The sequence below is a fragment of the Macaca mulatta genome, chromosome 5 (assembly GCF_049350105.2).
Source record: "Macaca mulatta isolate MMU2019108-1 chromosome 5, T2T-MMU8v2.0, whole genome shotgun sequence".
Lineage (NCBI taxonomy): Eukaryota > Metazoa > Chordata > Mammalia > Primates > Cercopithecidae > Macaca > Macaca mulatta.
In genome coordinates this window covers 192,070,426-192,214,604 of record NC_133410.1, presented here as the reverse complement: position 1 = coordinate 192,214,604, position 144,179 = coordinate 192,070,426, and the positions used below count along the sequence as shown (strand labels likewise).

Sequence of the window (144,179 nt, the reverse complement as noted above, 5' to 3'; positions counted from 1 at the left end):
CACTGGTTGGTCTTGCTGGGTTAGTATCCACTCCCTTCCCTTGCTCCTTCAGGCCTAGGAGAGGGTACAGAACTTGCTGCTGTGGCCACCCCAGGGTGCTTCACTGCCTTGTTAGTTTCCCTTGTTAGTTTCTCTTAGCCCTGCCCCTCCTTTGTAAATAGTCCCTTCATGAAACCTGCTTCCATCACTCCTTTTGTGAGTGCTGTCTGTCTCCTGCCAAGCTCCAAGCAGCTACTGGGAGCAACCATTGGTGAGTAAAATTGGGAAGCATTGGAAAAGGATTTAATATTTTATTTTATTTTATCCTGCTCTCAATTTTTTTTTAATATTTAAAAATGAACAAGTGTTACTTTGGGGATGAAAAACAGCACAGAAATGTATACACACACTCAAAAAAAAAATCAAAACTAACCTAAAAGTTAATAAATAATATTACACAGAATAGAATGCATGTAGCATATGTACCTATTTCTTTCACTATGAGGAGTTCAGACAAAGATATAGTAGGTGTGTTCTACATGACATAAAGATTTGACTGTAAGAGTATGTGCTTGTGTCATATTGATAAAAACCTTCTCTTAAGTCTCTAAAAATGGAATTCATCATCAAGTATGGACTCATGAGCAAAAAGAAAACTTTAAAGTAGATATTAGAAAACAAAGAATTTAAGATTGCATTAAAATTATATAATATTAGGCCGGGCACGGTGGCTCACACCTGTAATCCCAGCACTTTGGGAGGTCGAGGCAGGCAGATCACTTGAGGCTAGGAGTTTGAGACCAGCCTGGCCAACGTGGTGAAACTTCATCTCTACTAAAAATACAAAACTTAGCCAGGCATGGTGGCACACACCTATAATCCCAGGACTTTGGGAGGCCGAGGCGGGCAGATGATTTGAGGTCAGGAGTTTGAGACAAGCCTGGCCAGCATGGTGAAATCCTGTCTCTACGAAAAATACAAAAATTAGCAGAGCGCAGTGGCAGGTGCCTGTAATCTCAGCTACTTGGGAGGCTGAGGCAGGAGAAGAACCCAGGAGACAGAGGCTGCAGTGAGCCAACATTGCACCACTGCACTCCAGCTTGGGCGACAGAGTGAGACTCTGTCTCAAAATATATATATAAAATACTACTTAATCTAAAAAGATTATTCCCCAAAAATGCATTTGCTAGGGATTTAGTGACGCATCAGCATTCAGATGCATCTATATGAGATATTCTCCCCAAAACCACGTCTGTTTAAAACATGCTTATTTTGAAAGTAATGTAGCAACATTTTCCTAATTAATGTTCTTTCTCATACATAATTTAAAAACATTTATTTATGACTAAATATAATATTAGATCTGTGACTTTACATAGCTAAGCATTTTTAAAATAAGCCTTAGTAATACATATTTACAATAAAAATATTTGACTTAATATATGAGAGTACTATTAAATACTGATTCTCTAACAAAAAATAGAAACAACCTAAATGCTCATTTGTAGTCAAATTGCCAAATAAAATATATTTCCACAATATAATGCTATAGAGCAGTTACAGGAAAGAACTAGATCTGTGTGTAGTATAGTGAATATATCTCAAAACACACGCTGTATGAAAACAGCAAATTCCGTGATAGCATAATGTGCCTTTGTGAAAAACAAACTCCACAAATAATAAGTTCTTTGCTTTTTGTTTCTTAAGAAACATGATATAGTATTCGTTATGAGCCAGGCACTCTCTCAGCACTTGACGGATATTAACTCATAATTTTCAGAGCAGCCCTGCCAGGGATCCTGTAATGTTGTAGATTTCCTAAAGATGGAAAACTGAGGCTCAAAAAGGGGAAGTTACTTGCCCAAGGCCACAGAGCTTACAGAAGGAGGCACTTGGATCCAAACTAAGGTGTGCAGACTCCATAGTCTGTGCTCCTGACTACTGCCTCTCCTGATGCTGGGAAAGATGGACGTTGGTTGCAGGATTTAGGGAATGCCTGAGCAAAATGCTGCTGGAATTAGCCACACTCAACTCCCCCATCTCTGGGGGCATCTACTCAGAAGCCATTCATCACTCTCTTCCCTTACCCAGTCCCAGGTGTTCTGGGGGTGAAGAGTTAATGTCTCCTTCCTTCTGAAAAGAGCAGTGGGACAGTTGGCAACCTCTTACATCCTGGAAGAAATAAAGCCATCCATTGTAGATTTCCATTCATATGGTTAGTAACTGTGGAAGGCTCTGAGGACCCAGGCTTTTGTTCTCTTACACATACTGTCCCAGAAAGAACACTGAAAGTGGAGTCAGAAAAGCTAAGTTTGGGTCCTGGAGGTCCTGGCTCCAGCACTTAAAAGTGGGAAAGTCACTAGAGTCAGAGATAAGATGTTTGGCTGAATACGCCTTCCACAAACTTCAGTAGAGAAGAGGAGGATATGCTCCTTTATCAGTCAGGGGAGCCAGTTTTTTGTTGTTGTTGTTATTGTTGTTGTTTGTTTAATTTAAATGAGAGTCTTCCACTATCACTCACCAAACAAATATTTAATGAGTGTCCAACTAGGTTGCAAAAAGGAATTGACAGTGTAGGTGGGAGACATGAGACCTACATGCCTTAAATAAAAGCCAAAATTTAAAATAATGATATGGCCTTAATTGTGTGGAAAAGGGTATTGTCACTTTGGAGTTTTTTGTTTGTTTTGCTTTGTTTTTGAGATAGGGTCTCACTCTGTCACCAGGCTGGAGTGCAGTGGCACAATCTCAGCTCACTGCAGCCTCAATCTGCTGGACTCAATGATCCTTCCACCTCAGCCTCCAAGTAGCTACGACCACAGGGATCCGCCACCACCCCTGGCTAATTTTTACAATTTTTTGTAGAGACAGTGTCTCACTGTGTTGCCCGGGCTGGTTTCGAACCTCTGGGCTCAAGTGATCCTCCTGCCTTAGACTCCCAAAGTGCTGGGATTACAGGTATGAGCCACTGCACCCAGCCCAGTATCATTACCGTGAAATTTCAGAGCAAAAGAACAGTGAGGACTAAAGTAGCCAGAACAAGAAATATTTGCTGGGCGCTATGGTGTGAATGTTTGTGTCTCCCTGGAATTCACATGTTGAAATCCTAGGTTCCAATGTAACAGTATTGGGGGATGGGGCTTTTGGGAGGTGATTAGGTCATGGGGGCAGAGTTCCTTATAAATGGGATTAGTGCCCTTATAAAAGAGACTCTAGAAAAATCCCTCACTCCTTCCACCATGTGAGGACAGAGTGAGAAGGCTTTCTGGACTATAAACCAGGGAGAGGGGCCTCATCAGACACTGAATCTGCCAGCACCTTGCTCTTGGACTTCCCAGCCTCCAGAACCGTGAGAAGTAATTGTCTGTTGTTCATGTCTGGGATTCTGTTATGGCAGCCTGAATGAGCAGAGACATTGGATCCTGAGGGATAAGAATAGCAGTATGGAAATGGCAAGGTATTTTGCAAGAAGGAAATACAGGAAGTAGTAACACAGTTTGCAGCTGGGTTGATGAGGAGATGAGCTTGTAGTGTTGGAACTCAGTCTCCCTGCATGGTATCTTTATGACCAGTACATAGACCCACCCACACACAAGCACCTGGCAAGGTATAGGCCTTAGCTAATGTGTTCCAAAATGTGACTCAAACCCAGGAATTACATTGGTGCTATACTACAGTAAGTCTTGGAAGCCAAGTAGAAGAATTTGGATCTGATTCTTGAGGAAATAGATAAATAAATGTGTTGACTGGGGACAGATGATGTTCTATGACTACAAAATGGTCTTTAGGGGTGACTCCAGACAGACCAGGGACAGGAGAGTCTCAGGCACGTGTCATTATAAAAGGAACTGGCCCTGAAGAGACCTCCTATGGATTACAAACAAGTGGAAGGGGGCAATCAATCCACCCTACACAGTGGCCACAACACCAAACACAAAAATTGCTGTACACATTCATTGTAAAATCCTCAAGCCAATATTTCTCCTACTGGAATGGGCAGAAACAAATTGCTGTCCATGTTCAGAGAATTACTGAAATATTCAACTAATATGGGTCTTCCTTTGGAGGAAAGAACTGATTATTTAAAACATATAAATCCTCATTTATTATAGAAATACTCTACATTTTCTGATCATTTTGGTGCTCAGATTATTGCCTTCAATATAGTTGTACACCAATTCATCTGCCCTTAATGTGATCATTATAATAATAACCTTATATAGAACTTAAATAAATTTATTTAATGTTTTCTGACCTTGCCATCTAATTTTTTTTTTAGAGACAGGATCTGGCTGTCTTCCCCAGGCTGGAGTGCAATGGTGCAATCGGAACTCCCTGAAGACTCAGACTCCTGGGCTGAAGTGATCCTCCCGCCTCAGTCTCCTCAGTCCCTGGGATTACAGGTGTGAGCCACTGTGCCCCACACTATCCAAAGTTTGTATCATTTACAATACAGAGCAAATGTTCCCCCTAGAAACTGCTTTTTGTAACATTTCCCAATCGACACATTTGCAAAACCACCATTAGCTCCTGTGTGTGAGTCTAGGACAGCAGCAGATCCCTATGACTTGGGAACCAGATGGCAACCTCACTTCTCCCACTGGAGGAAGGTCTTCCAGCATCTCTTTCCCCCGTGAGATCTGAACATGAAGCCTGTGAGAGCTCCTTGTCATTATGTTTACGTTGCCCAGGCACCTTTCTAACACAAAGCACCTTATCAGTCAATGACCTTAGTACGGATCCATCACTCGGCAATTTTGCACAGTGCTCCCTCAAAGCCCTATCCTGAGAGAACAAGTGGTAGAGGCTGGTTTACCCTTAGGCAGAACAAGCTCACCTGCCCGAGGATTTCAAAAACATAAAATTGCTTTACTGTTGCTTTTGCTTTGTCTAACTAATGATTCATGCTTTAATCAAAAGCACAGGAGTAAACCCACTTTCAGGGCTCAGGTTTCAGTTAAACGCTTCACTTGAAATCACTGTAAGTCTGGACCTACTTCATTGGATTTGAACACCCATTTATGAAATAAATTTAATTCTGAGGACCTTAGGCCCCTGCCCTGTGCTTGGTTGGAGGCCAGTCTGCACTCCTCTCCGATGACCCAACGACCTCGAATCCACCTGTCCCTTCCGAGTCCTCAGCTGACAGCAACTCTTTCCACAAGTTCCTTCATTTCATTAGTATTTTCCTACCTTCTCAATTTCCATTTTTTCTTTACATTTTGCTTTGTGAGTTCAGTTTTTCCTCAGCAAAAATACTTTCTTCCCAACATTCATGAGGGAGTTTTAAGTGTGATTCCAAAGTTAGACCCCAAAAAGGCACAAATTGATCAAATCTAACATCAGAAATATTGACTGAGTTGTCCTGAATCAAGACAGTTCTTCATATACTACAGAGTAACATCACACAGACACACACACACACGCACATGCACACACACACCTCTGCTCACAAACACTAGTGTGCAATACACTTAATGTAAAGCAGATACAATCCCCATCATAGGAGTATATGGTCTAATTAGAGGAGCAAAAATAAAATGTTCTACACATTTGTAGCAGGACTACATCTCAGTATGCTTTTTTCTTGCAAACTGGGATATGTACAAACTACAGCTTTATTTTTCTTTAACTCAATTGTTTTATCTTTCAAGCCGCCATTACACCATCACTATTCCTTTTTTTTTTTTCCCCAAGAAGGATTTTCGCTCTTGTCGCCCAGGCTGGAGTGCAATGGCATGATCTCGGCCCACTGCAACCTCTGCCTCCTAGGTTGAAGCGACTGTCTTGCCTCAGCCTCCCGAGTAGCTGGGATTACAGGCGTGCACCACCATGCCTAGCTAATTTTGTATTTTTGGTAGAGACAGGGTTTCACCATGTTGGTCAGGCTGGTCTCGAACTCCTGACTTCAGGTGATCCACCTGCCTTGGCCTCCCAAAGTGCTGGGATTACAGGCGTGAGCCACCACACTTGGCCATTCTGCCCTTTGTCTGGGGTTGTACCTAGGTTTTGGGTGGGGTAGAGGGGTCATGCCAAGGTATCCTGAAGTGGTGGAGAGTCCACCCGGCCCTCACTGTCACCCGTCCACACAGACATCAGCTTAGACATGTGTTTCCGTGCCAGGCCCTCGGTCTCTGGTCTACACAGGTCATCACAGAGACAGTTTCCCTTTCAATCCACTGGCTCCTCCAGGTTTTGAGGCTCTTCTCCTATGACTCCTGAGGCCCTCACGGGCACACAAGAATTGTTCTGCTGTTTCCATGACATGCTGAGGTGCAGGAAGCTCTCTGTTACTAAGACCCATCTGACAGCCATTTCTTCTTGGGAATCTGGTGATCCCCCTGGGAGCACAAATCCGCCCTGCCCTCTGACACATGGACTTGGGTCTGGGCTTTTGCTGCTGCCCCAAACCCCGATCAGAGAAGCAGACCAGGGCTCTCCTTCCTGAAACCCACCAACTGCGATGCTCTCCCCGCTCCCTGTCACCTTCATTCTACTCCCATTAAGGATAAACTTGATCTTGTACTTTTAAAAAAATAACTGAAGTAGACATCACATTGCAATGCTGTTTCTATTCCAGTGACACATTTTCTGTTTTTTTTTGTTGTTGTTGTTTTTGTGTTTTTTTTTGAGACGGAGTCTCGCTCTGTCGCCCAGGCTGGAGTGCAGTGGCGCGATCTCGGCTCACTGCAAGCTCCGCCTCCCGGGTTTACGCCATTCTCCTGCCTCAGCCTCCTGAGTAGCTGGGACTACAGGTGCCCGCCACCGCGCCCGGCTAATTTTTTGTATTTTTAGTAGAGACGGGGTTTCACCGTGGTCTCCATCTCCTGACTTTGTGATCCGCCCGCCTCAGCCTCCCAAAGTGCTGGGATTACAGGCGTGAGCCACCGCGCCCGGCCCCAGTGACACATTTAAAAGAGAAATACAATTGCTGTATTTGTAAACTATCTGGAATACTTTTATAATACTCTGGAAATCCAATCCTATACAACTACTTAAACTTTAAGAATATTGGGAGTGTCAACTTAATTATCTGCAAGAGGCGAAACAGTTTTCCAAAATAATTTTAAAGGTTATTTGACCAAAAAGTGTGAAGACCAACTAGGAAATGATTAATTATGAATGGAAGTTAGGGAAGACTTGCATTTGAGGTGGTTCTTGAAAACTGAGTCAGACACGGCAGGCTAGACATGATTGTGAAGAGGAGGTCAAGAGAGCTGACCTTCAGAGTGTCCGAGGAATAAAAAGCCCTGGTGGAGGCTGGGTGTGGTGGCTCACGCCTGCAATCCCAGCATTTTGGGAGGCCAAGGTGGGTGGATCACCTGAGGTCAGAAGTTTGAGACCAGCCTGGCCAACATGTTGAAATCCCATTTCTACTAAAAATACGAAAATCAGCAGGGTGTGGTGGCACACACCTATAATCCCAGCTACTCAGGAGGCTGAGGCAGGAGAATCAACTTAAACTTGGGAGGCAGAGGTTGTACTGAGCCGAGATCGCGTCACTCTACTCCAGCCTGGGTGACAGAGTGAGACTCCAGCTCAAAAAAAAAAAAAGAAAAAAGTAGCTAGTGTGACTGCTGGGTGCATGGTACGCACCTGGTCAGGTTTGGCCACTGATGAGCCTGGACTTGTTCCTTGGGCACAAAGGAGAAATGACTCTATCTTATCAGGATGGGTAACCCTGGGCAGACACTGAGAAGACACAGGTTAACGCTTCTGGAAATGTAAACCTCTTCCTGTAGATACTGGAAGAGCCCTGCCCAGGCTATGCACGGACCCCTAGCTCATTGGCTGGCCCTGCGCAGTGCTGCGGCCACGCCATTCATATTCGTATCTTGTCCCTGATATCCTCCTCCACCTGCTCTTCACACCATCCAGCCATGCTCACTACACACAGAGCTCAATAAATTCTTTGGGGAAAAACAATCCATATTTTCTGTCCCCAAGACTGGGTCATTCCTTCTGCAAAAATTCTCTCAGGTTGCCTTCCAACCTGATTATGCCCCTGTCTTAACTGCATTGAAGTCTGTTTCCTGTCTTCCTCGACAGTTACCAAAGTATCTCACTTACCTCTCAAAATAAGACAAAAGCGAAAAACAACTAAAATTAAACTCTGCCATGTTTTATTCCACATACATTTAAACCTTAACTACATCAAGTTAAAGTTCAAATCTTTATAAACAAGTTTCTGGTTCTTTCTTTCTTTCTTTCTTTTTCTTTCTTTTTTTTTGAGATGGAGTCTCGCTCTGTTGCTGGAGTGAAGTGGTGTGATCTCAACTCATGGCAACCTCCGCCTCCCATGTTCAAGTGATCCTCCTGCCTCAGCCTCCCGAATGGCTGGGATTACAGGCGCTCACCACCACGCCTGGCTAATTTTTTTGTATTTTTAGTAGAGATGGGGTTTCACCATGTTGGTCAGCCTGGTCTCGAACTATTGGCCTCAAGTGATCTGCCTGCCTCAGCCTTGTTTCCTGTTGAGCATTCCCTATCCTTTATTGAAATGCTGGTCCTCAAACAAACACACACACACACACACACACACACAGATGGACCTATAGATAGATCACGCACACCTACGGGAATGTTTTAAGCTTTTGAAAGTAAGTGGTCGGTATCGGGGTGATCAGTACACCATTCTTTTAATTTTTGTGAGTGTCTGGAAATTTTTATAATAAAAAATTAGAAAACAGGATTCTCACCCTCCATCCAGTCTTTGATCTGTGATCTGGGGCATTCCCTCCATGCAGGGCACCCTTTGGGTCCTGTGCCGTTTAGTGCCACCTCTTCCTCCAATAACGAATCTTCTCAAAAGCAGAGAGCTGTCTATTACAATGCCTCTTAGCCTGGGGGTATTTTATCCTCTTACTTTCCAAGAATCACTCACAGCTTATCTCCCACTGTGACATAAAGGCTTCCTGCCCTCTTAAGTGGGTTTCAAGATGAACAAATGAGAGAGGAATGGAGGGGTTGGGGAGCTGTCTTCCCAGAGCCACAATAAGCGATAAAAGAGGCTGTGTCGGCTCTGTCTACACCCACATTTGGACAGCATGGTGTTCCTCTTTAAGCCACATGTCTTAAATGGGCTCTGTTTCAGTTGGGTGCTGTTCTGAGTCCCCTGGCCTCTTCAGTCCAGACTGCTCCTTGGTGAAACGAGGCCTCTGTACCAGCTGGTTATTGGACCAGCTCTCCTGGGCCACTTACTAAGTATGTGGATTCCCAGGCCTCACCTCCTGGTGCACATGGTCAACAACATGAGAAACCCTGGACTGGGTGGCCTCCAGGACTGCCTCGAGCTGTGATACACCACAAATCTGTGGCAAAACAGTGTGGGCTGTGTCATCAGAGCAGAGCGCCTCTCTCATGCCTTCTCTCTCTCCTGACCCACTCCACTCCCTCCTCCCAGGCCACCATCCGTGGCCTGGCCAGGATGCTGTCCCCTCACACGGACGAGCTCCCCATGACACTGCTGACACGGGAGCCTGAAGCAGAACAAGAGAGTTCAGAAAGAAGCAGTCAAGGCTGATATTCCAACATCCGGAAGCATTTTCTTGGTCCTCCTTTAAAATAAAACAAAATTGCCATGTATCAATAAAAATAAATAAATAAAAATAAAACCAAAGTGTCTTAGCTCTTCGTCACTGCATGAAAACATATTTTATAAGATTAACTACCTTAACTATGCATTAAGATATATTTTCTATTGTTTAGAACACTCCTTTTTTAAATGTGTTTTTGGAGAAAAGCTTTGTAACAGGCTATTTCAGTCTAAAAATATAAATACTTTCCTTTAGGAAGTCACCGCTCCCTTCCCCTCACATATTTGAGGAAATACTGCAGATCTAACTGCAATCATGCTAAAAAAAAAAAAAAAAAAAAAAAAAAAGGAAACCCAACCACAAAACAAATCCCCTTCCAATGTTTCCACGGGAGCCAGTAAACAGCTAATGCCACAACGACGTGAGGTGGGCGGGGGCCTGGTTCCCCCCAGTGTCATGCACTACCTTCCGTTTTCTGCCGGTTGAATGTTAAATAAATCTTCATGCAAATTCACAAAGAGCCCTTTCATCCTTGGGGCATACAAAAATGCAGAATTAGGCCCGAAGTTCTGAGTTCCTTCTACCTTCCATCGGCTGAATGAACTACAGGAATTCACTTAAGAGGCCTTTGGAAAGATGCTTCATGGCAATCCCGACCGTGACCACCACCAGGCCAGCCTTAGCGGGACCCCTCTGTCCTCCCGACAGCTCCCATGCCCCAGCTTGTCTGAATTACGTGATGATCTGAGGCCAGTACAGAGGTAGGTCCTGGAGGGAGTGCTGACTGCTTTCTCTTTTCTTCAGCACATTTCAAAGAATGGCAAAGCACTTTAGAAAAAAGTTTCTTTCAGACTTAATGCTGCTTAGGCCACAGGTACACATGCCTCGCTGTGTGATTGTTCAAGCCCTTAAGTCAACACAACAAGAATTTACAAGGCACTGGCTGAGTGCACAACACTATTAACAGCTGAAGTGAACACACACACACAATGTTCATATTATCTATCAAAGAATTTTATATCCAATTAGGCAAGTCATTATTAATAAGTGCAACACAATTGAAGGATAAAATAGTATGAATGCAATAAACGAATAACACCTGCAATATCGCCTGAAAGTATCTCGTTTGGGTTGAGTGTTTGGGGAAGGCTACTGCAGAATGAACGAAACAGACTGGCAGTTAGTATACATTGGAATTCGATTGCAAACTGCCTTGTCCAGAGCTTTGCTCCTACACTTATGAGCTACGGGACCCAGGGCAAAATACTTAATCGATTTTGGCCTTAGTTTTCTCATCTGTCAAATGGGGGTAACACACATTCCTATCTCAGAAGGCTCTCGTAAGAAATACACATACACACATACATATTTATTCACTTATTGATAGTCCCTTTCCTCACTAGAATATAAACCCCATGACAATAGGAAATACTGATTGTTGCTTTGGTCAACTAAGCCAAGCTGGGACTGCATTTCCAGCATTCTCTACCCTGCATGTAGATGGGTTAGGGCAGGCCACAAGAGAATTGTGCCCAATATTTGGGAGACAAAAGCAAGGATTCTGCCATATCTTTATGCTCTGAAGGTCGGTGCAGGCTCTGGGCAGTGTGGGAGCCACACACGTTGTCACTGATGTTCAAGCACATCTTGTCCCGTGGCCATCAGCCAGGATCCTCCTTCTACATTTCCCACCAGAACGTCCCTGTAGCTCCTCTGCGTCCCAGGCCAGGTGTGTGTGCAGCTCCTCAATGAAGGCCCCGCAGCTCCTCCTGGTCAGTGTCACCATGTCAGAGCCAGTGAGGCAGACACAGGTTCCAGTTTGTTCTTGTGGGTTCCAGTGTGTTCTAGTGGGTCACAGTCTGTCCTTGCTGATGCCACTTCATACCTGGCTTTTCTTCCCCAAGTGGGTCTAGTAACCCACAAAGATTTCATCACCAGATGAAGAGGCAACAGCCTTGCACTGACTCCTCCAGCAACTCCCACAATTGTGTAACATCTAATCCCCAAAATAAATCCATTATTCCATACCACTTATAGTGATTCAGCATCTCTGACTGAACCCTGCCTTATACGGAAATCTGCGCCAGAAATTGTTTCAGAGGATGTGCTCTCGGAGCCAGTTCTAGGCTCTCGGAAATTGGTTCTCTGATCTGATTCGATTTTAAAGTATTAGTGATCCTGTTTCCATTGGTAAAGAGAGTAATGGTCATGCATGAAACAAGATGGCAAAAGGTATTTTAATGATTACCTGTAGATACCTGTCATCAAGTGTCTATAGAAAGCAAGGCTTCAGGCAGGGCACAGCGGCTCACGCCTGTAATCCCAGCACTTTAGGAGGCCAGGGCGGGCGGATCACCTGAGGTCAGGAGTTTAAGACCAGCCTGGCCAACATGGTGAAACCCGTCTCTACAAAAATACAAAAATTAGCTGGGCATGATGGTGGGTGCCTGTACTCCCAGCTGCTCCGGAGGCTGAGGCAGGAGAATCGCTTGAACCCAGGAGGCGGAGGTTGCAGTGAGCCGGGATCACGCCATTGCCCTCCAGCCTGGGGGACAGAGCAAGACTCCGTCTCAAAAAAAAAAAAAAAAAAAAAGCAAGCAAGGCTTCAGGTGACTATGTAGCTCCTGCCATAGAACACCTTACACATAATGGGATTGCTTGCTTATTCTGAAGTGTTCTGCAGGACTTGGAGAAAGAAAATGATGAGCTTAGGGCTTTACATTCCCAACTCAAAGTCTGGCTAAACGACTAGAACTCTATTACTGCCCTCCCCCTCAGCAAAAAAAAAAAAAAAAAAAAGCATCTTTCCTTGTAGCTATAGAGTCAAGATTTCTGAAAACCAAACCCAAAGTTCAATTTGATTGAATTTAACCTTACGGGATCTCCTTTGCTAAAGTTAAGGCAATGATTGGAAAGGAGAGGGACTCTAAAAATTGGGAAGGGGGTATGCAGGCATATTCGATGCAGCAGGGGGCCTTGAGTCCCCAGACCCGCCAAGTCTTCTTTGCTGGTGGAAGCAGCCCTTTTTAGCCTGGTTAAGGAGACTATTGTCCTCACGGCTGAAGGGTCTGTAATGGTCTCTTCTGAAGTGGTTGCCTTACAAAGGACTTGTGACCCTTCTTAGGAGGAGCAGCAGGTCAGGGTCAGCCCCACTCCCGCCCTGTTTCTCACTGATTCTAGAACAGACTCAAATCCCAGGAGGCCCCAACAGGTACGAAATATAAGCCATAAGATTATAATACACCAATCTATATCAACAGAAACCGGAAGGACATGTGTGGAAACCCAATAAGGATGCTGGATCAGAATGGAAGGAATACAATGTTAGACTGGATTAAATTTTTTAATATAAATATATAATAATGTATGTTACATAATATAAATTGAAACAGATTATTGATTCAATGCGTTAGTTCAAGTGACTGGGAGTGACGCTAATATTTTTCTTATTTGATTGACTGAAACTGGACCCAAGGGGCTACACTAAAACTTTAAAGAAACAGCAAAGAGAGGCCGCGTGCGGTGGCTCACGCCTGTAATCCCAGCACTTTGGGAGGCCAAGGCGGGCAGATCATGAGGTCAGGAGATCAAGACCATCCTGGCTAACACGGTGAAACCTCGTCTCTACTAAAAAGTACAAAAACTTAGCCGGGCTGGGTGGTGGGCGCCTGTAGGCCCAGCTACTCAGGAGGCTGAGGCAGGAAAATTGCGTGAACCCAGGAGGCGGAGCTTGCAGTGAGCTGAGATCGAGCCACTGCACTCCAGCCTGGGCGACAGAGCGAGACATCATCTCAAAAAAAAGAAAGAAAAGATGATAAAGAAATAGCAAAGACAACACTTCTGGTACAGAATGAACATTGGAGGGGGAAAGGTAATACTTATTTTAAACATGTTTGGTCTTTAAGAATGAATGAAAAGGAATTGGTGATTTTCTTACCCACGTGCAGGAGATTTAGCCCTAGTGAAGTTCATCTCACTTTTTACACTAATTCCAAGTAGATCATGGATCCAACACCACGGATCATTTTTTTTCCCCAGCCTTGTGCATTATTTTCCAATATTCTTGCCTACTGAAGTCTGTGGAATGTGGTTAATTTTAATGAGAGATTCTAATGAAATCATTTAGCAGTGCAAGCACAGTAACCTCTTTTTCTTCCCAGGTCTCCTTCCTTTGGAGATAGTCTCTTGGGTTGAGTCCAATATGCACATCATCTTCCCCAGCTCTACAGACTGGCTCCAGTTTTGAGATCTTTCAGAATTTTCCATTTTGTGATATCTTAGCTTTGTGTGTTAGGGAAGTTTGAACTTCTTCATTTGCATTGTCGCCTTAATTAACATGGCTGGGGCCAGAATCCAATAGCCTACATTAGTCAACACTGGACAAGGAGGAAGAGTTGGAGGTGCACAATCTCAGCTCTGAGGGTTATGCATTCTCCCTGCTTGTGTCCCAGAAACACTTCAGTCCTCGGGAGTTTCAGCAGAAAAAGCCCTCATGAATCTAGGGAACAGCATCAGCTACATGAGTTTTTTTTAAGCGGATTTTTGTCCCAAGATACTGCTCAGCCTCTTCAATTATACTTCTTAATTTTAAAACATTACAAACTCTTTCTTGTCTTTTTTTTTTTTTTTTTTTTTTTGAGACACAGCCTCACTCCATCACCCAGGCTGGAGTGCAATAGTGCAGTCACAGCTCACTGCAGCTTCCAACACCTGGGCTCAAGAGATTCTCTAGCTTCAGCCTTCTGAGTAGCTGGGACTTTAGGTGCGTGGCACATGGCTATTTTTTTTCTTTTCTTTTCTTTTCTTGTTGTTGTTGTTGTAGAGATGAGGGTTTCACTATGTTACCCAGACTGGTCTTGAACTCCTGGCCTCAAGTGATCCTCCCACCTCAGTCTCTCAAAGTGCTGGGATTACGGCTATGAGCCTGGTCTGGCCAACTTTCTTTTTTTCACAACTATTTTTTATATGAAGATTTGGCCCTTAGTATTAGAGCCTGGAAAGAGGAAGAGGGAAGGGAGGATGGAGAGAAGTTAGTTAATAGATACAGAATTACAGCTAGATAGAAGAAATGAGTTCTGGTGTTTTGTAGCACTGTAGGATAAATACAGTTATCATTTATTGTATACTCTCAAAAAGCTAGAAGAGATGATTTTGAATGTTCACAACACAGAGAAATGATAATTGTTTGAGGTAATGGATATTCAAATTAACCTGATATGATCATTATACATTGTACACATGTAATGAAATATCACTCCATATCCTATGAGTATGTACAATTATCATGTGTCAACTAAAAATAAAATACAACAGCATTTTATCCCTCAAAATCAAATTTTTAAAAAGAGAACAATTATGCCATATCCCCTTAGGACTCTGAATCTCAATGTGTCACCTACATGAAGGATTTCTTACAACTCTAGGTGTAAGTGGAAAGAGGAAAGTAACCTGAAAATCATTGCCTGACATTGCCATGTGCTCCGTGTAAGCACTGAAATTACTCAAGGGGAAGGATTTGGTCTCTTTCTCTGAACCTACATAGAACTTGTCGATTTAATTTAATTTAAATTTATTTTAACCTACAATTTTTATTTTAATTCATTATAACACCAATATCATAGTGAGAGAGCTGGGCTATCAGGAGTGCATGAAGGTTAATTCCGTATCTATTGTATATTTACAATATTTCATCAGAAATCTAAGGCTTGGTGAAATGTTGCAGCACATAACCCCAACACATTCTAATTCCAACTCGTCAAATTACTAAAGTCAGAGCAACGTATTGCAGTTTCATGTTTTTCAATTTATAAAACAAGAATTGACCTCTTTTACCCCTGTACTGAAAGTGTGGACAGAGTTTTACAGACACAGCTTGCTAATTAATTGCTTAATAATCTTGCATTAATTTATGCCACTGTAGCAATTTTATGCTGGTTTTTCCAGTATCAAAGCAGAGGTGTGGCTGTTCTGTTAAAATGACCATTATGCAAGTTCCAACTTTAAACAACTCTGCTTACCAGTATTTGCAAACTGAAACATCCCCTTAAAACCAATGCAAACATCCAGGGGAGGACTTTATATATATATATATAACCTTTACTTGAAGAGATTTTCATTTTCTCCCATAAAGTGTAACAATGGTAAATCCCACTGTTTGCAAATCACTATATAGTAAATGTTTATACTAATTTCTCATATACTCAAGCCAAAAATTTTTTAAAGCTCCACATTCTTCAACTTCCCCCATAATGTTTCTGATTTAATGGCAAGATTTATAAGCTGTGAAGATTAGGAGGATCTTATAAAGTATCCAGTCCTTCTCACCTCTCAAAATTTTCTAAGGTTTTTTTTTTTTTGAGATGGAGTCTTGCTCTGTGGCCCAGGCTGGAGTGCAGTGGCGCGATCTCGGCTCACTGCAAGCTCCGCCTCCCGGGTTCACACCATTCTCCTGCCTCAGCCTCCCGAGTAGCTGGGACTACAGGCGCTCACCACCACGCCCGGCTAATTTTTTGCATTTTTAGTAGAGACGAGGTTTCACCGTGTTAGCCAGGATGGTCTCGATCTCCTGACCTCGTGATCCGCCCGTCTCGGCCTCCCAAAGTGCTGGGATTACAGGCGTGAGCCACTGCGCCCGGCCTTCTATGGTATTTTTAATTTTTTTTTTTTTTAAGACGGAGATTTGCTCTTGTTGCCCAGGCTAGAGTACAATGTCTCAATCTTGGCTCGCTGCAACCTCTGCCTCCCGGGTTCAAGCGATTCTCCTGCCTCAGCCTCTCAAGTAGCTGGGATTACAGGCATGCACCACCACGCCCAGCTAATTTTTGTATTTTTAGTAGAGAAGGGTTTTACCATGTTGGCCAGGCTGGTCTCGAACTCCTGACCTCAGGTGATCCACCCACCTCAGTCTCCGAAAGTGCTGCGATGACTGGTGTGAGCCACTGCGCCCAGCCTGATTTTGGGAAATTTTTAATAATAAAGCTTAAAAGCTATTTTTTCCACCTTGGTGGCTACAAGTAGAATTTTTTAAATTAACATTAAATCAAGAAGTTCTTAGTCTCCGTTAATTAAGCTTTTTTGATGCCCACAGTATACAGAAGTCTCTTTAAATCTCATTTAAATGACATCACATAAACTATTTCTTCTTACTTTTTCTGTAGATTGATGCTTTGAGACATTTAGAAGCATAGAGTTGCCAAATAAAATACCAGACATCCAGTTAAATTTGAATTTCAGATAAACAATGAATTTGAATTTCAGATAAATAATGAAAATATTTTTAATATGAATATGTCCCAAATATTGCTTGGGATATACTTATACTAAATTTCTTTTCATGATTCATCTATTAATAAAATCCAAATTTAACTGGGTATCCTGTGTTTTATAAAACAGTTTGAAGATACTCATGGGCTATAAAATTCCACCACGTTTAGTGCGCAGTTCAATGAGGTTTAGTATATTCACAGAGTTACTCGACCATTACCACAATGTAATTTTAAAACATTGTTACTACCCAAAAAGAACCCCTGTGGCTGTCATCAAGCCACTCCTCATCCCTGCTCCGTCATTCTGCAGCCCCGAATGGCCAATAGTTTATTTTCTGTCTTTATAGATTTTCCCATTCTGGACATTTCACATACATGGACTCACGAAGTATGTGGTCTTTTTTGTGACTGGCCTCTTTCACTCAGCAGGCTTCCACGGCTCACCCATGTTGTAGCATGTGTCGGCGTATGCTGCATTTTTTTAAATTTATTTATTATTATTATACTTTAAGTTGTAGGGTACATGTGCATAACGTGCAGATTTGTTACATATGTATACTTGTGCCATGTTGGTGTGCTGCACCCATCAACTCGTCATTTACATCAGGTATAACTCCCAATGCAATCCCTCACCCCTCCCCCCTCCCCATGATAGGCCCCGGTGTGTGATGTTCCCCTTCCTGAGACCAAGTGATCTCATTGTTCAGTTCCCACCTATGAGTGAGAACATGAGGTGTTTGGTTTTCTGTTCTTGTGATAGTTTGCTAAGAATGATGGTTTCCAGCTGCATCCATGTCCCTACAAAGGACACAAACCCATCCTTTTTTATGGCTGCATAGTATTCCATGGTGTATATGTGCCACATTTCCTTAATCCAATCTGTCACTGATGGACATTTGGGTTGATTCCAAGTCTTTGCTATTGTGAATAGTGCTGCAATAAACATACATGTGCATGTGTCTTCATAGCAGCATAATTTATAATCCTTTGGGTATATACCCAGTAATGGGATGGCTGGGTCATATGGTACATCTAGTTCTAGATCCTTGAGGAATCGCCATACTGTTTTCCATAATGGTTGAACTAGTTTACAATCCCACCAACAGTGTAAAAGTGTTCCTATTTCTCCACATCCTCTCCAGCACCTGTTGTTTCCTGACTTTTTAATGATCGCCATTCTAACTGGTGTGAGATGGTATCTCATTGTGGTTTTGATTTGCATTTCTATGATGGCCAGTGATGATGAGCATTTTTTCATGTGTCTGTTGGCTGTATGAATGTCTTCTTTTGAGAAATGTCTGTTCATATCCTTTGCCCACTTTTTGATGGGGTTGTTTGTTTTTTTCTTGTAAATTTGTTTGAGTTCTTTGTAGGTTCTGGATATTAGCCCTTTGTCAGATGAGTAGATTGCAAAAATTTTCTCCCATTCTGTAGGTTGCCTGTTCACTCTGATGGTAGTTTATTTTGCTGTGCAGAAGCTCTTTAGTTTAATGAGATCCCATTTGTCAATTTTGGCTTTTGCTGCTGTTGCTTTTGGTGTTTTAGACATGAAGTCTTTGCCCATGCCTATGTCCTGAATGGTACTACCTAGGTTTTCCTCTAGGATTTTTATGGTATTAGGTCTAACATTTAAGTCTCTAATCCATCTTGAATTAATTTTTGTATAAGGAGTAAGGAAAGGATCCAGTTTCAGCTTTCTACTTATGGCTAGCCAATTTTCCCAGCACCATTTATTAAATAGGGAATCTTTTCCCCATTTCTTGTTTTCCTGAGGTTTGTCAAAGATCAGATGGCTGTAGATGTGTGGTATTATTTCTGAGGACTCTGTTCTGTTCCATTGGTCTATATCTCTGTTTTGGTACCAGTACCATGCTGTTTTGGTTACTGTAGCCTTGTAGTATAGTTTGAAGTCAGGTAGCGTGATGCCTCCAGCTTTGTTCTTTTGACTTAGGATTGTCTTGGAGATGCGGGCTCTTTTTTGGTTCCATATGAACTTTAAAGCAGTTTTTTCCAATTCTGTGAAGAAACTCATTGGTAGCTTGATGGGGATGGCATTGAATCTATAAATTACCTTGGGCAGTATGGCCATTTTCACGATATTGATTCTTCCTATCCATGAGCATGGTATGTTCTTCCATTTGTTTGTGTCCTCTTTTATTTCACTGAGCAGTGGTTTGTAGTTCTCCTTGAAGAGGTCCTTTACATCCCTTGTAAGTTGGATTCCTAGGTATTTTATTCTCTTTGAAGCAATTGTGAATGGAAGTTCATTCCTGATTTGGCTCTCTGTTTGTCTGTTACCGGTGTATAAGAATGCTTGTGATTTTTGCACATTAATTTTGTATCCTGAGACTTTGCTGAAGTTGCTTATCAGCTTAAGGAGATTTTGGGCTGAGACAATGGGGTTCTCTAAATATACAATCATATCATCTGCAAAGAGGGACAATTTGATTTCTTCTTTTCCTAACTGAATACCCTTGATTTCTTTCTCTTGCCTAATTGCCCTAGCCAGAACTTCCAACACTATGTTGAATAGGAGTGGTGAGAGAGGGCATCCCTGTCTTGTGCCAGTTTTCAAAGGGAATTTTTCCAGTTTTTGCCCATTCAGTATGATATTGGCTGTGGGTTTGTCATAAATAGCTCTTATTATTTTGAGGTACGTTCCATCAATACCGAATTTATTGAGCGTTTTTAGCATGAAGGGCTGTTGAATTTTGTCAAAAGCCTTTTCTGCATCTATTGAGATAATCATGTGGTTCTTGTCTTTGGTTCTGTTTATATGCTGGATTATGTTTATTGATTTGTGAATGTTGAACCAGCCTTGCATCCCAGGGATGAAGCCCACTTGATCATGGTGGATAAGCTTTTTGATGTGTTGCTGAATACGGTTTGCCAGTATTTTATTGAGGATTTTTGCATCAATGTTCATCAGTGATATTGGTCTAAAATTCTCTTTTTTTGTTGTGTCTCTGCCAGGCTTTGGTATCAGGATGATGTTGGCCTCATAAAATGAGTTAGGGAGGATTCCCTCTTTTTCTATTGATTGGAATAGTTTCCGAAGGAATGGTACCAGCTCCTCCTTGTACCTCTGGTAGAATTCAGCTGTGAATCCATCTGGTCCTGGACTTTTTTTGGTTGGTAGGCTATTAATTATTGCCTCAATTTCAGAGCCTGCTATTGGTCTATTCAGGGATTCAACTTCTTCCTGGTTTAGTCTTGGAAGAGTGTAAGCGTCCAGGAAATTATCCATTTCTTCTAGATTTTCCAGTTTATTTGCATAGAGGTGTTTATAGTATTCTCTGATGGTAGTTTGTATTTCTGTGGGGTCAGTGGTGATATCCCCTTTATCATTTTTTATTGCGTCGATTTGATTCTTCTCTCTTTTCTTCTTTATTAGTCTTGCTAGTGGTCTGTCAATTTTGTTGATCTTTTCAAAAAACCAACTCCTGGATTCATTGATTTTTTGGAGGGTTTTTTGTGTCTCTATCTCCTTCAGTTCTGCTCTGATCTTAGTTATTTCTTGCCTTCTGCTAGCTTTCGAATGTGTTTGCTCTTGCTTCTCTAGTTCTTTTAATTGCGATGTTAGAGTGTCAATTTTAGATCTTTCCTGCTTTCTCTTGTGGGCATTTAGTGCTATAAATTTCCCTCTACACACTGCTTTAAATGTGTCCCAGAGATTCTGGTATGTTGTATCTTTGTTCTCATTGGTTTCAAAGAACATCTTTATTTCTGCCTTCATTTCGTTATGTACCCAGTAGTCATTCAGGAGCAGGTTGTTCAGTTTCCATGTAGTTGAGCGGTTTTGATTGAGTTTCTTAGTCCTGAGTTCTAGTTTGATTGCACTGTGGTCTGAGAGACAGTTTGTTATAATTTCTGTTCTTGTACATTTGCTGAGGAGTGCTTTACTTCCAATTACATGGTCAATTTTGGAGTAAGTACGATGTGGTGCTGAGAAGAATATATATTCTGTTGATTTGGGGTGGAGAGTTCTATAGATGTCTATTAGGTCTGCTTGCTGCAGAGATGAGTTCAATTCCTGGATATCCTTGTTAACTTTCTGTCTCGTTGATCTGTCTAATGTTGACAGTGGAGTGTTGAAGTCTCCCATTATTATTGTATGGGAGTCTAAGTCTCTTTGTAAGTCTCTAAGGACTTGCTTTATGAATCTGGGTGCTCCTGTATTGGGTGCATATATATTTAGGATAGTTAGCTCTTCCTGTTGAATTGATCCCTTTACCATTATGTAATGGCCTTCTTTGTCTCTTTTGATCTTTGATGGTTTAAAGTCTGTTTTATCAGAGACTAGTATTGCAACCCCCACTTTTTTTGTTCTCCATTTGCTTGGTAAATCTTCCTCCATCCCTTTATTTTGAGCCTATGTATGTCTCTGCGTGTGAGATGGGTCTCCTGAATACAGCAGACTGATGGGTCTTGACTCTTTATCCAGTTTGCCAGTCTGTGTCTTTTAATTGGAGCATTTAGTCCATTTACATTTAAGGTTAAGATTGTTATGTGTGAACTTGATCCTGCCATTATGATATTAACTGGTTATTTTGCTCGTTAGTTGATGCAGTTTCTTCCTAGCCTCGATGGTCTTTACATTTTGGCATGTTTTAGCAATGGCTGGTACCGGTTGTTCCTTTCCATGTTTAGTGCTTCCTTCAGGGTCTCTTGTAAGGCAGGCCTAGTGGTGACAAAATCTCTAAGCATTTGCTTATCTGTAAAGGATTTTATTTCTCCTTCACTTATGAAACTTAGTTTGGCTGGATATGAAATTCTGGGTTGAAAATTCTTTTCTTTAAGAATGTTGAATATTGGCCCCCACTCTCTTCTGGCTTGTAGAGTTTCTGCCGAGAGATCTGCTGTTAGTCTGATGGGCTTCCCTTTGTGGGTAACCCAACCTTTCTCTCTGGCTGCCCTTAAGATTTTTTCCTTCATTTCAACTTTGGTGAATCTGGCAATTATGTGTCTTGGAGTTGCTCTTCTCGAGGAGTATCTTTGTGGCGTTCTCTGTATTTCCTGGATTTGAATGTTGGCCTGCCCTACTAGGTTGGGGAAGTTCTCCTGGATGATATCCTGAAGAGTGTTTTCCAACTTGGTTCCATTTTCCCCCTCACTTTCAGGCACCCCAATCAGACATAGATTTGGTCTTTTTACATAATCCCATACTTCTTGCAGGCTTTGTTCATTTCTTTTTCTTCTTTTTTCTTTTGGTTTCTCTTCTCGCTTCATTTCATTCATTTGATCCTCAATCGCTGATACTCTTTCTTCCAGTTGATCGAGTCGGTTACTGAAGCTTGTGCATTTGTCACGTATTTCTCGTGTCATGGTTTTCATCTCTTTCATTTCGTTTATGACCTTCTCTGCATTAATTCCTCTAGCCATCAATTCTTCCACTTTTTTTTCAAGATTTTTAGTTTCTTTGCGCTGGGTATGTAATTCCTCCTTTAGCTCTGAGAAATTTGATGGACTAAAGCCTTCTTCTCTCATCTCGTCAAAGTCATTCTCCATCCAGCTTTGATCCGTTGCTGGCGATGAGCTGCGCTCGTTTGCCGGGGGAGATGCGCTCTTATTTTTTGAATTTCCAGCTTTTCTGCCCTGCTTTTTCCCCATCTTTGTGGTTTTATCTGCCTCTGGTCTTTGATGATGGTGATGTACTGATGGGGTTTTGGTGTAGGTGTCCTTCCTGTTTGATAGTTTTCCTTCTAACAGTCAGGACCCTCAGCTGTAGGTCTGTTGGAGATTGCTTGAGGTCCACTCCAGACCCTGTTTGCCTGGTATCAGCAGCAGAGGCTGCAGAAGATAGAATATTTCTGAACAGCAAGGGTACCTGTCTGATTCTTGCTTTGGAAGCTTCCTCTCAGGGGTGTACTCCACCCTGTGAGGTGTGGGGTGTCAGACTGCCCCTTGTGGGGGATGTCTCCCAGTTAGGCTACTCAGGGGTCAGGGACCCACTTGAGCAGGGAGTCTGTCCCTTCTCAGATCTCAACCTCCGAGTTGGGAGATCCACTGCTCTCTTCAAAGCTGTCAGACAGAGTCGTTTGCGTCTGCAGAGGATTCTGCTGTGTTTGTTATTGTTTACTGTGCCCTGTCCCTAGAGGTGGAGACTACAGAGACAGGCAGGTTTCCTTGAGCTGCTGTGAGCTCCACCCAGTTCAAGCTTCCCAGCAGCTTTGTTTGCCTACTTAAGCCTCAGCAATGGCGGGCGCCCCTCCCCCAGCCTGGCTGCTGCCTTGCCGGTAGATCACAGACTGCTGTGCTAGCAAAGAGGGAGGCTCCGTGGGTGTGGGACCCTCCCGGCCAGGTGTGGGATATGATCTCCTGGTGTGCCTGTTTGCTTAAAGTGCAGTATTGGGGTGGGAGTTACCCGATTTTCCAGGTGGTGTGTGTCTCAGTTCCCCTGGCTAGGAAAAGGGATTCCCTTCCCCCTTGCGCTTCCCAGGTGAGGCAATGCCTCGCCCTGCTTCAGCTCTCGCTGGTCGGGCTGCAGCAGCTGATCAGCACTGGTCGTCCGGCACTCTCCAGTGAGATGAACCCAGTACCTCAGTTGAAAATGCAGAAATCACCGGTCTTCTGTGTCGCTCGCACTGGGAGTTGGAGACTGGAGCTGTTCCTATTCGGCCATCTTGCTCCGCCCCCCCCCCCCCCCCCCCCCCCGTACACTGCATTTTTATTTGCGAAGCCTGGCACCCCTAATCATAGGCATACAGAACAGAACCCTTTTGCCTACAAGAAGGCCAAGGACTGATCTTTACCGCCAGAAGCAGAGCCTAACATCCCTAGAGCTGCTTCCAAATCTCTTTCTTCTCCTTTGCACTCTCGGAGTTTCTCATTCTGGATTTGGAGACCTGGGCCCAAGGAAAGCCCCAAGGAAACAGGACTGGGGCGGCTCGTGGAGAAGTCGCTGGGAGGCCGAGGGAAAGGATGCAGAAAGGCGGGCGCCCCAGTTCAGGACCTGAAGCAGCCTGAAATAGCGGTCCGCCTTCCCTACTTCCCTAGGGTTTGGGGATCGCTTCTGCCCTTCTCTTTTAGATCTCCCCTTGATGTCCGCTGTCGGCAGATTTTCCCTCCATGGAAATACAGTATTATAATCTCACGGGACCATTACAGTATTATAATCTCACGGGACCATTATTGGATATCGGTTAATCAAAATGTGATTATGCCATGAATGACTGTATACGGGCGTTCGCAAGCATATATGCATGTGTACTCCCACACCAATGCCAGCACATATGTATGTGTAAACACAGATCCCTTCTCCTGCTTTTTACAAAAATTAACTCCTCTAATTTGTCTGCAGAGCTCTTTCAAACCCAGGGAGGAAGGGTAAGTACACAGTGGGACTGCCTCACCATCCGGGCTTGATTTCGCATCTGCCACAGTTGCTGTTTCCCTACCCTGTCCCCAGCCTTCCCCAGGCCCCAGCTCAGACTCCCCACCGCCGCTCCCTCCCTGCGGATGTCAGCGACTCTCACGGATGTGGCCACGAAGATAGCGCCTCCTGCTCCTGGCCTGGGGAACTGCAGTCCACGCACAACCAACACTGCTGTCACCGCGCCAGGACGTTCCTTTCAGGTTAAGGAGGACAAAGCTTTAAAACCTCAGCAAACAGCTCACCCAAATGATCTTTCTTTCTTTGTTTGTTGTTGTTGTTTGTTTGTTTTTCTTTGTGTGACTTGACTTTTTGCCTTCCTCGAGTTAGAGACGTTTACTATCTTCCCCTGGGCAGAAGGTAGGTGCCACCTGAGAAGGGAGGCAAGAGGCCTTGCCTGGCAGGGATTTGAGCCACAAGGCCAGCCTCGCCTTCTACCTTGCATGACAGGACACTCGGTGCGGGCTCGGGAGAATCCGGGACACCGCCCCACACCCTCTACTTGTAAAACATGTATTTCAAATACCATGTCGCTTTCCGTTTAAGCCTTCCGCAAAGCCATAGCCAGCATCCCCAGCTTCCCCGGGGCTCCTCATTCCAACATTTCTTTCTCCCACAGAGAAAGTAACCTGGTCTCACCCCAAACTACATGCTCAGCTGGTGGAGTGCATTTTTATCAAATTAAAAGAAAAAAAAAGAAACCACTATCAGTCTTCATAAACTTTTTTTTTTTTTTTCCGAGACAGAGTCTCGCTCTGTCACCCAGGCTGGAGTGCAGTGGCACAATTGGAGGTCAGCTTTCATGCAATGCTTATCGAATGCATTTCAGGGGAGTCCCGGCTTGGCTAACTTGTTCCCAGCCTTCAGTTTGTTTGTTTGCTTTTTTGAGACAGGGTCTCACTGTTGTCCAGGCTGGAAGTGCAGTGGTGTGATCTTGGCTCATTGCAGTCTTTGCCTCCAAATCCAGAATCAAGTGATTCTCCTGCCTCAGCCTCCTGAGTAGCTGGGACTCCAGGCGCCTGCCACCATGCCTGGCCAAATTTTATAGAGATGGGGTTTCACCACGTTGGCCAGGCTGGTCTCGAACTCCTGGCCTCAAGCGATCTGCCCATCTCAGCCTCCCAAAGTGCTGGGATTACAGGCGCAAGGCACTGTGCCCGGCCCCAAACTGTAGTTTCTTAAGGTGTTGTATTTTTAGTTCCCAATCCACTTCAGATTCCAAATATTTGTGGTTCCCAGGGAGCGGGCTGTCATGCTTTGTGGCTTGGCAGCCCGGAGGCAGCATTCTCACCTGTCAGCATTCTAGAAGTAAATGAAAGACTGAGGAGTAGGCTCCACGGTGGCTGAGTTTGGGCTAAAGGAAGTGTCGTTTATTCTGTGCCATGGGAACAAGACCAGCAAGCCATGCCACGCATCTGAGCCCACAGGGCCACAGAAGCCTCGAGGCTCTGCAGGGGGGCTGCCCACCGGGTTCATGTCTCCCCAGCCACGGGACTCCACCCTCAGCTTACTCCTGAGAGTCCTGCCCCATTAAGTGAAGAAAACACGAGCATTTCACAAGAGTTCATCACGTTCCCCAATTAACAACCACAAAATCTGTTGGGACTACATGCATATAGTATGGGTAAAACCGAAAAAAACCAAAAACTTAAAAGTGAGAAATGCATAAAAAACAAGACACAAAGACACTGAATCATCTAGATTTACTTTCTTTTTCTTTCTTTTTTTTTTTTTTTTGAGACGGAGTCGATCTTGTCACCCAGGCTGGAGTGCAGTGGTGCAATCTCAGCTCACTGCAACTTCCACCTCCCGGATTCAGGCAATTCTCCTGCCTCAGCCTCCTGAGTAGCTGAGATTATAGGCGGCCACCACCATGCCCACCTACTTTTTTTTTTTTGTACTTTTCATAGATATGGGGTTTTGCCATATTGGCCAGGCCAGTCTCCAACTCTTGACCTCAGGTCATCCGCCCACCTCAGCCTCCCAAAGTGCTGGGATTACAGGCGAGAGCCACCGCTTCCGGCCAATTTACTTTCTATCCATGGGCCCATATGTAAAGATATATATGTGTATATATGTATCTCAGTAATTTCCAAACATATTATAATGAACCCTTATGTAGTTACCTCAGTAATTCCTGAACATATTTCCCTCAAAAGCCCACTTGTAAGGCACAAATTACAGTTACTTTACGCATCTACCCATCAATCGTATACTGAACATGCCTACAGTACATAAGGCACTGTGAAACTAGTACCTGAATTAAAAGTACTGAATGCATTCCTTGCAAGTACATGTAATTCTAAACTATCTCAAAATTTTAATTAAAACCAGTGCAGTGGCTCATGCCTGTAAGTCCGAGCACTTTGGGAGGCTAAGGTGAGTGGATTACTTGAGCTCAGGACTTTGAGATCAGCCTGGGCAACATGGTGAAACCTCACCTCCACAAAAAATACAAAAGTGAGCTGAGTGTGGTGGTGCGAGCCTGTAGTCCCAGCTATTCAGGAAGCTGAGGCCAGGGGATCGCTTGGGCCCAGGAGGTGGAGGCCGCAGTAAACAGTGATTGTGCCACTTCACTTCAGCCCTTCACTCAGTGACACAGCGAGACCCTGCCTCAAAAAAAGTGTTTTTAACTAAAAACTACCGAATTCCAACATTGTAAAGAAACCAGTGGCCTCATAAACAGTGAATTCTCATAGCAAAAATTCCTGAGGAAGACAATGGCTCACTAATCCCTCCGACTTGGTAGAATGTTCTAACTTGGGCTCCGCTCATTGAACAAAGAGATAAGATCATTCCAGCTGCATATCATTTACTGGACAGAGCTTATGAGAGAGTAAACCTTGGATATGGAGTGATTGGGGGACTGCCTCAAAGCACTTCTGTTCAATATTACTGCGTCATGTGCTGCATAATGACAGGGTATGTTCTGAGAAATGTCTTTAGACAATACCGTTGTTGTATGAACATCACAGCGTGCACTTATATGCCTAGATGGTACAGCCTACTACACTCCTGGGCGATACGGTGGAGCCTATTGTTTAGGCTACAAATCTGTACAGCATGTGACCGTACTGAATACCACAGGCAGTTATTGTAACACAGTGGTATGTATTTGTGTGCCCTAAACCTAGAAAAGGTACAGTAAAAATACAGTATTATAATCTCACGGGACCATTATTGGATACGCAGTCTGTGGTTAATCAAAATGTGATTATGCCGTGCATGACTGTATATGTGTGTTCACAAGTATATATACATGTATACTCTCACACCAATGCCAACACATATACATGTGTACACACACAGCCCTTCTCCTGCTTTTTACTAAAATTAACTCCTCTAATTAATCTGTAGAGCTCTTTCAGCTTGAAAATCCCAGGAAGGGCCGGGAGCAATGGCTCACGCCGGTAATCCCAACACTTTGGGAGGCCAAGACGGGCAGATCACCTGAGGTCACCAGTTTAAGACCAGCCTGGCCAACATCATGAAACCCCCATCTCTACTAAAAATACAAAAATCAGCCAGGCCTGGTGGCGTGTGCCTGTAATCCCAGCTACTTGGGAGGCTGAGGCAGGAGAATTGCTTGAATCTCAGAGGCGGAGATTGCAGTCAGCCGAGATCGCGCCACTGCACTCCAGCCTGGGTGACAGAGCAAGACTCTGCCTCAAAAAAAAAAAAAAAAAAAAAAAATCCCAGGAGAAAATCCCAGGAGGCTGTGTCAGGCTAGTCAGTGTCCCGCTCCACCTCGAGAAAATAGAACGCAGGACAGGGCAGATCCTTTAGAAAGGGACTTTGTGGATCCACAGTGCCAAAGGAAGTGAGCTCCAGTAGGGGTGGGTAGAAAGGGCGTGGTCAAACAGGAGGAAGAGTCAGGTGGGAGCTGTGAAGGCAGCAAAGTCAGGCTTGGCCGTGACTACCGTTTCCACAGAGCAAGGCCCAGACCTGCACGACTGGATTCAATGGCAAAGTTCTGAAAATATGCTCAACGAAAACAGTCTACTGACCCTCCTCTTAAAAGAAGTGATTGCAGGTCACAAGGAGGTTAGTATTTCAGCCTTCATTTTAATGCTTAGAGGAGTCTGCCTTTACATAGTTGACTCTCCTATTTGAGTGTTGAATTTTCGACTTCCTCTTTGTTGAATCCTGACAAAAAAGGGGCCAGAGACAAATGAACATGGGAATCCAAGGCTCAGTCTTATAGGAACTGTGCATCCCATTATCACTTGCTCTTCTGCACATTATCAGACTCGGTCAAGAGAGTAACGCTACACCTGTCTACAGTTCAACTCTATAGCAAATGCCTACATGGGAACCAGGAAAGCGGAAAAGGGGCCTGGATGGGGCAGAATTCACAGGTATTAGAGAAACAGTGCCTGAGTTAGAGAGAGAGGGACAGACAGACAGACAGACGGCCAGAGCTGCAGCATTGGCATCGGGCATCCATTCCAGTTAACTTGCAAAGCAGACACTCCCCATTTTTTAGAGTATGTGGGAGGGAGGCAAGGTCTTCTAAAGAGATTAATTAGTGAAGCTTGTGTGCTTCAGCACTGTGCTTTGAACAAGTGCATGGAGCTGTGATTAGTGAGAATAGCCTTAAAGGAACAGGAAGGATTCGACTCAGAAAACAAGAGCCAGTAGCACACAGACCACTGAGACAGGGGCTGTGCCCTAAGCTGCAATGCTGAAATGCAATCAGCTAATCCTTCATTACAAGGGATAGGAAACCAATATCAAAATATAGAATTGTTAATGTCCCTCTCTAAATGAGCTATAATATTGTCTCGTTTAATTCAGGTTTACTCAGCAAATTCCAAAGTGGTAAACCTTTAGGATTCTGGCTTACTTCTGTGTGTGCTGCATACAACCTTTGCCTAAAATATACTTTACTCCATTCAAGAGAAGTCACGTGGTCTATCATAAAGACTAAAGCTAAATTCTACAGCTGTAACAAACATGGAGTTCTGGTTTCTAACTCACAGAAATTGAGAAATGAGAGAGAAGCTCCACACTAACCCAAATGCCCACAGCAGCAAGAAAGGACAAGTTACAGCCATAAATGGAAAGAAAACAGACAAACTCCAGTGTGCCAACCCGAGAACCAGAGAGCACAGGCACTTAAAACCTCGTCACAGACCTCGGTGACAGATGACTGATGGGCTAGGTCTATAAAGGAAGTGCAGTTGGAGTTGTTATCTTTGATTTCAAAAAATTAAAAAGTGAGCAAAGAAATTTGGAAATATTTTTGGCCAAAGGGTCAAAGAAAAACAATTTGCGCCTTCTAGAAAATTGGCTATCTAGAGCACGTTGTCAAGGAATGTGGGCAATTAAGATGTGTACTAGGCTGAAGACTGTCCCCTCCCACCAAATTCATGTCCACCTGGAGCCTGCAAATATGACCTTATTTGGAAATAGGGTCATTGCAGATGTATTTCCAGTTATGATGAAGCCATACTGGATTAGGATGGGTCCTCATCTAATGACTGATGTCCCCTTAAGAAGAGGGAAATTTGGAAACAGTCACATAGAGGGAAGACAGCTGAGATTGTAGTTATGCTGCCAAAAGCCAAGGAACACCAAGAATGGCCAGCAACTATCAGAAGCTAGGAAGAGTCAGGAAGGATTGCCCACAAGAACCTTCAGAGAGAGCTTAGGCTGTGGACACCTTGACTTCAGACTTCTGGCCGCCAGAACTGTAAGAGAATAAATTTATGTGTTGAAAGTCACTCAGTTTGTGGTACTTAGTTTTGGCAGCCCCTAGGAGACTAAGACAGCAAGGTGCTATTCTGCCTAGTTCATTCAATTAATTCTGACAGTTGCTTTTGAAAACAGTAGATTTTGTTTGTTGAGTGGTTACCATTCTAAGCACTTTCCATGGGTCCACTCACTTAATCCTTACAATAGCCCTCTGAGCTGGATATCACTATTATCAGATGAGAATATTTTCATCTATTTTTGAAACTCTGTTGTGACAGATGAGAACACAAGGCAGAAGGAAGTTGAGGAACTTGCTCAAGTCCACTCAACTAGTGCATTTTGGAAAAAGAAATTGACTCAGGCAGGCTGACTGCAGATGACGCTGCACTGCCCTTGTGACACACTTTGCAGCCTAAGTCATCCAGATTTGTGGTTTTCACAGAGCAAATGATCCAGATAATTCTCTTAGCATCCTTGTGGATAATTCAGGTCACAGGTTAGCACAACAAAATATAGTGGATTTGATGTCTCATTGGTGATTCTCTCCCGCTGTCTTCATATGGTGCTTGTCATTCATTCCCTGACCATACCAGGCCCTCTAATTCACTGGTGCCTTTAAAATAGTTATGCCTGTTTCCTGGAATGTTATTCCTGGCTTTGGCATTTTAAAATTGCATCTTATCTTTCAGGTCACAGCTCACATGCAATGGTGTGGTTAAAGACATATGCATCTAACAACAGAGCTTCAAAATACATAAAGCAAAACTCACAGAGCTTAAAGGAAACTTGAGCAAATCCACAATTGTAGTTGGAGATGTTAACATGCCTCTCTTAGTAATGCAACCAGCAGACAGAAAATCAGCAAGGATTTAGAACAATTGACCAATACTATCAATCAACTGGATCTAGTTGACATTTATAGAACACTCCACCCAACAACAAAATACACATTATTTTCAACTGCATAGGAAATATTTACCAAGATAGACTATATCCTGAGTCATTAAACAAACATTTACAATTCAAAAGAATTTGTGTGTTAATTGTATAGATCAAAGGGAATAAAGAAAAATAAGAAAAAATAAAATAAAATAACCTGTGGCTAGGTGCAGTGTCTTATACCTGTGATCTTAGGGCTTTGGGAGGTCAAGGTGAGAGGCTCACTTGAGACCAGGAGTTCGAGATCAAGCTGGGCAACAAAGTGAGACCTCATCTCCATAAAATTTTTAAAAATTAGTTGGGAATGGTGGTGTGTGCTTGTAATTCCAGCTACTTAGGAGGCTGAGGTGGGAGGATTGCTTGAACCCAGGAGTTTGAGGTTATAGTGAGCTATGATCACACCAATGCATTCCAGCGTGGGTGACAGAGTGAGACCCTGTAATCCCAACACTTTGGGAAGCCAAGGCAGGTGAATCACCTGAGGTCAGGAGTTTGAGACCAGCCTGACCAACATGGTGAAACCCCATCTCTACTAAAAAATACAAAAACCAGCCAGGCATGGTGGCAGGCACCTGTAATCCCAGCTACTCGGGAGCCCGAGGCAGGAGACTTGCTTGAACCTGGGAGGCGGAGGTTGCAGTGAGCCGAGATTGTGCCATTGAACTCCAGCCTGGGTGACAGAGCTAGACTCCATCTCAAAAAAAAAAAAAAGAAATTTAAAAATGAAGATAAAAGAATAGAAGTCATACAAAATATGTTCTTATGTTCTTGGACCATAATGGGATTAAACTAGAAATCAATAACAGAAAGATACTGGGAAAATCCTCAGACTGTTGGAAATTAAATAATTCACTTAATCCATAAAATACCCATGTGAGGTGGATATTATTGTTATCCTCATGTTAGAGATGAGAAGGTGAGGCAGAAAGAAACTGAGGAACTTGCCCAATTTCATTCGGCTAGTGAGAGCTGGAGTCACAAATTGGACTTAGGCAGGCTGGGTCCTGATCACACTCTGCCATCCCTCTGACACATGTTAGAGCCTAACTTATCCAAACCAGTGCTTCCACAGATCAGATGATCCAGGCAATTCACTTGGCTTCATTTGGGATAATTCAGGACACTTTTACTAGTTACGAAATTCTAGGTTGACAGGTTTTTCTTCCCTCTATAAGCACTTTAAAGATGGTTTTCCATTATCTTCTGCCTTGTTTCTGATCTTGTTCTCCTCTATGCAGTGTGTCTTTTTTCTTTGGCTGCTTTATCTCTGTTTTTGAGCAGTTTGCTGATGATTTGTCTAATGGCAATTTTCTTTAAATGTATCCTGTTTGGGATGTGCCGAGCTTCGTGGGTCTACAAGTTGAACTACTTTTTCTCAATTTTGGAAATTCTGTCATCATTTTCCTCAAATAAATATTCTGCTACATTCTCTCTCTCTGCTTCTTCTAAGATTCTAATTACATGTCAGATATTGTCCCACAATTATTGAGGCTCTGCTCATTAAAAAATATTTATTTTTGCTCTATGTGCTTCAGCTTGAATGATTTCTTTTCATCTGTCTTCAAATTCATGTCCTTTCTCCTGAAGTTAAGCCTGTACAATTTTTAAAATTATTTCAGATATGTATTATTCCATCCTAGAAGATCCATTTGGTTCTTTTAAAGAATCTCTTGGTAGCCATTAGACTATAACCTCCATAAGGGCAAAGATTTTTATCCATTTTGTTCATTGCATTATCCCTGTTCCCTAGAACTGGCATACTATCTGTTCATGGACGAATGTGTGACTCCATCTCCCCAGCTATGACTGATGGACTAAGGAACACGTGGATGTAGTAATGACTTGGGAACAAATGAGAGTGGCCCAGCTCTTTTTCTGTTCACTTCAATGCCTGATGACCTCAAAGTCCACCAATCCTTCTCCTCCTGAAAATCTGTATTTTAGATGATGTTGATTGCCTTAGTTTGGGTTCCAAAGAAGCAGACCTTGGGAACCCCAACACCAATATTCAAGTGCAAGTGGATTAGATTATTTTGGAAAGGATCCCAGGAAATATCTATTGGTAAGCTTGGAACTGAGACAGGGTAAGAAGGGCAGCTGATAAAGGATGTATTATCAAAAGTGTCATTATGTGGACAACTGGAGCCTAATCCCAGTGTAGAATTCTGAGAGTCAGTGCAGGGTTTTCCCTTACAAGAAGCAAGGGAGCTGCGGTTTTTATACAGCCATTCCCATCAGTCATTGATTGATGGCTGCCGGGGTTGGGGTGGGAGAGTTAATTTTCCCATGCTTTTGAAACTGACCCAGTAGTCCCATGGATAGTTTTAACATAAACATAGAAATTGACCCTTCTGGTCTTAAAAAGCTTGAAACTTACTTTTGTCTTCTGTGAGTTCCTTCCTCAGGAAATGACCTTCAGACCTCTCAAAAAAATATATCAAAAAATTGAAACTCATCAGTTACCCACATCCAGACAATGAGATGCCAGGCCCCTCAGTCCTCATGATTGCTTCCTTGCCCCTCCCCAGTTACTGTTTTCTCACACATTGTTACATTCCTTCCTTGCTATATAAACCTTTAGATTTAGTCAATCAACGAGATGGATTTGAGACTGAACTCCCATCTCCTCAGCTGTAGCACCCGATTAAAGCCTTCTTCCTTGGTAATACTGTTGTCTCAGTGATTGGCTTTCTGTGCAGTGAGCAGCAGGACCTAGACTGAGCCCTCCGGTGTTTCTATAACACTTTTAGTCCGCCATGTTAGCATTGCTGCTTTTTAGTCCGCCATGTTAGCATTGCTGGAAAGAGCAGAAGCCAGAGGATGACCTCAGGCCGTCAGAAATCTTGCGAGTGCACTGCAGTGGTGAGGCATAAATTGACACAGGTAGGGCACTTTCATCAGGTGCTGTGCTGATTTGCCCTGAGAATAAGCATCCAGTAAGACAAATACTTAATGCAGTGGTAGGCCCACATAAATATTAGCCTAGAATAGTAACTAAATCACAGATCTGGGAGTCAACCCAACTTGGGTTCAGTCATATCTTCTATCAACCTGCCTTCTATCAAAATTACTTAACTTCTCTGAGCTTTGGTTCCCTCACTTAGAAAAAGGTGTAATGCAGAAGAATGATGGAGAGTCAATAACAGATGCCTGGCACCCAGTCAACACTAGGAAGGAAGGCATGTGCATGGCTTCCTGGCATCCCTTCTCCTGGCTGCGAGCCAAAGCAATAAATGATGGAATTTCAGGCATCAGTGAGCCATGAGGAATTTGTATGAAGGGCATGAGGAAAAGAGAAGACAATTTTCTGGCATTCCTGAATTACAATGTGGAAGGAATACCTCTTTGCCCTGCTTCCTGGTTTCCAGCTTGAGTACCCAGGAAAGTGGGGTACTATTTACAAAAAGGGAGAGACTGGAGAGAGAAGATGCTTCAGTGCAAGGGTGACTAATTGAGCAATTCAAATATTGGGATATTTAGTCCACTAGAGGTCAAAATTCTAAATATTACCCTAGATTTTGATAACATATTAGCTCAGATTAAGCATTCTTTGCAAATCTATTTATACTTTAGCATACATCACTAGATTTGAGTTAGAAACTTGAGTTTAAACTCCAGCTCTGCCATTTATTAGCTATAAATGGACAAATTATTTAACTCTTATAGACCCTGGTCCACAAAATGAAATTACGCCTGCCCTGTCTGTCTCATAAAGGGATTAAGTAAACCACGAAGTGCTGCTATAAAAACGTGACAATGTTACTTACTACTGTATCATAAAGACATGAGCACTGTTGTTACCAATCACCTTCCAAAGGATTTCTGGGGGCTTCCAGTCCAGGTAAGACCATCACCAGCTTTTCCAAATACCCACAGCAATAGGATGACAACATTTAGACAACTCTCAGACAGTATTTTAAATAAAATTCGGTGACAAACTTTCCCCAGGAACTCCAGAATAACTGCGAGGAGGATCAAACCACCACTATCAACAAAATCCGCTTGGAACCCTTGCAGCATTAACACCTGTGTGAAGAACCTAGGGGAAGAAAGGAAGGGAAATTCTGATGGGGCTAAAAGCCAGTGAAATCAGCTCTCCAAGACAAACGCAGCACAACCAACCTTGACTCATAGCGTTGGCTGGGGTTTGTGGTCTAAATTCTCCCAATACAGCTCGTCACTGGCTGCAGATCTGAAGCGAGCAGCGCATGATCACGTCTTTCGGGCCAGAGTAAGCTGAGAATTTAGTCAGCCTGAGAGCCTCGTAACACAGCCCTTGCCAACAGCAACTCATCCTACATGAGCGGGCTCAGCTCGGAGGAAACTAGGATGACCTAGGTCCTGGAAGACCTCAGACGTACTCAACAAAACCCCTCTGCTAGAAGGAAAAGAACCTACCCTAAACTGAAAAACAAAGAAGACTTCTGGTAGTAGAATCTAATCCATCAGATCAGGGTACTGGGTATAAAGAGAGAAACAATACAAAGGAGAAAGATCTCGTAGCTGTGGAGGTGAAGACAGAGAATAGCCATTTTGGGGAAAACTTTGAAGTAACAATAGAGAAGGGAGTTTTTAAGCCGGAAAGCTACCTGGGCCTATCTCCTACTCTCTATGTGACAATACTGCCCTCAAATTACAGGAAAAAACTGTCTCATATAAGTGTAAACATTATGGCCAGTCACGGTGGCTCACGCCTGTAATCCCAGCACTTTGGGAGGCCGAGGTGGGCAGATGACCTGAGGTCAGGAGTTTCAGGCCAGCCTGGCCAAAAGGACAAAATCCCGTCTCTACTAAAAAAATAAAAAAATAAAACACACACACACACACACACACACACACACACACACACAAATTAGCCAGGCGTGGTAGTGCACACCTGTAATCCCAGCTACGACGGAGGCTGAGGCGGGAGAATTGCTTGAATCCAGGAGGCGGAGGCTGCAGTAAGCTGAGATCGCACCACTGCACTCCAGCCTGGGCAGCAGAGCAAGACTCTGTCTCAAAAAACAAACAAACAAACAAAACAAAACAAAACAAAAACATTAAAAAAGAAATGTAATAAAACCCCAAAGATATTTTAAGAAAAAAGTAAAAGGATACTGATTGTGCTAACAGATAAGAAGGCACGGGAAAGGCAAGAAAAATATGTCCACAAAGCAAATGAAAAATATGTCCTAATATAAAATAAACCCAAAGTAATTCTAAAAACTGCAGAAGCTACAGAAACACATCATAAATACATTAAAAATTAGATAGCTGAACAATAGAAATGTGTCAAAAGAGCTCAAAAAAATAGAAAATAATATTTTATAAATTAAGACTAAGCTAGAAGTTACACAAGGCATCACAGAAAGCATAGCAAGGACATTGAGATTAGAAAGGAGGAAACAAAAATCAAATGGGACATTTTTTGGTTGTTGTTTCTTGCTTGTTTGTTTCTGAGACACGGTCTTCCTCTGTCACCCAGGCTGGAGTGCAGTAGCGCGATCACGGCTCACTGCAGCCTCAATCTCCCAGCCTCAAGCAATCCCCCTGCCTCAACCTTCTGAGTAGCTGGGACTACAGGTGCTCGCTACCACACCCAGCTAATCTTTTTATTTTTTTACAGAGATAGGATCTCACCATGTTGCCCAGGCTGATCTCAAACTCCTAAGCCCAAACGATTCTCTCACATCGGCCTCCCAAACTGCTGGGATTACAGGCATGAGCCACCACACCCAACCCAAACAGAAAATTTTAAAAAATATTTTTGAAAAGATAGATATAGAAGATTGGCAAAGGAAGTCTATGACAATATGACATAGGAGTTCCTTAAAAAGGAAATCAAATAAATAGATCTGAACAAATAATAATGCAAGTAATCTTTTGACAAATAAAAAGATACTTGAACTGGGCATAGTGGCTCATGCCTGTAACCCCAGCACTTTGGGATTTTGAGGCATAGAGCACTTGGGCCCAGGAGTTCGAGACCAGCCTGGGCAGCATAATGAGAACCCATCTCTACCAAAAAAAAAAATATATATATATATAAAAAGTAGCCAAGCATAGTGGCACACGTCTATAGTCTCAGCTACTCAGAAGGCTGAGGTAGGAGGATGGCTTCGGCCCAGGAGTTCAAGGCTGCAGTGAGCTGAGATCAAACTACTGCATTCCAGCCTGGGCAACAGAGGGAGACCCTGTCTCAAAAAAAAAAAAAAAGATACTTGAATCTACCTTTAAGAGGATATACTATGTACCTAGGAAAATCACTCAGAGATCTCTTCTGAGATACATCTCACACCGAGATATTCTTGTTAAACTACTGAGAATTAGAGAGAAAGAAAAAATTTTCTGAGTATCTAAACAACAACAAAATGAGAACTACAATGGAAAAAAGATAAAATTTGTATCAGACTTGTTAATAATAACACTTCATAATGGAAGACAAGGGAACAATATATTGACAATACTCAAGGAAAGAAAATGTGAGTGAAGGATTTTATATCCAGTCAAACTCATCAACAATGAAGATCACCATTATAAAGACATAAGACTGACCCAGTGCGGTGGCTCAAGCCTGTAATCCCAGCACCTTGGGAGGCCGAAGCGGGCGGATTACCTGAGATCAGGAGTTCTAGACCAGTCTGGTCAACATGGTGAAACCCGGTCCCTACTAAAAATACAAAAATTAGCCAGGCATGTTGGTGGTAGCCTCCTATAGTCCCAGCTACTCGGGCGGCTAGGGCAGGACAATTGGTTGAACTCCGGAGGCAGAGGTTGCAGTGAGCTGAGATCGCACCATTGCACTCCAGCCTGGGCGACACAGCGAGACTCCGTCTCAAAAAATAAATAAATACAAATAAATAAACAAATAAACAAACGCACAAGACCTCAGATATTGTTCCCACATGCCTTTCCAATAAATCTATGAAAATGAGCTCCAAACAACCATTCAAAATAATCATAAGAAGCTTCAGCACAAAGTCTTTGATGAACCTTAAATATATTTATCTGTAGAACTAAGAAAAAATAATAAGAATAAAAACGGAAGAAGGGTAGGCCCTGCATGGTGGCTCACGCCTATAATCCCGGTACTTTGGGAGGCAGAAGCAGGAGGATTACTTGAGTCCAGGAGTTCAAGATCAGCTGTGCAATATAGTGAAATCTTGTCTCTACCAAAATTTTTCTTTTTTAAATTAGCTGAGTGTGGTGGCACATGCCTGTAATCCAATTAACTCGTGAGGCTGAGGTAGGGCGGTCACTTGAACCCAGGAGGCAGAAATTGCAGTGAACCATGATCACACCACTGCACTCCAGCCTGGGTGACAAAGCAAGACCCTGTCTCAAAAAAAAAGAGAAAAAAAAGGAAGAAGGTATTTCAGTATTACATACTCTGAAAATATGGATATAATAGAACTAATAAAAATGGAGTTTTGGATGAACGAAGTACTTGGAAAGCAGAATAAGCTCAGTAAGTAACTCACAGATATTAACTGTGACTGAAAGGCTATCCCTTTAATTTGGAGGCTGGAAGAGAAAGAGTAAAGAGTGGGTATTAGTTAATTTCATTATTACCCATAGCTGGGAGCAAACAGACAGTGCATTAAAAAGAGGGACTCAGAGTTCTTATACAAAGATATGAATACCAAGATAACAATCAGAACAGAAATACAAAACTTCCTGAATATTAAAACATACCAAAAACTTTAAATCTACATTGTAAAAGAATATATATTGACAGAGATATATGGCATATCTATCCTAAAGCAGTATAATAGAACTGAGACCTTTTGTATAAGAAAAGAGAAATAAATAAAATTAGACATTTGCCTAAATTTGCAAAACAAAAATAAAAACAAAGGACGCAAAAACCAATAAAAATGGTTCCCTGTGGGAGTGGAGAACTGGGAGGCAAGCAAGGCTTCAGTGAAACTTACCTTGTGGTGTCATTTAGAAACTTCAAGAACATTGTACATGGTTCACATGGTTAAAAAAATAAAATTAAATCACCAATTAAAAACAAAGCAAAATCGGCTGGGCGCGGTGGCTCAAGCCTGTAATCCCAGCACTTTGGGAGGCCGAGATGGGTGGACCACGAGGTCAGGAGATCGAGACCATCCTGGCTAACACGGTGAAACCCCGTCTCTACTAAAAAAATACAAAAACTAGCCGGGCGTGGTGGCGGCGCCTGTACTCCCAGCTACTCGGGAGGCTGAGGCAGGAGAATGGCGGGAACCCGGGAGGCGGAGCTTGTAGTGAGCTGAGATCCCACCACTGCACTCCAGCCTGGGCGACAGAGCGAGACTCCGTCTCAAAAATAAATAAATAAATTAAATAAATAAATAAATAAATAAAGCAAAACCAAAAATGAAAAACAAACTGAAATACAGCTGCTGTACATATAAAGCTGGTGGCACAAGCAGACAGAGAAAGGAATTATTTAAGTGAAACCATTAAGTGAATTAATAAGGTGAATTAACAAATTAAGTGAAATTATTAAGTGAAACAGAATTTTACTGTATATCCTTAGAGATGTATAATCTAAGGACACAAAGCCCCATAGAAATCTGAAACACAGTTAATAGTATTTCAGTAATAATGGTATTTTTATTTTAAAACTATTTTAGGGGCCGGGCAACGTGGCTCACGCCTGTAATCCCAGCACTTTGGGAGGCCGAGGCGGGCAGATCACGAGGTCAGGAGATCCAGACCATCCTGGCTAACACGGTGAAACCCCGTCTCTACTAAAAATACAAAGAAATTAGCCGGGCGAGGTGGCGGCGCCTGGAGTCCCAGCTACTCGGGAGGCTGAGGCAGGAGAATGGCGGGAACCCGGGAGGCGGAGCTTGCAGTGAGCCGAGATCGCGCCACTGCACTCCAGCCTGGGCGACAGAGCGAGACTCCGTCTCAAAAACAAACAAGACAAACAAACAAACAAAAACTATTTTAGGTATTTGTAGAACAAAGCCAATAAGTAATTGCGTATTGTCATTAGGAACTAAGATTTTCAATGATATAAGAGATTAATTTACTCAATTTAATTTTTCTTTTTTTTCTTTTTTTCTTTTTTTTTTTTTTTTTTTTTGAGATGAAGCCCTGCTCTGTCTCCCAGGCTGGAATGCAGTGGCGCAATCTCAACTCACTGCAACCTCGCCTCTCCGGTTCAAGTGATTCTCCTGCCTCAGCCTCCCAAGTAGCTGGGATTACAAGCGCAGGACACCACGCCCAGCTAATTTTTGTATTTTTAGCAGAGACGGGGGTTTCACTGTGTTGGTCAGGATGGTGTCGAACTCCTGATCTCAGGTGATCTGCCCACCTTGGCCTCCCAACGTGCTGGGATTATAGGCGTGAGCCACAGTGCCTGGCCGATAAATTTAATTTTTTTAAAAAGTAACAACTCTGTAATCTTAAAGCTGAATTGGAAATCTCGGTATGAACTTTTACAAAAGTAAAAGGCATTTCTCAAAATTCCCTTGGAATTTCACATACAATCTATAACAGGTTTAAAAATAAAACAAAAGCTATGAGACTTTTAGGAAAAAAACATAGAAAATCTTTGGGCTTTAGAGTTAGTCGAAAAGTTCTCAGGCTAGACCCTAAAAATAAATCCATAAAAGGAAAAAATGATAAATTGGACCACATCAAAATTAAAATCTTTTGCTCTGTTCTCCTCAAAGAAGATGAAAAGACAGGCTACAGACTGGGAGAAAAAAAGTGTGCAAACAACATGTCAGACAAAGAACTGGTATCTAGAATATATAAAGAACTCTCAAAATACAGCAGTGTCAAAATCTCGGTTAGAAAATGGAACAGGTATGTTTTCACTGAAGAGGAAGTACAGATGGCAAATAAGCACAGGAGAAGATGTTCAACACCACTAGCTGTCAAGGGAATGCAAATTACAACCATAGCGAGCCACAGGTATCATTACACACCTATCCAAATGGCTACAATAAAAATAGTCACAATGCCAAATGGTAGCAAGGACGCAGAGACACTGAATCGCTCATGTATGACGGGTGGAAATGTAAAATGGTACAGCCACTCTGGAAAACAATTTAGCAGTTTATTGTAAACTGAAGCATATCATTACCATAAGACCCAGTAATTGCACTCTTAGAAATTTATTTCAGAGAAACGAAAACTATGTTCACAAAAACCTGTAAACAAATATGTATTGCAGTTCTGTTCATAGTATTTAAAAACTAGAAACAACCTACATGTCCTTCGATTTGTGAATGGTTAGTTAAATTGTGGTCCATCCATCACGCAATAGTAATCAACAATAAAAAGGAACAGGTTAGGCCGGGCGCGGTGGCTCATGCCTGTAATCTCAGCACTTTGGGAGGCGGAGGTGGGCAGATCACTTGAGGTATGGAGTTCAAGACCAGCATGGCCAACACGGCGAAACCCCGATCCCACTAAAAAAATAATAATTACAAAAATTAGCCAGGCAGGGTGGCGCGCACCTGTAATCCCAGCTACTCTGGAGGCTGAGGCGAGAGAATCGCTTGAACCTCAGAGGTGGAAGCTGCGTGAGCCGAGATCGCGCCACTGCACTCCAGCCTGGGCGACAGAGGGACGTTCCTTTCCACCCGCCTCCAAATAAAAAACAAAAAAAGGATCAGGTTAATTTCTGGGGAATTCTGCTGAGTGAAAAATGCTAATCCCAAAAGTTACATATTGTATTATCCCATTTATATAACATTTTTGAAATGATAAAATGAAAGAAATGGAGAGCAGATTAGTTGTTACCAGAGATTAGGAACTGTGTAAGGGGGACGGGGTGGTGGGGGGGGGGAGGGGCGGGGCGCGGGGCGGGGGGGACGGGGTGAGGGGGCGGGGCGCCAGGCGGGGTGGGGGCGGCGCGGGGGCGGCAATAGTTAACAACACATGGAATCCTCCTAGAGATGGATCTTTTCCGTATCTTGTTGTTTTGTTTTGTTTTTATCTTAGAAAAAAAAAAATAGGTCTCACTGTGTTGCAGGCTGCTCTCAAAAACTTCTGGCCTCAAGCAATCTTCCCACTTTGGTCTCCCAAAGTGCTGGGATTATAGGTATGAGCAACTGTGCCTGGCCTATTCTGTATCTTCACTATGGTGGTGGGTACATCAACCTACATAGGCGATAAAATTGCCTAGAACTAAATATACGCACACACACAGACACACACACACACACACACACACACACACGCCAAGTGAAAGTGGAGAAATCTGATTAAGACTGGTGGATTATATCAGTGTCAATATTCTCTTGTGATCTTGTACTCTAGTTTTGCAAGGTACAAAAGATCTCCCTGTAATAGTTCTTACAAATGAATGTGAATCCATAATTATCTCAACATAAAAAGTTTAATCTAGTTTTTAAAAAATGCAGTGCTCTGGGCTAACCAATGTTCTTAAATCAATATTCAACGTTAAGGGAAATTTCACTGATGACAACGATGACAATGGTGGAGGTGGCAGTGCTGATGACGCTGTCCTTCGCTGAGCTGTTACTGTGGGCTCCAAGATAGCTAAGACCTTGCCTGTATCATTCACTACTATATCCCAAACACTACAGCCTCCTCAGCAGTTGTTTGTTAGACAGCACTAAGCAAATAATTGTTGAATAAATAAATGAACAATTCTGCAAGATTTTTATTTTTTATTATTATTACCTATTATCATGTTTCAGATGAGAAAACTGGAACTCAAAAAGTTTAAGTAGGCTGGGCACGGTGGCTTACGCTTGTAATCCCTGCATTTTGGGAGGCCCAGGTGGGTGGATCACCTGAGGTCAGGAGTTTCAGACCAGCTTGGTCAACATGGTAAAATTCTATCTCTACTAAAAATACAAAAATTAACCAGGAATGGTGGTGCATGCCTGTCAACCCAGCTACTCAGGAGGCTGAGGCAGGAGAATCGCTTGAACCCAGGAGGCACAGGTTGCAGTGAGCCAACATTGCACCACTGCACTCCAGCCTGAGCAATAGAACAAGACTCTGTATCAAAAAAAAAAAAAAAAAAAAGTTTAAGTAATACCCCAAGGTCAAACAACTTACAAGCAGAGAAGCCAAGACTGACTCATCACTGTCTGTGCTATTAATAACTAATCACAGTCTCCCAAAATGCTAACATAGCTTCCAATAAACCAAAACGAATATTCTTTATTTTAGCAATAATCACTTTAACTGCCTAACATCTCTCAACTGAACCTCCGGATGGTTCTTTAGTTCTTATTTATAGAAAGGCATCACCAGCCCTCCTCCCACGCCCTATTGTTCTCTGAGCGTCATTGTGAGAGGGTATTATTAGTGCTTAATGTGTGTGCAGAAAAACTACCAATGATTAAAGCATTTTTAAAGCATGTTAGCCACTGTGGCAATGTCCATTAATTCCTGAGAATACTCTTAGGAATCTTACCCTATGGGTTTGTATCACTCCAATTTAAGTTGGCCATGTAAACCGCAAATAAGATTGGGCATGGTGGCTCATGCCTGTAATCCAAGCACTTTGGGAGACCACGGTGGGAGGATAGCTTGAGCCCAGGAATTTCAGACCAGCCTGGGCAACAGAGCGAGACAAAAACAAAAGCTAAGAAAAGTAGCCAGGTGTACTGGCACTTGCCTGTAGTCCCAGCTACTCGGGAGGCTGAGGCAGGAGGATCACTTGAGTGCAGGAGTTCGAGGCTGCACTGAGCTATGATTGCACCACTGCATTCTGGCCTGGGTAACAGCACGAGATCCTGTCTCTAACAAATACAAATTAAAAATCTGCAAATGCGTTTAGTGTCAGGCATGAGAGCTAGTTTAAAAATAATAGGTCTGGCTGTTTTGAGGACAACTACTTAGAAAATAAGCACTCTTGATGCAAAGAATAAAAACTGGAAGAAAATTCTCCAGAAAGTTCAAGGTCTTCATCATTCAGTAATGGCCGGTGAATTATTTTCATTTTCTTATTTGTATTTTGCTGCATTTTCCACATTTTCTACTATAAATATATATTCCTTCTATAAATAACATAGTAAAAATAAGAAAATGAATGGCCTAGGTCAAAAATTTTGCAAACACTGTTTTAAACTGCAAAAACAATTCAAGGCCCGGAGTGGTGGCTCACACTTGTAATCTCAGCACTTTGGGAGGCCTTGGTGGGCAATTCACTTGAGTTCAGGAGTTCAAGACCAGCCTGGCCAACATGGTGAAACCTCATCTCTTCCAAAATACAAAAATTATCTGGGCATGGTGGTGCGTGCCTATAATCCCACCTAATCGGGAGGCTAAGGCAGGAGAATCACTTGAACATGGGAGGCAGAGGTTGCAGTGAGGCAAGATTGCGCCATGCACTCCAGCCTGGGCGACAGAGTGAGACCCTGTCAAAAGAACAAAGGGAAGGGAAGGGTGGGGAGGGGACGGGAGGGGAGGGGAGGGAAGGGAGAAGGAAAGAAGGAAGGAGGGAGGGAGGGAGGGAGGGAGAGAGGGAGGAGGAAGGAAGGAAGGAAGGAAGGAAGGAAGGAAGGAAGGAAGGAAGGAAGGAAGGAAGGAAGGAAGGAAGGAAATTCAAGATCAAGATATTCTGGAATAAACTTATCTTAGCCCAGGTTCTCTGGAAACCAGAACCAAGGACAAGGCATTTGTGCTTATGCTTTACCAGGGAGAGCAATCCCAAAAAGTATCAGTGAAGGAAGGAGGGAAGGAGGAAGGAGAAAAGAGGAAAGAAAAAAGAGAGAAGGGGAAAAAGAGGAAGGAGAAAAGGAAGAAAGGGGAAGGAGGAAGCAGGGAAGGAAGGAAGGAGCAAGGAGGGAAGGAAGAAGAGCAAATACAAGCGCACTGCTGAGCTCCTCACAAAGCCATGATTTTTCTGCCTTACAGGATGTCTCTGGAGAGGCTGACTAAACTGTAAACAGTATCATGAAACCGTCCATGAAGGAAGGCGGACTTTATCCACTGACTCTTGTCTGCCATTGACTGAAGTTTGTCTCACGGGACACCGACTCCTCGTCCCCTTATCTGGGTGGTCTCTGCAGGCAGCCACCAGGAGCCCGGATCCCAAGCAGAGGTGGCAGCCTCCCCTGCCCACCTGCAGCCTGCAGCTTCCGGGGCCTGGTGAGGTGAGCAGGAGGGCAGATGTGGGCTCCAAGAGGTCACGGCAGCCGAGGAGTGTCCCTCTGGAGGGCAGAGGAGAGGCAGGCAGTGGGGTGCTATCTGATGGTGAACGCCCTGGGCACCCCTGCAGCCAGAGGCCAAGTGTGCAGGTGTAGCTCCACGTGCCACTGCTGGCATCATGAGGTGCGGATGCAGCTCAACACGCCTCCCTCCCAAGAAGACAGAAATGCCCTCTCTGGACATGTGGGTTGTTAGGGATCGTGGACAGTCCAGCGGCTCCTGCAGTCCTGCTCAGATGGGCACTCAGTACATGTGGTCAATGAGAGTGGCTTCCTGGGCTTCAAGGGAGAGTCTGAAGCCCAAGGCTCTGTGCGTCTGTGGGTACGCAATCCCTTCCCGGTACCTTGTTTTCAATGAGAAAATAAAGTTCATCCTAGTGTTTGCTGCAGAGAAAATAAGAGCAAATCTCGCAGGCAGATTTCACTGAGAGGCAGAAACCACACGCGGCCTGTTGGGATGCGCCGGGCTGCCCAGGCTCACCGGTACAGCCTCTGATCACCCAGGGCCTCTGCCCAGCCAGCAGCAGGCACAGAGACCTGGGGCGGATGGAGCCCTGCTGCGCGGCAGCCCCGGCCCTGCTGCTTACAATTCCTTGTGTCAGCACAGAAGACTGGGACTCAAGCGCAGGGAATACAATTTTCTCACAAATAGGAGTTCTGGACACACAAACAAAAGAGAAGGCGAGGGAGACTCAGTCACATCTGTCAGGGCCATCGTCCCGCGTCTGCTACAACTGTCCTGGTTACCGGGCTGGGCAGGTGACTCAACTCCCACTTTTGTGATTGATGAAATACCATAAGGGGTTTCTGAGGAAGTGTCCAAAAGGCAAAATCTTGTTATTATCTGCCTCACATTTTATTTGAAGAGCCCTCCAAAGACGCCATCTTCTACTGTCTCCAGAAGAAAAGATGCCAGCTGGGGTTGTCCCTGCTGGGAGGACAAACAAACGTGGCTTGGGAAAAGACAAAAAAACTTTTGCAAAGAGATTTAGGGCTAGAGTGCCCATGGTGAATGAACGACACGGCCATCGGCCTGCAGCGTCTGATAGAACTCTCATTTTTACACTTCGACAGAAATTCTCGGTATCCTTAGGCACATTATGTAGGCCGCGGTACATCTCCAACTTACCTGGAACTAGCCGTGAGAATAAAGGGTGCAGTCAAAATCACTGTGCTTTGGTTTCCGCTTTCTCTTTTTTTTTCTTTTCTTTTCTTTTTTTTTTTTTTGAGACAGAGTCTCACTCTGTCACTGGGCTGGAGTGCAATGGTGCCATCTTGGCTCACTGCAACCTCCGCCTCCAAGGTTCCAGTGATTATCCTGCCTCAGCCTCCCAGGTAGCTGGGACTACAGGCGTGCGCCACCATGCTCAGCTAATTTTTGTATTTTTAGTAGAGACGGGGTTTCACCATGTTGGCCAGGATGGCCTCGATCTCTTGACCTCATGATCTGCCCACCTCAGTCTCCCAAAGTGCTGGGATTAAAGGCATGAGCCGATTTCTGCTTTCAAAAGCACCAGGACTTTGCTGTGATGGGACTTGGAAGCTTCCAGGTATTAGGGTATTAGATAAGATTATGGCCAGTGCTTTTACGGGCATTCATATGGGCCCATTATTTATTTATTTATTTATTGAAACAGGATCTCATTCTGTCACCCAGGCTAGAGTGCAGTGGCATGATCTCAGCTCACTGCAACATCCGCCTCCCGGGTTCAAGCAATTCTCCTGCCTCAGCCTCCCCAGTAGCTGGAATTACAGCCATGTGCCATGACGCCCAGCTAATTTTTGTATTTTTAGAAGGCATGGGTTTTCACCATGTTGGCCAGGCTGGTCTCGAATTCCTGACCTCAGGTAATCCACCTGCCTTCGCCTCCCAAAGTGCTGGGATTACAGGCGTGAGCCACCGTGCCTGGCCTGGGCCTCTGTGGTTTGATTCTGAGCAAATGACAAATGGACATGGGGTGGGGTGAGAGGGGAGTTCTCAAATGTAAACGTAAATGTGGAAATTGAAGAAGAAAGGCCGGGTGCAGTGGTTCACACCTGTAATCCCAGCACTTTGGGAGGCTGACGTGAGGGGATTGCCTGAGGCCAGGAGTTTGAGACTAGCCTGCAGAACATAGCAAGTCCCTGAAATAAATAAATTGATAAATAAATAAAAAGAAGACGAGAAAGAAAGAACAAGGAATAGGAAAGAAAAAAAAAAGAGGAATCTGCAACTGGAGAATAAATCATTTCTAAAGAGTAGGCCTAAATTCACTTATATATGCAACAAATATTCTTCTCTTCTAATGCACCATGGATGGTTCTGGGGGAGCTGGAGATGAGGCGGTGAATACAACATGTCTGTTTGGCATGTCTAATGGTTCTGCTGGAAGACCCATTTAGGAAGCTGTGGCAAGACTGAAGCTATGCCCTCAGGTTTAATTAGGGCTCTGAAACGCTTTAGGTCACTTGGCGGCATCCCCTAAGCCAGAGGCCTAAGTCTAGATCTATCTCCCGCAATCTAAAGGCTGAGACACCTCAGAGTGTCTGCTATGAGAACCCCTCCTGGCCACATTAGACTGGAAGTGGGAGTCTTGGTGTGTTTTGTTCACCAATGTACCTGAACTGGCTTGAGAGAGCACCTGACACATTTTTAGTGTTCAATAAACATCTGTTAAGTGGCTGGGCACGGTGGCTCACGCCTGTAATCCAAGCACTTTGGGAGGCCGTGGTGGGTGGATTGCCTGAGCTTAGGAGTTCAAGAAACCCTGTCTCTACTAAAATACAAAAATAAAAATAAAAATAATTAAAAAAAAAAAAAAAGCTGGGTGTGGCAGCGTGCACCTGTAGTTCCAGCTAATCAGGAGGCTGAGGCAGGAGAATTGCTTAAACCCGGGAGGCGGAGGTTACAGTGAGCAGAGATCGTGCCACTGCACTCCAGCCTGGCAACAGAGCGAGACTCCATCTCAAAAACAAAACAAACAAACAATATCTGTTAAGTGAAAGAATGAACAGTTCAGAGTACAATAAGAAAAGTCTCCATCCACGTGCAAATAGGACTCCGGATAAGATGGTTACAAATGCCCAGCCAGTTTCCCACTCTGTCTTCCCAGGCAGTGGAAAGGCATATGTGAGCAGATGCAGGACCCGGCCAACTTCCAGGGAAAGCTGCCCCTTTGTAAGTAAGGAACGTTTGTTTCTGGTGCGAGACCCCAGCTTCCTCTACCCAGGTTCCAACAGCCTCGGTGGGATTTGTGCTGGGGTCAGAGACCAATGAATGATGGATGGACCGACACTGGGTTGCTGTCAATCACAAGATGTCTGCCAGCCCCTCCCTCTCCTTACACACACAGTTCGGAGGCGTTCACTCGTGCCATCCCCTTCGACTGAACAGAATCCAGTGGAGAGCTGTGCAGAAGGCAGAACAAGCTACTATTTGGCAAAATGGTATTCTTAGCATTGGCCCAACTGGGGATGTGCCCTTAAACAGTAGATCTTGTTAAGGTCTGGGATCTAGGCCGGGCGTGGTGGCTCACACCTGTAATCCCAGCACTTCGACAGGCCGAGGCGGGTGGATCACCTGAGGTCAGGATTTCGAGACCAACCTGGCCAACACGGTGAAAACGTCTCTGCAAAAACACAAAATTTAGCCAGGCACAATGGCTCAGGCCTGTAATCCCAGCACTTTGGGAGGCTGAGGCAAGTGGATCGCTTGAGGTCAGGAGTTTGAGACCAGCCTGCCAACATGGCGAGACCCCATTCTCTACTGAAAATACAAAAAAAAATTAGGTGTGGCGGTGGGCACCTGTAATCCCAGCTACTGGGGAGATTGAGGTGGGAGAATCACTTGAACCCAGGAGGCTGAGGTTGCAGTGAGCCAAAATCACGCCCCTGCACTCCAGCCTGGGCGACAGAGTGAGGCTCCATTTCAAAAAAAAAAAAAAAAAAAAAAGATTCTGTTAAGGTCGGGATCTCTCCATATCTGTCTCACAAATAGAGAAAGGGAAGTCAGCAATTCTACAAGAATTGGCTGCTTTTAATTCCATTTTTAGCATCCGGGAAGTACACAGTTTTAAAAATTCTGCTTGATCAGTGAATAAATCCTTATTTAACTGCACCAAGTAATATGAGTGACAGAACACCTAGAACCACATCCTGTAGCTATCCATGATGTAGGTCCTGAAGGCAGCCCGCTACACTTCTGGGTACTCTGGTGGCGAGCTTTCTCCCTGCTGACTGACTCAATAACGCAGCTGACCTTGGGCCTCCATGCTATTTGGATTCTCTCTAGTCACTGTATCCAGTTCAGTCACTGAGTTAAACCAGCAAGTGGTTGTTGACTGTGGCATTTCACAGAACTGTTTTCAGTAACAAGACAGCCCAGATTGCACACTTTTGAGCATCTAAGTCATCCCTTGGCCATTGATGGCTGTGTTCAACCCCATCTGAGCCCTGCCTTGGTCACTAGGGAGAAAAGAGGTATAGGACAAAGAGCTAGTCGAGAGACAGAATGCAGCATTTAAAAAATACAAGATGGGCTGGGCACAGTGGCTCATGCCTGTAATCCTAGCACTGTGGGAGGCCGAGGAGGGCAGATCACCTGTGGTCAGGAGTTCGAGACCAGCCTGACCAACATGATGAAACCTCGCCTCTACCAAAAATACAAAACTTAGCAGGGCATGGTGGCGTGTGCCTGTAATCCCAGCTACTTGGGAGGCTGAGGCAGGAGAATTGCTTGAACCTGGGAGGCAGTGAGCTCAGATAGTGCTACTGCACTCCAGCCTGGCAACAGAGCAAGACTCTGTCTCAAATAAATACATCAATATAATTTAAAAATTTAAAACTTAAAAGGTACGAGATGGGCATCCATACAGGAAATGCCAAAAGAGTCCATAGAACCAGAAGGACCCCTGAAGGCTGTGGAGGGAGGTGGAGTTTCAGCTGAGCCTTGCAAGCTCCTGTGGCAGTAATAATGCTATGTTCACCATACAGTCCCCTTCCTGGGCACCCTGCCTTCTCCACAGTCAATTCTGGCCACTAGAATGGGGGTGGACTTTTAGATGGGAAATAATGAAGCCTCAAAAACATATGTTTGTGTCTTCTCCTGGTTGGGCCCCCTCCATCCACACGCTGCCCACTGTGCCTGCCCTTCTGGGCTGGATGCATCTCAGGCAAGTCTGTAGTAACAGCTCACAAGCAAACATGTGTGCTTCAGTGTTCATTAGAACACTCCTTGTCTGAGACACGTAACAATGCTTTCACCCAAAGAGAACGTCAGGGTTACATTTTTAGACATGCAGGGCCCATGACCTTTGCTTAAACCATCTTGGTGGGGAGCCCTATACTATTCCTAAGAGTAGTATTTGCTCAAATGGGAACAGATTTCAGGGCTGGAAACAAACTTGTTAATGGCAACCCTCATCCTGGAACATTGATGTAGCTTTCATATATTTTGCCTCCTGGGTGACTTGTGATCACTGGGGAGTAAGTTTGTGCATAGGACCCATCTGCTGGGCCTCTTCCCTCTGTGCTGTGATCTGTTCCATTTATTTGTTTGTTTATTTAGAGGTGGAGTCTCGTTCTGATGCCCAGGCTGGAGTGCAGTGGCACCATCTCGGCTCACTGCAACCTCCGCCTCCCGGGTTCAAGCAATTCTCCTGCCTCAGCCTCCCAAGTAGTCTCGAACTTCTGACCTCATGATCCGCCCGCCTCCGCCTCCCAAAGTGCTGGGATTACAGGCGTGAGCCACCATGCCCGGCAGATCTATGTTCCTTTCAAAAAATAAGCATTTATTAGCCCTTCTTAGAAAAAAAAAACATGCTTACTGTGGTAAACCATTCACAACAGATAAGTAAAATAAAATTATTATCACCTGTACAATCCAACAATCCAAAAACTCTTTCTAGAGAAAGAGAGAGAGATGGGGCCCAGCTCTGTCACCCCACCTAGAGTGCAGTGGCACAATCATAGCTCAGTGCAGCCTTGGTCTCGTGGGTTCCAGCAATCCTCATACCTCAGCCTTTTGAGTAGCTGGGACTACAGGCCCACACCAGAGCCTGGCTAATTTCTTTTTAATTTTTGTAGAGAAGAAGTCGCGCTTTGTTGCCAAGGCTGATCTTGAACTCCTGGGCTCAAATGATCCTCCTGCCTTGGCCTCCCAAAGTGCTGGGATCATAGGCACGGGCGACAGCCCCCAGCCCCAGAACAATATTTTTATGCATGATCATTTTCCTTTGGGTTTGTATTTGTGCAGTGTCTGTTTTGTTTTGCATTACAAAACAGGATCATTACCATAGACACTGTTCTGTCCTTGCTTTTTTTCTTCGACAGGACCTAGTGATCATTTCCCCACGTTATTGTTAAGTACTGAATCTCTCTATGACAGATCTCTATAATCCGAATAAAAGTTATTTCATGAAGGAAGAAGGTCCTTCTTACAAAGAAAGCCATGATTATCAAGGTGTCAGGCTCCACTGAGAGCACTATCATCTGCCAAACAAAACAGAACAGACAGAAGGAGGGGCATGGGGTCAGGAGCACCTAGCACCTGCAGTGTGCACGCACTCACTTCTGGGTAGGAAGCTCCAGGGCACCCGAGTTTGCAGAGGCCAGGTGCAGCCAAGAGGCCAGATGCAGCAGAGAGGCCAGGCGCGGCAGAGGCCACGTGCAGCAGAGGCCAGGTGCAGCAGAGAGGCCAGGTGCAGCAGAGAGGCCAGGTGCAGCAGAGGCCAGGTGCAGCAGAGAGGCCAGGTGCAGCAGAGAGGCCAGGTGCAGCAGAGAGGCCAGGTGCAGCAGAGGCCAGGTGCAGCAGAGAGGCCAGGTGCAGCAGAGAGGCCAGGTGCAGCAGAGGCCAGGTGCAGCAGAGAGGCCAGGTGCAGCAGAGAGGCCAGGCGCAGCAGAGGCCAGGTGCAGCAGAGAGGCCAGGTGGGGCAGAGGCCGCGTGCAGCAGAGGCCAGGTGCAGCAGAGAGGCCAGGCGCCGCAGAGGCCACGTGCAGCAGAGGCCAGGTGCAGCAGAGAGGCCAGGTGGGGCAGAGGCTACGTGCAGCAGAGGCCAGGTGCAGCAGAGAGGCCAGGCGCGGCAGAGGCCACGTGCAGCAGAGGCCACGTGCAGCAGAGGCCAGGTGCAGCAGAGAGGCCAGGTGGGGCAGAGGCCAGATGCAGCAGAGAGGCCAGGTGTGGCAGAGAGGCCAGATGCAGCAGACAAGCCGGATGCAGCAGAGAGGCCAGGTGCAGCAGACAGGCCAGGTGCGGCAGAGGCCAGGTGTGGCAGAGGCCAGGTGTGGCAGAGGCCAGGTAGGGCGGCTTTGCAAACCCTCACCGGACGTTCTGCACTGTGCTTCCGAAAAGCCACAGGAGCTTCCCGCGAACGGCCGCGGCGCGGTTGCAGGTGGCGACAGCCCAGAAGGCCCCTGCAGCGTGCGCGTCGGACGGGCTTCCCAGGCGGGTGCTGGCGGCGGAGCGCACCGGAGTCCTGGTCCCGCCACGGCCGCTCCCTGGCGGCCCCCGCTGGCCGCGTCCCCTAGCCCCACGGCGCCCACCCCGCTCGGCGCGCACAAGTTCCTGCAGGTCTCTCGTGCCAGGCGCAGGGGAGCCTCTTCGCGGCGTGGCCCCGCTGGGTTCCGGCTTTAAAACAGAAAGGTTCATTGTCCCGAGGTCCCCGGGCCGGTCTAACCGCTGCAGAAACTCCCCGACGCCCCGCCCCACGCCGAACGGCCCGGCGGCCTGGCCGGAGAAGCCGGGACCGGGAGCGGGAGCCGGGCAGGCAGGCCTAGCTAGAGAGGCAAGGCTGGTGTGGGTTTTTTGTTTTACCTTTTTTTTTTTTTTTTTGAGATGAGGTCTCGCTCTGTCGCTCAGGCTGGAGTGCAGTGGAGCGATCTTGGCTCACTGCAACCTCTGCCTCCCGGGTTCAAGCCATTCTCCTGCCTCAGCCTCCCGACTAGCTGGGATTACAGGCGCCCGCCACCACGCCCGGCTAATTTTTGTATTTTTAGTAGAGACGCGGTTTCACCATATTGGCCAGGCTGGTCTCGAACTCCTGACCTCAAGTGATCCACCCGCCTTGTCCTCTCAAAGTGCTGGGATTACAGGCGTGAACCACCGCGCCGGCCTGGGTGAATTTTCTGTGTACGGAAGGGAGGCAGCACCGGAACCCCTCCTGTTCCCTTGCGTTCGCCGTAAGCACCGCGGACACTGCCACCTGACCGCGGGCTGGGGGGAAGCAGCCGGAAAATAAAATGCTGCAGGGCGCAGTTACGCGCATCTGTTAGTGTGTGTGTGGTAAAAGATCGTTCAATAAGTACCCGTTTTCAAAGAATGAACATAAAGTGAACATTTATTAAACATAATTTAAACTCTTCTCCATGTCAGGCCCTTTCACTGATTTCCCAAGGTGAGCATTCGGACCATCCTTACATTAATACTGATTTTAAGTTGCTAAAGGTTGTGTTTGAAGCTGCCGTCTTGATTTTATCCTTGCAGCTGAAGATACCTTGTGAATTTCAGAGCAGAGCGTCTGAGCGGTAGGCAAGGCACAAAGCAGGAGGGAAGCCGCTGGAGGGAGCTGCTCTCCTGCACGGAGGGCGCAGGCGCCAGCTGCTGCCAACGCCACCGGAAAGCCCTCACCCTAAGCTGAGATTCCTGACCCCAGGCGCCTAATTTACATCATTATTCCATAAGAACAGGGGAGAAACGGAGAGGGCACCAAGCACAAACACCGAAGCTCTGGGATAAGATAGGAGGGCCACCAACTCATTACACTGAAATTAAAAAGAGGCCTGCCGCTGGGGCTCACTCCTGTAATCTCAGCACTTGGAGGCTGAGGCGGGCAGATCACTGGAGCCCAGGAGTTGGAGACCAGCCTGGCCAACCTGGTGAAACTCCGTGTCTACTAAAAATACAAAGATTAGCGGGGCTTCGTGGTGCGTGCCTGTAATCCCAGCTACTTTTGGGAGGCTGAGGCAGGAGAATCGCTTGAACCCGGGAGGCGGAGGTTGCAGTGAGCCAAAATCATGCCACCGCACTCCCATCTGGGTGACAGAGTTAGGCTCTGAAAAAAAAAAAAGGAAGAAAATTACAAATAAAGAGAAGGAATTAGATTATTAAAAACTATCTTTTGCTTCCTTGTCTGATGAGCTGAAATAAGAAATAAGAAAAAAAGTTCTCTTTGCTGTGGAAACTATATTGTAGGGTAATTAAATAGACCTAGTGGATGAGGAAAAAAAAAATCTCTAAGAATTCCAGTCAATGAATGCAGAATAGCATTCTTTAATTACATTTTGCAACTTCTAATTGAATAACTTCTAATTTTAAAACATATTTAAGTTAAATATACAGTTCAGCTCAACAGCGATCGATGCGTCAATGCAATGAACGTCATTCAATTCAGACAACTGCATCGATGGCTGTTTAGCTGAACCTTATGATAAAGGAATTAGGCTGCCACCTTCTAAACCCATAGATCAATCTTATCATGAAAAGCAAGACAACTAGACATGAAGTGTGGCAATAGGAAATATCACCTATGAAATAGTCTTATCAAAAAAAAAAAAAGGAAAGATGGAAGGAAGGAGTGAGAGAGAGAGAAGGAGGGTAGAAGGAAGGAAGTAGAGGAGAGAAGAACTGGAGGGCAGATGAAAGGGAGAAAGAATTTGAGCTCAGGCCATCTTGTAGATCTAACTCCTGGTCCATTGGAAAAACAGTAGATAGAGGAACAAGTTACATAAACACCCTGGGGTTGCAATTAACCAAACCCTGAATGTGGGATATTTTACAAAAGAACTGACCCATTTCTTCATCAAGTCAATAGGGGATATAAAGGGAGAAGGGATGATTCTACATTAAATGAAACTTAATATAATGATGGACCTTGTTTGGATCCATATTCAAACAAGAAAACTGTAAAAAGACTTAGGGAAAATTGAATATGTTATTATACTAGACAATGTAAAGAAATAATTGATTAGATGTAATAATGCATTGTGGTTATGTAATTTTAAAAGTCCTTTTCTTTCTGGTGAAATGAGTTAGGGAGGATGGATGGTAGAGGGCAAGGCATTAATGGCTGAAGCTGAGTATAGCATGGAAGCGTGTTACAGTATTTGAAAATGGTCACAATAAAAAAGTAAAATGAAATAAAGGATGGCAATCAGAAGGGGAGAAAATATCATAAATGTAGTCTGACCAACTGTGTCACTAACGCCTTTGATTAAAAAAAATCAGCTATTTGATTTTAAAAATAGCTCCTCGGAGCTCCTCCTATCCTATGACTGAATAATTCCGTATTTCATCTTTTTTTTTTTTTTTTTTTTTGAGACAGTCTCGCTCTGTCACCCAGGCTGGAGAGCAGTGCCGTGATCTCGGCTTACTGCAAGCTCCGCCTCCCAGGTTCAGGCCATTCTCCTGCCTCAGCCTCCTGAGTAGCTGGGACTACAGGCGCCCGCCACCACACCCAGCTCATTTTTTGTATTTTTAGTAGAGATGGGGTTTCACCGTGTTAGCCAGGATGGTCTCTATCTCCTGATCTCGTGATACGCCCACCTCGGCCTCCCAAAGTGCTGGGATTACAGGCGTGAGTCACCGCGCCTGGCCTATTTCATCTTGAATTAAGGGTTTCTGAATTGTCCCTGTTAAATTTGGCATTTGGAATTCAGTCCTTGTTGAGATAGTGATTTTGAATTATTCTCCAAGATCAAATATTTTTTCAGACTACAGTTCTTCAATCTGACGAGCATTACCAAAAAGAAGACCAGCTTCCCCCAAAAGCTGCAGGAGAGAAGCCCTACTCCCCAGAGGCGGCAGGGAGACCGCAGCAGGCGCTCTTGCATTCTTAAATGAGTTTCATCTCCCACCCACCATTCTCTTATCACTGAATATCTAAGGTAGAAAAAATAAAGTTTAGGTTTACTCAACAGTGGACAAGTCTGTCTATGCTGAAAGCACTGGCATGCCAGGGTGCCGCAGGGGTGCGTGCCAACAGTCCCTTTCATCACCTGGAAAGCTCTTCCTTGATCTGTTTATTTTACAAACGTTTCTATGTCCTCCAAAATCCAGTTCACATATTATCTGTTCATGGATGATGGAAATGCATGCCCACACAACAAAAGCACAGAATCATTTTATTATGAACACAAAAACAACTCCAATGTCAATGTCAATGTCACTCCTTGAGGAAGCCCTACCTCCCTCAAGGAAGGAGCAGCTTCCTCCTCATACTCTGTAAAGTTAATCCTTCCCTGGGGCTCCTTTCTACCTTGTATCCTTTGTTATGTTTTTATTGTGGAAATTTTCAGACATACGCAAAAGGAGAGTGAATGGTAAAGCCCCCAGGCCCGCCCATCTTTAATGTTATCAACCTTTTCCAAATCTTGTTTCATCCATTTCTCTCCAATCTGAGTATTTTGTTTGTTTTCAGGTATGTTAGAGGAAATCCCAGACATCCCGTCACTCACCAGTCTTCTCATTTCTACCGCTCTGACCGCACTGTGTCAGAGCCCGCTGCCGTGGCGGTCTCCTGCTGGACCACTGGTCTTCAGGAATAGGGATTCCTTTATGGCCACAGCAACCAGCCCACAAGCTGGCCCACAGTAGCAACCAGCCCACAAGCTGGCCCACAGTAGGCCCACAGTAAATACTTGGAATAAATTTGTGTAATTCAGGGCAATAGATTTACTGCCATAGACTGAAGGAAATTTTTTTTTTTTTTTGAGGCAGGCTCTCTGTCGCCCAGGCTGGAGTGCAGTGGTGCAATCATGACTCATTGCAGCCCCACCTCCCGGGGTCAAGTGATTCTCCTGCCTCAGCCTCCAGAGTAGCAGGTGGGCACCACCACCCCTGGCTAATTTTTCTATTTTATGTGGAGACAAGGGCTTGCTAGCCCAGGCTGGTCTCAAACTCCTGGCCTCAAGCGATCCTTACCTCTCAGACTCCCAAAATGTTGGGATTACAGCTTGAGCCACAGAGACCCAGGCTTGGATAGGTCATAATTCACAAAATGCATAGGACTTCAGGCATACATAACTTAGCTGAAGACAGATTTATTTAGGACTAAGCCCTGGCAGCATTAGAATGGTGGCTGTATAGTGTCACGGCCTCTACAGAACAGTGCCTTGATTAGTCCCAGCTCTTCTCCCACTTGCCATGTCACTAGGTACAGCAGATTCTCTTTTCCAAAGATGGATGCAATAACACCTCCTGTCCTGTACCTTCTGGATGAGGCCATTTCCCCCTCAAGAGGTGACATTTATAGTTTGTGTTCCCTCCCCTTGAATCTGGGCGGACTGTGACCCTAGCAGTGACATTATGGGATACCGAAGGCAAGGTCAAAAAGGGTGATGCAGCTTCCCTTGCTGGTTCCATTCTCACCGGAGGTTTGAGCTGCCGGGTAAGCAGTCCAGCCACCGTGAGCCGGCCATGCCGTGAGGAATCCCGGTGAACGCATGGAGCGACCCTAACTAAAGAGAGGTGCCTGGCTAGCTCCAAGCTGCCTCGGTTCCCCTGGTTCTCACAGTTGGCCCTATTCTGACTCCAGCTACTGTTTGACTCCAACTACATGAGTGACCCCAAGCCAGAACTGTCCATCTGAGTTGTTCCCAAATTCCTGCCCCACTGAAACCATAAAGATAATGACAGTTGTTTTAAGCCATTAAACACTGGGCAGATTTGTTTTGTAGCAATGGATAACCAGAACACTGGGCAAGTTACTTAACCTTTCTGCGCCTCAGTTTTCACATCTTTATTTTTTTATTATTTTTTTAAAATTATCACACATATACTAGGGTACATGTGCACAACATGCAGGTTTGTTACATATGTATACATGTGCCATGCTGGTGTGCTACACCCGTTAACTCATCATTTACATTAGGTATATCTCCTAATGCTAACCCTCCCCCCACCCCACAACAGGCCCCAGTGTGTGATGTTCCCCTTCCTGTGTCCAAGTGATCTCATTGTTCAATTCCCACCTATCAGTGAGAACATGCGGTGTTTGGTTTTCTGTTCTTGTGATAATTTGCTGAGAATGATGGTTTCCAGCTGCATCCATGTCCCTACAAAGGACATGAACTCATCCTTTTTTATGGCTGCATAGTATTCCGTGGTGTATATGTGCCACATTTTCTTAATCCAGTCTATCACTGATGGACATTTAGGTTGGTTCCAAGTCTTTGCTACTGAGATTTCACATCTTTAAAATGGGAATAATAAGAGTACCTAAAACCACACTGAGCTTTTATGAGTATTATATGAGATAAAAACATACCCATGTGGCACATCACAGTACTCAATAAATGTTAGCAATTATCATTTGGGAAAGACAGTTTAGAAATCATGACCAACCTAACGAGGTAATATTTGTAGGTTTCCATTTACCATGCACGATGATACTATTTTTTTTTTTTCCTGAGACAGGATCTCGCTCTGTCACCCAGGCTGGAGTGTGGTGATGTGATCATAGGTCACTACAGCCTTGACTTCCCAGGCTCAAGCGATCCTCCCACCTCAGCTCCCTGAGTAGCTGAGACTACAGGACTACAGGCACGAGCCACTACATCCAGCTAATTTTTTTGTATTTTTAGTAGAGATGGGGTTTTGCCATGTTGCCCAGGCTGGTCTTGAACTCCCAGGCTCAAATGACTCGCCTGCCTCGGCCTCCCAAAGTGCTTGGATTGCAGGTGTGAGCCACCGCACTCTGCCTCATGTTGATACATTTTGGAGGGGTGTATTCTGTAAATAAAAAAACCAACTTCAAGGTTACTATGAGTTTTATGTTCTTTCAATGGAGAGAAAATAGAAGTTAAAAAAAAAACTGTTTGGAGTGAGCATAGTAAAAAAAGAAGAAAAAGTTGCTTGGAGTGTAACTTGGATGATCCAGAGGCCCTGACATGCAGGGGTACTTGGCAGTTTGAGTTTTTTCCTTTTTAATACAGCTCCTTGCAGAGCAGGGCTAACTGAGGCCGTGCACCCTGAGTGGACACGCATGGCAGTTCTGACCTTGGTTCTACTTCCCCCTCAGTAAAACATGCTTCAGAAAGCAGAAACAATAAGGCCTTGTGATCACGTTCTCTTTTGTTTGCAGGCATAAGTAAATTGAGTGGAAGGGAATGTTATTTCACCAATTTGATCTTTAAGCAAAACCTGAATATAACTGAACTATGCATTTTTCTTTTTCATGAAAAACATGGAATTTTATACTCATTTAGTGAATTTTATGGAGCTCTTCAGTAGGTGTGTCTGAGAATAACATCGTTTGCTAAAATAAAGGGTATGGTTATGGTCACCAAAGGATGGCATGAGTATAGCCAGGCACGGTGGCTCACGCCTATAATCCTAGCACTTTGGGAGGCTGAGGCGGGTGGATCACCTGAGGTGAGGAGTTTGAGACCAGCCTGGCCAACATGGCAAAATCCCTTCTCTACTAAAAATACAAAAATTAGCTGGGCGTGGTGCTGCACACCTATAATCCCAGCTACTAGGGAGGCCGAGGCAGGAGAATTGCTTGAAACTGGAAGGCGGATGTTACAGTGAGCTGATATCGAACCACTGCACTCCAGCCTGGGCAACAGAATGAGCACAGTGAGACTCTGTCTCAAAAAAAAGAATAGCAGGAGTGTCACTCATTAGAAACGTTTCAGAACAAATCTGTAAGTATAAAAAAGGGTATGTAAGAATACTGGGACGATAAAATAGTATAAGAATTTGTTTCCTTATATAACTGAATGCTTTTACTTAGCATTCATTCATAATGCTTTAGCTAGAGAAGATTCAGTCCTGTGGGGTGAATCCACATGGCATGAAAAAATTAGGAGACGAGATTTCTATTTGGTTATCACATATTTGTTCGACAATCTCTAATCACTAATGTTGCATGCACACAACCAACCTGAAAATTACCATCACTGCTATTTATCCACTCTACCAAAAATAATGCAACCCACGTCTAACTTTTAAACTGAGTTGGGACACTTTGGGTGCTTTTTCTGAATTTTAAGGCCAAGTGAGGAGGCTTCAGAAGGGTATTTGCTGGGACTGCGTGGACCCTCCCCATTAAAAGGTGAGCTTCACTTGTCTACTTGCTGTACTTTCCTTAAAAGCACTCCCTCTCTCATTACAACACCAACATGGAAATCACAGCTTGGAATTCTTCACAGTTATTATTTCAGAGTATCAACTGGGGGGCTTTTTATATTCTGGGTGGAAATGTAACATGGGCCATGAAAGAAATGACTGAATTTGAACAAAAATAATGAATCTCCAAGTAATGTGAAGACATTCTGAAAAACGTGAAGAGCCATGCTCTGTAAAACCTCTTCATTCATCAAACAAGCTCAAAATAAAAGATACAGACAGACAAGCAGATCTGAAAGAGAACATGTTTATTTACATCACTATTTCCTTTTTACAATTCCTCCACCTTTCAAATAATAAAATTTTCCAGGAAATCAGGTAGTTTTAAATTACTAAGATAGTTTAACAAATACAATTTTCACCCTATGATTTTTATTTACATGAGTTTGCAAGAGTTTTAAATAGTTCTTTTGAAACTGCACAATATAACCAAAAGGTCTGACTCAGACCATGCATCTTTTCCAAAAACTTTTAGTCTATGAAATTATGTTTATAATAAAATCCTTGCAGTTTGGATCTTTTCAGATGAGGATTTTATTAACACCTCTAAAATATGAACTTGCTTCATAAATGATCCATATTTTGGCTGCAAGCTGAACCTATTTGACATTTTTTGATACTAAGCAAAGATATTTTTGATACCTTAATTAAACTGCTTTGATTAAAACTTTCTGGAAGTTTTCCCTATCAGTCATACAACTCCCTATGTTGTTGTGTATGTATTCTGCGTACACACTGAATTTATGAGAATAGATTATTTCCGGTCTGGCCAGTTCTGAAAGAGACACATAGGGGATTTGGAAATTTATGGCACAGGCATTGGTGCATCTACTCTCTTTGTCCAGTCATACTTGGGATGCTGAATTTTCCTGATATTATACATGCAAATCACTTACTTTTGATAGAATTTACCATTCATCAAATGACTTTTGTTTTGTTTTGTTTTGTTTTGTTTTTTGAGACAGAGTCTTGCTCTGTCGCCCAGGCTGGAGTGCAGTGGCGCAATCTCGGCTCACTGCAAGCTCCGCCTCCCGGGTTCACGCCATTCTCCTGCCTCAGCCTCCTGAGTAGCTGGGACTACAGGCGCCCGCCACCGCACCCGGCTAATTTTTTGTATTTTTAGTAGAAACGGGGTTTCACCGTGGTCTCGATCTCCTGACCTTGTGATCCGCCCGCCTCGGCCTCCCAAAGTGCTGGGATTACAGGCGTGAGCCACCGCGCCCGGCCATCAAATGACTTTCAACAATAACAATGGTCTGACATCCTTTCATGTCATACTGAGATTTCAAATATTTATTAGAGAAACTGTAAGACAGATTTTCCTAATATTTTCAAAGTATGGTTCCTCTGAATAGTTGGTATAACATCCATTAAAAAATAGAAAAGATTAACTTTTTACCATGATCAAAGCTAGAGTTCACAGTGGAACACCTGTATAGCTCTGCCCCACGTCTCTGTAACAACAGCCAAGGGCCCGTCTTGAACATCATGCAGCAGCAATAGAAGTATCATCCATGAGTCGACCCTGTGGCTTTAAAGTGGGAAAACAAAGTGTGTTTACAAAGTTACGCTCTATTAACTGGAAGGATTTTGAAATTCTTGAAACTGTTTTACAGAAACAGAATAAGCAAGTGTAAGCATCAAAATAAAAATGGTTATGTGGTGATTCTCCTCCTCTCACCCCAACTCTTTCTTTCTTCACTTGCACCCGGGGATGGCCACGGCACAGGCTGGGAGCCGCCCTCTCCCGCAGCCATCACCAGCTGACTCTGCACTTCCACCCGCCCAATCCTCTTCGGTCAGTACTTCTCTCTCAACCCTGCGTTCCAGCAGCTACTGCCAGGCCATCTCCCACTGACGGCATGTGGAATGGAACCTTGTTTATCATTCCTGCTTAACTGATAGTTTTATTCTTTCCCTCTTGCTCAGGGCCCTCCTATGTCTCAAGGTTTAAGCAGGCCCAGAGCCTGAGCTGACAGGTAAGTTCCTTTTGGGGACTCAAGGTTGCCTAATATCCTGTTTGAGAAAAAGTTTCTGCAGTGAACTCCAACGCATGCTGTGAGGATAAAAGCGGCAGATAAAAACAAAAACTGCCCTATCTCTAAGATCACTGATTGAAAGAATTTAAAACATCACATCACAAAAGTCAAGACTAAGAATGAATAAAAGGTATCATAACTGTTTTTAGCTGTAAAATTTCTGGCAGGTTAACAACATCCCAGAGGGATATCTAGCAGCTGAAAGAATAAAATTCTTACAAATAATTTTATTTTATTTTACAGATATACAATAGCAGACCCTTGTGGGGAAAGCATGAGAAAGATGATCAGGAAATGAAACAGAAGAGTGTTCACAATCAGAAGTGATTTGCTATGCTTTCAGCAGAAAGACTCTGAGGAATTCCTGAGGCAGTGAAGACAGCACTCCTCTTTCAGTGTGTTGCTGCTGTGGTTGTTCAGATGTATATGGGGTGTGTGTGTGTGTGTGTGTGTGTGTGTACATACATACATGAACACAGTTAAGTATAGCTTCCAGACATTCACGGCAGGAATGGAGTGAGTGAAATAGGTTCCCAATCCTTGATTCTTGACTATTTTTTTAGTACGGATGGAAGCTGCTCAATTTTAGAAACAAAATCATGGCTCAAGCTAGTGAAATCCCTGCCAAATGTAGCTTTTACAAGCAGGAGCAAAACATGAGTGCATCATACATTAGAAAACCAAAGTCTTTTATTCAAAGGAAGAAGAGTATGGATTCAACCTTGCCTAGGATGTCACTGTCCGCTATGGCAGCCACTAGACACATTTAGCTATTGAGCACTTGAAGAGCAGCAGTGTAACCAAGTACATTTAATTTAAACTGATCTCAATAGCCACATGTGGCTAGCAGCTATACTGGACAGCACAGCTCTGAAGTTTAATACAGGTGCACTGGGACCTAAAGTTTTAGTCAGTGATTGTCCGATAAGTGGGAAAGGGTAATCCTCAGCCACTGTCCTTAGTGTGACAAGTAAAACAAAATTGTAGACATTTATGGCATACAACATGATGTTCTGAAATATGTACACTATATATACACTGTGGAATGGCAATTTTTTTTTTTTTTTTTTTTTTTTTTTTTGAGACAGAGTCTCACTCTGTTGCCCAGGCCGGAGTGCAATGGCACGGTCTTGGCTCACTGCAACCTCTGCCTTCCAGGTTCAAGCAATTCTCCTGCCTTGGCCTCCCAAGTAACTGGGATTGCAGGGGCCCGCCGCCACACCCAGCTAATTTTTGTATTTTTAGTAGAGACAGGGTTTCACCATGTTAACTAGGCTGATCTCGAACTCCTGACCTCAGGTGATCCGCCCGCCTTCGCCTCCCAAAGTGCTGGGATTACAGGCATGAGCCACCGCGCCCGGCCAAAATTTTTTAATTATAAGTTTTCCTAACTGATAAAAGAGCTGGCTCTGCGGAGTCCAGTCAACATTTTTGGCAGCAGTCAAGTTGCTAAAAGGTGGTACTTGTACTGAGAAAAGGATCCCTGCAGTTAAAAAGGGCACGCTAGTTATGTTAAAACTTAAACATGTTTATTTTCTGGAACCTTTCCTTGTGAATTTAAACACAACCCAGAAGAGGTTTACCTTGAGAGAAAATCAAAAGACTGAACTAGCATTAGTTGGGATTAGGTGTGGGTCTCCTGATCAACAGAGAAAGGAATGAAAGCGATTAATTGATGGAATCAAAAATCTCTCCTTTTCAAATCAGAATTCTTTCTGAGCCTCTTTCATTGTCCCTAACATAATCACTTCCAGATAATTGTGTATCTGGAATCAAAGAGATTTCACAGCAAGACTCCAGGTTTTAAAAATATAATCATTTTTTTAAATGCTCGTGTTTGTAAAGCACCTTCAGTTCTTTGGATGAAAGGTGCTGTATTCCCTTGGTGTAAATGAGTAAAAAGATTATAAAAAGAAAAAAAAATTCTCTCCTTTTCAATATTCGTTACTCTAGTATTTCAAACAAGCTATTTCTGTGCAGCTAGAATATGATCAAGTCTACGTCTAAATGATTCAAAGTACTTCTAACTTTAAAAATAGCAAACTTCAAAAAGTCAAACAGCTAAAGGGACATGACAGAGGCCACCTGTTCCCCCGTTCCCCCACCCAGTCATGAGACTCCTCCCCTGCCCTGCAGAGTGACTTCACCATGGGAGTGTGCAGCCAATGGAAGCATCAGACTGAAGGGATCCGGTGAAAATGTTCAAAAAGTCACTGTTTAAACACAAGGAGATCCAAAATTACGAGATTTTTCTTTTACAATTTATTTATTTTGAGACAGAGTCTTGCTCTGTCGCCCAGGCTGGAGTGCAATGGCGCAATCTCCACTCACTGCAAGCTCCACCTCCTGGGTTCAAGCAATTCTCCTGCCTCAGCCTCCCGAGTAGCTGGGACTACAGGCATGCGCCACCACGTCTGGCTAATTTTCTGTATTTTTAGTAGAGACGGGGTTTCACAGTGTTCGCCAGGATGGCCTCGATCTCCTGACCTCGTGATCCTCCCACCTCCCAAGGCGCTGGGATTACAGGTATGAGCCACCGCGCCCAGCCTCTTTTACAATTTAAAAGTATGGTGTGGAATAGGAGCTTGGGGGGGTTGTTTTTATACAGATAGAAAAAACTCTGTATAAAACTCTGGAAATAGAAAAGCTGGCAGAGTACGGAGAATATATTAACAGATAATTTACCAAATCCTGGATTATATAAACAAGGAATGGTTCCCCTGAACTTGCATAAGACAGACACAAAAAAGGAAGTAGTGAGCAATATAAACTGTCATTTCAAATGAGGGTAGAAACTTAAAAGAGGGCACAGAGCAGTGACATATATTCATGTATATGTATATTCATGTATATGTATATTCATGTATATGTATATTCATGTATATGTATATTCATGTATATGTATGTTAGAGGGACACCAGAAGCATGTGAAGGGATGGCTCTTATTTAGGTATCAGGGAGGGACAATCAGAGGTGGACTGCTGAACTAAATGAACCACTCATCCCTCCAATCCACTCTCTTACACACTGCCCATCCTACGTATGCTTTTATTGTAGGAACCTGGAAATTGTGTAATTTAAAAAAACAACAACAACATTAAATCAGTGTATAATTTCTGAGAGATGGTCATTTTCAGAAGAGAGCTAAATCCAGTATTACACAGTTACAGGGAATCAGGAAAGTTTAAGAATATTTAAAGTCAATTCATTTTGATGAAGGACTAGTTTACAAAAAAATTACAATTTTAAAGCATACTTTACTAAGCCAAAGAGAAAATATGCTTAAGGATATTATAAAGATAAATCATTATTTACCTAAGGAAATACAAATCTTTGAAATTAGATTCTATAAAAAGCAACTTTATAGAAATGAATAGCAATACTGCCAAATACATAGAATAAAAGGCAAAACTATCACTGTTGGTCTCAAAATACTGTTCAGTGAAGTGTACATGAAAAAGAAGTCGGTTTGTTTTTAAGACTTTGAATTTAAAAAGCAGAAAATTTTTAAGCTTTACCTTGACAAAAATACTGGTAGGAATAAAACGCCTGAGCAGCTGATTTGTGAAGTTAGGAAATCTAAGCAAGTTGATGTTGAGAAACGGCAGCTGCTGGTATCCAGCCATCAGAGGATAGAAATTATATAGCATTTCCTGCTCCGTGCCGGGGAGGATACGTAATCGAATCTGCATCATAAAAAGTCACAGAGAAAGATAATCAAATACACATATGTGCAATATCTATATGTTGTTATCCTCAATTATTTACAAAAGATTGGATAACCAAATCCTTCTAGTGAAATATTCACTCTCTTCTAGTCCACCTTCCAAACAGATTCCAAAGTGTAGGGCTGAATTAGTATGAGTTGAGGACACGGCAGACAGGAAATGTGTAAAAAACACATGCATGATTTCTGTTTCTACCAAGACCTGCAACAGTAACTTGTACCTCCTAAAGAATGAGAACACTAGGCACGTGAATATTTTCTTTGTCTTAGCCCAGGTAGATTTTATGTTCACAATATGTTAAGGGATAATTTGTAGAAGTGTCTACTTGTAGACATTATGCTAATATAAGACAAATTAGTTCTTTCTAATCTATTTAGTTGTTTCTGTTTTCTTTTAAGGATTTTACCTTTGGGTTAAGTAACTGCAGGAGGAAAAAAAAAGACATTTTGAAAATCTTCAACAATACTTTAAGGAAGTACACAAACTGGTAAGATTTTAGCATCTTTATATTTCCTACTATTTATAAAAGTGAACACCTGGAAAAAATCAAGACACTCAAGAAAAAAGCTTACTCATTTGTAAATATGATAGCTGGTATATTTAATACTGTATATTATAAATATAAAACAGTACCTGAACATACAGCATATTTGCATATTTCATATAAACTTCTATTTTGCCTTTAACAACAAGCACAGCACTCAGAATGCGCAGAGCATCTCATTAGTCAGGGTGGACTCTTCCAGGCGTTAAGACACATCTGTTCTCTAATTGTGCCCTTGTTCGTTACAAAGTATTTCCTGACTTTGGAGGGGCATCTCTGCTATCCCTCTGACAGTGGAGGACTGGACTCTCACTGAAGCATAGTTTTGCCTGGGTGTTTTGTTCGCTCATTTAAAAACCCGATGAACTTTTCCAACTCTGATTTGACTGAATGAATAAAAAAGTCTAGGTAATTTAAAGTATAGAAACAAAATTGTATCTAAACACACCAAAGGTTAAGTATAGTCTATGCAAAATCAAAATTTCTACAAAACTTCACTGACAGAAAAATGGACTGTTAGTATTAGTACAGTGAAGTCTTCACCTGGCCTCACACTGACACACACACACACACACACACACACACTCATCAGTAATAAGGGGACATCTTTAAGTTTTTCAGAAATTATAACATATTATAATACAGTCCAAGGATTTGTGGACTTTTGTTTTATAAGAACCCACATGTCTGATCTCAATGATGTCACAAGGGTAACCCACCTTTATAGGTAGTTGTACTTAAGGTGCTTAAAAATTCACTATTACCAAAACAACAGGGGCCACAGTCAGCTTTACTCAGTTCATTCATAAGAACCAAAGGTACAGCTCTCCGTCTCGTGGCCGCAGTTTTGTGTCAACATAAACACCACAGGATATGGCCTGTACCTGTTTGAGACCTGAGAACATGAAGGCATCACTGGGCTCCACAGAAATCTCCACATCTTGAACGAAGTCGGTCTTATTCTGTAGGTGATACTTGACAGGTAAGGACTCTCTGACACGCCCAAATGACGGCAGATCTACAGACAAAGATGACACATTTCTCTTGGTTTCAAAAATAGCTCACCACTTATGGCTTCGTTTTGTAAATGAATCTCATTCTACGGACATAGTATCATTTAAATTAATGGTGTTACTGTACTCTCGCCAGATAAGACAAATTCTTTGATCGGACAACAGCAATAGGACTATGATAAAACAGGCTAAGGAAATAAGTGTCCTTCTAAAAATGACTGGCCCAGACAGGGTCCTGGCTATCAGGAACTGAATTATATTTTAGGGATCATTTTTTAAATCCATAAAAGATTTCCCAAAATACCAATCATGGTTCCTAAACTAGAATAAGCAAAAGCTGTGTTTTAGTGAAGTTGTAAGTAAAACTTCATTCATTCGTTTGTGGATACACTGTTGTTTGGTGTGTGTGTGTGTGTGTGTGTGTGTGTGTGTGTGTGTGTGTGTGTGTGTGTTCTGGCAGTTCTGCCGTTTCATTTTTCCTAGGATACAAAAGTATGGAATGCTTCCTGAATCTGAGTGTCATCCTTGCACAGGGCCATGCTAATCTCTGCACCATTCCCATTCTAACATATATGCTACTGGTGAGCACTACACCCAGGTTTTGTAAATTAGAGACATCAGGATAACCAAACAGTTGATAAAGGGAAGTTTCTCTTGATAAAGTATTCCAGTAAAGAAAGAATGATGGACAGATCCTACCTGCCTCCTAGTGGGAGCATATACCATTAACTATGAAGCATTCTTGCCAAAAACTTGACCCTGAATCTGATCAAGCCTACAGACAGGCTGCCAATTCATAGCAACAGAGAAACATCGAAAAATAACACCATGTAATCTGCAAAATCCAGGCCATGGGAAACTCTATAGGACAAATAACTTAGTTTCTTCAGCAAGGAAGACATAGGGGGAGGGAGAAGGACAAAGTGGTAGAGAAAGTGGTACTGGAAGAGGTGATGGAGGGGTTAATGGTCAAGGAGGAGAGGAGAAAGGGCATGGGGGAGGGAGAGATAGTCAGCTTACCAGCTTATATATAGGTTATAGCTGTATAGTATAAGACTTATCCATCAATTACAGTGTATAGACCTCAAAATAAACTGAAAAACCATCCAGAGTTAACTAGGAAAATTTCAACATTGGAATTTGATGACATTAAGACACTACTGCTAATTTTTAAAGTTGTGATAATGGTACTGTCATTATATATTTTTAAAAAGCTATTATTTTTAAGTCAGGCATATGAAAGTATTTATGGCTTGAAATGGAATCTGGGATTTGTTTCAAAATAACAGGGGTAGGAGGAGTGTGTAGAAGTAGAGATGAAACAAGACTGGCCATAACCTACTTTTACAAATGTTGAAAAACTTTCATAATAGAATGTTAAAATAACTAAACTCTTAGAAGTTAAAATAACTATTGTTACTGGGTCCTTCTTATCAAGTAAAATTTGAATTCCGCTACCTGCATTCACATGGAGAGGGATATTTTCCACAATCACATGTGGCAGAGTGATGACAGTTCTGATGACAGGGATGTTCTCCATTGCTGAGGTCCTGTGGCAGAAGAGGTCATCTTTTTAAACTCACATTTTATGAAAGAAGCTCATCAAAAACAGGAAACGTGTATTCAACAACTAGTTTCAAAGGAACTATGTTACTTATCCATTTCCCAAAACATTATTATTATCATTATTACTATTATTATTTTGAGATGGGAGTCTCACTCTGTCGCCCAGGCTGGAGTGCAGTGGCGCGATCTTGGCTCACTGCAAGCTCCACCTCCCAGGTTCCCGCCATTCTCCTGTCTCAGCCTCCCGAGTAGCTGGGACTACACAAGCCGCCACCACACCCGGCTAATTTTCTTTTTTCTTTTGTGTTTATAGTAGAGACGGTGTTTCACCGTGTTAGCCAGGATGGTCTCGATCTCCTGACCTCGTGATCTGCCCACCTCGGCCTCCCAAAGTGCTGGGATTACAGGCATGAACCACCGCTCCTGGCCTTTTTTTTTTTTTTTTTTTTTTGAGACAGTCTCGCTCTCTCACCCAGGCTGGAGTGCAATGGTTCAATCTTGGCTCACTGCAACCTCTGCCTCCTGGGCTCAAGTGATTCTCCTGCCTCAGCCTCCTGAGTAACTGGGATTACAGGAGCATGCCACCATGCCCAGCTAATTTGTGTATTTTTAGCAGAGATGAGGTTTTGCCATGTTGGCCAGGCTGGTCTCAAACTCCTGACCACAGGTGATCCACAAGCCTCAGCCTCCCAAAGTGCTGGGATTATAGGCGTGAGCCACTGAACCTGGCCTCCCAAAACATTATTAATGGAAACAGTTTTGTGAAGTTAAGAACTTTTAAAATCACACTTCTGAATATTTCCAATTAACAAACTGTTATAACCCAGGGCTGCTGTGTGTTACCAGCGGGGGTAAGTCAGGAGGTGTGTGAGACTGTCAATCATGATGCACACCATTTAATACAGTGTTTTGGTAGCAAGGCTTTCTCAATTCAGGAACAATTCAGTGATTTACGTTATGACATAAATTCCTTAACTCACTGAGGAAGGTTTACAGGCGGGCCCCAGACCACTCTGAAGAGCACTGTTGTAACTCACTACAAGTATATGGTAGAAACTGAAGAACTAAAAGTATTTTACTATCAACAAACATAGTGGTGCTCCAATATTTATGGAGCTGAAGTAATATCATGAAACTGTTAAATATTTTCCCTGTGGAACAGTTAAAGTGGGAACTACAGGGGTGGTGCCAGGGAAATCCCTTGAGAGTCTAAGGGTGGAGCAGCTGACATGACGTGCAAACTATCACAGAGCAAAAGCAACAGGCAAAGCATCTAAGCTTCATCAATAATAAATGAATATATCTCTGCGGTAATACTGTAGTATGATGGAATAATTCAGCAGTGCCTTTAAAATGCTGTTTTGACACCTACAAACAAATAAATAAAACTAAACATCAATATGGTAAATTCAGGAATGGGGAAAAGACAAGTTTATTTACTTCTCAATAAAATTACCTATTTCTCCATCCTTAAAAAGTTTCTGCTTTGGTTTCTAACATGGTAAATATTTATGCATATAACTCACATAAATAAGCTGTTTAGGGTTCTCAATGATTTTTCAAAGTGTAAAGGTGTCTTGAGACCAAAAAGTTTGAGAACTGCTGCCCTACAGTTGTCTTTTTATTTTCTGCCTTTGTCAGGTTTAGGTATGGGTGCTCTTCACGAACAAACCCAGGGAATTTTCCTTCTTGTTCTATGCTTTGCATATAATGTATAACATGAAAACAATAAATCATACCATGTAATTACATATACTAAACATATACTCTTTGAAGGTAATTTCATGAATTTCCTCCAGTTACTGGGTTTTTAGGTTAAAAAATTTTCCCTTAGTCAATTTTGATAATTTATAACTTTTCTGTGACAGCCATAACATTCAGATCTTCCACTCATTATTCTGAGTTGTATAAACATTCCCTTAAAACTAATATCTGCCAGGTGCGGTGGCTCACATCTATAATCTCAGCACTTTGGGAGGCTGAGGCAGGTGGCTCACGAGGTCAGGAGATCGAGACCATCCTGGCTAACACGGAGAAACCCCATCTCCACTAAAAATACAAAAAATTAGCTAGGTGTGGTAGTGGGCGCTTGTAGTCCCAGCTACTAGGGAGGCTGATGCAGGAGAATGGCATGAACCCGGGAGGCGGAGCTTCCAGTAAGCAGAGATTGCACCCACTGCACTCCAGCCTGGATGACAGAGTGACACTGAAACTAGGCCGCATAAAACTTAGAAACTAGGCCTCATAAAAAAAGAACTTAAAAAAATTAACACCAGGTGGCTCTGGATAGGGTCCCACCCTGCCTCAATAGGGTCCCACCTTGATAGGGTCCCACCCTGCCAATTCCGGGAAACAACCTCATGGGGTCCCACCCTGCCCACCCTGCCAATTCCGGGGGTCCCACCCTGCCTCGAAGTTCCCGGAATCAACAACTCCAGGAAAAAACCTCATAAGGTCCTGCTCTAACCAATTAGAACAAGACACCTTGCTCAGGCCATAGACAGACCCAATTACCACGCGCCTAAAGCTTTGTTTGAATTTCGCGCCCTAAGCTGTGTTTGAACTTGTGTTTGCCTATATAAACAGTCTGTAACAAGCAGTCAGGGTCCCAGGGCCAACTTAGAGCTTGGGACCCTAGCGCGCTAGTAATAAATAACTCTCTGCTGTGAATCTCGTGTCGGTGATCCTTCGCGGCGACCCCTGCCCAGGAAGGAATCGACAGTTCGGTTCCAACAACACTCCGTCTCACAACAAAAACAAAAACAAAAACAAAAAAAAACTACTGGCCAGGCGCGGTGGGTCATGCCTGTAATCCCAGCACTTTGGGAGGACGAGGCAGGTGGATCACAAGGTCAGGAGATTGAGACCATCCTGGCTAACACAGTGAAACCCCGTCTCTACTAAAAATACAAAAAATTAGCCAGGCGTGGTGGCGGCGCCTATAGTCCCAGCTACGCAGGAGGCTGAGGCAGGAGAATGGTGTGAATCCAGGAGGCAGAGCTTGCAGTGAGCCCAGATGGCGCCACTGCACTCCAGCCTGGGCGACAGAGCGAGACTCTGTCTCAAAAAAAAAAAAAACAAGAAACAAAAAACTAGTATCTTCTGACTCCTTTCTCATTTTTCTCATTTTATTCTGTTTTAAAATTTCTGAAAATAACTAAGCCACACCAAGAGGATACACATGAATATCATGTATCTACTTCCCAGTCTAAGAAAGAAATTACAATGATACAATTGAATCTTCCTGCAGAGCTGCTTGTATCCCCCTACCCCAAAGGTAACCACTATCCTGAATTGGGTATTTATCATTCCTATGTATTTTATTCTTTTCCAAATTATGTATGTAGTCCTAAGAAATATATAGCATGTTTTTCAATGTCATATAAATGCAATTTATTCATATTTTCATCAGTAGCTTGCATGGTTCACTTTACCTTAAGATGGTGATGGTGTAGCTCTGGTTCATTCATGTCATTGATATATAGTATTCCACTCTACGAATGTGCCACAATTTATTCTCTTTTCTATTGATGGGCATTTTTGTTTTGTTTTTGTTTTTTCCCCCATTTTTTTCCTATTACAATCAATGCTGCTATGAACTTTTTTTTTAAAACAGGGTCTCACTCTGTTGCCCAGGCTATAGAGTGCAGTGGCACAATCTCAGCTCACTGAAACCTCCACTTTTTGGGCTCAAGTCATCGTCCCAACCTCAGCCTCCTGAGAAGCTGGGACTACAGGTGTGCATCAACAAGCCCGGCTAATTTTCGTATTTTTTGTAGAGACAGGGTTTCGCCATGTTGCCCAGGCTGGTCTCGAACTCCTGAGCTCCAGCGATCCTCCCACCTAGGTCTACGAAAGTGCTGGGATTACAGGTGTGAGCCACTGTGCCTAGCCCATGCACATTCTTATACACACACCCTTTGTGTACAGATTTAGTTTGGCTAAAATTTCAATAGCACAGAAGTCACAAATTGTGACAAGCACAAATTCAGGTTTAATTATCTTTTTCAGCTTTGTGTTCATATCCACATGACTTCTGCTCTTCAGAATGACAGAAACCCTCAAATATTAAGTGACAAAGATGAAAAAGAAAGGTATCAGAATAACAAAGACATTGAAGAAAAGACAGGATTGACATAATTCTTACCTTTTCCAAGAGATAATGTAATGCCCGGTTGCTACTCCACCTTCAACATTTCCAAGAGATGGGCACCGAAGACAAAAGCATTCACTGGCACTCTCTCCAGTCTGTAAGACAACTACAGGGAAGAGTCTTTTCACTCTTTATGCAATGGTTTCATCCATGAAAGGAGAGTTTCACATCCAAGTAATAGAACAAAGAACATCTCACCCACTATATGTTATTTGTAGAGACTTAGAAAGTAGGGCTCAGAGATGTTAAATGACTTTTTCAAGGTCACAAAGTCCACTGTTTTTGCTAATGTATCAATATTCCATCACAATAAAATCCAATTAGGCAGCTGTGTATCTGCGAGAAAGTCCTAAGGAAACTAATAAATGCGAAAAGCTTTGAGACAGAATCAATATTTTATGGTGATTGTTTTTCTTTTTCCAGATTATTTCATGCCTCCAAAGTAAACACTTTGGGGTAGAGAAAAAGAAAATAGAAAATTTCAGTTACTCTTAAAGTACTCAAAATATCATTCCAGAAAATCGTGGCTTTCTCTGAGTAAATACATACAGGTTGACCATCCCTAATCTAAAAATCTGAAACCAAAATGCTTCAAAATCTGACATGTTTTGAGTGCCAACATGACACGCAAAAGTTATTCCAAAAGGAAATGCATCCAGGTGTGGTGACTCACTCCTGTAATCTCACTTGGGGGGCCAAGGCAGGAGGACTGCTTGAGCTCCGGGAGTTTGAGACCAGCCTGGGCAATACAGGGAGCCCTCGTCCCTGTAAATAATTTTAAAAGTAGCCAGGTGTGGTGGTGTGCACCTGTGGTCCCAGCTACTTGGGAGGCTGAGGTGGGAGAATAGCTTGAGCCCAGGAGTCCAAGGCTACAATGAGCCATGATCCTGGCACTGCACTCCAGCCCAGGCGACAGAGTGAGACCCTGGCTCCAAAATGAAAATAAAAATTTTTTTTTAAAAGAGGAAATGTTCTTTAAAGCATTTCAGATTTCAGATTTTTAGATTAGGGATGTTCACCCACTAAGTATAATGCAAATATTCCAAAATCTGAAAAATCCAAAATCTGAAACACTTTTGCTACCAAGAATTTCGGGTAAGAGATGCTCAGCCTGTATTACTAATAGCACTCATACCACCTCAATACTGCCTCACATGGCTATTCACCTCTGGGCAAGAATGCTTTCCTCCTGCCAATTTTATAGTAAATTCCCTGATGACAAGATAAGCACACATTCAAACCAAGTCTTCTCCACCTTTCAGCTCTTCAGAGGCTGCAATGTCTCACCTTTAAACGCAAGCAGGCAATAGTACTCATTTAACGGCAATTTTAGCAATCTGTGAGTGAAACTCCGAAGTAATAACAACAACAAAGTTTCTAAACATTAGGTTATTTGTATGGTTTTCTAATGAAGAAGGTTGTGACAGATGAATGGAGTTCTGACTGTGGACAGATAACAGCAGTGAAAGGGAAAAAAGCTGGATCAACCTTTGCTTTAATTATTTTTAAACAATGTTAAAGACTTGGAAATGATATTGTAGCCCAGGAAATAAAATACACATCAATTTGAGCCTCTAGAGATCACCTTTTAAAAAACCTGGGCCATTCATATTAAACTCTACCAAAGTTCTCTTTAATTCTAAGAAGTTAAACAAAATGATCACGATGTTTATGAACAATTAACATTAGGGTCAATTTGTGAGAAAGAAGTGCTACACTGCTACTTTTGAAGACAGGGGAAGGAGCCACACGCCGAGGAGTGCAGGTGGCCTCTAGAAGCTGGAGAAGGCAAAGAAACAGATTTTCCCTGAGAGCCTCCAGAAGGAATGCAACCAGGCTGACACCTTGTTTTTTGGACTTCTAACCTGTAGAACATTAATATAGTTGAATCTGTGTCATTTTAAGCCACTAACTTTGTGGTCATTTGTTAGAGCAGCAGTAAGAAACTAATATACTGGAAGTTCAAGCCAGAGATTTAGTAAACACTTATTAGCTAAGTACTACGATGCTGGCAATATGAAGATGAATAAGACACAGCTCAGGTTCTAAGGGAACACACAGTCTAGTAAGGGAGACATATGTACAAATAAGTAATTGCAATATAATGTAAGTGTTACAACGTAGGTATGTACAAAACACCATGGGAGTAAAGAAGGAAGAGTACTTAGCCCTGCTTGGGAGGAATAAGAAGTTCAAGTTTACATGAGCCCTGAAGAGCTCATGAATCTCTCAGATTCAAGCCAGAGTTCAACAGCTTGAAAAAGATGAAGGTTTTAGACAAAAGTTCCAAATATATGTCCAAAAGTAGCTGGGGGCAATGTTTGACGAATGCCCTAAGTTTGTCTTGGTTGAAAACTGGGAGAGAACAAAGGGCAATAGACAGCCTCGGGTAGAGGCAGCTGGGAAGGTCAGCCAGAGCCTGACCAGGTGAGGTCCAGTGTGTCACAAACTCTAGTGGCAATATGAAAGGCAGGCTACAGAAGAGAATGACTGCCAAGGAAGAAAATGGTTAAGGACCTACTTCTATAGACGAGGTGAGAGAAATGGTGAGGATGGCACTGAGAATGGAGATGAAAAGCTGGATTGAAAAAATGTATAGATGTGGGTGTGAAGGATGGATGTGGGTGTGAAGGATGGATGTGTGTGTGAAGGAGTGTAGTTTTTCCTGCAGTTTCCAGCTTGGATCAAGTGTACGTATAACAACCCCTCCAACCGGACGAGGGAATGCAGGCAGCCTAAGGTCGTGTGGCAGCTGAAGACTTGCAGACAAAGAACAAGAGAACCAACGTCAGGATACTGGAAATGACCAACGCTGAAAGAAAAGGAATCAGCAAGAATGGACAAATAACCAGCTTCTGTTGAGCTGTTAGAAAATGAGCACTGACTTAAGATATTTCATATTTTCTCATATATATTACTTAGTTATTTCACATACATCATCCTCTTTGACTCTAAGAAGTGATGAAAGGAACCATCCAAGTTCCTTTCAAAAGAGCAAGTGGTAGGGCTGAGAACTGAATCCAGTTCAGTCTGACCCTAAAGCTCATTACTCCCAATTAGCACAATAAGGAAAAAGGGAAGGAGACAGAAAAACAAAGTAGGACAGAGACAATGATTTCCAAACACACAAGCGAAAACCAAGTTTCAAGGAGAGATGGAAAAAAACTCATGAAGACATTGTGAAAGCAAAATGTATTATTAGTACTTTTTGAAACCAGAAAGGTGGTGTCCTGGGTTTCAATCAGTCTTACAAATTGTTTTACTTGGGTGACTCAGAACATTTATCTCCTTCTTTTCTATATTTTCCAAAGTTTCTTCAATAAATACCTTTTCTCATTTCAAGTTATGAAAAACAGTAAACATTGAGAGTCAATGAGAAAAAAAATTTTAAAAATTCAAAAATGAAAAAAGAATTCTTTTGGTGAAGTGCATTTTCAAAGTATAACTTCCATAGAGTAGGAAAAAAATCTGACCTTTTAAAATCAGGTATACTCAAGCAAATGGTATTATAAATGACACTAATTCCACCCTAATTTCATATGCATTTGCTTTCACGAGTGCAGGTCTCAAGTTCCCTCACTTAGAAAAAGTTAATTAACTCTTCCATTGCAAGAGTACACACACACACACACACACACACACACACACACACACACACGCACGGACACAATTCTCCTGCTCTTTTAAGCGGGAATGAACCAGACTCACCATTGTCCACCTGAGACTCTAGCTGGTCCACTGTGGTCATGGACGGAGCAAGCTGGAGCTCACTGGACACAACAGTGAGGGCCCAGGGTGAGGCACTTAAGAGGTCCGTCATCAACAGAAAGGGGATGTCAGCATAAACCCTTTCCAGGTGCTCAAACTGTCACAAATGAAGATAAAAGGTCTGTCAGGAATTACATTAATCCATTTTATCATTTCAGTCCATTTCTATAACCTAAATGATTTCCAGTTTGCCTCACAGAAACATACCTTGGTAGAAACAAATTTAACCGCAACATCAAATGGAAAAACTGTTTCGATTGTTACAGTTTCATCCTGCAAGAAAATGTAAAGGGCACATTCAATGGATTTTCTAAATCTTTTTGTATAAAGTTTTAAAAAACACAATCTATCACTGATCAATAATAATCCCAAATTATACATACTAAGAAGTAAAGGCCTTTCTTTTAGATAACATTTGTAAACATTTGTGTCGAAAGAACTGAGTACTATTTTTTTTTTTTTTTTTTTTTTTTTTTTTGAGACAGGGTCTCACTCTGGCAACCAGGATGGAATACAGTGGCACCATCACAGATCACTGCAGCCTCGAACACGTGGGCTCAAGTGATCCTCTTGAGTAGCTGGGACTACAGGCGCACACCACCATGCCCGGCTACCATATTTTATTTGTTTAGAGATGGGGTCTTGCTATGTTGCTCAGACTAGTCTTGAACTCCTGACCTCAAGGGATCCTCTTGCCTCAGAACCCCAAAGTGCTGGTATTAAAGGAGTGAACCACAGCACCCGGTTAAAGTGTTTTCTTACACATTATTTATCTCTGGATCTAATGAAGTAGGCAGGGCAGGCATCGTCACCATTTTACAGAGGAGGAATCAGATGTTCCAAAAAGCTAGTGTCTTCCTTTTGTCTAAGTTCTTACTACACCTCAACTCAAAATGACTAATAAGATAATAATAATGTAATGTGACAGACACTGCTATCATCACTATACATGTATTATATAATGTTCATAATCACAGAAGGAAACAAGTGCTATTATGATTGCCACTTTAAGATGAGGTCACATAGCCGGAAGGTAACAAAGGCACAGAAGCAGAACTGAAACTGGTCATGGAGCCTACACTCTTAACCAACATGCTACATCTCCTTTCTAAAAGAGTCTGTTAGAAAAACAATGAGGGATGGGCATGGTGGCTCACACCTGTAACCCCAGCACTTTGGGAGGCTGAGGTGGGCACATTGCTTGAGATCAGGAGTTTGAGACCAGCCTGAGTAACATGGCACAACCCTGTCTCTACCAAAAATACAAAAAATTTGCTGAGTGTGGTGGTGCACACCCATAGTACCAGTTACTCAGGAGGCTGAGATGGGAGGATGGCTTGAACCCAGGAGGTGGAGTTTGCAGTGAGCCAAGATCATGCCACCACACTCCAAGCTGGGCAACACAGTGAGACCCTATGTCAAAATTAAAAAAAAAGAAAAAAGAAAATAAAATCGGGTTATTTCATCTTTCAAATCAAATAACACAACCTCCTGGTAAGAAACCTTTAAAAAAGGTCATACTGGTTAAAAGCTCAGGCTGTAATGCCAGACAGAGCCGAATTTTAATCCTGGCTCAATACATACTTACTAGCTCTGAGACCCTGAACCTAATGATGTGACCTTGGGAAAGTTATACAGGTTATCTGAAATGCTTGGGGCCAGAAGTGTCTCCGATTTTCTGGATTTTGGAGTATTTGGATTATACTCACTGGCTGAGCATTCCAAATCCAAAACGCTCCCGGGGGCATTTCCTTTGAGTGTCATGCTGGCTCTCAGAAAGTTTCCGATTTTGGAAAATCTGAAAATCCAGAAAGTTTTGGATTTTGAATTTTCAGATTTGGGATGCTCAACTCATGCAGTCTCTGTCAGTCCCAGTTTCATAATCCTCGGGGTTGTTAGAAAAACCAGATGAGACAATAGATATAATGTGCTGAGATTGGCACCCTTATCTCCTGAGTTACCACATAGGACTCTATGTATTATACCAGGCTATGAGACATTTTCAACAGTACATTACATGCCTTCTTCTCTCCCACTTGGAAGATACTAACAATTTTGAGATGGTTTTCTTTCCTAAAGACTTGTAAATAGCCCACAGCCCAGACTCTGTGCAGTAACAAAACTACAAATCCCCACATTGCTAGGCCTTCTGCTCTGCTGGGTTGAGGACCCAATTCCTAAGAGAAAACTAAGACAACATCACTGTCAGGACCAAGAAGATACTAAGTATCATAACGTTCTATTAACAAAAGAGAACATAAACATTATATACAGCACAGTTAAATCTACTTAGAAACATGGCCTGTTCAAAATCTCTAGAAATAGAAAAGAGACCAAAAAGAAATACAAAGAGTTAGCAGTTGCCTTCGAGTTGTGAACTGTAACTGTGATCGTTCGTATTTTCACTTTTATGTGCACTTACCAAAAACAATTTTTACCAGTATTTTTTAATAACAGAAAATTTTTTTTCAAAGGGAGACCTCCTTTTCTCCAGAACCTTCTATATATAAGTCAACTTACAGATTTTATCTCATGTGTGATTTGCTTGAGATCTCAAATCTGTTGATCTTCTATATGAAAAGCCGTATAGGCCAGGCACAGTGGCTCACGCCTGTAATCCCAGCACTTTGGGAGGCCAAGGTGGGCAGATCAGCTGAGGTTGCGAGTTCAAGACCAGCCTGACCAACAGGGAGAAACCCCGTCTCTACTAAAAATCCAAAAAATTAGCTGGACGTGGTGCTGCATGCCTGTAATCCCAGCTACTCGGGAGGCTGAGGCAGGAGAATTGCTTGAACCCGGGTGGTGGAAGTCGCAGTGAGCCGAGATCGTGCCATTGCACTCCAGCCTGGGCAACAAGGGCAAAACTCCGTCTCAAAAAAAAAAAAAAAAAAAAAGCCATATAAGCCAATTTTCTGTTTAATGTTTGAGCAGTGAATGCCAGCCTCAACAAAACTCAATATAAGTGATTTTTTTAAAAGTTTAAAATTTATAACAGACTATAAGCAGCCAAGCTGCTTATTTCATAGGTACACTAAAATAACACAGAATGGAACTACTCCACATATGACGCTTCATAAAGTAGTTATAAAAAAAATACCTTGTGGCACTTGCAAACAATTTCTTTTTCTTCAGCGGTTATATTGATCAGATAAGAAACATATACAAGAAACATTCTCGAACCCACTGTTCCACAGCGAACATACAACATTTTTTCCAGCTGTAACAAAATAAATGTTGTAATTTAATATTTCATTTTACAGATATTTCCTCTTGATATATATTCTAGGATAGTGTTCCCACCTTCTAGAGCTTATCTATACCAACTGGCTAAATTCCTTACCACTTTTACAGAACGTTACAATGTAACTGACCAAAGCCGCCATTGTAGAAGAGCCCTCTGATTACACTCTGGCCAGAGCATAAGGGTGGGATCATTACTGCTGCATCTTTTAGAGATTATTACTCTCAACTTCCAAAACAGTTTTGTATCTAGTTTGGAAGCAGAAGTTGACTGAGAAGTTACTGCACTAAAGTTACAAACAATGGTTATTTTATTAGCCAACTAATTCATGGTAAGCATGTTTTCTAAATTCCCTTGCAGAAAAACTGCTTAAGACATTTTACATACTTAAATGTGTAAAATGTGTATGAAATGTTCATTAGTTAAATCACTTTTTCAGTCCGAGAATATGCTGTTAAAATGCTCTAAACTGTTAAAAACTCACTATATATTTAAAACTACAAACTAATCGATTTCCTCTTCAATCCCAGTTGACCAAGTTTACCTGTTCCCCTGGATGTAAGTCTCCAACAGGAATGTCAGTGAGTAAAGCTGGGTAGGATTCATCGCACAGTTCTGTTCCATGAAGAGTCACGTGAGTTTTCTGAGTTAAATTGGCATCCTGTCCTAAAAGAGTTAATATTGGTTCTTCAAAACAAAGAATTCAAACATTATCCCAATAATCAATACTGTGTGAAGAGCACTATGCCATACCTTCTTTTAAACAAGAGTCCTAGAGTTGACATCACTGATGCTTATTTAATGTTGGATTAATACTGATCAAACTTACAAAAAGGGATGCGTACCTGGTTTTAAGCCAGCGGTGAGCTTCACATCTCTGATTTGGGTCTTTTCATGGGATTGAACAGTCACCACCAAACAATACATTTCATTAGTCAGAGCAGGGGGCTCATGTCTCAGATGGACAGAAATGTTTGGAACTCTGGAAATGATCCTTTGAAAAGAAACCTTAGCTAAGTAACTGATTAAAAAAAAAAAAAGCAAACAAATTATTTAAATAAAGTATTTAGAAGAAATGAGAGGCTGGGTGTGGAGGCTCAGGCCTGTAATCCCAGCAGTTTGGGAGGCTGAGGCAGGAGGATCGTCTGAGCCCAGGGGTTTGAAACAAGCCTGGGCAGCATAGTAAGACCCTGATCTCCAGAAAAAATACAAAAATTAGTCAGGCATGGTGGCACCTGGCTGTAGTCCCAACTACTGGGGAAGGCAAGGGTGGCACCTGCGGTGGGAGGATCGTTTGAGCTCAGGTGGTCAAGGGTATAGTGAGTCATGATCACACCACTGCACCCCAGCCTGGGCAAGAGAGAGACTCTGTCTCCAAAAAAAAAAAAAAAAAATAGGTAAAGAAATAAGAGGGTGACCTTTAATACCAGCTTAGCAAAGCAGACTCACATCGTGCTTGCCTGAATTATAATGCTGTCCCAGTGAACTTCATTGTCAGGTAGCTTAGGTCGCCTTTTGAAAGACCGAGCTGCCTGTAAGGCTTCTTGGGAGGAAGCAGCATCTCCTCCTCCTCCCTGCCAATTTAAAACCACACATCTTCCCGTCTCATTGCCCAGAGCAAGATCCACTGAAGTAATCTAAAAAAGAAAAGGTGTCAGAAATGCCATCTCGTATGTGCTTGTCACCATCCCCTCACCAAAATTACATCGTCGACTGCTAGACCATGGAGTTCATCTAGAGACCCCCAGTGTGACAGAAGTCAGAACACCTGCTATTAAGGTCTTACTTGGGCTGGGACAGAGGCTAACTGCACTTTGGGTTCCAACTTTAAACAGGTTTCACCTTTAAAACAGAGACAATAACCTGACTTTCTATTGAGAGGCTGATTGTACAGTAGTGTTATGATTTTAGCATCTGGCATAGTCCTTGATGTAACGAATGCTCAATTAGGGGCTGCTGAATGAAATAAATATTGTGATGGCTATGGATACATTATAACCTAATTTCTGATTCCACAAATATTTTTCCTGAAAATATTTATAGTATTAGCAATAAAATGCTTTATTAATTGAATACATGTTCTATTCAACTAAAACCATTAACCAAAGGACTCAAAATAGGCTTACTCATTATAATTTATGTCTGGTAAGTTTCCTTAGGCATGAAAAAATCAAATATGCAATTAGGGCATTTAGTCAAAATCATGAATTTTTTTTTTTTTTTTAACGAATAAGCAAACAATTCTGGATACTGGTGAATAATAAAATCAACATGTTCACAGAAACTGTTATGGGAACATTGGTAGTACAACTTTATAAACTATTTATCTTAGCAATGATACCAAGTTTAGATTAGCTAACTAACCATTCCCATTCAAGTCATGAAAAACAAGCACTTAATGAGTGCTTACTGTGTGCTAATCACTATTCCAAGCAAGTTACATTAACTAGCTGATTTAATCCTCACGAAATCCTAAGAGATTAGTACTCTTAAGATCCCCATTTTACAGATGAATACACTGAGAAGACACAAAGAAGCTAAGTAACTGCCCAGGGCCACAAGCTAGTAAGCTAGAGAGCTGCAATTTAAACCCATACAGTTTGGCTCCAGAGTTTATGCTCAATAAAGATATTACCTAGATCCTGTATTTCTAAAAGGCATTTCAATTATCTATACTATATCAATCTTTAAAATATATATGCTCATTTTTCTTTAAGAATATGTACTCAGTAATGTTTAAACATCAAAAGATATTCAGTCTGAATAACATAAAAAATATATTTGCTATATTACACAATATACATTGTTTAAAACTCCTTAACTGATTATGTAGTCATTAAAAAACAATATTGGTTTATGTACTAACAAGAAATAATATCTAATATACACTATCAAGTGATAAAAGCCAGCTATAGTTTATTACATGTATTCTCAATTTTTTAATTGAAAAAAAATTTATACCACAAATAGTTCACAGAAAAATGTCTGGAAGGAAACCTCCCAAACTATTATGAATGGTTTTCTTTAGGAAGTCCAGGTAGAAGATTTTCATTTTTTACTTAATAAGCTTTTGTATTATTTAAAATATTCTGATATAAACATGCTTTTATTATTAAAAATATTTATATTAAAAAATATTAAAAAATAAACAAATTTCATAACTAACCTCAATTTTCTTTCCCACATCTTCAGTTTTCGCAACAAACTTAAATAACAGTTTTCTTGTTTTACCAGGAACTAGGCACATCTTTCCTTGAGTCGGATTTTCTAAAACTTCGTTTGCTTTGGATGCTTCTTCTATTACACAGAACTGGTTGTATTCCTGAAAGAGGTGAAGAGAGGTCATCAGATGTCAGATGTCTGCCAACACTAAATGCCAAGTGCTTTGGAGCTCATTCGGTTTTAACTCCACAAACACTGAAGCATTATGAAGGGTTACTAATAAAAGGAAGTATTTTTATGCCAAATAGAGGCACTTATCCACTCACTACTGCCATAATAAAACAATTCACTACACATGAACTGCTTTTTGAAAATATTTAGATACCGCTCTCCCAGAGAAACAGTTTGTTCTTTGCTGTGCTGGACACTACTGCTTATCACCTCCTTTTCTTGAAGAGTCTTTTTTTACTTGGCTTCTGTGATGCTATAATCTTTAGGGTTTCTCGTACCGCTTAGTTACTTCCTGTTTTTCCCACCTGGAGTGCAGTGGCACGATCTCGGCTCACTGCAGCCTCAACCTTTTGGACCCAAGGGATAGTCCCACCTCAGTCTCCAAAGTAGGTGGGACCATGGGCATGTACCATCACACTCGATTAATTTTTCTATTTTTTGTAGAGATGGGGTCTCACTATGTTGCCAAGGCTGGTTTCAAACTTCCTGGGCTCAAGTGATCCTCCTGCCTCAGCCTCCAAAAGTGTTGGGATTACAGGCGTAAGCCACCAAGCCCAGCCCCATTCCTTTGCTTTCTTTCACGTCTTCATTTCTCTCTACGTTCACTTCATTGGAAAATGTATTTGTTTCCACATACACCACACCATTGTTGCTAGTATCTCTCACATACAGTTGTCCTATTCTGTCTTATTTCCTTAATTACAAGCTTATATCCACAACTGTCTAGAGGACATGTCCACTACCACCTGAAACTCAGCATGTCCCAAAGTGAAAGTGCATCTGCCTTCCCAGAAGAGAACAATCCTCACAGATGAGTAAAGGAAGACACCTTTCATGTTTCCATCTATGGAATCACCATTCTCACCTGTTCAATAAATATCAAGACCTTTCAAAGAGCCATCTTCAATCCCAGCATATAAATTACCTTTATAGAAACTCTTACACAGTTCAAGTTTTATACTTTCCCACTAATTTTCATTTCTATTCCATGCTTATAAAACCTACTCTACTTTTTGTCTTATGGTTTATATTGTGAATTTCTTTTCTTTTAAGACAGAATCTCACTCCATCGCCCAGGCTAGAAATGCAATGGCACAATTTCAGCTCATTACAACCTCTGACTTCCAGGTTCAAGCAATTCTCATGCCTCAGCCTCCCAAGTAGCTGAGACTACAGGCACCCACCAACAAGTCCAGCTAATTTTTATACTTTTAGTAGAGATGGAGTTTCACCATGTTGGCCAGGCTGGTCTCGAACTCCTGACTTCCAGTGATCCTCCCACCTTGGCCTCCCAAAGTGCTGGCATTATAGGCATAAGCCACTGCGCCTGGCCTGTATTTTGAATTTCAAATAAGATATATTCAGAATATAATCTAAACTTTAAAACTAATTGCTTTACATTCCATTTTAGAGTTTTTATTAGTTTTTAATTGTAGTAGTTTATGTTTTTTGTTTAAAAAAAAAAAAAAGGAAAGAAAAGAAATGAAATAGTTGGCTATTAAGGGAAAAGTAAAATAAGAGCCCCATACTTCACTTGAGCCCAGGAGTTTGAGGCTGAGATGAGCTATGATCACATCACTACACTCCAGCTTGTGCAACAGAGTATCTTTAAAAAAAAAAAAAAAAAGAGTCCTTGTTTTGACCCTCTAATTTCATAATGAACAAAACAAACGAACACACACACAAAAAACCCTGCCATTCTTCCCTTGCGGAGCTTAGATTCTAGTGAGGAAAACAGATAATTTACCAAATAATCACACAGACAATGGTGAAACCAGTGTGATTAGTACCACTAAGGCTATGAGAGCCTGGCTAAGTGACTCAGTCATGTAAGTCAGGGGAGGCCTCCTTGAAGAAGTGATGCTTTTAAGTGAGAAAAGGCAAGGAGGAATGAACTAGTCGGAGAGGAGGGCAAACCAGTTCAAGCAGAGGAAAGGGCATGTATAAGAGCTTCTGTCCTTCATTCATGCTATCCCCACTTTTCAGCCACTATATGTACTCGGCAATGCAGATTTATCTATTTTTAAATGCCTCTTGTATCCCTAAATCTCCATTCCCAACACCAGCATCTTAATTCCAACACTTGTACTTTTGTACGTGGATTAATATAAAGAGCCTCTATTTGGCTTCCATGATATTGTTTCTATTTTGCTACTAAAGTTTCTTAAAACTTTAAGAATAAATTTCATGCTCTTGATTTAAAATTCTGAAACTGGGCCAGGCATGATGGCTCACACTTATAATCCCAGCACTTTGGGAGGCTGAAGTGGGTGGGCTCCTTGAGCCCAGGAGTTCGAGACCAGCCTGGGCAAAAGAGCAACACCCCCATCTCTATTAAAAAAAAAACACAAAAATTAGCTGCACAAGGTGGCATGTGCCTGTAGTCCCAGGTCCTCAGAGGAGGCTGGGGTGGGAGGATCACTTGAGCCTGGGAGAGTAAGGCTGCAGTAAGTCAAGATGGAGCCACTACACTCTGCCTGGGAGATAGAGTGCGACCTGGTCTCAAAAAAACAAAAAACAAAAAACCACACACACACACACACACACACAACAAAATAAAATTCTCAAACTGATTAGAGGAAAACCCTGGGTAAGGGTCTGAAGTTGAATAAAACATACTGATCTTCAGGTGACCCAGCTTCATCTAATCATTTATATTACAGAGATATTTCTCATTTCTTATAAATCAAGTTCTAATAAAACAGATAACATCGTTTCTTTATCACCATCCAATAAATAAAACACAGATAAAAGAATAAATAAATCTTGACAGACATCTATTTGCTAGCCTATCCCCGCTTAACTCTTCAAGGCTCCTTTAAGCCACCTGGCCTTACTTCCCACTACCCAGCATTATAAACCCTCTCATCTAGTGAGGCTTCACTTTCCCAGAAACACAGATGGTGCACTTCTGTTTCCATGCAGCATTTTCTCATTGCCAAACATGTTCTCCCCTCCCATCTTCTGGACCTATTGTAATTTCACCTTCATTCTTGGAACTCCCTCCGTTTTCTGTGGCATCCCCGCTACAGCTGTACTTCTTTCCAGCCTACAAAACGTAATTTAGTCTTCATTACCTACTTGGACAATCTTTGATTCTGTCCTGGCCCTTGTCCCCAGAATGCCTACATTTTAATGAGGTCGACATATGCTATACTCAGATTCAGCATGTTAAGAATATCTAACTCTCAATAAATGCTTGTTGGTGAAAGATTCACTACACTTTCTGGGTAATCAAAAGATCATTATCTACTAAGTGAGTTTATAACACAGTTGTAATGAAGTACTTGACAATATACTATATAATGCTTCAAATATATTCAAATGCAGGAAATATGATACGATCCCAATTCTGCAAGAAAAAAAGTTGCTTATATATTCGTGCCCAGAAAATGTCTAGGTTATTCAAGAAGTTAACATAGAGGGTGTGTGGGAGAATGGAGTGGAAAGAAGACATTTACTTTTCACATTATATCCATCTAGTCCATTTCAATTTTTTAAATGTCAAACATAAATTAGTTTCATAACCATAAACTAGTAACATTAACTAATAATGCTGAAGTAGAATATAAACCAAATTATTTTTTAAATTTTGTTCATTCTGAACATATCTTATTTGGAATTCAAGTATACATTATAAAAAAATATAAGGCCAGATGTGGTGCCTCACACCTGCAATCCTAACACTTTGGGAGGCTGAAGTCGGTGGATCACTGGAGCCCAGGAGTTTGAGACCAGCCTGGGCAACAGGGCGAAACCCTGTCTCTACAAAAAATACAAAAATTAGCCAGACATGGGGCAGGTGCCTGTAGTTCCAGCTACTTAGGGGGCTGAGGTGGGAAGATCTCTTGAGTCCAAGTTGAGGCTACAGTGAGCTATGATTGTATCAATACACTCTAGCCTGGGCAACAGAGCGAGACCCCGTTTCAAAAAAGACAAAATTAAAAAGTATATATATATACACTGTGTGGGTACATATATATACACACAAACACAGAGAATTCTTAGACTTCATAAACATAGAATGAAAACAAAAATTGGAGTAAGCAAAATGTAAACTTGAATTGCTAGAAGTTTAGAAATATAAATGTGTGTGTGTGTGTATATATATATACATATATATAAAATTATTTTTTTTTTGAGACAGAGTCTCGCTCTGTAGCCCAGGCGGGAGTGCAGTGGCACAATCTCAGCTCACTGCAACCTCCGCCTCCCGAGTTCAAGTGATTCTCCTGCCTCAGCCTCCCGAGTAGCTGGGACTAGAGGCACGTGCCACCACGCCCAGGAAATTTTTTTGTATTTTTAGTAGAGATGGGGTTTCACCATGTTGGCCAGGATGGTCTTGATCTCTTGACCTTGTGATCTGCCCACCTCGGCCTCCCAAAGTGCTGGGATTACAGGCATGAGCCACCATGCCCTGCCCTAGAAATATATTTTTAAATAAACCTTACCAAAGTTCATTTGTTACTATGAAACCATTAAGACATAAAATTCACTAAGCTCATTTTATTTAACACAAGCTACAATAAGGTAAATGTGGTAAAAACACATGAAACGGCACAATTACCTGGTTATTAAAGCTGACACAGAGCTTGGAAAACCTAATGGGATGTGGACAATCAGCCTTCAGATAAATATCAAACTCAACGGGAACATCAACATGAAAACTTGGGGCATGAAACTTGGCTTTGCATTGTACTAGAAATAAAACACAAGGGCTGCGTTATGCACAAGCTGACACCCATGAGCCACAACATCCTGTCAACCAAATTCATTCTTCAGAAAGATACATCTGCACTGACCATTCTTCCTGACTTCCGCACTTAAGGCATTTCAAGAGACAAATGAGCTCTTTTTATTATAAAAATAAAATTTAGGCTGAGCGCAGTGGCTCACGCCTGTAATCCCAGCACTTTGGGAGGCCAAGGCAGGCGGATCTCTTGAGGTCAGGAGTTTGAGAGCAGCCTGGCCGACATGGTGAAACCTTGCCTCTACTAAAAATACAAAAATTAGCCGGGCATGGTAGTGTACACCTATAATCCCAACTACTAGGGAGGCTGAGGCAGGAGAATCACTTGAACCCAGGAGGTAGAGGTTGCGGTAAACCAAGGTCACACCACTGCCCTCCAGCCTGGGCGACAGAGCGAGACTCTATCTCAAAAAGAATAATAAATAGGCCAGGTGTGGTGGCTCATGCCTGTAATCCCAGCACTTTGGGAGGCTCAGGTGGGCAGATCACCCAAGGTCAGAAGTTCAAGACCAGCCTGGCCAACACGGTGAAACCCCAACTCTGCTAAAAATACAAAAATTAGCTGGGCACGGTAGTGCACGCCTGTAAGTAATCCCAGCTAGTCAGGAGGCTGAGGCAGGAGAATCGCTTGAACCTGGGAGGCAGAGGTTGCAGTGAGCTGACATCATGTCACTGCACTCCAGCCTGGGCAGCAGAGTGAGACCCTGTCTCAAAAAAGAAAAATAAAATAAATACATAAATAATATAAAATAAAATTTAAATAAATATAGCTTCAAAACCATCTTTAATTTTAAAAATACAGTTACTCTTGAAATGTAGATGACAAGATTTTAAACGAAAAAGAAAATAATTTATTATTTCAAAATACCTACCTAGACAGTAAAGCAAAACCTTTTAAATAAGTATCAAGTGTTTCCAATAACACCTGAACTACAAATGAGAAAAGTATATCTTAAAACATAAATCAAGTATTTAAGATCCTAACTATCTTTATAAGTCACTGAGGGGATACACACACAAAAATCAGTTTATCTGTAACATGATTATACTTTGAAAATTCTTTCTTGACTTTTATGTTTATTATTCTGCATCTATTCATTTTGTAGAAAAAGACAATTTCTCTGACATCATACTGCAGATGTTAGCTACCCACCAAATGGCACAAAGTCCTGTACTCCTATTGTGAAAATATTGCTGCCAGCCAGAGAAATTCGGTCTGCCCACAGCTTCTGAGCAGTTTTCACAGCGAAGATGTCACAGTCGGGTTCTGGATCAGGACTTTCATTCTGCATCAACAGAGTTAACATTCATTCAACTAGTTGGAAAAAAACCACGACTTGCATTAGTTGATATAGATATAGGTATACATATTCCTAATACCACACTCTATATAAACAATTCCAACCTACCATTAAAACATTTATGAGGTTCTTTTCTATGCGAGACTTTTGGTCATCTTTCAGAGTTGAAGCTAGTATGAAGAATGAAGGAAAAACATTGTAAGTACTTATAATTAAGTCTACTACCCCCATTTATTGTTTAAAAAACTTTATATAACAATAAATACCTCTTTAAGATGACCAAGCACAGTGATTTGCACATAGTAAAAGTATACTAATTCTCTGGAACCGAATTATTCTTTAAATTTTAAAAAGCTTAAAGTTTTTTAAGCTAAATAATTTTATATATCAAGAATTTTACTCAAAAAACATGAGGTTACCTCTGCCAAGGAGTTCTAGGGAGTAAGTAATGTAATCCTTTAATTGGGCCATGAGGTAGGAGCACTTCAGAGCTGTAGTTAATATAGACGTGAGCAGAGTCCACCACCCTTCACTCCGATAATCACACATCACATAATCCAACAACCTCAAAGAAGACAAAACGTAATACTGAACCGGCTTCACAAGAAAGGGTTTGAAGAGTTCATGGAGAAAAAAGTACTTTCCTCATTTTACGTAAGTTTAGAAAAATCTTACTGAGATGGTTGAACAGCTATTCCCATATTTAGCTAAACGTGAGATTTCTTAAAGTGCTGAAAAAGATTGTGCCATCAATGGCACTTGAAAACACATTACAAAATGGAGTTTAACAGCAATAGAAATAAACGTGAAAATACGAACTCCTTCCACACCGATTTCTATTTCAATTTCACTTCAGATAATCCAAATACTTGTAAAAGTAAATCATGAACAAGACTCACTTCAAAGCTTTGGTATAATCCTTTGCGTAATAATATTCCTCTCCCATCTGAACCACTATAAAGGAAAGAAGATTTATGTATGTAATTTAAAGTCATTCAAAGTGGCATGCAATGGTGGCGTTTGTGGATACATACTTAGGTGACTTTTCATTCGCGGGCACTTATACTTCTTGAACTGTGCAACAGCATTGCTCAGCAGAGTTATGATGATTTCCTAGTAGAAAAAGTAGAGTGCAAAACATTTCAATACAAATATATTTTTTTAACAGTGTAAAAAATAGTTTATATTGGACACAAAACTTACAGAGTGAGCAACATTTCTCTCCTTCAGCTGAATGGCAAGAACTCCCACCTTTTCTTTTTCAGGATCAGAAAGATCAAAACCTGCATAAGATGAGACACAACCCATTCTAGATAGCTCATTTAATATAAATGTTCACATGAATATTGTATGTGTACACTCCTTGAAACCTTTATTTAATATAATCAGTTCAGATTCTTCAACATTCTAGAATCTTAAACATGCTAAGAGGCAGCTTTATTAACATGGAAACTTCCGTGTTCTGTTCTGATGGGAACATTATTGAGCTCCATGTTCTTCTACCTACTGGAATCAATGATCTGAAAAGCAATGTCAATATCATCCTCTATAGAGGATACACTCACTGGAGATTAAATAATTTCCTTTTTTTCTTTTTTTGAGACGGGGTCTCGCTCTGTTGCCCAGGCTGGAGTGCAGCGGTACAATCACAATTCATTGCAGCATCAACCTCCTAGGCTCAAGTGATCCTCCCATCTCAGTCTTCCAAGTAGCTGGGACTACAGGCACGTGCCACTATGTGTGGCTAATTTTTGTATTTTTTTGTAGAGATGGGGTCTCACTATGGTGCCCATGCTGCTCTCAAACTCCTGGCCTCAAGCAATCCTCCCGCCTTGGCCTCCCAAAGCGCTGGGATTACAGGCATGAGCCACTTCGCCTAGCCAGTAATTTAACAGTTCTAGTTCAATTGCTTGAATTAAATTATGTATAAAGCATTAAAAAAAAATGCAGAGAAATTGTTTTTAGGGTAATACAAGTTAATGCTGTTTTAAAAAGTCAAATCAATTGTTACAGTTAACTGGAATTAAAATATTGAAATAAGACAGCAGTGGCATGTGTCATTTAAAACAAAAGATGTTCAAATGTTGTACTTTTTTTTTTTTTTTTTGAGATGAGGTCTCACTATATTGCCCGGTCTGGAGTGCAGTGGCTGTTCACAGTTGTTATCCTTCCGCCTCAGTCTCCCAAGTAGATGGGACTACAGGCATGTGCCACCACACCCAGATAAATGTTTTAATCACATCAACGACTTTAATTATAAAGTCACTCTAAGATGTAGTGATACATACAAAGCATTCTAAAAATGAAAACAATGTTTAAAAAGCACACATTTTTACTTCAACATAATTTCTTATGCACGTGCAGCCAATGGAAAATCTATTATAGCTATTGCTGCCTTTTGAGGTTGACAGGAAAGGATGGAGGGAAAAATTATTTACTTAGTATTCCTTGTCGCCATGATCTTTGTCCATAAAAGTCAAGAACGCCTGTTTGTGTTTCTAAGGGATCAGGATTGGGATACATTATAGAAGCCTGTAAATTAAAACACAAACCTAAATAATAGTTTATGGAACTCATTGCAAATCAACTCTTGCCCAATCTTTGACTGAACAAAAAACTTTTCATAAATACAACCACCAAACATACATTCAATTATCAAATTTGTGAATATTTTAACATAAATTTTAACAAAAATTAAGCTAAAAATGTTTCATTTAATATTTAGGTAGTCTTATAAAAATCAATCTGATTCTGACGAATATTTCACAGTAATTTCTTCACTTTTTTAAATCTTTGCTCTAATAAACCAGTAAAAATATATTACAAATTATGCTCTATATTTATTCCACATGCATACATGCTGTTTGTGTAAATGAAAACAATGTTACAAGGAGTTTTACACATAAGACACTATCTCCCCTCTTTATCACTTCTGTATTAAGTGCTGTATTGTGGGGGAATATTTCTGGCACCAGAACTGACAGATTTACAGTGCTTTTTCTTCTTTTTAACTTTTCCCTCTGAAACCAAAATGTAATACATGAAAAATGTAGAAAACATTCAAAAGGAAAAGGATGAAAATCTAAATTACTTATAAACCTACTACCAACTCCCACTATTAAGAAAGTATGTTATCATTCTTCCAGATTTCACATGCAAAAATTTGTTAATGATTAATTTTCAACCTGCTTCTTTCATTTAAATATATTCTGTATATTTAACTCAGCATTAAATATTCTTCTAAAACATTATTTTTCATGGCTGCTTGCTAGTGCATATTTTAATGAATTCCCTACAGCTATTCATCTTATTTCTATTTTATAATTAATAAATCTGTGAGAACAACTTTATAAATAAATTTTGGTACTTATCTCAGAATTTATTAGCTGCCTTAGTATCTCCAAAAATTAAATTCTAGGTCAAAAGATATGCATAGTTTTAAAGCTTCTCAAATTATTATTTGATGGAAATATTATTTTACATTTTAACCAATGATATTAATGCCCAGTTCCTTACATTCTTATAAAATCTAGTTTTAATCACTTTTTAAAATACTGTGTTCAAATTAGAATATGCCAAACTTTAGAAATATAATACACACAATAAAATTATAAATCATACAAATAACATTGTAAAAACAGTTAACTCATCATTTCAGAGAAAAAATTCATTAAGTATTAACATACAATCTATTTGTTTTTGGAACAGTTTTAACGATAGTACTACTGATAATATTCGCTCATCTTCAGAGAACTGCAGGTTTTAAGTGAAAATAAATTGATGTAACTCTATAAAAATAAATGTATTAAATATGTATACCACGTTCTAATTTTAAAGGTGTTTATAGGAAAACTGATATCTAAATGTAATCATCCAAGAAAAAGGCAAAATGAAACATCAAGTTTAAGAAACTATGCAATTAACACTATTCCTCAGACTCTTAAAGAGTCTCCATGCAGGAGGCCGGGCGCGGTGGCTCACACCTGTAATTCCAGCACTTTGGAAGGCCAAGGTGGGCGGATCACCAGAGGTCAGAAGTTCAAAACCAGCCTGGCCAACATGGCGAAATCCCATCTCTAATAAAGTACAAAAATTAGCCCGGCATGGCGGCGGGCACCTGTAATCCCAGCTACTCAGGAGGCTGTGGCAGGAGCATCACTTGAACCCGAGAGGTGGAGGTTGCAGTGAGCCGAGACTGCACCACTGCACTCCAGTCTGGGCAACAAGAGAGAGACTCCGTCTCCAAAAAAGAGTCTCCATACAGGAAACCCCAGGAAGAGAAAGAAGTCAAAAGTTATCCCCTCCAGTGGGTCAAAACATATTTCTGAACTCTTACAGCAGTGATCATAGAAACAAAACAATGGATTTATAGTGTAACAAGGATGAAAATGCGGCTTTTACTTTAAAGTAATTTTCTCTTGTCTAAATAGTCACTAACTTACTGCCAAAAATAAATTAGTTCTTCAAAGAAAAATGTCTGCTCAATTCACAGGTGAAAATAGAGTACTCGGGCTAAAACCAAACATCAGTGTAATTCCTAAAACTATAAAAAATAAAACTCATTAAATTTAAAGACTTGGAAAAAATTATCGACACCAATCAGTTCTAGCTTCTTTCAAAAGAAGAATAACTTTTCTACGTGCTAGATAATACGAAGTCAGTAACTTACTTCGTGGTTACAGAGGCTTTTTGCAAGCTGTTTCCGCTCCTGGGCATAGTATGCTGCCTGCTGGTAATAGAAACCGGGATTCTGAGTTTGAATAGCTGTTAACCCTAACTTAATCGCTTCATCAAATAAATCTCCAAAGGCCTGGAATCTTAAAGAAAAAAAAAATCAAGAAATAAAAAGGAATGAAAAGAAAAAGAAGCTTATTTCTGGTAATTCATTCTGGGAACCTTAACCTCAGCAGATTGTATTAAAATGGTGCTAGTGATGAACAGTTAATATTTGTTGTAATTTCTTTGTAAAGATTAATACACACTAACTGTAGGTTACAGATAGGTTCTATATTTAAGTCATCTCTTCTAACAAGTCTTCATAAATATACCATCAAACTAGATCTCAATATAGTTCCTACTACTCAAACAAATACACCCAAGTTCCTGGGAACAATTTCATTTTAGCAATTTTTAAACTTCATTCTCAAAAAGTAAGCTCCAGGACAGCAGGAATTTTGTTTACTGCTATATCCTTAGGACCTAGACACATGGTAGAGACTCAATAAATATATGTTGAATGAAAAAGATGGTACCATGAACTAAATAATTGCCATTAAGGAACTGTATACAATATCAATCTACAGTATTACCAGAAACATACAAACATACTTATGCTACATCATCAAAAACCTATTTAGTGAACAAAAACCTGGTTCAGTTTTAGAACCAGAGTCCATGCTATTTCTCCAAATACTATATATTATTTTTAAAAATATTCTAAAAGTACAATGTAAAACATACTGTTTAGACATCCATGCAGCATGCTCAAAAGACAACTCTGCACTTCCAATCTTTTTCTTACACAAGTCGATGTGTTTCCGGAACTGAGCAATGGCATCCAATGGGGTGTTGTGTTGAAAACACAGCCTACAGATCTGCAAAATGTAAAATTGATCCCAAAATAAAGGGAAAAAAAGAAAGTCAAAAGGCATATTCATTTAAAAACTATTTTGAGAATAACATTAAAAAAAAGACTATGAAATTTCCTTCTCTGAAGCTCTTTGCAATACAATTAATTTTCCTCATCAGAATGGTTATGCTAAAACCAAAGGTTATATACCCCTTTTAGAAATGAAAGAAAATAACTCAGTATTTGTACATAATTTATTCTAAACTTTAGAAAAGCTTTTAAAAAATATGGAATAGAATTTTAAAATTATCCCCAATGAAGAACACAAAGATGGACTAAAATAAATGATGTCCAACAGGTAACAGAAAAGACTGATCGATTTTAAGTTTTAGATTTGCCGTAAAGCTAAAGATTTTCTGTAGCATAATTAAAGCAAAGTTACCTCTATATCAAACAAGTATTACAGAAATTCTTGAAAATTTTGTGTCTGGTATGCTATTTCAAAATAGTACTAATATTTACGTACGTGGGGTAAAAGGAAAAAAGAAACAAAGCCTAAATGTATTTCCATATGCTTGTTACAATTTTCACTTTTATTTTTTAAGTACAAAGGAACATATGAAAAGTCAGTCTCTTATCCATTCCTGTCCCTCGGCCATCTAATTTCCCTTTCTAGAGGCAGTTTCTGCCATATGCTTCCTGATATATTCTACACACAGATAAGTATGTGTGTGCCTTTCTATAAAACTATTGTTTTTATACAAATAACATCACACTAAATATGCTAATCTGTGACTTTATTCATCTTGCAATATATTTTGGGTATCATTCCATATCACTACATAGAGCTGCCTTATTCTCAATAGCTTTTAATATTCCTTTGTTTACAGTTATAATTTACATAACCAATCACTTATAATTGGGTTGTTTCTAATCTTTTCCTATTAGGAAAAAAACCGTGAATTAAAGCATCTATTTGGCCATACATCACCAACACAGTGTCAGGCATCTGCAATATGAATGTGAAAAAACTAAAAGCAAACCAAATAGCTGTTGCTTGACTTCTGAGGGCACCTATTCCTGTGATGCACAATCTCAAAATAAAATGCTCAAACAGTAGGTATAAAAGTTTCCTCTGGCCGGGCGCGGTGGCTCACGCCTGTAATCCCAGCACTCTGGGAGGCCGAGATGGGCGGATCACGAGGTCAAGAGATCGAAACCATCCTGGCCAACATGGTGAAGCCTCATCTCTACTAAAAACGCAAAAATTAGCTGGGTGTGGTGGGGCCTGCCTGTAGTCCCAGCTACTCAGAAAGCTGAGGCAGAAGAATCGCTTGAACCCGGGAGGCAGAGGTTCCAGTGAGCCAAAATCCCACCACTGCACTCCAGCCTGACAACAGAGTGAAACTCCGTCTCAAAAGAAAACGTTTCCTCTAAGGTGAATAGATACACCTTTTCTGTGCCATTAAACCAAGAAGGAGTCACATAGTTCGAATAATTTTATCTTTTAAAACTCAGTAATACAGGCAGCTTTCTTCTCAACTCCTCCTTGCTCCCACTGAAAAACAAATAAACAAAAACTAAAAAACCTTCCAAACTTTAGAAACCTCTAGAACTTACCAATTCAAAACACAACTACTATAGATAGGCTACTAAGAATCAAGGCCCTTCTGAGAAAAAGGATATAAAAGGAGAGATCATAATTAATCAAATACTAACTTTTCAGAGCAAAAACTAATTTTGATGTTAAATTTTTAAAAGATCATTTAATATTTAAACACAAATTCCCTGTATTTGGAAGCAGAACTATTACCTTGTAGTTTATAAATCCTGCCATAGTCTTAATTTCCAGAATATTAGTTTCATGGGCTCTCAATTCGTGTACAAGATTATAGGCGGTCCTATAATTCCTAAATGGGGAGGATGGTTAATAATGATATAAATTAGTTTAATAAACAATTTCTACAACCAAATCACTAGAAATAACAGAATATTTACTCAACATTTCTTAGTGCTCAAGAGCTCAATAATGTCAATCTCTGATTTCCTGATAAACGAGCTATTAATAAATATATGTGAGAGGAATCAATGATTTCATAAAGAACAGAACCATGACATGTGCATTGTTATTTTCATCATCAACATCTGTCAGTAATAAACAGGTAACTTAAAAAAGGAAATTGGACAACTGTTCAGAAAAATCAGCATTCTGCTAAAAAACTAAGTATTTTAAAGTACCATTACAAGCTCTCAAACAAATAGAAATTGTATTAGCAAAGGTGATATCAAACAGCACAGGTCAGCCAGGCACAGTGGCTCACACCTGTAATCCCAGCACTTTGGGAAGCTGACGTGGGCGGATCACTCGAGGTCAGGAGTTTGCGATCAGCCTGGCTAACATGGTGAAACCCCGTCTCCACTAAAAACACAAAAATTAGCCAGGTGTGGTAGCACATGCCTGTAATCCCAGCTACTCAGGAAGTTGAGGCAGGAGAATCCCTTGAACCCAGGAGGGAGAGGTTGCAGTGAGCTGAGATCGTGCCACTGCACTCCAGCCCGGGTGACAGAGCGAGACTCCATCTCAAAAAAAAAAAAAAAAAAGGCACAGGTTAACAGCTTTTTAACCCCAAGTACCTCTATTGGTTAAGTGAATATTACTGGCCTCAGGGAAAGTCTACAGAGGAGGGAAGAATGTCCTCAGGGCAGCTCACGCTGAAGGAGAAGCATGGTGAGAACGGAGGGCCTGGTAGGAACAGGGCCTACCTTGCACATGGAAGGTAATGAGAAAATCTCAAAACAGGCTTTTCATAGAAAAAATCTGTTCATAACTTCTCCAGGTAAAAGTATTTCTTTCCAGAATTACTTCTGAACAGAACTGAAATGGAAGGATTTAAACTAATACCATCCATAAAAATGAACTACAGGCCAGGCGCAGTGGCTCACACCTGTAATCCCAGCATCTTGGGAGGCCAAGGTGGGCGGATCACCTGAGGTTGGGAGTTCGAGACCAGCATGGCCAACATGATGAGACCCTGTCTCTACTAAAAATATAAAAATTAGCTGGGCATGGTGGCAGGTGCCGATAGTCCCAGCTACTTGGGAGGATGGGACAGGAGAATCACTTGTATCCGGTAGGCAGAGGTTGCAGTGAGCCGAGATCGTGCCACTGCACTCCAGCCTAGGCAACAAGAGCAAAACTCTGTCTCGAAACAATACAAATAAACTACATTAAAGCCAGTTATATGAAGTTGTTGAGATTCAGGAAACACAACTTGGTGCTCTGGTCCTTAAACCTCTCAAAACAACAAAGATTAGATATTTCTGCAATATTCCTGTGAATACTAAAATTATTTTTATTTATTTCTATTTTTCTTTCCCCTTCTCAATTCTGGGATAAATAGCTGTTTTTAATACCTTTGTCTTCAAAAACGGAGTTAAAGCTACAAAGAGGTCAAGTTTCATTAAATTCTCCTTGGTAAAAGCAAAGGACTAAAATGTTTAACCACTGCCAACACATCTGCAACTAAATCTTCAAAGCTCTAAGCAGAGACTGCAAATGGAAAATGAAGCAACTGATATTATTAAAATTTGTTAAATTAAAAAATAATTGAATTCAATAAATGCACTAGTATATAAACCTGTAAAAATCAGTAGTCTGATGCTCACTTAAGCAGCACATATACTAAAATTGGAACAATACAGAGAAGATTAGCATGGCTCCTGCACAAGGATGACATGCAAATTCATGAAGAGGTACATTTAAAAATTTATTTTGGAAAAAAAAAGTCAAGTCTGATTTAGATAATGTTTAAATCAGTCTCTTACAAGAATTTTACTGAATATACACATAAAAAATGTCAAGAAGATGGGGAAAATTTTAATATTACATTTCTGTGGCTCACAAAATTTAATTAATCAAACCAGAAAGCTTTATGAGACAATGAAATTTACTTCCAATAATAAAAATGAAAATTTTTTAAAATCCTAAAATATTATATTCCATTCATCTCCAGACTAATTCCTAAATCTAAGCAATATGAACACTTTAAAATTAATTATAGTTTGGTTGAGATGCAGAAATTGCCATTTCATGTTGTTAATATAAAAATAGGAAACATTTAGTTTGAAAGCTTAACAACTTACTTCAGCGCATTTTGTGTATCTTGTTTCAACTCACTGAAGAAAGCTATTTTGAACTGATGCCTAACAAATAAAAGCTAAAAAGAGACAAAACAAATCACTATTATACATATTTTATTTAAAATGTGAAAATTATAATAATGTGTATTACAAGGAAACATAAAAGAATGAAGAAAAATATTTAAAACTGAAATCCAAGAATTATTCCCACAAGCAAGGGTACAGTTAAGAAGGCTACAAAAATCTACCTTTAAGAACTTTAAGAGCAGAGTCTAATTTAAAAATAAATTAATTTTTAAAAGCTTTAAAAAAATCTTTAGAAATGCTGAAACCATTGAAAACATTAAAGTATTAAGAATATGTAATAATCACCTCAAAAATAGTAATAATCCACTCTAGAATGCTTCTATTATTGCAAAAAATCACATACCTGGTGTGTTGTTTTATTCAAAAATTCTTTATGAGATTTCACTCTTCTGATCTCAGTGTAGTAATAAGTCTGTGCATGTTCATAAAAGGCATTTTCCAATCTGTTAAAAAAAAACCAAACCAGCATTTAAATATTACAGTTAATTTAAACCAAACTTTTCAAGAATCATATTTGTGAGACCTGAAAGTAAAACGGTGACAGAAATCTCTATTTTACATTATGAATAAGACAAAGTGAAGCAAAAGATAACCTGAATTTTCAGATTAAAAAGTCTAAAAACAAGACCATCCAAAAGCCATTTAAAATTATTTATAATACAGGATACAACAAATAAAAATACCTTTTTCTGATTCATAAACACTTGGTAATCTCTTTTTTTTTGAGACAGGGTCTGGCTCTGTCACCCAGGCTGGAGTGCAGTGACACAATCTTGGTTCACTGCAACTTCCACTTTCCTGGTTCAAGAGATTCTTGTGTCTCAGCCTCCCGGGTAGCTGGGTCTACAGGCATGTGCCACAACGCCTAGTTAATTTTTGTATTTTTAGTTGAGGTGAGTTTTATCATGTTGGCCAGCCAGGCTGGTCTCGATCTCCTGACCTCAAGTGATTCGCCCACCTTGCCCTCCCAAAGTGCTGGGATTAGGATCACAGGTGTGAGCCACCGCTCCCAGCCTAAAATTTGGTGGGAATCTCTAAAAGTACATTTGCCCTACTATTTTATATTTTTATAAAAAGTCTGAAAAAAATTATTACTCAATTAGATTTCACTTTTTTTGCGATTTTAGTATTTAGGATTTAAAGGAATAAGAAAACTAATGGGCAAATAACCAAAAATGAGAACTGGCAAATAAGGTGGAAACATTTGTGTGATTTAAATCGTCCATCATTCTATAACCTACACAGGAACAAGACAATTTGACCAGAGATGGATACACAACTCAAGTTTTCTTTGGTGAAAAGAAGTCATCAGGAGTTATCTGCCTAGGGCATGAAAGAAAGCAGAACTCATAGCCAGATAAAAGACGAACTTAAATATCAGATATTATATTTTAAATTTGATTTTCTAGGTTAAAATGTTATTTATGTATTTTGAGACAGGGTCCCGCTCTGTTGCCCAGGCTGGAGTGCAGTGGTGGGATCAGGTCTCACAGCAGCCTCAGCCTCCTGGGCTCAAGTGATCCACCCACCTCAGCCTCCAGAGTAGCTGGAACTACAGGCATACATGACCACACACAGCTAATTTTTATATTTTTTGTAGAGACAAGGTTTTGCCATGTTGCCCAGGCTGGTCTCAAATTCCTGGACTCAAGCAATCCAACTGCCTCAACCTCCCAAAGTGTTGGGATTACAGGCACGAGCCCCCATGTCCGGCCTTTTAAGATTTTTCTATTTTCAAAACTGTAATTTTAAAAATGTTAAAATATGACAAAATTAGAATCAACCTTGAATCAAATAATGTGTGAAGGAATGTATTAACCTAAGTTGTCCTTTAAATTTTGCAAATGGGGGCCGGGCGCAGTGGCTCACGCCTGTAATCCTAGCACTTTGGGAGGCCGAGGCGGGCAGATCACGAGGTCAGGATATCGAGACCAGCCTGGCTAACACGGTGAAATCCCATCTCTACTAAAAATACAAAAAATTAGCCAGGCGTGGTGGCGGGCGCCTGTAGTCCCAGCTACTCGGGAGGCTAAGGCAGGAGACTGGCGTGAACCCCGGAGGCAGAGCTTGCAATTAACGGAGATGACGCCACTGTACTACAGACTGGGCAACACAGTGAGACTCCGTCTCAAAAAAAAAAAAAAAAATTGCAAACAGCAACAAGGCACTGACTAGAATGTCTAATGTTATGGTAGCCAGAAATATGTCTACAGGCTATTCTGAATGATTAAAAAAACAAAACCAAAAACAAAAAATCCTTCTCAACAGGGAATCGGTATTAGTCTAGATCGTCTCAGTAAATACCGAAGATAAGTGTGGTTTTAGTTTTCAAGCTGAATGTGCACTTAAGAGATAAAATACCCGTTAAACAGTCAATACAGAAGACTGAGAGTAAGTAGCCTGGTAAGTGCTGTTATTTCCTCTAAACCGAGGGACACAGAGTCAAATCTTTCCCTCGCGTTAACCGTCACAGGCTACAAGAGACACCACAGAATACAGAGCATAAGTGTTGTAAGACTTCCACTTTTTAATTCATACACTTCTTTATTATTTGAGCTTTATCTGGAGAAAACCTTATAACCTTATAATTCACAAACATAAAGAAAGAAATGACAAATCTAGTCAAGACATAAGGGGGTTGGTGAAAAGACTAATTCTTTTACCAGATACTCAAACATTACGCTTTTAAGGCAACACCAAACAATTAAGAATGCTCTTTTAAGGAAAGAGACCTTGAGTGTTCTTTGTTCTACAATAAAAAAAAATCCAGCTGATTCAGTCTTCCCGTTAGTGATTTAAACCAGCTGAACTTCAAATGTCCATGCTTTTTTATGACATTCCCCTGTCCGAAATAAACACGACTTCCTCCCACTAATCCACACCTTCAAGCAAGGTGCAGACCTTCCTCTTCCTTAAACCTTCCAGATCACACCTATTCATTTCTTCTCTGAAATCCTGTAAAGCTTACAAACTATATTACAGAATTTACACTTGCAGTGCTCTGTGGGATTTAACATGGATGCTTTCGGTCTCCACAATTAAATCAGCTTCTTTATGAAGGTAGGAACCTGATCAACTTGTTTTAGCTAGACAAGATGCACACGTACATACTTATATACAAATACGCACACAGTCATCTGTATTTTATTGTTTGACCTGTCCTGAAATAGAATTTATCCTACCAGATAATTAGGTTAAACTTTTAATTACAAACTGCTCCCTATTCTAACTTATTAGAAAACATGTATATTTACTCTTAGCAATAATAATATAAAAATCACCTGGAGTTCATTTTCTGCTACCACTGCACTAGCATATCAAGCAAGCACATTTTTCAGAGCATACAAACATATATTTTAGCCACTGCAACTAACTTTGAAAAACTAGCACTGATTCCAGGAGAGAGGAGCTACCAGTTTTCAGGTAAAGGACACTATTCTAGCTTCTAAGTTATAGATGCAGATTTATGTCTAAAAGGGGTGTTCTTGAATTTTGTAAAGTACCTAAGAGGCAAAAATATTCACACAACTTTGGAGGACAAAAGGAGGAACTACTGTGTACGTAAAAGGAAGTTATACTGAAGGTAGATCCTATGCTAACAACTGCAAATAAAAGGCACAAGAGCAGAAGCAGGAGCAGCAGTTGGGGCTGGGGGGAATGAGGGGTGGGGTCCTTACATCCTTTCTTCCTTTCCCCTCCAGCCTTTTCAGTAAAAGGGGACAGAAGGGGGACTGAAATACTGCTTCAATACCGTCCTGCCCAGCCAAATGCTTACAGCAGTTCCGATTTTTAATTTATGGAAAGACGAAGATCAGAGACAAAAATCTAACTGCACGGATCTGTACATCTGCATACATTGTTTTGTATTTTTAACAACGGAGTTCAGGCCCATTGAAATTCTTTGCTTCAAATAATTTTAAACTAATTAGAAAACTGCTTTCAAGGCCGGGAACAGTGGCTCACGCCTGTAATCACAGCACTTTGGGAGGCCGAAGTGGGCGAATCACCTAAGGTCAGGAGTTCGATACCAGCCTGGTCAAGATGGCCTGTAATCCCAGCTACTTGGGAGGCTGAGGCAGGAGAATCACTTGAACCTGGGGGGCGGAGGTTGCAGTGACCTGAGATCGTGCCACTGCACTCCAGCCTGGGTGACAGAATGAGACTCCATCTTAAAAAAAAAAAAAAAGAAAAGATAACTGCTTCCAATATTTTCCAGAGCCATTTTTGGCATATTTTCTCTATAGCACAACTTTCCTCTGAGAAGCATTTGCTTTCTTACTCATTATTCAACTGTCACCTTTGTTTTGAGAGGCAAAGTAAGTGTGTGGTTTTTAAACAGTTGCTAGTAAGCATGACACAGGCAGCCTACTGTCCTAAGAGGAAAGGTCTGAACGTTGGAAAAACTTACTTTTTAATAAAAGAAAAATGCTTACTCGAATCATTAACTTGGACAACTCCTGTATTTTGCTTTGAAATGATCAGCAAACTTCTCCAATACAAAAGATTTTCACAATCACTCCTAATGCATTACAGAAGTTTTATAAAGATTATAACATATTGACACTTAAAAAAACACTAATGAAATCATTGTAGCATGTATATGTAATACCTCAAAAGGCTCTGAAAGCACAGGAGTAAGTATGCCATCAGTAGCTCTGCTACTTCCCTCCCAGATCAATGAGATGAAGATGTCCCGATATTCAGCTTTACTCTCCCTCTGAAGATAAAATATAAATCTGAAGAAAGGGTCTATGTGTTTCCTTATCTCCAATGGACTGTCTTATGCACTCCCCATCTCGTATCCACATACTGGAGGCTATGAACCCAGGGAACTTGCTTTTTACTCTGTTATTTTGACAAAGTACTCCTTATGTAGATGTTTCATTATCCACAACAAAACTACAAGTGGTTAAGGGCAGGGCCCCATCCTCTGTTTGTCTTGAATCCATAACCGCCTAAATTTGAAAGCTGAGGCAGGCAAGATCACTGATGGTTAAGGTAGGGTTCTCAAGCTCAGCACTGCTGACATTTCAGTCAGGTAATTCTTTGTTGTGCAGCACTGTCCTGTACACTGTACAGTGTATGGCAACATCCCTGGCCTCTACCCACTAGAACCCAACACAGCAACCCCCTCAGTTGTGGCAATCATAAAAGTCTCTAGGCATTGCCAAATAGTCTCTGGAAGGTAATGTTGCTCGATGAAGAGTCAGTATGGCAGGGTACAGCACAGAGGACAATGGCTTTCTAACGAAGGCTTCACTGAAGCCTTAAATGTTGAGTAAGAGAGAGCCCAGAAAAGGAGAGCTGGCAGGTGGGCATGACTATGAAAGCATCTGATAAGGAACAGCACTGCGAATAGGAAAGCACTGAAGTGCAGAGTCAAGGGGGAGCTGTCCAGGCCTGGAGAGTTGAGACCAGGTGTGATGCTGGGATGAGCCTCAGTGGAAAGAAAAGCTGCCTGCGTGTGCTACCAGCTGCCCCTCTCTTCTCTCTGTTCCCTAATGGTAATATGTCTGCATTTAGGGAACCAAACTCATTTATTCTTTTCCTCTGAATTCCAAGTAATTATCTCAATGTTATCTTCGGCACCACTGACTTGATTTCCTGTGATGTGAATTCTACTGTTTACTGCTTCAAGTGTGAAGGTTTATTTTGCTAACTGCATTTAAGTTTCTTTGTAATTCATCTTTTCATTTGATCCCATTCCTCTGCATGTTCTCTGCTAAATATACGCTTCTCTTTCTTAGAAGCCTGGTCATTTATATACCAGTGAGAAGGCCAGGTAACCTCCTGCAGCAGATCATTTTCAGAGGTTTGCTTCTGAGAAAGAAACAAGTGCAAGAGAAGCAATAATCAAAAATAAATAAAACTCTTCGAGTTAACAAAAGACACATGCAGAATGAAAAGGAAAACCATTTTACAGTCAAAATCAATGAAAATATTCATATCTAAATACATCCTAGCATAAAATGTACTACTACAAAACTTCGGTGTAACAATAAATGCTACAAAACAATGAATAAGGGCCACGTAATTTTTGAGGTAATGTTGTGTCTCCAGGTAATCTGCCCTTTACACACAAAGGCTTTATAAAGATATTTAAGATATGATAGGGCTCAGACCCTTCCTAAAAAATTACTTACATAGATACATCGACATCTCAAGAATGAAGCAAAAAGAGGCCAGAATGGAATGGAGACACTCTCACAAAAGAGGACAGAATGTCACTCAAGGACATTAGGTAATTACTGGAAAGTATAATGGAAAAACATACAAACTTTGTTTCTTTAAATAAAGTTGACCTAGATGCACATATGGAAGAGTGTTAATGAGGACAGGTTAAGTGGAAGATCACTGTGTATTATATGAGCACATTTATGGTTTTGTGTTTGTGGGTGCGGCGTGGATACTATAAAGAAATACATACATTTCTTCCTATACAAAAAGACATTTTTTTGGAAGGAAACTTAAGAAACTGTTGATATTGGTTACCTCCCGGAATTGGAGAGGATTAAGAATTTGACGAGACTTTTATTTTTACTCCATAGCCTCTGTATCATATCAATGTTTTCCATGAACATGATTTTTTAAAAACATAAATGGGTCTAAGCTACCAATTTCTCAATTCTTAATAATCTAAAAAAACAAAACTTTAAAAGACCTCTACTTACCTTATAATATAACCCACAAGGTGGTCAGTGTGCGGCAGTACGAACAAAGACTTTCCTGAGAGCTCACATGCATTGCATAAAGCTGCAGCCCTTTCTGAAGCAATGACGTCTTCTCCTGTTGATAATCCCCATCAAGATGAATGAGAAATAAAATAACTAATGTGCTTCCCAAATAAATATTTCCCCAAGTCTGAACAATAGAATTAGGAATAAAAACCCAAACGGCTTTTATCACATCAACAGGACTCACGGGTTCCTTGAGAGCTCTGTGTGGTTCTTAGAGGTTACACAGTATATGCCTTTTAGGAAAACATTGCAGAATTTTCTACGGAGCCAGGATAGGTGGCCAAGTAATGCCAACAGATATACCGCTTAACTATTTCAAAAAACATAACTAAAACTGGAAACAATAATTCATGAAAGAAGTCTCCAAAACCATTTTGGATGCTGTAAGTTTCAACATAGAAACAAAAATATATTTTGGTCTACAAAAGCCTGGGAAAGGGGAAATAAGAATCTGAAACTAAGACATTTTCCAAGAGAAAACTACAAATCCAGCCTTTTTCTTTGCCTTACAGAAAATTAATGAAAAAATTTCATATAAGGAATACAGTTTCAAATCTATCATAGATAAGTAAATTATATTCCTTTTTGGAAAGCTTTGGAAGCCAAAAAAATTATACTCTTGTAAAAAAATTCAAGTGAATTAATTGTTTTGTGAATTAAACATGTCTTCCTATATCCCCTATATAAGAAGACAAGTGGAACTAGGGGAAGAGGACTTAAGATTTGCATTCTTTACTATCTTTAATTTTTTACAATAAGCATTTGCCCATGTATCATTGGTGCTTTTTAAAGTTAACACACTATCAGCCCTGTAACTGAATGCATAAAAGATTTAAACATCCAAAAAACTCCTATTTCCCTTTAATAAGAATTGGAGGTATAAAACAATTAATTAATTAAATAAACTTTTGATACCTGGGGGCAAAGGGGTTTTCTTCTGAATCAGAACGACTGCAACTTTTGTGTTTCTTCCTTGTAAACTTTGCCTGCAGTGAAAAAGCAATAATAACATTAATTATTTTAACTTAAAAAAATGTATTCACGACTTCGCATAAAATACAACCTTGGTAATTCAACTGAAGATAAATTTCAACTAAAAAAACCAAGATCAGAAGAAATCTTTTCCTGTACACAAAGCACATATACGTCACAATGATTTAAATTCTAAAAGTAGGATCTCACATCTTCTAATCTTAAAAATCTTCCTTAAAAGGAACAGATTAACTTACACTTTTAGGTAAAAGTTATAATGCAACTTACTTCTTTATGGTGATACACTGCAGAGTAGTCATCCAAGAGAATTAATTATTTGAAACTTAAATAGTGATAAAGCAAAGTGTTTTAAGAGACTAAACAGTAAATTACTGTCTCCAAAAAAGATAATAAATACAAGAAAAACATTTGGAAATTGAGACCAATTAGTCTTTTAAATTTCTTCACATACCCAGCATTAAATACAGTCAATAATTATGCTACCTGTGAGGAAGAGAACAAGATTAATTGGAGGTCAATCCCCAAGTGACCACTGCAGCCTTCAAGAAATGTTAGTGAATAACACACATGTGCAAACTCAGATAGCCGCCCTGACACAGAAGATCATACCTGACTATCTCCACTCTGGTGGCGCACTCAGACTGCTTTTCTTTCCACTGAGGCTCATCCCAGTCCAGTTCATAGAACACAACCACCAGGGCTGGCACCAGATTCAGATGCTTATTCATCCAGCCAGTCTTTAAGATCCCTTTGGGAATGTACCACTCATATGAAGTTCTCTGCAAACATTGGCAGAAATTGAAAAGTTACCTGAGAGCAGCAGAAACCACCTGTTACTGAGTGCCAAGCACTTTACAGGCATTGATCTCATTCAGTATACACACCTCCCATTTTTGATTAGGAAACTCAGGCTTACCGATTCAGAAAGAACTAGTAAGTGTTGAAGGTGGAATCTCAATCCTGGAGAAGCTATACGTCCCATTTAAAGAATGACTAAAGCCAAAGAGTTTCTATCAGCCCCATAACTGAATGCATAAAATGATGATGCATGTCTAATGATGTCAAGGGTCTCAAATACTTTGTAAAAAAAAAAAAAAAAAGAAGTAGTCCATTTCCAGGTAAGTTCTACTTATATTATTCACCATTCCAGCTTCTGTTCTTATAAAACTGCTCAAAAAAAAATACTACTTAAAATCCCATATGGCTTTGTTTATTTCAAAGACATACTGCTATGATGGCATTTCACCTCACTTGTGGATGAAGTAAAAAGCAGAGAACAATTCTTAAACAGAAGCCTTACAGGAGTCACTTGGGTCTGAGCACTAAGTGCCACACAGTGGGAAGAGGATGCTGTGGATTTGAGTGTTAGCCCTGAAGGATGCAGTTGAAACCTCACATTCCTTCCAAATCACCTGCGCTAGCTCAGACTACTCCACTTCATGTTGATCCAATGTCTGCCTCCGCTAAGGAAAGATGAAGTCTATAAGGAAGGCTGACACAAAATAACATGGGGACTCAGCCAAGAGCTAGGAATAGAGAAATGAAAAGCAGCTTGAATTCAAGCATTAAAAGAGGAGAAAAGAGGGCTTGTGCTGGGCCCCCTGCCTTCTTGACACAAACATGACACTAAAGAAAAATAATTGCATAGGCCTGGTGCAGTGGCTCATGCCTGTAATCCCAGCACTTTGGGTGTAATCCCACCACCCAGGCTGAGGCGGGTGGATCATGAGATCAGGAGATCGAGACCAAACTGGCTAACACGGTGAAACCCCGTCTCTACTAAAAATACAGAAAATTAGCCGGACGTGGTGGCAGGCGCCTGTAATCCCAGCTTCTCGGGAGGCTGAGGCAGGAGAATGGCATGAACCCGGGAGGCGGAGCTTGCAGTGATCGCGCCACTGCACTCCAGCCTTGGGGACAGAGCGAGACTCCATCTCAAAAAAAAAAAAGAAAAGAAAAGAAAAATAATCGTGTAAGGGTGAGGGCTGGGATGCTATTACTTGCACAATTTCAGACAGCTCAGTTTCCAGGGCTGGATATATGAAATGGTGTCTCCTGTGTGTGGTTCTCAAACACACACAAAATACTCAGCTGGTGACCAAGTCCTGTATTCCCAGAGACCAACTGAGGAGGCATGCAATCTACATTTTTAATAAATAACCCAGGTTATGATGACATACTTGGTCCAGAGATTACTGTGTCAGAGACACTGCTCTAGGGCAAAAGGAAAAAAAAGGGTATGGTTCAGAACTAAAAGGGTTTTATCATCTAATTTTCTTTTTTTTTTTTTGAGACGGAGTCTGGCTCTGTCGCCCAGGCTGGAGTGCAGTGGCCGGATCTCAGCTCAGTGCAAGCTCCGCCCCCCGGGTTTACGCCATTCTCCTGCCTCAGCCTCCCGAGTAGCTGGGACTACAGGCGCCCGCCGCCTCGCCCGGCTAGTTTTTTGTATTTTTTAGTAGAGACGGGGTTTCACCGTGTTCGCCAGGATGGTCTCGATCTCCTGACCTAGTGATCCGCCCGTCTCGGCCTCCCAAAGTGCTGGGATTACAGGCTTGAGCCACCGCGCCCGGCCATCATCTAATTTTCAAACCAACCTCATAAGATTATGATAAATAACAAATAATCAATATACATAAATATACATAAATTGCATAAAACAGCAAACTGTTTTACTGTTGTTTTTACAACTATGTTAGCTATTAGTGACACTATCATTATGATAATAATTATTACCTCAGGTAAAGTAGTCTTTACTATGTCGTTCACCTTAAAAGTCAGTTTTGAACTTAATACCTTTCTTCATTCTGCAATGAAGAAACTGCCTTAGTTTATGTGTAACTCCTCAAGAATAGGGAATCTGTCTTAAATTCGTATCACTGGCTTGTTGCACGGTTCCAGGTGCCTATCACAAAGCAAGTGCTCAAGAAATCTGTGAAACTGAGCCAAATTACACAGACCATGGGATTCAAAAACGACATTAGTAATGACAGTGGGGACTGCAAGACCTTCCTTTTAGAGGGGACTATGTTAAAAATATGGAGACTTGGGTTTTTTTCCTAAAAACAAAAAAGGGAAAACCTAAGTTCATAGGATAGAAGCTTTACGAAGTAATTATTACTGAGTTAAAAAAAAAAGAACTATTATTAAATATACATGCAGTGTATTACATGAAAATGCCTAAGGCTTTCTTTATGCACCACTGTGACCACTGTCTTGATAAACTCGGCACACACAACAGAACAAAAAAGACACACACACACACACACACACACATCGAGAGAGAGGGAGAGAACACATACCAGCACAGTGCCATTACCTTGGGTCTGCATTTGGGATACTCATGGTCACCTGGGAGCACCTTGAAAGAAATTGGTACTCGATCAGCTCTCCGATTGGCACAGAAGGCATCCCAGACCGCTCGATGCACTGCATTATAAACTACATCCAGGCCCGTAAGAGTAACAAAGGCCATAGGCCGGCAACACAATTCCACAGGCAGGTCCCACTGTGTGGGGCTCATGTTTACGATGTCACAAAAAACCTGAAATACAAAGGTTAATATATACATAATTAATTTTTAAAACCTCATATTCATTTATCCAGCCTGGGCAACGAGAGCGAAACTCTGTCTCAACAACAACAAAAAAAAAAACAAAAAAAAAAACCTCATATTCATTTCCAATATATAAATCTCTATTTAAAAATCATTACAAAAAAAAATCATTACAAGGCCAGGCATGGTGACTCATGCATGTAATCCCAACACTTTGGGAGGCCGAAGCAGGTAGATCACTGGAGGCCAGGAGTTTGAGACCAGCCTAGCCAACACAGTGAAACCTTGTCTCTACTAAAAGTACAAAAAATTGGTCGGGCATGGTGGCTCACGCCTATAATCCCAGCACTTTGGGAGGCCAAGGCAGGTAGATTATGAGGTCGGGAGATCAAGACCATCCTGGCTATCACGGTGAAATCCCATCTCTACTAAAAATACACACCTGTAGTCCCAGCTACTCGGACGCTGAGGCAGGAGAATCGCGTGAACCCGGGAGGCGGAGGTTGCAGTGATCGCGCCACTGCACTCTAGCCTGGACAACAGAGCGAGACTCAAAAAATTAGCTGGACATGGTGGCACACGCCTGTAACCCCAGCTACTTGGAGGCTGGGGCATGAGAATCGCTTGAACCCAGGAGGTAGAGGCTCCAGTGAGCCAAGATCACGCCACTGCACTTCAGTCTGGGTGACAGTGAGACTCTGTCTCAAAAAAAATGAAATAAATAATCATTACAAAAAGTCAAAAGGATTTGAGTATCTGCAAACTGTCAAGCAAACAGAAGAGAGAAAAAGGGAAAATTTCAATTCCTGAATTGGATCTATTAAAATGTGATAACTATATGACATTTAAAAAAAAATCTTTCATGTTAAAAATGTTGAAGTCAACTTCAAGACAAATGGGTATTTTCAGTAATGTCTCAAAATGCGCACAGAACTTTGAAATTAGTAGACTAAGAAAGCAAGAAGGTGATAAAATTAAAATAGATCTATATGATCTATTTCATCTATAAAAGAAAAATATATTGAAAGAAAAATATAAAAGAAAAAGTTGACTTACATATAATAAACTTCCTCTAATTTCTCTGTAATTGCTAATATTGAGTTTCTGAATACCTAGGATATTATTAAAATAATAGCCTTTAATTTATGTAATTATCTAAATAGTAGCTATGTTGTCTCATTTGCCACAATATAAAATGTACTCTTTAAAGAAAAATCTGTAAGGGAAAAACTAACAATGAATGGAAACTTCTCAGAGGATGTTTCCATTGCATTCTTTAGCTAAGAATCAGTCCATAATAAATCTAAAGTATGCCCTGACTTTGTAAGTATATAAAACTATGTTTATCACAAACAAGACTGTCATATTATATATACATATATATATATATATATTTTTTTTTTTTTTTTTTTTTTTGAGACAGAGTCTCGCTCTGTCACCAAGCTGGAGTGCAGTGGCATGATCTCAGCTCACTATAACCTCCACCTTGCGGGTTCAAGTGATTCCCCTGCCTCAGCCTCCCTAGTAGCTGGGACTACAGGCATGTGCCACCACGCCCAGCTAATATTTTTGTATTTTAGTAGAGACGGTGTTTCACCATGTTGGCCAGGATGGTCTTGATCTCGTGACCTCAGGTGACTGCCCGCCTTGGCCTCCCAAATGAGGTTCTTTTAAAGGATAATCTATACCAGTATACTATAGAGAATTCAGGTAAGGCACAAGTGGCTCATGCCTATAATCCCAGCACTTTGGGAGGACAAGGCCAGAGGACTGTTGAGGCCAGGAGTTCGAGACCAGTCTGGGAAACACAGTGAGATCCTGTCTCTAAAAGAAATAAAAAAGAAAATAGACAGGCATGGTGGTGCACACTTGTAGTCCCAGCTACTTGGGAGGCTGAGATGGGAGGATCACTTGAGTCTAGGTGTTTACAGTTACAGTGAACTATGATTGTGCCACTGCACTCCAGCCTGGGTGACAGAGCAAGATTGTGTCGCAAAAAAAAAAAAAAAGTTATTCCAAACAATATTATCACTATATTTTAAATTTAATCTTATTTGAAAACGAATATGTCATGAGGCTCTTTTAAAAGGTAATCTACACCAGTATATTATAGAGAAGTCTAATACAATCTTTGTGAAAAGTGAGGCACACTTAGGCTAATACCTGATCCCCAAAACATGGAATATTTTCAACTGAAAGGTTAATTTAGGAAAGACTATTAGTTTTCTCATGTTTACGTACTGAGAGAACAATAGGTATTGAATAAATGATTTGTAAAGCTTGCCAGAAATGTCTACAACAGATAGTTTTAGAATTGTTTAAATATTTTTAGGACAGGATTAAGTTATGAGGGCAAAGGATTGCATGTTCAGAGAAAGAAACAGTCTAGTTCTGGGTAATTTGGGAATGAAAATTAAAAACGGGTGACCAGGCTGGGCACAGTGGCTCACGCCTGTAATCCCAGCACTTTGGGAGGCCAAGGAGGGCGATTCACGAGGTCAGGAGTTCAAAACCAGCCTGACCAATATAGTAAAACCAAGTCTCTACTAAAAATACAAAAATTAGCTAGGCATGGTGACAGCGCGCCTGTAGTCCCAGCTACTCAGGAATATGAGGCAGGAGAATTGCTTGAATCTGGGAGGCAGAGATTGCAGTGAACCGAGATCGCACCACTGCACTCCAGCCTGGGCAACAGAGCAAGACTCCGTCTCAACAACGACAACAAAAAGCAGGTGACCAAAATACAATACGGGCACCTTTGCTTAATATGAGTCTAGACTAGAGGCCATTTCCTGTAATAACTCCAGAGGCCCAAAAGACATAGCTGTGGTCTTTGAATATGGAGCTGAAATAAGAGGAACTAAAAATGACTGTGTCATCCAATACAAATACGAGTCACATAAATAAATTAAAATTTTCTAGCAGTCATATTAAAAAGTAAAATGTGGATGGAATTCATTTTAATAATATTCAACTTAAGGCAGTACAGTATGTCCAAAATATTATCATACTGACACTAATATAGAAGTTAATGACATATTTTACCTTTTTTTGCACTGAATCTTCAAAATCTGGTGTGTATTTTACACTCACGGCACAACTCAATTCAGACTAGCCTATTTCAAATGCCTGATGTAGCTACCGGCTACAGAACTGGACAGCAGAGATCTAAATTATGGGAAATCTGTTCCAAAATCACGGCATGAAAATTGTAACAGAAATTATTGCCACGTTCTCCCATGGCACTTGAAATGGTCGTGCTTATTTTGCAGCAAAGGAATTTGAATGAGAACACCGATACGCACAGGCGCAGATTGAAAGGATCTCAATGACAGGCTGGAAGGAGAAATTTTCAGCTATCCTGGAAGAAGCCAGTGGAGCAACCAACGAAACTATACATGAAAGGAAGCGCAACTATAGAAGGTGAATAATGAATGGGAGATCCAGTAATGCAAGGGAAGTAAACTGGAAACTAGCGTGAGAGGTAAGAAAAGTGGCCCAATCAAACTGGGAACTAAAAAAACCCTAAAACCTAATGTGGTTGCTTTTTTTTCCTTTTAACTAACTGGAAGTTCAGGGTGTAGGACACAAGGCTCCTGAGAATGGGATTGAGAGATGTTCAACTACAAAACGAACAAAGGAGGAACGACAGTGTGGGGACGAAATGATATTTCGATGTTAAAGATGAGAAAAAAACAACCCAACCTAGGAGAAACACCGCCCCCCTGGTCGCAGTATCTGCTCTGGTAGCTCCGGTGAGGAAAGGCAGAGGAATAACATTGCAGTCCCTAAAGGCAGATATCTTCCTCCTCTTATTCCCCTGTCTTAAACCTGGGAGGCCCCAGAAATGGGTGCGTCTTTCCTTGGGTCTAAAAGAGAAGTGCCAGGATTGCACTCGTCGACGGGATTGCAAAACGCAGGCCCCCAAACCAGCATTGTTAAGAGCTAGCTCTCTTCCTCGGCGATCCCGCCTGGCCCCGCGGGTCTCCCGGCCCGGACTCACCCAGGCCCCACGCCCCGGGCCCGCTGCAGCTAAGGCCTGTCGCCGCCAGCCGGGACAAGACGAGGGGAGGCGGGGGGATGTCACAGAACGCCGGGGCCCGTCCCCACCGCTGCAGCCCCACAGCCAGCTCCAACAGGCGAGACTTCCCTGTACCCACCTCCCCCAGCACAGGAAGCACTTTCTGGGCCTGAGTGACAGCGCTCTACACCAATCGCTGTCCCGGAACTTTACGCCGCTCCTCCGAGCGTCAGGAAGACGCTGCACTTCCAGGCCCCACCAGCCGCGGCTCCTGCCCCGAGCCCACAGCCCACTGCCGGCGGCTGGGCGCTGCCGAGGCCCGGGGCGCACGCGATTGGCGTCTGCCAGTGCGAAGACTGCCGCCGCCACAACCGAGGCGCCAAAGGGGGACGCCCGGCCTGTGGGCCGCTGCCCCCGCTGTCTCTTCGTTGTTGGGAAAGCCGTCCGCTCAGGAGGCGCCCCGCGACCGGCGCGATGAGTGCCAACGAGGACCAGGAGGTGAGCCACCCGGCTCAGGGCCCTCTCCCAGCGCGGGCGCGGCGCGCAGCCCCGGGGACCGGTGAGACCTGGTGCCCGGACGGGCTGCCCGGCACGTGCCCTGCGCCCTCGGAGCCGGCCGGGGTGCCCCGAGTTCACCGGGGTCCCACCCAAGCGCGCGTGAATGGGCAGGAGTCCGCCTCTGCCTCTCTTCCCCCCTCATTTTTCATGTTTGCAAATCCTAGAGTCTCCCCTAGTTTCCTTGATAACAGGGATGAGCGTCCTTGGTGCACGATCCAGTGCTCTTGGCTCTCCTTGAATCCCATGTGTTCAGTGCCTGTTTACTGAGTTAGGCTGATCACCTTTAAATTTTAGTCTGGTCACCTTTTTAAATCTCTTGGCTAGTAGAGGGCTAATTAAGTTAGTTACATTTCTCATGGAAGAAAATGACGTTAATGGTGCTTCTGTCCATATTGTTTGGGGAAATCTTTTACCCTTGTGTTTTGAGCATTCATGTACCACCTGAACTTACAGTTTATGCTCAGATATTTCCTGGTGAGATGCCATTTTGACATTGAATCATGCAATATTAGAGTTGGGGGTGGGTGCCACAGGCCATCTGTAGGGGAACCTTCTAACTTTGATAGGTAGGTAGATGATAGCCGCAGGGCTGCACGGTAAGTATGTGGTAGAATCGGGACTAGAAACCAGGTTTTACTGGGTGGTAGATAAGTTCACTGTTAATTTAAAGTATAATGCTTGAAACTTACTACTTTTACATGATAAATGTAATAGAATCTCTGGATTGGAAGGTAACCTTTAAAGAACCCAAAGTTCAACAAGCTAGCTAGCTGATATCTGAATCTCTTCTAAAATATTCTTGCCAGGTAAATTTCTAAGTGAATGCATTAATAGCTTTGTCTCCCTGCAAAGCAAAGAACATACAGTGTAATATTTCTCAGAGTTTGACCAGAGTTCCCTACCTTAGAACCATTTAGATCGTTGCTAGAAAACAAGATGCCTGCACTCCACCCCAGACCTACTGAATCAGAATTTCTGTGGTGGGCCCAGGAATCTCCAGTTTGACAGGAAAATTTCATTCTTCTTTCAGATGATCGATGTTCTGATCTTTGAAGATAGTTTCCTGCCCAGTTTCTCAGACCTCTTCTCAGATGAAGTGGTTCCTTTTAGCTTGTCTTCATATATCCATTCTTTGTTAATTTCTTCACTCTCCTGGAATCACATGTCTGTGGACAGATTTTAATTTTTTAAATGTCCTGTTTCAAAATTGTGGCATCATGCTGTTTTGTCTAGTTAAATTTACTGTCAACTAAAATCTTTTAAGTGCTTTTTACAAAGCAATTTGTCTTTCATCTTCAACTTCTATATTTAGGTATCTAAGTATTAATACAAGTTCTACTTACCCTGCTAAATTTCATCATTAGCTTGCTTTTCAAAGACTTTTTGGGTTCTTATTCTGCTATCAGCATTATTCACTATCCCAACAAATTGTCATCCACAAATTTAATAAACTTGCCTTCTATTTTTGTACCTGTCCAAGTCATTAATTAAAATATGGGAAAGGATTAGGGGCAGGAGTAGTACTGTATCTTGAGTAAGGTTTTTGTTCCAATCTAATCTTAGTTATTCTTTAATCCAGCTTGAATTTCTGTGTTTTTTTTTTTTTTCTGTAACGGTAGCAAGAGAAACCTATGGAGCCTGGCTGAAATCTGTATAGTCGGTGTTTTATGCCTTTCTTCTTTGTGCCAATCAAGTTTCCCTTTCTAAGAAGGGTTTATCTTGTTTTTCATATGCTTGCTAGGTCTCAGGGACTACTCCTTCATCTCCCGGTTCCTCACACACTATTTCTTCAGTAATTTCTTTTTGTTGTTGTTGTTGCTGTTTTTGAGACGGAGTCTCGCTCTGCAGCCCAGGTTGGAGTGCAGTGGCCTGATCTTGGCTCACTGCAACCTCCACCTCCCGGGTTCAAGCGATTCTCCTGCCTCAGCCTCCTGAGTAGCTGGGACTATAGGTGCCCATCACCATGCCCAGCTAATTTTTGTATTTTTAGTAGAGATGGGGTTTCACCATGTTGGCCAGGCTGACCGCGAATTCCTGACCTCAGGTGATCCGCCCACCTCGGCCTCCGAAAGTGTTGGGATTACAGGCGTGAACCACCACGCCCGTTCAATAATTTCTTTTCTAAAATTTTGACTATAGATCAAGCTCACTTTCACCATCTTTAGTTTGTAGAATTCATGACTTGCATCTTTTTGAAAAACTCAAACACGTACCCAAGTGCAATCTTTCTTTACTTATTTTCTCGGGTATTCATCAGTGATCACAGTGATGAACTTCTCAGTTGTAATACCAAAATGTTCTAAGAACTATGTCCAAGCAAGGATTACTAGTTACATTTTCTCTGACAGTCCTGTCTCGTCTTGGGTAGATACTTGTCAGCATTTTTCTTAAAGTTATTTTTCTTGCCCTTAGGTGTTTTTTAAAGCTTTGTATCACTGTGGGAAGGATTACATATAAAATAAATGTATGTCAATAATGGGAAAGTATTGTTTTTCATAGTTCTTGTCTTCAGGTTTAATGCTCTTTGCACCCAGGGTCCTCTTCAGCAGAGTGCTAAGAGCACTTGCTCTGGAGTGGCTTTAGACTTCCTTGCCTCCGTAGGAAGGAGAAAATAGTAGGAGCCTCTCGACAGGGTTGATTTGAGAAGTCTGTGCGATAATGCATTGTACAGTGCTTAGCACTGCCTGACACAGAGTTTGAAAGTATCATTGGTAGTAATATTGTCATGTGTTGCTGCATGCACCTATGTGGTAAGTATCTAAGGTTATGTAAGTTGGTCAAGCTTTACATAGTTGAGTGGGCTTGAATGAGAAAGTAAAGACCCTCTATTTCTAATTCATTTATGCCACTGAACAAAACTCATTCAGTTCTTTATTTCAGATGGAACTAGAAGCATTACGCTCTATTTACGAAGGAGATGAAAGTTTCCGGGAATTAAGTCCAGTTTCTTTTCAATATAGGGTAAGACATGGCATGAGTAAGAGCACTTAGAACTTTGCTAGAAAAGACTAAAAGTGGCTAAAAATGCTTATTTTGTTTTTTAAACTTGTTTAAATTTATTATGTCTGTATTTTCTATAGCATTTAAATGGAAATATCACCCAAACATCAGTCCATTTTTAACGTTTGAAAACTTAATTCAGAAACTTTTAAAGAACCAGGATAAACTTGTTTTTATTGTACCAGAATCATAAGCTGTTAGAAATGGAAAAAACCTTAAAAATTATGTGATCTTATCTTTAACATAAAATAGTAACAGTAGGGCTGGGCACGGTGGCTCACGCCTGTAATCCCAGCACTTTGGGAGGCCGAGGTGGGTGGATCACGAGGTCAGGAGATCAAGACCAGCCTGGTCAACATGGTGAAACCCCATCTCCACTAAAAATACAAAAAATCAGCCGGGCGTGGTGACCCGTGCCTATAGTCCCAGCTACTCGGGAGGCTGAGGCAGGAGAATAGCGTGAACCTGGGAGGCAGAGCTTGCAATGAGCCGAGATCACACCACTGCGACAGAGCGAGACTCCTGTCTCAAAAAAAAAAAAAAAAATAGTAACAGTATTTTTTTTCCGTAAATAAGTCATATAAACCTTTTATTCAAATGATAATAAGTAGGTGGGGCACAGTGGCCCACACCTTTAATCCGAGAACTTTGAGAGGCTGAGGCAGGAGGATCACCTGAGGTCAGGAGTTCAAGACGAGCTGACCAGCATGGTGAAACCCTGTATCTACTAAAAACACAAAAATTAGCCAGGCATGATGGTGCACGCCTGTAATCCCAGCTACTTGGGAGGCCGAGGCAGGAGAATCGCTTGAACCCGGGAGGGGGAGGTTCCAGTGAGCAGAGATTGTGCCACTGTACTCCAGTCTGGGCGACAGAGCGGGACGCAAAAAAAGCAAATGATTATAAGTAGTGGAATGGGAAAGTTTTTTGGAAAAGGTTTACAGTTATTATTAACACTGTCACAGTTTAAACTATGAGAAATGATCCTTATGCAGGATGGATGGATGGCCGTCACAGAAAATAAGTTTCTGTTCTCAATTCCCTTTCAAGCTTAACAGTCCTTACACCATCTCCAAGTATATAATGACCAGGAACCTCAAATGTCCAAAATTAACAGTGGAGCTAAGTCCTAGGCCCTTCTATTTGAATCCGGTTGCTACTCTCTCCTTAGCAAATGGGAGGTTGAGAATTTCCCTGTACTTTCCTAAATGTCTCATTCACCATGGCAGTGATTTGGAGCACACTACAGAATGCTGTAGGACATTTATATGTACTATAAGACGGACACTGATGTGACCCATAGGATGGATTTAGGAGGAATGAGACATGAGATTAGGAGACAGCGTGTTGATAGTCAAAGGGTCAGCGGTAAAGTTCTGCCTGTGTCCTAAGTCACACCACTCAGTTCTTGCACAGAATAGTCTGGTAGCCTCCTAGTTGACTTCCCTGATTTAGTACTTTCTTTAGCTTCCCCCTTATACTCCACCATTAGTCCTCCAACGGTACTAGCTGGCTCTCTGAAACATTCAAGTAGTCATCCCATTCTCTTGTTCAAAAATGTTTCTCCATGGGCTCCTCTTGCCTATAAAATGAGGACTAAATTTTTTCACATGACACTCCAGATCTTTCTGTTTGTTTCTGTCTCTCCAAACTTTTCCCACCACTCACATGCCTTAGACATAATGCGTTGTTAGATTTTCCCCCATATATTTTTTTCTAGTACTGTGCTTTTGCACACATTGTTTAATCTTTCCCTCACCTCAGGTCCATTATCCCCCTGCCTCTCCTTTAAGGCCTAGCTCAGGCCTCCTCTGCGACACATTAATATTTGGGCCATGTCTCCTGTGTCAGCTCTGACTTTGGATCAGAATTAGCCATTCCCCATTTCTTCATACTTTGTTTTGTTACTTTTGAGTTATTATTCATATTGCAGTTTTGTAAGTTATATAAATATCTGTCTTGAAGATAGGAATGGCCTGGTCTCTATCTTTGTATCTTCAGTACCCAGCACAGTGTGAGGCATGTGATAATTTATTCCTAAATGCACCATGAGAAAGGATGTAGTGATTGCATGAAGCAGGTAACTTTTATCACTTTTTATCATCTATGTTTAAAACATAAACATAAACCAATGACATTTATTATGCAGATAATCCTTATCCAGGTCTATCAGGAGATCCCTACATTTATTTTAATAACAATACAGAGGAGATTAGCATAGCCCTGTGCAAGGATGAGAACGTTGATTCATGTATCATTCCATAGTTTGACTAGAAAATCACCATTTTGCAACCACCAGTATAATAGTTAGTTACCGTTAAGGACTGTTAATGAAGGCTAAAGCCTTTGGGTGAAAGGTTGTTGAGAAACAAGGTATTCATACCTTGTTTTGTAGAGCTGCCCCACAGATGACGATGATTTTTTTTTTTAATAGAGACAGGGTCCTGCTATGTTGCCCAGGCTGGTCTCTAACTCCTGGCCTCAAGTAATCCTCCCACCTCAGCTTCCCAAAGAGCTGGGATTACAGACATGAGCCACCTCACCCAGCGAGATTATTCCTTAATTACAAAATGAAAAGGTTTACGTTGAAGAGATCTGGAGAAGATCACCTTAACCATGTGATCAATCTTAGTGTCACCAATGATGATTCTGGACGATCTTGTGTACCTCCTTATATGATGCTGTGGGAAGATGCCACATCACCTCTATAGCTTTCTTACCACAAATGTTTAATTTGAATGAGTTCAGATCTGGGGACATTATATAAGAAAACTAGCCTGTATTATTTTTGGTTTAAAAGGCAGGGGAAGCCAGGCACAGTGGCTCATGCCTATAATCCCAGCACTTTGGGAGTCTGAGGCAGGAAGATCACTTGAGCTCAGGAGTTCGAGACCAGCCTGGGCAACATAGGGAGACCTTATCTCTACCGAAAGTTTTTTAAAATTTGTCTGGCATGGGGCACACACCAGCTACTTGAGTGACTGAGGTGGGAAGTTGTTGTTGTTGTTGTTGTTTGAGATGGAGTCTTGCTCTGTCGCCAGGCTGTAGTGCAGTGGTGCGATCTCAGCTCACTGCAACCTCCGCCTCCTGGGTTCAAGCGATTCTCCTGCCTCAGCCTCCCGAATAGCTGGGACTACAGGCATGCGCCACCACGCCTGGCTAATTTTTGTATTTTCAGTAGAGACGGGATTTCACTGTGTTGGCCAGGATGGTCTAGATCTCTTGAGCTCAGGTGATCTGCCCACCTTGGCCTCCCAAAGTGCTGAGACTACCGGCATGAGCCGCCATACCCAGCAGATTTCTTTTTTTATTTTATTTTTTTTTACTTTTGCCACAGACTCTTGCTCTGTCGCCTGGGCTGGAGTGCAGTGGCATAGTCTCAGCTCACTGCAACCGCTGTGATTGTGCCACTGCACCCCAGCCTGGGCAATTGAGTGAGACCCTGTCTCAAAAAAAAAAAAAAAAGGCAGGGGAGAAGGCTGGAGACCGTTCTAAATTAAAGCAGAATAAAGAGGCATAGCAACCCAGTGCAATCCATGATCCCTCAATGGATTATGGATTTGTGGATTGGGATGATGCCTATTAAAGGACACTTTAGATATGATTGGGTAGTTTTTAATAGAGTTTATGCATTAGGTAGTATTTTTGTGCCAATGTTGAATTTCTGGGGTGTAATAATGATCTTGTGGTTATGAAGAAGATTGTCCTTTTCTTAAGATACTTTACTCAAATATTGAGGAAATTTCATTACTGTTAAATGTTTCAGCAAAAACCAAAGGGGGAAAAAATCACATTGGGAGAGTAGGGGTTGATGCTATGGTGGAAAGGGGGACGGATAAAGTAAATGGGGCAAAAAGTATTTGGTGAATGGGATCAATGTCAGTGAGTGTTCATTATACTATTTCAATTTTTCTTTAAGATTAAAAATGTTTAAATAAAAAGTTGGCAGAGCAAAAGAAGGGCGTCTTTATTCAGAAATTATTATCAGCTGAAGGCATTCCTTTCCCTTATCCTTTGCCTTTTCCTTCTTTCTCTCAGTTTTAAATTTCGTTTTCTTACCTCTTGGGATTGTGCCTCTTGGGATTTAGCAGTTGGATAACTTAAAACAAAGATGAGGTGTGTCGAGTTTGTGAATTACTTTTGCCCCTTCTCTTTCTGTATCCCACGGATAAGTTGATGTCTTACTTTCATCCTCAGAAAACTGGTGAAAACACTAAAAAATCCCTGAGATGTAGGCGTGGTACTAGAAAAGCTGATAGGCTGGTTAGGGACAGGACATGGGCATAAACGGAACGTATAAAGGCATGCTAGGACTAAATTAAAATCAGACTGTCCTGTGACTCCCTGCACCCCTGCTCAGTCCTAGCCTGTATCCCTGGACTTTTCAAAATATTACATTTCTGATCTGAGCGTGAGTATTGGAAAGAATTCACCATTTTGAAGATTATAATTTAGTTTTCTGTCTTTGTATCACTTTTTACAAGCCTAAGATTTCCCCTTCTCTTCAGATAGGTGAAAATGGTGATCCCAAAGCCTTCTTAATAGAGATTTCCTGGACAGAAACATATCCCCAAACACCTCCAATTCTATCTATGAACGCTTTTTTTAACAACACCATGTGAGTAGTGTCTTGTTTTTACTGCTTTTCATTTCACGCTCTGTTACACTTTTCTCTCAGCAAGGTATTTTTGCTGTGCTTTGTAGATCGTCTGCTGTAAAGCAGAGTATATTAGCCAAGCTGCAGGAAGCAGTGGAAGCTAACCTGGGAACCGCGATGACCTATACATTGTTTGAATATGCCAAAGACAATAAAGAGCAGTTCATGGAGAATCACAATCCCGTTAATTCCGCAGTGAGTGTGTGATTATTTTTTTGCCAGATTCTTTTGTTGTTTTGGTTTTGCTGTTAGTAATACATTTGCACTAGTTAATATCTATTCAGAATTGGAAGAAGACTTTGTTAAAGTGAGAGTTACCCCTGAGTTAAATAAGAACAATGAATTTCAGAATTTTTCTATTTAACCTAAAAAATGATATTATATTCTCTAGATTTTTATCCTTTATCAAAGACCAGTATTTGTTTAATATCTTCATAAAGCTTAGACAGCTAAGGGATCTGTTATGCAGTGCTAAAATAAGTATGAAATTGCTTTCTCCATGAGGCTTGTTTTGTTGTAAGTAGTCTTGCCACGGTTCAATTTGCAGAAGTTGCAGCATGTGGAAACTTTATTGAATAGAAAAAATTGTTTTATTATTATTTCTAGAATAGTTTTAGGAAATATTTCTTTTATGACCTTAAACATCTGTGTATGAGACCCCTTTGCACCACGTCATGCACTAAAAGACTTTGAGTGGTTCAGTGTAATTTAGTGTTGTCTTGTGAACCCAGTGGTAAGCTTTTGGCAGCAAGGCCTGTCTTCTGTTTGAGTGGTTTTGGCTTTCACATTCCCAACAGGGCACAGAACCCCAAGAGGCAACTGGAGGAGCAGTGGAGGGTGGTAGCTAAGATCATGGACTCTGGGCCAGACTGCCTGGGTTCACATCACTGCACCACTTACCAACTCTGTGACTTTGGGCAAGTTTCTTAATCTTTCTGTGCTCAGTTCCTCGTCTGTAAAATGGGGGTTATATAGTATCTACCTCCTAAGATTGTGGTGAGGATCAAATGTGTGGTATGTGGAAAACATTTGCAGCAGTGCTTAGACCTAGTAAGCGTTTTAAATTTTAGCTATCATATACCCTGACTGCATTAACCCAAATGTCTTAAATTTTTTCTTCTGGAAACCAGGATGTTCTAGGTAGGCACATGTGATTTTTCTAAAGACATGTTTAAACTGTCAAATATTCACACTGAGAAACAGCTCTGTAAAGAAAAAAAAGGTTTTAATTGAATTTCCAAATAACAGCAAGTTAACTGAATTGTAATACTACTTTGCAACCTCAGATCTTTAACATAATGCTGATAATCAGATCTTCCTTCCCAGGATGTTGGTTATAACAATTGAACTAATATTACGTCCTTCGATCTGAACTTTTAAAAGAGTGAAACCAATAATGTGTTAAGGGCACTTGATTTTAAAAATGAATCATACTAATACAGGATTCTTTTATTTCATAAGTGTAAAAATTATCAACCCACTTCGGGGTGTAGCTGTATTTAGTGTAACACAAGTTGTAAGGTATGAGGCTGATAATTATTTCTTTTTTTTAGACATCGATAAGCAATAGCATCTCAATTGAAACTCCTAATACAGCCCCATCAAGTAAGAAAAAAGACAAAAAAGAACAACTTTCAAAAGCCCAGAAGCGTAAGCTGGCAGACAAAACAGGTTTGTATGTGTTTCTTTTCTTTTTTTTTTTTTTAGACTGAGTCTTGCTCTGTCACCCAGGCTGGAGTGCAGTGGCATGATCTCAGCTCACTGCAACCTCCACCTCCCAGGTTCAAGCAGTTCTCCTGCCTCAGCCTCCCGAGTAGCTGGGACTACAGGCACACGCCACCACACCCGGCTAATTTTTGTATTTTTAGTAGAGACGGGGTTTCACCATGTTGGCCAGGCTGCTCTTGAACTCCTGACCTCAGGTAATCTGCCTGCCTCTGCCTCCCAAAGTGCTGGGATTACAGGTGTGAGCCACCACACCCGGCTGTTCTTTTTCTTTTATAACCTAGATAAATGGATTGCTTTTTAGTGTGATCTGGTGGATATGTCTAGATTAATTCTCTACTCTTTCTTGGAGCATTTGGGCCAGTGAACTTTTGGGTCACATATGTATATTGAAAATATTTTGGGAGGCTGAGGCAGAAGGATCGCTTGAACCCAGGAGGCAGCCGTTGCAGCAAGCCGAGATCGTGCCACTGCACTTTAGGCTGGGCAACAACAGCAAAACTGTCTCAAAAAAAAAAAAGAAAAATATCTACTACTACTTCATCACAAGAGGTCGCCATTTGAAAAAAAAGGTAACTGAGTGGCAAAGTATAAATGAGTCTAGAGGTTGAGGAACATTCAAATAGTCTACAAAAACATGTCCTACCTACATGTTTGGGATTTTGTTTACCTCTTTATTAGCTGTGTGTTATCAAAAATTTTTTGAAATACAGCTTTCATTTGAAATGAATACTGGTATACCATTAGGTGTTAGTGTGATAAATAATTTAACATTTTTGCCTGTAGTTAACTTATTTATACAACCATAATATTTGAGAATAGAATTCTCATATGTTCTAAACAAGAATTCTTTAGAAGAAGATTATAAACTCCAGGCCATACCAACAATAATATTTGATTGCTTTTCTTTATTTAACCTGAAAACTTGCAAATTGATAACAGTCTGTAAACCTTTTCACCGGGCAAATGAGGACATTGTCATTTGTATCTATGTGTGTGCTACTATGTGAGGTTAAAAGTTTCTCTTGAGAAGAACAGACCCTTTTATTGTGGTGAGGGCCTTTTTTTTTTTTTTTGAGACAGAGTCTCACTCTATCACCCAGGCTGGAGTGCAGTGGCCGGATCTCGGCTCACTGCAACTGCCGCCTCCTGGGTTCAGGCAATTGTCCTGCCTCAGCCTCCCAAGTAGCTGAGACTACAGGCATGTGCCACCACACCTGGCTAATTTTTGTATTTTTTGTAGAGATGGGGTTTCACCATATTGGCTAGGCTGATCTCAGTCTCCTGACCTCGTGATCTGCCCGCCTCGGCCTCCCAAAGTGCTGGGATTACAGGCTTGAGCCACTGCGTCCGGCCTGGTGAGGGCCTTTTAAATGCCCTTTCTTTTGTAATGGAATGGGAGGTTTTCTGTGGTTTATGTTCTGTTTAATGTTTGTCTATGGCAAATAGCAACTCTGTGTTTGTCCCCAAAATACGTTTTTGAAATGGTAATGGTTTGTAAAATAAAAAAAAGTAGGAATTCATTCTACCTAATGTCAGAGCAGCATTAAAGTATAAAAACAACTGAAGCAGTAAGTTGTTAGCCATTACAGTCTGTTGTCTAGAGTTTGGTTTATCTCTCTTTGAATGTTGTAGCGTGTATGTCAGTGAGGTACTATTGCCTTCATACATGATGACCTGTGATCACTCTGTTTCGTTAATATCTCCCTACCTTCATCTCTTTGATGATGCCCACCTAAAGCCATTGCCTTCTTATAATGACAGTATAGGAGTTTGTGACTTGGAGCTTTCATTCTAAATAAAATTTTAATGGGACAACCACGGCACTGTGGCTAAGTTTTAGTTAACCAAAACTGGTGATGTGCCCCCTATAACCAGTAACCAGTGGGATACAATTCTTCTTGGCGTGAAAGAGAAAAGAACGAATAGCATCTAAAATTGAGCTCCAGTAATATTGCTTCTCTCCTATAAGTATCATGGGTTAATTTATTTTTCCCTAGCTGGAAAATTCATATAATGTACTTGTTTTGAGTGTCAATTTTGAAGGTTTCATAAAGTTGAGACATGTGTGTTAATACATCAAGCATGAAGGAAATCAAGCCATTTTAAATTGAAGAATTTTTAGATAGTATTTGTTAAACTATTCTTTAAATTTGAATATTCTGTTAAAAGAATAAAAGCACTTTGTAAAGTATGAATTATAAGCTAGTTTCCAAGCAATCCCAACAGATTAAAGCCCTTTTTAAAGAATGTTAGATTAAATAATGAATCTTTTATCAGAGCATAGCAACTAATACATAAGTTAGCCAGCCCTCCTCTTAGTCTTGAAGCCAAGCCCAGCATATATTTGTGAGTCCTCCTGTCTGAAGCCAAGCTTCTGGGCGTGAAACACTGATTTATTAAACAGAACAATACAACTTCTTACTTAAATAAACAGTGGCCTTATATAAAGCAGTAGCTTCATGCAGATGCATGAAACTAATAAATGGATTAACTGCTCTTCCTGGCATTACCAACCCATCTCCATATTTTTTCCTTGATATCAGGTTTTGTCTTGGATAGCAATACCATAAATGTAAAAACGGAGTATACCTAAAATATTTTGCAAGTATTCCCAGGAGAACAGTATCGATTCATAATGATAAACTCTTTTTCCAACTTAGTAATATGTCATTTAAATTTTTAACCTATTTGTGTACAATAGTATATAAAATTTTATATTATTATATATTATTTAGAATATTAGTTTAAAGCTAACTGGTTGGTCTTAGAAATAAAATTACTATTTTTTATCTTCTAGATCACAAAGGAGAACTTCCTCGAGGCTGGAACTGGGTTGATGTTGTGAAGGTATATAACATTTTTATTCTAGTCTTTAAACTTGTTATGATTATTACCAGCAAATAATGAAATTCTTATTTTTTGTTTTCCCCTTCACAACCTTTGAAATTTACTGGGATGTCTGTTTCTTTTTTACATTCAGCATGTAAGTATTTTTGAAATACCTTTTACATTCTTCTCTTCCTTACACTCTCAATTTTAGATCTTTTTTTTTTTTTTAATAATGGAAAATTTGCAGAAGTTACAACTACAATATAGTATGACTATGTAAGTACATCTTAAGAATGCAGATGCTTAGGGCACAGTGGCTCACACCTGTAATCCCAGCACTTTGGGAGGTCAAGGTGGTTGGATCACCTGAGGTCAGGAGTTCGAGACTAGCCTTGCCAACATGGTGAAACCCTACAAAAATTAGCTGGGCATGGTGGCACACGACTGTAGTCCCAACTACTCAGGAGGCTGAGGCACGAGAATTTGCTTGAACCCAGGAGACGGAGGTTGCAGTAAGCTGAGATCGTGCCACTGCACTCCAGCCTGGGCAACAGAGTGAGACTCCATCTCAAAAAAAAAGAAAAGAAAAAATAATGCAGATTCTTAAATATGACTCCAAGTTATCAACAATATATGGAAACTGAAGAAAACCAGATATGGAAAAGAATGTTTTGCTTTCTTAGTAGAAATTACTTTTAAGTTTTTGTTTTTTGTTTTTGAGACAGGATCTTGCCCTATCACCCGGGCTAGCTGGTGGCATGATCACAGCTCACTGCAGCCTTGACCTCCCAGGCTTAAGTGAGCCTCAGCCTCCTGACTAGCTGGGATCAAAGGCATGTGCCACCATGCCTGGCTAATTTTTTTTTATTATTTGCAGAGATAGATATATTGCCCAGGCTGGTCTCGACCTCCTGGGCTCAGGTGATCCTCCTAACTCGGCCTCACAAAGTGCTGGGATTACAGGCGTCAGCCACCACACCTGGCCCCAGTTTTTGCGGGTTTTTTTAAGGACAGATCTTAAACATAGTTGTTCATCATATCAAGAACAATTTTCTGTTTTTGTTTAAAATTGTTTACTTTCATTTTGAATTTATCTGCCTACATGTCTCAAATTTTTCTTGTATTAGCTGTAGTTTCAAATACGTTAAACTAATTTTTAACACAGTAAATTAATTCTCTTTTTAGGACTTAATGAAATAAATTTTGCATTCCATTTAGTGCCACAAATACTGTGAGAAGTGTTTAATGTGATGCAAGGGTAGTTAAAGACTAGGATTTTAGTGAGGACCCACAAATACAGGTAATTTACAAGCAGTGTGTTCTTAAACCTTTTTGTTTTTTGTTTTGGGCTTTTTGTTATTGTTTTGTTTTTGAAGACAAGGTCTGGTTCTGTTGCCCAAGCTACAGTGTAGTGGCGTGAACACGGCTCAGTCCAGCCTTGACCTCCCCAGATTAGGCGATCCTCTCACCGCAGCGTCACATGTAGCGGGGGCCACAGACATGTACCGCTGCATTCAACTTTTTTATTTTTACTAGAGACAGGGTCTCACTTTCTTGCCCAGGCTGCTGGTTCTGAACTCCTGGGCTCAAGTGATCCTCCCACCTTGGCCTCCCAAAGTGCTGGGTTTACTGGCGTGAGCCACTGCTCCTGGCTTTTTTTTTTTTGGAAGCTGAGTCTCGCTCTGTCACCCAGGCTGCAGTGCAATGGCATAATCTCAGCTTACTGCACCCTCTGCTCCTGGGTTCAAGCAATTTTCGTGCCACAGCCTCCCAAGTAGCTGGGACTACAGGCATGCACCACCACACCTGGCTAATTTTTGTGTTTTTAATAGAGACGGGCTTTCGCCATGTAGACCAGGGTGGTCTCAAACTCGTGGCCTCAAGCGATCCCCCTCACCTCTGCCTCCCAAAGTGTTGGTATTACAGGTATGAGCCACGGTGCCCAGCCCTGGCCATTTTCTTAAACTTCATGTGAAAGCCAGCTGTTTGTTCCATGGAATGCATTTTCTATTGAAACTTTAAAATAATCTTAGTGCTCCCAGTAGCTAGCACAAAATTATTTCCTGGGAGTGGGGCCCTAACTTACAATTGGAAGAAACGCAGTATTTCTTCCTCCCCTATATAAGACAGCTGTATGAGTGAAGCCTCTGGCATTCTCTCATTTTCCCAGGCCCTTCTTCACTGATGCTCGATGGATACTCATGTGTCCTACGTGTACCAACGTAAAGCCTAACCAGCTAAATTCATTCTTTCCTCCAAATATACTGTGCTCCAGAATGAGTAATTTTCTTAGTCAAAATGTTGCCTCTCTCAGTGCGGCTCTAAGCCGAAAGTGAGAAGAAAAAGAATCTGATCTAAAGGTGTTGATAGTGCTCCTCCTTCCCTAGCTCTGGAAGTTTTTATTTTTAAGAGTCCCTGTTAATATAAATAGAACTCCAATTTGTTACAAAGAGTAAAATTCAAATTATCCAGTAATCTTGGGAGATGAAAGAAGTTTTTTGTTGTTTTTCTTGTTTGTTTGTTTTTGAGACAGAGTTTCGCACTTGTTACCCAGACTGTAGTGCAGTGGCGCAGTCTCAGCTCACTGCAACCTCTACCTCCCGGGTTCAAGTGATTCTCCTGCCTCAGCCTCCCAAGTAGCTGGAATTACAGGTGCTTGCCACCACGCCCAGCTAATTTTGGTATTTTTTAGTAGAGATGGGGTTTCACCATGTTGGCCAGGCTGATCTTGGAACTCCTGACCTCAGGTGATCCACTCGCCTCAGCCTCCCAAAGTGCTGGGATTACAGGCATGAGCCACCATGCCCAGCCCGAAAGAAGGTATTTTTAAGGAGGTTACCACTTAGACATAATTTGGTCTCTGAATCTATTATGCTAAGCCAGTAGTTTCCAACTGTGGGCTTTAGACCCCTGGGATGTCCCTGAGGGACTGTCTCGGAGGGTAGGCAAGGTCAAAACTATTTGCATCATAATACTAAGATGATGTGTGCCCTTTAACCCTTTTTTTTGAGATGGAGTCTTGCTCTGTCACCCAAGCTGGAGTTCAGTGGCGCAATTTCAGCTCACTGCAACCTCCACCTCCCAGGTTCAAGCGATTCTTCTACCTCAGCCTGGGACTATGTGCATGCACCACCATACCCGGCTAATTTTTGTATTTTTAGTAGAGATGGGGGTTTCACCATATTGGCCAGGCTGGTCTCAAACTCCTGACCTCAAGTGATCCACCCATCTCAGCCTCCCAAAGTGCTGGGATTACAGGTGTGAGCCACCACGCCTGGCCTTAACCCATTTTCTTATGAAACTTCTCTGGCGTTTTCCAGAGGCTACATGACATTTGATGATGCCATCACTAATACTGTTAAAGCACTAAGAGAACGTATGCTTGTATTTTCTTGTGTTTACCAGAATTTTCTCAATTAGTAGGTTGAGGATGTGCATATTAACCCAGGTTCTTAGTACTTCTACTGTGTTGTTGTTAGCTGTCTTCCATTATACCTGATTTACTGTTGAAGCATATTTGTGAGAAGCCAGCTGTCTTCCACTGAGCTTGATAATAAAGGGGCGTGGTGGCTCACGCCTGTAATCCCAGCACTTTGGGTGGCCTAAGCAGGAGGATTGCTTGAGCCCAGGAGTTCAAGACCATCTGGGAAACTTGGTGAGACTCCCTCTCTACAAAAAGTTTTAAAATTTTGAGAATGGGAAGAGGTCCTCAGGCCGAAATATTTGAGAACCAGCACCGTTAGTAGTTTCTGCTTTTCACAACTTCCCACACTCGCTAGCGTTCTTGTCAGGTGCAGTGGCCTTTCTCAGTAGTCGGAGCACTAGTCTGATCAGAATCGTCTTTGTATTTTATCTGCCCCCCTTACCCCAAATTTGCCAACCCCTGCCAAAGATTTTTCTTAGAAAAAAAATTGCAATGCAAAAATAAGACTTTTATATTTTCAAAACCATAAGAATTTATTGTCTGGTTAAGATGGTAAATCTTATATTACGTATTTTTTAAATTTGACCACAATTTAAAATTATTTTTAGAAAATTTTAAAAAGAATGTGTGATAGAAAACAAGAACTTGAAGAATGTCATTCATTTTATAGATGGTGCTTCTATTTGTATATTCTTGGTTCCAGTTTACTTCCTAGAAAGCTTCAAGAGTCTCTCACTCACCCACCCACCCACCACCTCTTTCTGTTTAGATTTTTGTCGAGGTTACATTTTGAAACCTGTTTGAAGTAGCTGAGCTTGAAGTTGAAAAGTAGCTACATGTGATAAAAGCTACAGGTGATTTAAGTTACTTGAACCTTGTTGCCGATAGTTTAATTTTGATACTCCATGGAAATAATGAACTCAGAAAACACCGCTTAAACTTGTTGACTATATTTTCTCTTTTTTTATAGTTAAGCAAAACTGGCTCTAAGGATGATGAGTGAGTAGCACTTGGAATTTGAGACAAGGAAAGAGCATTCTTTTAAAAGTAAAACTGGGTTCAAAATCTTTCATTACTATTTTCTGGTATTGAGGTGGCTTTTTATAAAACAATTTTTTGTATGTTTCTTACATTAAAAAGGTTGTAAGTTGAAAGTTCATGAAGAGATCTGGTTGTATTAAATTATTTTCACAAACTTGCCTTAATAAAAGGTGAAAATGTTAATGTTTAGTATACTTTATGAAGCCTCTTGAGCTTTGTAAATGGACAGGCATGGGGAATAAGAATCAGTGTTAATTTATATGATCTTATCCTGGTGGATGTGCTATTTTCTTAAAGGAGGATGAAGCCCTTTTCAAACTGTCATCCCAGTGGAGCAGAGTACTCAGTGAACAGTTACTCCATAGTGCAATCCATATTAATAGGCTTCTCATCTTAAAATCTTCATCTCTTCTTTTGCTTAATTACTGAACCATAAATTGCTTCAGAGAAATTTAAATGCTGGTATTTGAACTTTATACATGATACTTTCTGTAGTTTCTTTTAATTTTTGAAAGGTCAACTGCTTCCCTTTATACTTTTCTCTTGATTTGGTTCAAGATGTTTGATCCTGAGTGCTTTGAGTGATATGCGGAATAGGAGAATATAAAAACAAACCTGCCAAATACACTAGAAAGCATTTCAGTAAGAAATACTGGCCCTTCTTTAAAACATTTCTCTTGCATATACCAGGATGGGAGTAAAAGATGCCTTAATGTTTAATTTTTGTATTGTTGGAGACATTGATTTTAATAAAATCCTATTTATCTGCTGTTGTGTGCTTTTAGTTGTTGGATAACTGAGGTCTCCTAAATGGTTCAACATAAAACCACATTTCAAGTCTTGTTTCTTTTTTGGAGTGTCTTTTCAAGTATTCAAATGTATTTCTCAACCTGAGCATCTTTTTAATCATGTACATGGGAGTCTTTTATATGCTGAATCATTACACATGCTTGATTTAAAAATAATAATAGTAGAGGAAACTATTGTCTACTTGTACCAGGAAAGGTTTCTGATGTTTATGTGTTTGTACAGTGATTTTGTATATGCGCCCAGCTTTAAGAACACATGAAACTGTTATGTCTGGTAGGGAGATTGTTAGTGCCTCAAGTTACACCTGTGCAGCTTGGGGCTGAGTTTTGATAGAACAATAAACGTTTAAAGAAGTTAAGAGTAGTTTGAGCTGTGTCTGCAGTTTTCACTCGTTAACTGACTTCAGCTAAATAGTTTGAATTATAGAGTAAGTATAATGACAGCAAAGGAGTTAATCTCATTTTCAAAAGCTGTTTCACATTTTATTTCTTGAATTAATGTAGAGTAAAACGTGTTAAAATTCAGGACCACTGGAATATGGCAACTTATGTTTCAGGGTTGTGTGTGGGTAGTATTTGTCGTTGTATTGGTTTGTTTTTTGTTTTGGAAGAAACATCTGCTGGTGGAATAAAATACTTTGTTTTGCTCTGAGGAGACTGAAACTGTTCAGGCTTATTATGGCTCATAGATTACAGAGAATGATGCTAGTTACATGCCAATGAACTATTTTTACTCTTTTTATATGAAATGTACAAATTTCTAGGAGTAATGGTGATGGTGGTGCCTCTTATTACCTTATGTAAAACACTTGAACAGCCTCATCAATATTGCCGTCATCTGTTTAACACTCCCAGTATATTTTCGCAATGTCTGTTTACTTAAAATGTTGTGGAGTGACATAATTAATAAGCAATAAAGTCTGAATTATACACAGTGATTTTTCTTCACATTTTATTTCATATCACTTCAGAGAGAATTGTTGATCTTATAAATCTGCATGGCCTTATGGTACAAGATGTACCCTCCTACTAGAAACTATTCAAAATGTTGGATTAAAAAAATTTTTTTTTTTTTTTTTTGAGACAGAGTCTCACAATGTCGCCCAGGCTGGAGTGCAGTGGTGCGATCTCGGCTCACTGCAAGCTCCGCCTCCCGGGTTCACCCGCCATTCTCCTGCCTCAGCCTCCCGAGTAGCTGGGAGTACAGGCACCCACCACCACACCCGGCTAATTTTTTTGTATTTTTAGTAGAGATGGGGTTTCACCGTGTTAGCCAGGATGGTCTCGATCTCCTGACCTTGTGATCCGTCCGCCTTAGCCTCCCAAAGTGCTGGGATTACAGGTGTGAGCCACCGGGCCCGGCCTAAAAAATGTTTTTCAAATGAGCTCACAGACGATAAGGAATGCCTAGAGGCTAAAAAATTCAGTGAAAGTTGGAACCTAGAGGTTAAGAACGGCTTTAGTTTTCAGTTTCAAGGGTCCAGAAGACACGAGATGAAGGCCAGGATCAGCCTAGGTTAGGGAGTCACACCCCTGAAACATCTGTAAGACTGAGGCCCATCCTGCAGTGTGAACCCTGAGGACATTTCTGGCTTGAACTGTGGTTCTGAATGGAAGAGTAAAATATAAGTATATACATATATATACACATATGTAAGTGTATGTACACACACTCCTGACAGTTTGTGCCCCCAGGTTACCTCACACTTGGATTTCAGCCCAAATTCCTCCCCCACGTGTGATTTTAAAACAGACAAACCCTCAAGCCAGTATTTTAGTTGAAAGAACCAAATCGCTAGGGGCTCTAGGTGACTGTGAGAAATGAACACACATCTGCTCTGTTCTTTCAGAACTCAACTTGAACCCAGACCACCAACCAGGTGCCCCATAAAGAGTTTATGGAATGTGCCCTCACAGTCAAAAATCACAATGCATAAAAGCAAAGCATGAGAGCCTGCCAAAAAAATCTTAGGGGAATGGGAGCTGCAAGGGTATAGCGATACTGTACAGTGTGTTTCAGATAAATAAGAAACTGAATAGGGAACAAGAAAATTATCAGACAAGATTTGAAAACCAAAGAGAACTTCTTGAAATGAAAAAATTGAAATTGAAGTTAAAGATGACAAATACACTTGCAGTGAACCTTGACCACTCTGATACGTATAAATATCCTACGGAATGAAACTGGTTCGAAGCCAGCATTTTGGATTTTCTCCTTTTGATTGCAGCATTAGAATCATTCCACATCATTTCTTCACAGGCCACAACTTTTTTTATTTGTTGGTTGATTCAAACTTTCACCAAGCCCTGCTTGGTTCTATAGATAGGCCTAACCCTGGATCTTGGATTTTTTTTTGGAGAGTTTTCTTTTTCTTTTTCTTTTTCTTTTTTTTTTGTAGAGAGATAGGGTCTTGCCCTGTCTGTCACCCAGGCTGGAGTGCAGTGACATGATCGTAAGTCACTGCAGCCTCTCCAGGACCTAGGCTCCCAAGTAACTAGGACTCCAGATTCGCACAAGAGGGCAGTTTTGAGGATTCGGCCAGTGTTTCCGGAAGGCTGTCTGTGATTGCTTTAACAATAAATTTGGCAGGGTGTGGTGGCTCACTCCTGTAATCACAGCACTCTGGGAGGCCAAGGCAGGCAGATCATTTGAGGCTAGGAGTTCAAGACCAGCCTGGCCAACACAGCAAAACCCCATCTCTACTAAAAATACAAAAAAAAACTAGCTGTGCAAGGTGACAGGCACCTGTAATCCCAGCTACTCAGGAGGCTGAGGCACAAGAATCGCTTGAATCTGGGAGGTGGAGGTTGTGGTGAGCAGAGATTGCGCCATTGCACTCCAGCCTGGGCAACAGAGCAAGACCCTGTCTCAAAAATAATAAATATAAGAGTGATGCTATGTAGTAACAATAGAGATTTGTGTTTGCGCGTTTTTACCTTTGGATATTCCATAGTGAAAACAGAACAAGAGGGATTGCCTGGTCATCTAAGATTCAAAATTTCAGTATTTTCAGTTAATGTGACAAAAAAATAAGTAATATGTAACCTAGAGTGATTTTCAAATTTGTGTTCCTTTAGTGAGGAAATTAATTAGGGGTCTTTACTAGCATTTTTTAATGGAATGGGAGGCAATAGAATTGAACAGAAAATACCAGCATGCACTACGTGTTGTAAGAGGTTTTTATCCCACTGTGAAAACTTTAATTTGGGGTGTGCATGTGTGGGTACTGAATCACTATGTAAAATTTACTAAAATGAGTCATGAAAAAGGTGTGAAAGCCACTGATCAGAGCATGCGAAAGATGAAACGACTTTTATATGAAGACTTAATTTTCAGAGGCACAAAATGTGCCTTTCAAAGTGCTAAGGACTTTTATCATTGATTTTTGCATTATTCCTGAAGATCAGTTAAGTGAAGCTACATTGCCCAGTATGAGGAGAGGAGCAGGTGTTTGATTGAGAGTCAGATCTTTAATGACTTCGTAAATTTGAATAATGAAAATTCTTGCATGATAATTTTTGCTTATATGAAGAGCTGAGAACATTTTTAAGAGGCAATGCTTGAATAAATAGATAAGTAATTTTAATAGCCTTAATTTCTCACTAATGTGAACCTAAAATAAGAAAATTAGTTTAACTTTCTCATTTCTAGTGGAATACCATTTTTGCTTGCTGAGCTTCCTGTATCAGTCTAGTTTCCAGAATAAATTGTCGTAATAGGTTGATGGTGGTGATACAGTAGACAGGAAGCGTCCCCACCCCTGCCTGTTTTCCATTTGTTATTGCTGGCACCTGGGAAGTTTTAAGTGCTCTTTCCTGTTTGGCTACAGCCCTCTGGAGCTATAATAGGTCCTTTTCTGGGCCTGACACGAAGTCTGGCCTGTTGGGAAACTATTATTGATATTTTAAATACCAAACCACATCTATGCTCTGTTGTTAGTGAAAGGGAATCCAACTTAGAAAAGGAGGAAACTGTTGGGGAGTGGAAGGGGATGTAGATTTAAAATATTTTGCTTCATAATTGGGTGATTAGAAATCAGCCTTAAGAGTTTTAACACTGGGACGGTTTTTAGAGTACACAAAGCAATCGGGGAGAAGGTTTGTGTTTAATGTAGCTGTGGAATCGACTTAGGAGGAAGCTTTTCCTCCTAACCGCTCCGGCTCTTCATTCTTCTGCTCCTGCGGCGAGATGAAGCTGCATGTGCCATATGCTTGTTTTTACGGAGGGAGCAGGTACTCTGCGTCGCTTACAGTCAATCTCATTTGTGAAGGAACATACGAAGATTCGGACCCCGGAGCCTACGAGAGATTTTCATCTCTGAGGCTTCTTCACAGGAAGCTTCAGCGTTCCTATTCTCTTCACTATCCTGTGTATTCCTAGAATCACACTTTTTTCAAATATCTACCCAACAGTATGACTATTTTTAAAACCAAACAATTGGCTGGGCGTGGTGGCTCACGCCTGTAATCCCAGCACTTTGGGAGGCCAAGACAGGAGAATCACCTGAGGTCAGGCATTTGAGACTAGCCTGGCCAACATGGTGAGACCCCATCGCTCCTAAAAATAAAAAATTAGCTCGGTGGCCTGTAGTCCCAGCTACTCCAGAGGCTGAGGCAGGAGAATGGCTTGAACCCGGGAGGCAGAGGTTGCAGTGAGCCGAGTTCGTGCCGCTGCACTCCAGCCTGGGTGACAGAGACAGACTCTGTCTCAAAAAAAAAAAAAAAAAAAAAAACCAAACAAACAAAAAAAACAAACTATAAAACCTTTTCCTCCCCCTTCTGTTTTTCTGAAGATCGCTAAACCTACCATTGTGACTTTGCAATTTCACTTGATAAATTACACTAACACAATATTCTTTAGCCCCCAGGGGCATCTCACAAATTAAATTTTAAATTGATGGATGTTAGTTTTTCTGCTTGAAATCCTCATGATAACTGAGAAATCATGCAGTTTGGTTATAAGAATGTCCATCCATCTGCTAAAGGAAAGCTGAACGCCCACTGCATGCTGACAAATACCATCTGTTACATTTTTCTGTTGGTTTCTATATTTTTCTTTTCGCATGTCAGTGTTTTAAAATTTCTTATTTTGTATTTTTATCAAAGTCATACATGCAGATAGTTTTAGAGGCAAGTAGTTCTGCAAGGCTTTTAATTTCGTGAAAGAAGATCTCTGCCTCCTATCACAGTCCCCACCCTGCGGGGGTAACTAGTTTCGGCTACTTTAAGGGTGAACCGGTCTCTAAGGCCGTGTAGACTCCTGCCAACTCTAGCCCTCCCCTCCTGCTCTTCCTCAACACGATCCTGCCTGTGGCCTTTGTTCTGGCCGTGTCCTCTGCTCCAACTCTGCTTTTTACTGAGTGAGGTGGAAAGCCTCCAGAGTGTCTGTATTGAGCGGAGGAGTGAGGGGATCTGATTTGTGTATTGAGAATAGTCAAGCAAGAGGGAAGGCAGGAAGGCCAGTTAGGAAGCTGTTGAGGAAGTGGGTGAAGAATGACGATTCCTTGACAAGGGTGGGAGGTGGGAGTGGGTGAGAAGCGGTCAGTTTCTGGATATATAGTGAAAGAATGGCTGTCGGGCTTGCTGGTGAATCAGATGAAGGATATGGGAGAGCTAGAGGTATCAAAGATAACTCCAAATTGGTTTTTGGCCTAAGCAATTGAAAAAAAAATCAATTGATAATGACATTAGTTCTGCTTAACTGATCCTAGAAATAAGGCAATCCTATAAATAAGGTAATCCCAGCAAAAATGCAACTGGATTTTTAAAAGAAAGAAAAGCTGATTCCAAAGTTCTTAAGGAAAACTAAGCATACCAGAATAGACAAAAAAAAAAAAAAAAAAGTTCAAAAACAGTTATGATGTGAGTTTATTTCTTTCAATTAGCCAAACATGGCCGGGCGCGGTGGCTCAGCCTGTAATGCTAGCACTTTGGGAGGCCGAGGTGGGCAGATCACTAGGTCAGGAGATCGAGACCAGCCTGGCCAACGTGGTGAAACCCCGTCTCTACTAACATACAAAAACCCCCGTCTCTACTAACATACAAAACTTAGCTGAGTGTGGTGGTGCACACCTGTAGTCCCAGCTACTTGGGAGACTGAGGTAGGGGAATTGCTTAAACCCGGCAGGTAGAGATCACAGTGAGCCAAAATCACACCACTGCACTCCAGCCTGGGCCACAGAGCAAGACTCCGTCTCAAAAAAAAAATTAGTCAAACATTTCCAGCAGCAGGAATTAAAATGATACTGTGCTGACACCTGCCCAGATCACTGAAAGAAAATAGAGCCCAGAAATAGACATATATATATAAATGAGAAAATTTAATATGCAATTTCTTCAGTGTGTGGTATTGGACAGCCAACCAACCACTGGGGGAAAAAGGAAAGGTACTTCTATCTCACTCTTAACATTACAGTAAATTCAGAGTGCTGAAAAAAACTTTTAAAATAAAATGGATTTGTAATCCCAGCACTTCGAGAGGCCAAGATGGGAGGATCACTTCAGCCTAGTAGTTCAAGACCAGCCTGGGAAACACAGTGAGACCCCCATCTCTACAAAAAGTTTAAAAAATTAGCCTGGTGTGGTTGCATGCGCCTGTAGTCCCAGCTAGCCAGGTGGCTGAGGTGGGAGATCGCCTGAGCTGGGAAGGTCAAGGCTGTAGTGAATCTGTGATCACGCCCGTGCATTCCAGCCTGGACAACAGAGCAACACCCTGTCTCAAAAAAAAAAAGAAAAGGAGATTTTAAAAATAGTTTCAGGATGAGACAACCTTCCCAAAGTATGACACAAGACTCTGAAGCCATAAAGAAAATGTTACGTTTGATGACATAAATGTAAAAAATTGTGCGTGGAAAAAGATTGCATAAATAAACCTAAGAAAAAGTACTTTTAGTATCCTTATACATAACAAACTCTTAGATGTGACAGTTTCAGAAAAGGAAATGTAAATTTCTCTTAAACAAAAGGACACACCCTCATCACAACAGAAATTAAAACTGCAGAGAGATTCTGTTTTTCTCCTGTGACATTGGCGAAGACAGACTAGCTTGATGGCGTATCAAAGGTGTGGGGAAACCGGTTCTCTCTCACAAGTTGTTTTGAGTGTAAGCTGATGCAACCTTGAAAAAGGACAATTTAGCAATATCCATCAAAATCACAAAGGCCTTTGGTCCAGAAATTCCACTTCTAGAAATTGTTTCCACGTCTATGCTTGTCTGTGTGAAGTGATCCATGTACAAGGGATAAAGTCTTGTGTCATTACTTGCCCAGACTCATCAGTATCTTCAGGTATGTCCTGGGTCAAAGGCGTCAGATTAGATAGGGGATCAAAGAAAAGCATTTGCATCAGAGTAAGGGGAATGTATGAGAATGGATACCCTGCCACATTATTTGTGTAGATTTAAGAAAATAATGTCTTTCGGCCGGGCAAGGTGGGTCACGCCTGTATAATCTCAGCACTTTGGGAAGCCGAGGCGGGTGGATCACCTGAGATCAGGAGTTCGAGACCAGGCTAGCCAACATGGTGAAACCCCGTATCTACTAAAAATACAAAAACTAGCAGGGCGTGGTAGCAGACGCCTGTAATCCCAGCTACTCGGGAGGCTGAGGCAGGAGAATCGCTTGAACCTGGGAGACGGAGGTTGCAGTTAGTTGAGATTGCGCCACTGCACTCCAGGCTGGGCGACAGAGCAAGCCTCGGTCTCAAAAAAAAAAAAAAAAAAAAAGAAAGAAGAAAATGGTGTCTTTCCACTATAAAATGGAGAATTATTGAGAGAGTCAGTCCACACGGGCCCCGGGACCCTGCGTGTCTTTGCAGACTGTGCCAACCTGCAAGGCCCTCCTCCCTCTGGCCAGTAGCCATTTGTGGAGCTACTCATAGAGGCAACCACAGCATGACTGCCAGGCCACTGCTTGCCCTACGGAGAGGAGACGGGCTTTTCCCACTTGCTATCAAAGGTGCAGAGCCTGGCCTATGCCACGGGACTTGGGGTCAGGAGACCAAGCTCTGTCACACTGAGCTGCTGTCGCGTGCTGTGCTGAGAGTCATGAATTGTCTCGCTCGGATCCACCGAGTCTCATCTACTGCCAGCAACCATGCGCTGTGGCAGGACCCTCTGTTTGCTTGCTTGGTCGTCTCCTTTGGGGTCTTGTTACTCCTGGCTATCCTCTGTGAGGTTGGGGTTCATCCCTTGGTGGGAATGTACCCTAAATTACAAGGTTGTTGCAGAGATTCGAGAAAATATTATATTGTAAAGAGCCTAATACTATAAGAGTAGGCAATAAGTGGTGGTCATTATTTTTAAAATAAATACCTTTGTCACCTTGGTTCTAATCAGATGTCCTTGAATATTAATATCAAATGTTTTCCAGTTTATAAAATCTTGGCTGTTATTCTAATACATAAATGATTAAACTAGAGAAAAATACATTTTCTAAACCTGTGTTTTTCAGGCAGGCTGGTTTGTAACCCATTAGTGGATAAAAATTCAATTTAGGGCCAGGCGCGGTGGCTCACGCCTGTAATCCTAGTACTTTGGGAGGTCGGGGCAGGCAGATCACCAAGAGGTCAGAGGTTCGAGACCAGCCTGGACAACATGAAGAAACCCCGTCTCTACTAAAAATACAAACATTAGCCTGGCGTGGTGGCAGGCACCTGTAATCCCAGCTACTCAGGAGGCTGAGGCAGGAGAATCACTTGAACCCAGGAGACGGAAGTTGCAGTGAGTTCAGATAGTGCTATTGCACTCCAGCCTGTGCATCAGAGTAAGACTCCATCTCAAAAAAAAAAAAAAAAAATCAATGTCAATGTAGTAGATTTTTAGCAACATCTTTTTTAATGAACAGAATAGAGTTGAATAGAATATATTGATCAGAATGCAATACGTGGTCTAAGAGTAGATATTGTTTGTGAAACATTTTTGGCTTGCTTTAGAATGAGTGTGTGTATGTTTAAGTACTGGGTTGTGACATAAAATCTGTGAGTTCTATTTTAAAAAATTGAAAACCACTTTTCTAAATCTTAAGTTGCTGCTTGACTTCAATGGTTGCGAGGGTTTCAGTGGAATCAAATCAGCTGACCTTGAATTGAACCAGAACAGTGCTTAGATTGGGCCAAAGGTGGCAGGAAGTCAGTCTGGTGAATTCTAACAATCCACTAGTTGGAGTGTCCAGAGTGTTTTATCTCTAGCACCAACCCATTTAACAGGGCAAATGTCCTAGAGAGTCCAGTCTGAGACTGAAAAAACAAAACAACACGCAAAAAAAACCTGACCACTTTCCACTGTTAGTAAATAACATCTTTAAAATTTTATTTTTTTTTCTACCTATACAATGGAGCAAAGTATAATATAGAGCAAAATCCTGCATTTTACTTAAGCCTCCTTTTTCTTTTCTTTCTTTTTTTTTTTTAGACTGAGTCTTGCTCTGTTGCCCAGGCTGGAGTGCAGTGGCACAGTCGCAGCTCACTGCAACTTCTGCCTCTGGGGTTCAAGCGATTCTAGTGCCTCAGCCTCCTGAGTAGCTGGGACTATAGGCACCCGCCACCATGCCCAGCTAATTTTTGTATTTTTAGTAGAGACGGGATTTCACCATGTTGATCCAGGCTGGTCTCGAACTCCTGACCTCAAGTGATCCACCCGCCTCGGCCTCCCGAAGTGCTGGGATTACCGTCATGAGCCACCACACCCGGCAAGCCTGCTGTTTCTTAATAAGCTGCAGAATTTGTTGTACACTGTTTCCCTCCTGAGCTGTACCTGTCACTCCAACTGCATCATGCTTGAAATCAGAACATCTACTTTACTTCTGCATTGTGTCAGTGATTAAAAACCAAAAAGATACTCAATTTCTACACTTACCTTGTGATTTTTTTTCTTTTATTTGCAATCCTATTAACTGACATGTTGTGAATTTTTTTTTCTTTTTTTTTTTCTTTTTTGAGACAGAGTCTTGCTCTGTCGCCTAGACTAGAGTGCAGTGGTATGATCTCGGCTCACTGCAACCTCCACCTCCCGGGTTCAAGTGATTCTCCTGCCTCAGCCTGCCAAATAGCTGGGATTACAGCCACATGCCACCACACCCGGCTAGTTTTTGTATTTTTTGTAGAGACAGGGTTTCACCACATTGGTCAGGCTGGTTTTGAACTCCTGACCTCAGGTGATCCACCCACTTCGGCCTCCCAAAGTGCTGAGATTACAGGTGTGAGCCACCGCACCCAGCCTCCATGTTGTGATTCTTTATGTGAAAGGAGAAACATCATTCTGAAGAAGCTGATAATCAGTTTAAAATTTCCTCATCTTTCTAAATGTCACCCTTAAATCATTTCCCTTTCGCACATTCAGTGATTTTATTTGTTATTGAAAGAAATGCTGAGTGAGTGTTTCAGAAGGGAAGACCTGGCAGTCATCTCCACTTAGACTATGGGCCCAGGTCTAGCTGCAAAGTAAACACTTGACCCCATGTCTAAATCTGACTCCAGGGAATTCTGTCCCTCTTCTGAGGCTATTGGGCTGGGCAGCTTCCCTAGCAATTTTCTTAACTCTTCCCTGTGGTGGAAACTTTTTTTTTTTTTTTTGAGACACAGTCTCGCTGTGTCGCCCAGGCTGGAGTGCAGTGGCATGATCTTGGCTCACTGCAACCTCCACCTCCCAGGTTCAAGCAATTCTTGTGCCTCAGCCTCCCAAGTAGCTGGGATTACAGGACCACACCACCACACCCGGCTAATTTTTGTATTTTTAGTAGAGATGGGATTTCGCCATGTTGGCCAGACTGGTCCTGAACTCCTTGCCTCAAGTGATCTGCCTACCTGGGCCTCCCAAAGTGCTGGGATTACAGGTGTGAGCCACTGTGCCCGGCTGAAACTGATCTTCATTGACTGGCTCAACAGAATTTGGTTTCTTGGATTTACAGCTTAAATCAGGAATAGGTAGGTCAGTGGACACTTAAGTAAAAGATTTTGGTGAAGAGTCATTAACTCAAAACTTGCGGCACTACCATAGACAGCCTAGGCAAAACTGTAAAGAATGGCAATTCTGTTTCCCACCTCTCTTCCCTGTCCCGGCATAGATGCACTGTTCCATAGACGCTCAGAGCCCACATGCTACGGTACAACCCCAGAGTTCCAACTTCATGTCCCATCCCCTTACCTGCCTCTCTCAACCATATCCTGAGTTCACGTCCCCTTTCCCCATGAAACTCATATTAATGCCTCTAATTAAGTGCCACTCTATGTTTGGAGGAAAATTCTTTGCTTTAAGTAACTCATCCGCCCAGCACCACAGCTACATCCTGGCTATAAGAGTACCCATATTCGATTTCCTGGTGCACAGGATCAAACGCCTCTGCTCTTACCCGAGGCCCACTCGGGTTCTAAACCCCATTGCCTCTAATGTTCTCAAAAGGCTTCCACAAGTCAACCTTTTCTCTCTTGTATCCACTTTCTATCTACCGGATCATTCCCTTCAGCAAACAAGCATGCTCTAGTATCTCTCAGCTAACAAAAATGGAAGCCCTTGGTTGATCTCCCAC

The 144,179-nt window shown here is 41.6% G+C and overlaps 3 protein-coding genes, 1 long non-coding RNA gene, 1 other non-coding gene and 2 pseudogenes across 7 annotated transcripts in view; 4 read left to right on the top strand and 3 right to left on the bottom strand.

Moving 5' to 3' along the window:
* Positions 1-5,027, top strand: part of LOC144340880 (uncharacterized) — a 5,434-nt gene extending 407 nt beyond the window's left edge. Inside the window, exon 2 of the long non-coding RNA XR_013417391.1 lies at positions 4,259-5,027. This is a non-coding gene — a long non-coding RNA (uncharacterized LOC144340880). The remainder of the gene's footprint in view (positions 1-4,258) is intronic.
* A 35,850-nt stretch (positions 5,028-40,877) lies between these two features.
* LOC144340879 (uncharacterized) lies at positions 40,878-53,128 on the bottom strand. The gene is made up of 2 exons (XM_078002455.1): positions 52,210-53,128; positions 40,878-45,839 (listed from the first exon to the last, which is right to left on the bottom strand). The coding sequence occupies exons 1-2, from the start codon at positions 52,533-52,535 to the stop codon at positions 45,800-45,802; spliced, it is 366 nt and encodes a 121-aa protein (XP_077858581.1). The 5' UTR covers positions 52,536-53,128; the 3' UTR covers positions 40,878-45,799.
* Positions 53,129-60,247: 7,119 nt separating this feature from the next.
* Positions 60,248-114,747, bottom strand: TRAPPC11 (trafficking protein particle complex subunit 11). 2 transcript variants are annotated; one of them, XR_013417390.1, is made up of 31 exons: positions 114,593-114,747; positions 110,353-110,577; positions 107,646-107,815; positions 106,959-107,029; positions 105,978-106,092; positions 99,650-99,749; positions 99,223-99,296; positions 96,893-96,989; positions 94,971-95,104; positions 94,180-94,327; positions 91,949-92,042; positions 90,714-90,793; positions 90,545-90,623; positions 90,410-90,464; positions 89,930-90,075; positions 89,619-89,680; positions 89,363-89,495; positions 88,027-88,157; positions 83,233-83,388; positions 81,516-81,703; positions 80,912-81,060; positions 80,611-80,732; positions 79,923-80,042; positions 78,535-78,623; positions 77,033-77,098; positions 76,766-76,922; positions 73,052-73,163; positions 68,797-68,888; positions 67,210-67,343; positions 65,572-65,739; positions 60,248-61,545 (listed from the first exon to the last, which is right to left on the bottom strand). XR_013417390.1 is itself a non-coding variant. In XM_015139579.3 (30 exons), the coding sequence occupies exons 2-30, from the start codon at positions 110,554-110,556 to the stop codon at positions 61,501-61,503; spliced, it is 3,402 nt and encodes a 1,133-aa protein (XP_014995065.2). In that variant the 5' UTR covers positions 110,557-110,577; positions 114,593-114,747; the 3' UTR covers positions 60,248-61,500. The 2 variants fall into 2 exon arrangements, 1 of the variants encoding a protein (XP_014995065.2); XM_015139579.3 differs by lacking the exon at positions 78,535-78,623.
* Positions 67,827-67,927, bottom strand: LOC114678522 (U6 spliceosomal RNA; annotated as a pseudogene).
* On the top strand, positions 98,738-98,850 carry LOC114678481 (U6 spliceosomal RNA; annotated as a pseudogene).
* Positions 114,748-114,854: 107 nt separating the features above from the next.
* Positions 114,855-133,594, top strand: RWDD4 (RWD domain containing 4). Of its 2 annotated transcripts, NM_001257574.1 has the most exon segments (8): positions 114,889-115,108; positions 118,049-118,129; positions 122,677-122,786; positions 122,873-123,020; positions 124,379-124,496; positions 127,351-127,400; positions 127,534-127,536; positions 131,777-133,587. In NM_001257574.1, coding segments are annotated over 8 exon segments (567 nt in total). In that variant the 5' UTR covers positions 114,889-115,084; the 3' UTR covers positions 131,810-133,587.
* LOC114678537 (U6 spliceosomal RNA) lies at positions 120,332-120,437 on the top strand. Its single transcript, XR_003729976.2, has one exon. It is a non-coding gene; the product is annotated as a U6 spliceosomal RNA (small nuclear RNA).
* Positions 133,595-144,179: the final 10,585 nt, after the last annotated feature.

What these genes read in the sequence shown, in the direction of transcription:
- TRAPPC11 (XM_015139579.3), bottom strand. Translation starts at nt 110,556, where the DNA reads ATGAGCCCCACACAGTGGGACCTGCCTGTGGAATTGTGTTGCCGGCCT. An exon ending in GCTGCATGGATGTCTAAACA is followed by an intron (nt 94,328 to 94,970) that starts GTATGTTTTACA and finishes TTTTTCTTTAAG; the next exon opens with ATTCCAGGCCTTTGGAGATT. An exon ending in AGAGAAATGTTGCTCACTCT is followed by an intron (nt 90,624 to 90,713) that starts GTAAGTTTTGTG and finishes TTTTTCTACTAG; the next exon opens with GAAATCATCATAACTCTGCT.
- LOC144340879 (XM_078002455.1), bottom strand. Translation starts at nt 52,535, where the DNA reads ATGAACCTTTCTGTTTTAAAGCCGGAACCCAGCGGGGCCACGCCGCGA. An exon ending in AGCACAGTGCAGAACGTCCG is followed by an intron (nt 45,840 to 52,209) that starts GTGAGGGTTTGC and finishes TCCTCCCAGCAG; the next exon opens with GGACAACCCCAGCTGGCATC.
- RWDD4 (XM_015139574.3), top strand. Translation starts at nt 115,085, where the DNA reads ATGAGTGCCAACGAGGACCAGGAG. An exon ending in GCTTTTTTTAACAACACCAT is followed by an intron (nt 122,787 to 122,872) that starts GTGAGTAGTGTC and finishes TGTGCTTTGTAG; the next exon opens with ATCGTCTGCTGTAAAGCAGA. An exon ending in ACTGGGTTGATGTTGTGAAG is followed by an intron (nt 127,401 to 131,776) that starts GTATATAACATT and finishes CTTTTTTTATAG; the next exon opens with TTAAGCAAAACTGGCTCTAA.